This window comes from Panthera onca, chromosome D2 (assembly GCF_046562875.1).
Source record: "Panthera onca isolate mPanOnc1 chromosome D2, mPanOnc1 haplotype 2, whole genome shotgun sequence".
In the NCBI taxonomy this organism is placed as follows: Eukaryota; Metazoa; Chordata; class Mammalia; order Carnivora; family Felidae; genus Panthera; species Panthera onca.
The window spans coordinates 28,438,664-28,580,773 of NC_138349.1; the positions used below are offsets into that span (position 1 = coordinate 28,438,664).

The following is a 142,110-nucleotide window of genomic DNA, read 5'->3' on the forward strand; positions in this document are numbered from 1 at the left end:
GGACAACGTTTGGGGTAGAAGGTCATGGTGTTAACCAAATACGGAGAGAAGGGCTGCTATCTTCCCCTACTCCCTTCTTTCCGGGGTACAGAGGAGAATGACTTCAAATCAGAAATAGTAGGAAAAAAATCATGGACAAAGGGTTCAGGTCCAGATAGGTGTCAAGATCACATGTGATTAAGAATCTGCTCTCAGTGACCTTTGGGGAATCATGGCAGATGGGAGGGGTGCTATGAGTAATGGGCAAGCGTTGCCATTATATTCGTTGTAGACAACGGATTTGGAAATTAAAGACTGTCAAGACTGAGGTTATTCCTGACAAAATTCTTGAAATGACTATTATATATGGTAATATGTAGCATGGTATATATATCATGACATACCATAATGTATATGGTAATGTTTATATGGTCAATGTTTAGCAAGGAAAATGTGTCTCCTTTTTGACAGAAGCCAGCATGAGTTCTCTAAGAACACATTGTCAAAGGGCAGAATATCATGCTGCTTTTGTTGGGAAGTATCCTGGATGAGGAGGTTAGGGGAATGCTGAAGATACCGTTTTTTTGTTTTTTGTTTTGTTTTGCTTTCAAGAGGGCATGAAGCAGTTTGTCATATTATCCCTGTGGATACAATGAAGAAGTGTGGGCTGCGTGATGGCCCCGCTTAGAGGATTCATAACTGGTGACTCACTACCCAAAGAAATGCAAGGATGATAGGGATTATGTCTTGCCAGTGGAAGGCCCTGGTCAGGCAGTGTTTGTAGAAGTGGCTCAGATGACGATCTAGCTGTCCAGCTCATCACACTTCCAGATGTCACATAGAGGAACAGGGTCACTAATAGGTTGGATGACGGAATTGAGATTCAAAATGATCTTGACAGGCTGGAACAATGATCTTCCACGAGCAAGTGACACTTGGAGAAGGGCAAATATGGAATCCTGCAGGCAGGTTAAAAAGATCAGAGGTACAAATATGGGACTGGGAGCCCTCTTTGAAGAATGAGTCACTCAGAGGCGCCTGGCCCGTTCAGTTGGGGAGCATGTGAAGCCTTGATCTCAGGGTTGTAAGTTCAAGCCCCACGGGGGGTGTAGAGATTACTTAAAATCTTTAAAAAAGAATGAGTCACTCAAAGAAGACTGAGTTTATTTGATACTTAATTCGTTGTGCATCAGTTACGTGGCACGGTCGGGAGGATGACTGCCAGGCTCCCAAGTGCCTTGGTAGACGCAGAAGGCTTGGAATGAGAAAGGCCAATGGTTCCTAGGTTCCATATTTTGCTAGGGTCAGGGCTGAGGACCCTTCTAAAGAGTGATGACTAGGGAAGGGCAACCCCCATGGCAAAGGATTTAAACACCAAGCACTATGACCATAAAATTTATCACCTAAACCAGCACACATTTGAGAGTAAAGGAAAGTGTTATTAATAACGGTAATGCATAATAATTCTACCTTTGAGGCATCATTGGAAGAGCTAGGACTTTATATACTTGGGGGGAAAAAGAATTCAAATAACCAAATGGTTGTCATATGAAAAGGAGAATAGATTTCTATGGTTCGTTATTTTTAAAAATTATTACTTAAAAAGGAACACCTGCTCATCGAAAAAACTTCAAACGATAGCCAACTCTCTTCTGTCAAGGAGGATGGTCCGACTTGAATTGTTATGAGGATTAAATGAGTGTAAATTGTTTCGAATAGCACATGGCATAAGAATTTGTAAGATAGGGGCACCTGGGTGGCTCAGTGGGTTGAGTGTCCAACTTTGGCTCAGGTCATGATCTCGCGGTTTGTGGGTTCGACCCTCTCGTCCGACCCTGTGCTGACAGCTCAGAACCTGGAGCCTGCTTCGGATTCTGTGTCTTCCTCTCTCCCTGCCCCTCCCCTGCTCATGTTCTGTCTCTCTCTCTCTCTCTCTCTCAAAATAAAGAAACATTTAAAAAATTTAAAAAAATAATTTGTAAGATAAATAATCAAAATAAAACTATTTAAAAGAAAAAAAGTTCTCCCTTTTCCACTAACTCCCATCCCTCACTTATCAGTCATGTGCTTCAGAGGTAGCCACGTTATTTACTTGTTGTGTTTTTTCCCCTGGAGTTAAAAATCGCCTTCGTTTTTGCTGTTGTTGTTGTTTGCTACGTTTTCTAGTCAGTTAACTAATTCATATCCAAATTCCCAACAGAAAGATGAAACTTTTTATTTTTGTCAAGCATGTTTTGCAATCTATTGTTACCATATTTTTATCGGTGACATCCTTTTTGGATCTCCAATTTTTCCATACAGAGCCATCACTAACACAAATGGCCCTTTCGAGTCCATTTCCTTAAAAGGCATCCCCTCTGGATGATGGATTATGAAAAGGAGCTTCCTGGGATTACAAGTTACAAAATACTGCTTTCTTAGGGAAGACCAGTTAGTAAGAGTATCTTCTGCCTCTAGGTTTGATGCAATCCTTCATCAGGAATGTGGTTTGGCAAGCACTGTGTGAGATGAATTTTGGCTCTCATCTATGGCCACCACGCCAGACACCTTTGGTCAGGCAGAACGTGTATAACTGTATGTGGTGTGTACCTGTTCCTGTTCCTAACTTGTACCGATTGTTCCATGGATATGTTCCCAACTGTCATTATGAAATTTTCCTTCTCCATCATTTTAGGGATTCCACTCACCTCTTTCCTGCGTTACATCTTTTGCTCACTGTGACCCAAGTATTATTCCTCTTTCTAATTCATTCCTTTTTGATGGAGAACATCCTCCAATAATTGAAGCAAGGATGCAAAGGAATGTGGGGGGGGGCGACGTTGGAACTGGGAGAAAGGTGTTATTTTGGTCTCACACCTCACTGATGTTTAAGCTGGGAATTCTAGACTCAAAAACATTTTTCCTAAGAATTTTGAAGATATTGTTCCATTATCTTAATAGTTTCCATTGTTGCTGTTGAGAAGTTTTCTGCCATTCGTATTTCCACACGGTCGTATTAAACCCTTACCCCCCCTAATTCTCTCATTCTGGAGGTGTCTCTTCATCCCTTGGTGTTTTTATAAGTTTATGATTATGTGCTTTGAGGTGGGAATTTGTAAATCTGTTGTTCTGGGTGTTTGGCAAGTCTTTTCAATCTAGAAACTTATGTCCTTCACTTGTGGAAAATTTATGGAATTATTTTAAAATAATTTTATCACCTCCATTTTCTTCGTCCCCTTTTTCCGACTCCTATTAGTCAGATGTTTATTTGTTCTGTATTTATCCTCTACTTTTCTTTTTTCTTTTTTTTTTCCTGGCTTCATCTCTGCGGCTATTCATTCTACTTTCTGGATATTTTCTCAACTTTACCTTGAAAACCTTCTATTAATATTTTTTGCTTCTGATATATATATGCATATATAATATACATATATGTACATATACATATATGTTAATTCCAAGGAGGTTAAAATTATTATTGTTCTCCAAATGTACCTTAAAAATATCCCCTTTTGTTTCATGGATGTGAGTTTCTTTTTCCTCTCTGAGGCTATTAATTAAAGATGGATTTTTGTCTCTCTGGTTTGATTTTAGTTTTCTTCTTTTCCCTGAATTGTCTTTGGTTGCTTCAAGTTATTTTTCCTGTGGCAATCAATTCTGGTCTTTATCTCTTATGTTAGAAGCTCGTTTAAAACCATTAGTATCCAGGGGTGCCTGGGTGGCTCAGTCGGTTGAGCGCCCGACTTCAGCTCAGGTCATGATCTCACAGTTCGTGAGTTTGTGAGTTCGAGCCCCGTGACGGGCTCTGTGCTGATGGCTCGGAGCCTGGAGCCTGCTTTGGATTCTGTGTTTCCCTCTCTCTCTGCCCCTCCCCCCACTCGTACTCTGTCTCTCTCTGTCTCAAAAATAAAATAAACATTAAAACAATTAGTATCCATTCATGTCCATCAATACACAAAAGTAAGGCAATGAAAGACTGCTTGGAAACTCTATATGCATGTTTGAGATTTGTTGATTAGTAGACTTCACTGAAAAGCAGTAAGGCGGGGACTCAAATGTTTTATGGGAGACCCCAATTACCAGAATCTAGAAGCATTTTCTTTTGGGCTGTTCAGTTTTTTCAGAATCTCTAGCTTGGACAGATAAGTAATTGAAGACAGATGTCAGCTTTCTAAAAATCAAGATGGTGAGATGGCTATCCCCAAATTTAAGTAGTTTGTTTCAATATAACAATGCTTTAACATTGTTTATTACTGAAAATTTAAACATATATAAAAATAGAGAGGATAACATAACAAACAAATCCAGCTCCAACAACGATCAATTTATAGCTGGTCATGTTCCATATAATCTCCAAGTACCCCACCCCCCAAATTATTTTATAGCAAGTCCCAGACATTATATCACTTAATCTGTAAATATTTTGGCTTATATTTTTAAAATAAAAAGGCTTCTAAAAATGATCATAATATCACTAGTACATCTAAAAAACTTCATAGCGTTCTCAATAAGATACCCAATCCAAAATTACATTAAAAGAATTATTTACCATGATCAAGTGGGATTAATTCCTAGGCTGCAAGGGGGGGGGGATGGTTCAATATTTGCAAATCAATCAATGTGATATACCACATCAATAAAAGAAAGGATAAGAACCATTCGATCTTCTCAATAGATGCAAAAAAAAAAAAAAAACAAACATTTGACAAAGTACAGCATCCATTCTTGATAAAAACCCTCAGTAAAGTAGGGATAGAGGGAACATACCTCAACATCATAAAGGCCATATATGGAAGACCCACAACCAATATCATCCTCAGTGGGGAGCAACTAAGATCTTTTCCTCTATGGTCAGGAACAAGACAGGGATGTGCATTTTCACCATTGTTATTTAACATAGTAGTGGAAGTCCTAGCCTCAGCAATCAGACAACAAAAAGAAATAAAAGGCATCCAAATTGGCAAGGAAGAAGTCAAACTTTCACTGTTTGCAGACAATATGATATTCTGTGTGAAAATCTGAAAGACTCCATCAAAAAATGGCTAGAACTGATACACGAATTCAATAAAGTCTCAGGTTACAAAATCAATGTACAGAAACCTGTTGCATTTCTATACACCGGTAATGAAGCAGCAGAAAGAGAAATCAAGGAATTGATCCCATTTGCAATGGCACCAAAACCCATAAGATACCTAAGAATAAACCTAACCGAAAAGGTAAAAGATCTGTACTCTGAAAACTATAAACCACTGATGAAAAAAAATTGAAGATGACATAAAGAAATTGAAAAACATCCTATGCTTATGGATTGGAAGAACAAATATTGTTAAAATGTCCATGCTACCCAAAACAATATACACATTTAATGCAATCCCTATCAAAATACCACTAGCATTTTTCACAGAACTAGAACAAATAATCCTAAAATTGGTACAGCACCACAAAAGACCTCAAATAGCTAAAGCAATCTTGAAAAAGAAAAGCAAAGCTGGAGGCATCACAATTCTGGACTTCAAGCTATATTTCAAAGCTTTAGTCATCAAGACAGTATGGCCCTGGCGCAAAAACAGACATGTAGATCAATGGAACAGAACAGAAAACCCAGAAATAGACCCACAACTATATGGCAAACTAACCTTCAACAAAGCAGGAAAGAATATCCAATGGAGAAAAGACAGTCTCTTCAACAAATAGTGTTGGGAAAACTTGACAGCAACACGCAGAAAAATGACACTGGACCACTTTCTGACACCATACAAAAAAAAAATTCAGAATGGATGAAAGACATAAATGTCATCGAAATCCCAGAGGAGAACACAGGCAGCAACCTCTTTGACCTTGGCCATAGCAACTTCTTACTAGACGCATCTCCTGAGGCAAGAGAAATAAAAGCAAAAATGAATTATTAGGACTTCATCAAGATAAAAGGCTTCAGTCTTTTAAGGCAACCTACGGAATGGGAGAAGGCATTTTCAGATTACATATTTGATAAAGGGTTAATATCCAAAAATCTGTAAAGAACTTTTCAAACTCAACACCCAAAAAACAAATGGTCCAGTTAAGAAATGGGCAGAAGACATGAATGGAAAATTTTCAAAAGAAGACATCCAGATGGCTAACAGACACATGAAAAGATGCTCAACATCGCTCATCATCAGGGAACCACAAATCAAAACTATAATGAGATACCACCTCACACCTGTCAGAACGGCTAAAACTAACAACACAGGAAACAACAGGTGTTGGTGAGGATGGAGAGGGGAACCCTCTTACGCTGCTAGTGGGAATGCGACCTGGTACAACCACTCTGGATAAGAGTATGGCAGTTCCTCAAAAAGTTAAAAATAGAATTACCCTACAATCCAGGAATTGCACTACTAGGCGATTATCCAAAGGATACAAACTGATTCGTAGGGGCATATGCACCCCAGTGTTTATAGCAGCATTATCAACAATAGCCAAATTATGGAAAGAGCCCAAATGTCCATTGACTGATCAATGGATAAAGAAGATGTGGTGTGTGTGTGTGTGTGTGTGTGTGTGTGTGTGTGTATATAACAGAATATTACTCAGCCATAAAAAAGAATGAAATCTTGCCATTTGCAATGATGTGGATGGAGCTAGAGAGTCCCATGCTAAGCGAAATAAGTCAGCCAGAGAAAGACAAATACCATATGATTTCACTCATATGTGGAATTTGAGAAACAAAACAGATGAACATAGGGGAAAAATAAAGAGAGGCAAGCCATAAGAGACTCTTAACTATAGAGAATAAACTGACTGTTGCTGAAGGGGTCGTGGGTGGGGAGATGGGCTAAATGGGTGATGGGGACAAGAACCCAAATCAGAATGCATCCTTGTGGTTCCTCTGTTCATAGTATTTTCTATAAAATACGAGTTATATCCAGTGACTTGTTCAGATTCAGGTTTGATATTTTTGGAAATACCAGTTAATAGGTTTTGTTGTTGTTGTTGTATTTTCATCAAGAGGCACATAATGTTCTGTTATTTCTTTTTTTGGGAAATTAACAGCCATCAATGATTGTTGTCTAGATTTATTATTCCGTTAGGGATTACAAAATGAGAATATTCTAGTCCCATCCATGTCTTCTTCATTTATTAGCTGGAAGACTTCTATAAAGAGAAACTTCCCCTCACCTACTATTTGATTCTCCTAAGGTACAGTTCATATAAGAAACACAGTAGAAGTATACTTGATTTTTTTCTCTTTATCAGTTTCCCAAATAATTAGTTGATTTCCTAGAAACCTCCAAAGAAGATCAATAAGGCTTTTCTTTTAGGTATAACTATGGACTCATGAATTTAAATATATTTTATGATTTTTAATTAATTGCAGTTATTCTCATTGATGCTCAGTTAGTCATTGGCCAATGAGAGCCTCTAATTGGCAACTAAGTCCTTTTAATATGACCCTAGTATTCTTTAGTAGATTTTTTGCTTTCTGATATGACAAGATTTCCAGAATCATCTTTTACATTTCCTATTTCAGACTTGGAATCTTCCATTTTCCCAGAGTACTTGCTCCTTTTAGTGCAAAGTGGTATTTAAAGACCACAATCTGGGGATTGGGGTGCTTGGTATTGAGTTGGTCATTTTCTTTTTCTTTTTCCATGGATAGATCCAGGAAAGTAATTTTTTAAAAAAGGTAAAATGCATTGAGTTATTACTAATACGTCCAATTAAATCCAGGACCATGGAGCTTTTACTTATCTTTGTTGATTTTCCATCTGGTTTTGTTTGTTTCTCTCACACTGAAAAACTCCACGAATATTGATATCATTATTTATTTTCTCTATTAATGTATGTCCCACTAGGGAATGTATGTACAGTCAATGACTAGGTTTTAAATTACTTGAAATGGTTTCTGTCTATGTGGTTGTGACACCAGCTCCACAAATAGTTAGGTTCATTTGTCTCATTTTGCTTTTTTTGGGGGGGGGGCAGAGATTCCTTATTAATTTAATTACTTTTGTTGTATTATTATGTAAAATATTTGCATGGTTCTAAAGTCAAGTCTACAAAATAAGATATAGTCAGTTATGTCTATTTTCCACCCTGTTCCTCGTCATTTATTTCCTCCCCTCTTCAACAGATGAACATTTTAAAAAGCCTTTTGGTTCATATTTCCATTTTGTAAAATGTGTATAAATAAGTATATGTGTTCATATTCCTCCTTTCTTTATGAGATAGGTGGTTGCTTATTATACATATTTTTATCCACCTTAACACTGGTCTTTTAATAAAATTAGTGTTTAGGGATATGTTACACACTTTCATCGTGGCTCAACCTGCCCCCTGGTTTGCTTCTTACTTAGGGACACATGCTAAAGCAGATACCCAATGGCAAGGGCACGGATGTGCTCTAAAGGGAAATGGGCCTGGGTTTGAATTCCAGCTCTACCCCTTACTTGCTTTGTGACTCTGGGCAAATATGTTAACCAATCTCATTATTCTTATCTATAAAATAGAAACAGTAAAACCTTCTTAACAGGGTTGTTGTGGATAATGCAGGGAAAGTACTGATTACCGTGCCTAGTCCATGCTAAAGATTGGATAAAGGTGAGTTGTTTTCAATTGTGTTATTATTATTAGCTCTGGGTTTTCTTTTATATATTTGTCAACTTGATGGTTCTAAGAATCTTACAAGTACAGTACTGAACGTGATTTACCGTCCTTTCTAGCTCCTGAGGGAGCAGACATCTCTTGGGCCAAATGAGCACTCAGAACACTGAACGCTGTTAGGGCTGTTCAGATACTACTCGGCAGTCAGAGACTGCCTCCTTCTGACCCCAGCCCAGCCCCTCCATTCTGGCCAGCTCCACAGCACTGTGTCCTGTCCTGCAAAGCCAATGCTATTTTTGTTTGTTTGTTTTGCCTTGCCAACTTTCCTTCTTGGCTCAACTCTTTCCTGTCCGAGGCTATATCATCCCTCCAGCAGCTGCTTCCAGACCTTTGCTGCATCCTGAGGAAGGTTCTATTCAAACTTAGGACTCTCTCACTCTGTTCTCAGGGCCTTGGGGCTCATGTTAAGAGTTCTGTCCTCTTTCTTTTCACTGATCTCGAGGCTTTATTACTGTGTGACGTCATCACCACTCTGCCATTGAGTCATGGCATCCTTATATCAGTACCTCATTACCAAGTTAACATGATTACACTGTCAGGTTGTCATTTTATTGCTGGGTTGTATGCCTTGTTACAGTCATTTCAACACTAATTCACTGCAATCACTGATTACATGGTTACCTCGTTACCAAAATACAGCCCATACTGTTAACCAATATATTGACTCATAATTTCCTGGTTGATATTCGTAAATTGTCATATGGTTATTTTATTTCTAGATTACATTATTACATATTATTATTATTATTATTACACTATCACTTGTATTTAATGACATATCTTTACTGCATTATATGTATTATTGTAGGATTACCTTAAGCGTTATACTATTGTAATTTGTCACAAAGTTACACTGGCTTATCCAAACTGAAATGCAAATTTGGAGGATAGGTGGGAAAGCAAAGGTAGGAAGGTATAGCTCCCAATTCTACATCCCAAGGCCAATTCACACCCCTGAGCTACTGCTCTTTAATTCTGTCTATTGGACATCATGCCCAAGCATGCCAAACTCAGGCATGTAGACAAAGTCATGTTCATTGTTTCTAGTACCAAGTCAGCCTCTTGTCTTAACACTGCTGATGGCCTCATCAGCCATCCAGGCTCTTGGAACACAAACCTTGGAGCCAATCATCTGTTGTTCTCTCTCTCTCCCTCACCTTCAGATACAATTGGCAGCCAAGTCCCGATATGCTATCTCAGTGAGGCTGCCACCAGGCCTTCTTGAACTTCTTGGAGAGAAGATCCCTCCGCTCACCTCATCCCCCTCTGCTTGTCATGGGAGACTTCTCTATCACAAACCTTCTTTCCATAGGTCAACTTCTCTCTCTCTCTCTGTCTCTCATAACTCTACCAGCTTCCTAATGATCTCTTTGCCTCAACTTTTCCCTTTAATCACCCTGTTGGGCAGCCTGAATTAACTCTGCAAATAAAACTCTGCATCTGGCCATCGTCAGAAGCAGTCAATGACAGGAGAAAGGCCAAACTCAGCCTGGCATTCATTGCCCTTCACAAACCGGTCTCCCTCATCCCTCTCATCTAATCAGTATCCAAGTCCTGTCAGTTCAACCTTTGGGAAGTATAGCAAAATCATATTTGGAAAGTTCTCTTTCCAACTTTTTTACCCCTTCCTTCTCTGATCAGCCCCATGCTTCAGCCAACCCATGTCTCTGCATAGAGCATGCTTCTTCCAGACCCTGGGCTTTGCTCTTCTAGGAAGTCCTTCCAGCCACTCTCTTGGCCAATCTAACCTCCAGCTCTCAGCAGCCTCATCTGAACCCACCTAGTGTAGCTGGTTTGGGTCAGTCTCAGGGGCTCACAAGTATCCTGAGGGTTTCTCATCTCCCCAGTCACGCCAGCATGTCTTGGGCTTCCAGGAAAGATCTGACTCTGAGGAGCTTGGCCCCAGAGTCAGGCTAGGGATAGAGCCAAGACAAGGTTAGGCCTTTATTCATTTATTTATTCAACAAATATTTTCTGATATCCATTAAGTGCCAGGTTATAAGGATAAGGACATGGACTCCATTCTCATGAAATTAACATTTTGGTGGAAAGACAGACAATGCATAAATAAGGTGACATGTTGATGAATGGAAGTTTGGGAGCTATACAAGCACATCAAGGGGTCAGGGAAGGCTTTCTGGAAGGAGTAACATTTAATCTGAGATCTCAAAGATGAATAGGAGTTAGTAAAGTTAGTTGGGGGGCGGGTAGCATCACAGGGTAGAAAGAGGTTTGTAGGCGGGGAGAAAAACCAGAAAGGGAGGTCAGTGGGACTCAGAAAGGGAGGATGGTAGAGAAAGCAAGGGAAGCATACTGGAGGTGAGGCTGGGACTTTGTGCCTTGAGAGTCAAGTCAAGAGTTTGAACTTGACACCCTGCGGGTCCATGGTGGTCCACCAAAGAGTGTCAAACTGGAAGGTAGTGTGTATGTGTATGTGTGTTTGTGTGGAGGGGCACAACAGGATACTACTTGTATTTTTAAAGATAATTGTTAGTTGTTAGCAAGAGCCTAAATCAGGAGTTCAAGTGGAGCTGCTGATGGCTCAGCCTTGGGTGGTGGTCAGGAGCTAGAAGCAACTGGCCCAGATTTCATATGTTTATGGGAGGCTGAACCAACCGGACTTGGATTCTGGTTGGATGAGAGGTATAAGGGAGAGGAAAGAGTCAAGGACAACCAGTGTATTCTGACTTGAGCAGTTGTGTGAAACATGGTGCCATTCCCTCACACCAGGATCAATGGGTGGGACAATCATATCTTGGGCTACCCACAAAGAGTTACCCAAGATGGCTGAGGGTAATGATGGAGGAGTACAGGGAGTTATGGGGCCTAACCCAGTCAAGAGGTCAAAGAGGCTTCCTGGTTGGCCTAAGCTGATGACAAGACCTGACTAAATGCACCTGAGGGTCTACAATATGAGGTTGGACATAGGATTGGGATGTGGAAGGATGTGGAAGCGAGGAAGCAAGAGGCCTGAAGACTTGGAAGTGGACTCAGGGTGGCCCAAGTCCTGGGTGACTCCAGCCTTGGTTGGTGACAGATGGCTGGGCTGGGCTGGGCTGCCCTCTCCTCCTCTGATAATTAATCCCGCGCGGGGGCCGCGGGCGATGACAGGGCTGTCTAGCGTGCACTTAAGCATTAAATGACCAATTTCTGTCAGACTAACTTCCCCAGCCTCCCTGTCCCCTCCTCTGCCGCCCACCCCCCGCCTGCACCCCCTCCCTCTGCTCCCTGCACTCTGAGTTTTTCAGCAACTGATGGCTCCTGGTTCATTTCTGTGGAATTAATTGGTCCCTGAATGAATTCTGTTGACAGGGCAATTTATCATGTGTTTGGGCTGACAGTGCGGGTGTCGGGGGGTAAGGGGGTGGGGAGACGAATGGGAGATGAAGGGGAGGAGAGGGTCTGGATTGGGGTGAATATTGACCATAGATGGGGGCCTGAGAGGTGCCATCCCAAGGGCTTGGGGTGCCATAGGGCACCCCCACTCATGGCTTCATCCTTTGCTATACATTCTTGGTCCCATAAGTTTGAGAGAAAACTCCAATTGGAAAGCACCCCCAAACTTTCCCTGGCTTCTCCCCAACTCTTCAATCATCTCAAGTGGGGGTGTCTTCATTGGGAGAATTTAGTACTACCCTAAATTAACCCTCTGAAGGCGAGAATGAGGCCTGGGGCTCTGGGAGAGAATAAGGGTGTGTGTGTGTGTGTGTGTGTGTGTGTGTGTGTGTGTGTGTACATGCGCGCGCACGCTCATGCACTCAAGGAGCAAAGGACTGATTAGTCTGGGGGGTAAGGGGGCTGGTCCCCAGGGAGTTGGGCGCTCAGCCGGCCTGACTAACAGGGGCCTAAGGGACTGGCTAATTAGGGTATTGGGATGCTTTGGGCAGGTGGGGGTGTGGGGGGAGGCAGAGAATGTAGTTGGCCCCAAATAGCTGCTTCCTTTGTCTTCCTCCCTTAGTCCCCTACCTTGCACCCTCAATGGGCCCCACCACTCTCCTGTCTCAATGCTTGCAGCCCCTATCCCTAGAGACCTCTGGGCAGACACTGGGAAGAGAGATAGGAAAAGGCAGTACTAACTCCCAGATGGGAGAGATGGCAACAAATAAATCCATGCCTCCTCCTTCTACAGTTCAAAAAACCCTCCTCCATCACCTTCACCATCTGAATATACCTACTCAACCTCCACAGAGGTTTCTTGAATTCTCCTGCTCACAGAGATTGCCTGAGCACCTAGAGTTTATAACTGTAGAAGCCTAGAATGTCAAAGTGGGAAGGAGTCCTAGAGGCCATCTGGTTTTTACACATGAGGAAACTGAGGCACAGAGAGAGGAAGGGCTTTATTGGCCCTTTTAGACCCAGCTTTTGCGTCCCTTCTGCTCTTGGCTTAGAGATGCCTCCAGGCACACATGCTTGTTGTTCTGCCTCTAGGTTGCATATGGGGGCTGGGAATTCCTTGTGGGGGAGCGCTGGGAGGATGGGTCTTCTACAGACCTCTCCTACAAGGCAGTTGAGGTCATGCCTGGGCACTTGGGGATGGACAGTCACAAAGATCAGATCATGAAAATGGGCCTGAGTGGCTGCTGGGGTTCTTTCAGGTAGGGAGGCCACATGGAGGAGGGGGATGTGGATCAGATCAGAAAGGGAGGAGCAGTGCAATCTTGGGAGGGGGTATCTAGTTGCTATGCCCTGACAGATGGAACCAGCCTGGGCAAGGGGAGCCAGAGATCTACCACCCCTGTGTGTTCTCTCTGCTGCTGGCTGGCAACACGCTCCTGCTGTCAGAAGTCCTTCTGAATCCCCAGGAGATTCTTCTACAACTCTACCCTCCTCAAGGCTGGGCCCAGCCCTGCGCCCCACACTCTGAGCAGACAGAAGTTGTGCCTCCTAAATTCCCTCTGAGTAACCCCGGCAGTTCCCTTCCCCTTATGACCTTCCTCTCCCAGTAGAATTCTCTGGGTCCTCCCCACCCCTCACCCCTATGCCTCTGCCCCATTCTTTCAGACCTCCTTCCATAAGCCTCTCACATCCATCTTCAAACAGCCTCCCTTCACCCCCTACCCCTGCCTTCCACCCTCTGCCTCAGCCAGCAGGCTTATCCACAGCCCTTAGCCTGAAAGAACATACCCTTGAACTCACCAATCACAACGTCTCAAGCCTTTTCCTCTCCAAACCTTTCAAAAGAATTGTTTACACTCTGTCTCCAGCTTCCTCAGGTCTTGACCACATCCCCTCCCTTGTCCCCACCCCAGTCCTCCCTCCACCTTCAAAAAGCACTAGCTTTCTGGTCACCACGTATCCCCTATTCACCAAATGTAATGTCCTTTTCTTTAGTCATACAGCAAAAAACCAAAATTTGGTTTATTCATTAAACAGTTATGCCTATACATGCCAAGGACCTGATTGTCTCTTTGCATTTTTTAATTTAAATTTCATTTTTTTTTTCAATAAAGTTAAAATTACATTAAAAAGGTATATACCCAGAGATACCTTACTCCTTTGGGTCTGCATCTACACTGTTCCCCACACAGGGACAGCTCTTTTTATTAGATTGGTGTTTATCTTTCTAATGTTTATGTAATATAGAAGCAAATGATTTCTATTTTTCCTTTTTCTTATACAGTGTGTCTACTGCTCGACACATTTCTTTTCTTTTTTACTTAAAAATATACCCTCATCATTTTCCATGCCAGTGTCCTTCCTGAGTGAATCCTGAGTGTAGACCGCCATTATCTCTTGCCTGGGCCACTGCAGTACAGGCCTGTCTGTACCCAATGTCTCTTCTCCTATCCTACTCCTCACATTATGGACAGAGAGCTCTTCCAAAAACACAGACCCATTAAGCCATTCTCTCTTGCTCAAAAAATTTCATGGCTCTCATCGCCTATAGAAAAAAAAAAATTCAAAGTTCTTAACAGGGCATGTGTGCACTCTACAACTGTTTAAGTCAGAACCCTTTCAGGTGCAATTGACAGACATCCAACACATTTGCTTAAGTGAAAAAAAAAGGAGAAAGTACCGGGTTACGACCCTGGAAGTCCAAAAGTGGTCTTGTTTCAAGCCTAGCCGGCTCCAGAAGCTTGGGTAAAACCAGCAGAACTCTTTTTCTCTCTCTACTTCTCAGCTCTGTATCCCTGCCTGACTCTGAGTGGGTCTTCTGCTTTCTCCACATGGTGGGTGGCAGTCCTTAGGGGTCCAAAGCCCTTATCACTTGAGCTTATAGGCCGAGAGAAGAGAACTTCTCTCTTCCAGTTCCCAGTAATGAGCCTTCTGACAAGACTCTGTTCCTAACTTGAGGACTATGTGCTTTGGACAAGGACATGAGGTCCTCATTGGCCAGATGTGGGTCTCAGGCCCACAGCTGTGGTCAGGGGTTGCTAGGACGCTCTGATCGACAGCCCCATAAGCACTGTACAGGATGGTGGAGGGGCAGTGTCCCACTGGATGAAGAGATGCATCCTCAACGCCCCCGTGGGGACAACGGTGGGGAAGAGTCACCCTAGGTAACGGAGGAAGTTGTTCAAGGAGTTCTGTGATCACATCAAACCACTGGGCCGTGAGAGACGTAGGAACAGCCTCTGCCCTTTCTCACTTCTTTCTTAGCTACTCGGCTGCTCTCTGGGGGTCATCCTCCTCTTCTATGTGACTGAGGGTTCCTCTCATCTCTCACTCTTTACTGTTTCTCTCCCCTGCCTCAGCCCCCTGCCTACTCACAATTTCTTGTTCTCATCACCCCATTCATTTATTTGTCCATCACACATTTGCCGAGCATCTGTGTGCCAAACACTGTCCAAGCATTGGCGATACAGCAGCAAACAGATCACACAAAAATCTGCTCTCATGGAGCTCACATTCTAATGGGAGAGGACAAGACAGAAGCCAATAAAACAGAATCTTTCAGGTGGTGGTAAAGAGCATGGAGAAGCAGAGGGATATTTAAGTTGGTCAGGGAAGGCCCTGTTGATAAGGTAACATTGGAGCAGAGTCCTTAAGGAAGTGGGGGCGAGTGTCGGGGGTATTAAGCACATCAAGTGCAAGTGTCTTGAGAAGGCTCATGCTTGGAGAAACCAAAGTATTGTGCAGGGGTCAGCAGGCTCAGAGCACAGTGAGCTAGAGGAGGTAATGGGAGGTGACTTATAGCAGCGGAAGGGATGTGGGGGCAGGGAGAGAGCCAGAATGTGCAGGGTGCAGAATGTGCATAGGTGCAGTTTTAGGATTCTGACTTTGACTCCGCAGGAGAAGGGGAGCCACTGGAAGGCTCTGGGCAGAGGAGGGACATGGTCTGCTCTACATTTTGGAGCATGAGTCTGGCTGCCTGGGGGAGAACAGACTGGGGTGGGTGGGGCAAAGACGGAAGCAGAAAGACTGATGAGAATGGTCTTTTGTAAACCCAGGCAAACGATCTTAGTGGCTTGGACTAAGACAGTGCAGTGCGGGTGGTCCGAAGCGGTCCAATTCCATGTCTGTTTTAAAGGTAGAGCTGTCTGATTGCGCCAGTGGATCAGAAGTGGCGTGAGAAAGATGAGGGCGTCAGGGAAGCTGTGAGTCTTTGGCTTGAGTGAGTGGTAGAATGGAGCTGTCCTCCACGGAGACGGAGACGAGGAAGACTGGGGAATCCCCTCAGGGCCTCCGTGGGGCTTTGCTCCCCAAGGGGAATGTCCTCATTGTCTCCCTCGTCCTGTGTGCTGTCCTGATTGGCTCGGCTTGGATTTGTGCTAGAGTCCAATTCGCGTAGCAGAGTCGTTGGTACAAATATGGTGTCTACATGCGCAGGAGGGGCGGGGAGTGGGGCAGCTTCCCTAAAGGGGCCGTGTAGGTGATGGATACCATTTTGACATTTTCCGGCACAGTATCCTGGCTCTCAACTACTTTTATGCTTCGTCTCCCGCCCTCACCCTCCACCCCCTCTGTCTCTCCCCAGGCACCAGATTCTCCAGCCACATTTTATCTGGTATATTTCCATGCCTCTATGTCTTTCCTCCCGCTGTTCCCTCAACCCAGGACACCTTTATTCATCTGTTTCTAATTGTCATACTTGGTGCACCTCAGCTGGGAACTCTGTGGGGTGGGGCAGGGACAGGACCTGCCAAGTCAAAATTAGGTGAGTTCTGGGGGATACTGAAACTAGAGAATGGGCCCTCTTGGTGTCTGGGGTGGGTAAATGGGGCTGCAGTTAGAACAGGAAACTGGCCAAAGAGGGCAGAACTGCTTGGGGGCCCCTCAGATTTCCAAGCGGAAATCAGTACCTCAGGAGGGGCACAACGTGAAAGCTTCTGGGCAAAGATGGTCACTGTAGACAATGGGATCCTTGCTGTCCAACTTGGTCTGAAGGTGACCAGAATAGAACAGAAGGCAAGGGGTTCTGGTGGGACCCAGGTAAGGGCTGGCTTCTAATTTAATGAACCCTGGGAAGGTTTCCCAGTCTAGGGGCACCTGGAGGCAAAGCCAGGTACTGGGGGCCCAGTAGCCTTCTTCATGATGAGAGCAGCATTGGCTGGGCCAACTCAGGAATTTCCAGGAACTCACCCACTGGGCATCAGGCAACAGCTAGGGGTTCTGCTGGATGGATGTCCTGGGTCTTGATGGATTCCGAGCAGGATCTCCCAAGTGGGGTGTAACTTTTCCAGGGAGTACAAAAGAATCTATTTAGGCATGAGATGAGAACACTAGAACTTCTCTTTCTATGTATTCCAATCGCACCCTTTTTCTTTTTTTTACGTGCTATGAAATTCATAACGTTAGTCCGGTAGTACATTTACGGAATTTGTAAACAAGGAAATATACCTATATTGGGGGTACACGTTCAGAATTCTTTTTGCCAATAGATGTGTATGATCAAAGAAGTCCGAAGACCATTCTTCTAGGAGACTCACTGCGCAGGGTGGAAAATCGGGACTGTCATTTGCTGAGATGGGGAATAGGGAGGAGACCTAGGTGGAGAGGGAGAAGAGAGGGGATAGCCTTGATTAGGGGCTTGCTGATTTGTTGGGGATCCTTCATATCCTCCTGAAGTCCCATGATGTGGGTGAAGCTGGGCAAATGGGCTTGGGGAAAGAAAGGCCTCTGGGATCCTGGTGGGAAGGAGGTGTCCAGGAGATACCAGCCAAGGGAGAAGGTCACTCCTTAGTCTATCTCCAGGCCTTGGTTGTCATCCTTGGCAGCTCAGAGTTTCAATAGTCTTTCAAGTGAGAAAAGGCAGAGTTGGGGGCTAACGGCCGAGAAAGGAAGTCTCTGCGAGCAGAGAGACCAGGTGGAGGCTGTGACCTTTGTGGGAGGGCTGGAGTTGGGAGGTTGCTGGAGAGATAGAGGGGGTACCCCTTTCAAGTACCTGGGATGCAGCCTGGACAATCCTGGACAATCCCTCCATCCCTCCCCAAAGTAGGAACAGAGAGACACAGGGACGGCCGCACAGATCCTTCCCCGGACACCCGGGCACAAGAACAGTAAGGGTGTCCGAAAAAACGAACTGTTCTCCTACTTCTCCACTACCAGACCCTCCCAGGGCCGTACAGACCCACGGAAACATAAATAGAAGCCACCGACAGACACACAGACAGAAGCGCCTAAGCGCCCTCTCCAGGACAAAGCCAAGGGCACATGAGGTCCGGTGAGCGGCAAGTTCTCCGAGTCTCCGCGGGTCTGGGCACTGTCCAGGCCTGGAAGTAAATGACCGGCGAGGAAACTCGTGGCAGGCGTCTGCGGCCTCCGCGGTCGCCGTGTGGACTCAGGGGACAAAAATGCGGCCGAGGGATGAGCGGAGGAAGGAGCGGGCACAGCAGGCACCCCCCACCCACGGGTAGAGCGCCTCCGACGACGTTGCGTTCAGAGAGCCTGAACCCTCAATCGGGGTGCGGGGAGAGAGGCAGGGTGACCAAATAGGCCTGGTATAGACGCCTAACTCGAAGTTACCTAAGTTTTGGAAAGCGCAACTCCTTGCCCCCAGAGCGGGCCGGGCGGTGGGGGTAGCTACTGAAGGGAGGACTCATCTGGGCCTTTGCCGGATTTCAGCCATCACGAAAGGGTCTTGGCAAAGGGCGTGACAGGGAGGTCACGGTTGGAGGATCACTGAGTCAGGTATTTGGGGTCGACCAGTGTGAGAGGAGGCCTGTCCCAGAGACAGGGAGAGACAAACCTGGAGCCATGGGGAGTGCCATACAAAATTTTATTATTATTATTATTATTTATTATTATTATTATTATTATTTATTATTTATTTCTCATGTGCACAAAAAAAAAAAAGAAGAAAAGAAAAGAAAGAAAAAGAAAAGAATCAAAACGAACCGACGCGCTGAAAGTGGCTAAGGAGACCAGAGCTGTCGGGGATCTCTCGAGGGTTTGGCTGGGTCCTGGGTCTGGGGCCCCTGCCCGGCCAGGCCAGCTCCACGAGGACTGGGAAGGACCGGGCCTCGGAGTTTGAACCTCAGCGCCCTCGCCGCCCCCACTCGGGCCACTGGAGCCTGGCCGGGCGCCGGCAGTTCCCTTCAACTATTCTCTTTTCTCGTTTTCCTTTTCAAATAACAAGGCTCGAAGGGGAGAGAGATAATCTGGGCGAGGACTCCAAGCCTTTTCGGATTTGTTCAAGGATTTTTATTTATTTATTTATTTTCACTTTTATTGACTTTGTTTCTGTTATTTCGAGTCGTCACGATCCACGGGTGAGGAGACATGCAGGGCGCATCGCCGCTACCGAGAGAGCAACTACGGGGCGGGGCGGCCCAGGGCGCGCGGGGCACGGCCGGAGGGGCGAGCCCAGGGCTGGGGTCGGGGGGCCACCTCGGGGCTAGCCGGCGAGGGCTAGGCGGCCGGGCCGGGGCTGGGGGAGAGGCCGAGGGAGGGGCGGAGACAGAGACGGAGACGGAGACAGAGGGGGAGAGAGGCGGGGACGAGAGAGATGGAGAGAGGGGAGAGATGCGGAGGAGAGAGACGAGGAGAGCGAAAACACGGAATTACAGAGAAATAGCCAACGAAACAGAGGCGAGAGGAGTCCACAGGACCATGTTCGTCGTTTTGCATAGAGATTTCTTTTCTTTCGTAATTTTTTTTTTTTTTTTTTTGTAACATAAAAAATGCCCCCCTCCCCCGGGACGTGCTGTGCTTTAGTGGGCGTGTAGCTGTGTCCCCCCCTCCCCCCCAGCGAGCGGCGACTCTCACAGCACAGACAGAGGGGCGTATCTACAGGCAGGGCGGGCGGGCGGCGGGGACTCTACCGGGCGGGGCGGGGCGGAGGGGCGGGCTTATATACATCGGGGTTCGCCTTCACACGACACACACCGTCTTTTTACAAAGCAGCAGCCTGTTGGGTTTCTGTTTTGTTTTGCTTCTCCTTTTTGGAAAGACCATCATATTAAATGTAGACTTTTCGCGGTTCTGTTCGGTTCCTGCCGGAGGAGGAGGCTGGGGGTGGGGGTGGGGATGGGGCGGGCGGCCCTCACCCCCACCCGGGCGGGCGGCCCTCACCCCCACCCCGCCGCAGCTCAGACGCCGGCTCAGAACCGGCTCCTACCACCGGCAGATCGCGAGTCTGTGTCGGGGGAGAGGACGTCCAGGAACTGCCCGGGAAGACCAGTGCCCGCGGCCTACGGAAACTGGTCCTGCAGCGGGCACTGGAGAGCCTCCGCAGGGGCGAGGAGTTAGGAAGGAGAGGTGCAGAGTCGTGGGGTGGGAAAAGGACAGGCAGGGGGGAAGAATGGGAGGGCCGCAGATGGAAGAGACGCTGAGGTAGGGGTGAGATGGGGCCGAGAGTCTGGTCACTAGTAGGCGTGCCCTGGGGAACCAGGCAGTTCAGGTGGAATAGGGTAGAGCCAAGAGTAGGGCTCGGTGGGTGCGCGCTGCTGGGGCCTGCGTGCCTTGGGTCCCAACTTCGGAAAGACCTGATGACCCCAACCCCCGTCCCAAGAGCCCGCACCCCACGCCCCCATTCCGTTCCGCCTTCTGGGGTAGGGCACACTCGGAAGGTGGGGGCAGTCCGGCTGGCGCGAGCGTAAGGACTTTTCCCCGAGGGTTCGGCAGGGGGCTCTTCCTCCTTCTGCAGAAAAATCGTTTTGTTCTTAATTTCCTTCGCCCAGTCCCTCCAGCGAAGCCTCCAGGCGCCGGAGCGTCCGAGGCGGGCCGCTCCGGGGCTGGGCCGCGCTGCAGTCCGCGCTGATTGTGTGTCACAGAAACGTGTCCCCCGCGCGTGGCGGCGGGCCCGGCCAGGGTCCCGCGGTGTGGCTGGTCCGCTCCGGGGCCGGCTCGGGCCAAGTCGGGGCGAGCTGGGTCGCGCCCTCCTCTCGACGCCGCGCAGTCCAGGCAGGCGGGGAGGGGCGGCGGGCGGGGTTGGGGGCGGTGGGCCCGGGCCTGAGGGTCCCGCTCGCGGCTCCACCCGTCCTGTCCGGCCTTCGACGGGGTGGTGTGAAGGGCTGCAGGGTTCCTGGGGTGGGAGTGGGGCTGGGGCGGTGGCCGGGAGGCATCGCGTCGCGTCGGTCCTCCCTCCCTCCGGGGTGGGCGGTCAGACGGGGACGATGTGGAGGCCGAAGCTGTCGGCCTGAAGCTTGATGTGGTCCCCGCGGTAACTAGTGGCGGTCATAGGCAGCGGCAGCAGCGGCAGGGGCGGAGCCCCGGGGGGCGGCACTATAATAATAAGGGGAACCTGGAAGTTAACACAGGAGAAGAATGGGCTGGGTGAGAGGACAAACAGGAGAACAAAAAAGGAAAGAAAAGCAAAGACCTCCCCGGGGCTGGGGTCTGGCGGGATGGGGGCAACGGAGACCTCGGCTGGGCTGCTGGGCCGGTTGCCCCCAGGAGAGCTTCATTCACCGATGGGAGAGGGGCCCGATCAATGGGTGACCGCCGCCGCCCGACTGGGGACTTTCCAGGGGGGCCGAGGGTGGGGGCGGCGCAGAGCCTTCTAACCCCCGGGAAGGGAGAGGAAGGGAGGGAAGGGACGGGAGGCGCGGGCGTCCTCTAGGGATCCCGGGGCCTCAGTGCTGCACTAACAGAGCCTGCCCGCCCGGCACCCGAAGGGCGGGTCGAGGGGAGCGAGACCGGCGTCCGGAAGCAGCCCGGCCAAGCCTGCCCGCGGGCTGACGCGCTGAGCCGCCGGCCAGCCAGGTGGCGTACTCACTTAGTAAGGCGGGGTTGCTGAATCTCCAAGCCTCGTTGTAGGCCGTGTACTGGGGGTGGCTGTACGGGTTGCCGGAGAACTCGCTCCCTGCGGGAGGGTTGGGGAGTGGGGATCAGACCAGCGCAACGCCCGGGCGGACCCGACGTGCCCCGCCAGCGGCCTCCCCCGGGCCCGAGGTGCAGGTGCGGCGGGCAGGACAGAGGCAGAGCAATCCACTGGGTCTGCGTGGGGAGAGCCCGTTGCGGGGGGGGGCGGGTGCAGAAGCACCGACGGCCCTCGCACATGGGCCTGGGGGCTCGGGGCTCCGCCGCGGAGGCGCTCTGGGTCACCCAGGGAGGGTTTGTTCCGGGTCCAGGCGCGCCTACCCCGCTGCGTTGGGGTCTAGGGCCTTTTTAGTGGATACTCTGGTTCTAGGAATCGTAGCCCCCACGGGATGGAAGCCGGGGAGGGTGGCGAAGAAAGGCCCTCGGGACACTTTGTCCCAGAAAGTCCTGAGAATGGCATCTCAGCACGGTGCCAATGCAAGGGGTGGGGGTTTCTGCTGGGAAACACCGCCCCCCCCTCCCGCCTTTCCCTGGAGAGATTCGATAGGCGGGCCACGCAGCAGAAGGAGGCGGTGGGAAGCAGGGGGACAGCCCGCCGGTCCGCGAGCGGTTAGCGGAGGGCCCCGTGGGCTGGGAGCGGACGGAAGCTGCTTCCCTCCCTCCGCGGGAGAAAGGCCAGGCCTCCGGGTTTCCCCCTCGCCCTTTCTCCTGTGTGATGACCCCAGACTGTTTACAGTGATCCCTAACCGCGGGTTAAGTAGAGGAGAAGGGGCCCCTCTCCGAGAGGGAGCTGGGGTGGGGGTGGGGGATGCAGCCACTGGAAAGCCTGTTTATTGACGAGGAGGGAAAGCATGCGTGCAGCAGGATAATGAGCTTCTGAGCTCAACTGTGACCAAGAGGAACTGAGCTATCTCCTTCCCCATCGCTAATGAAACAAGTGTAATTTCCTCATCAGCACTAGATTCTGTTTAACGACTCCCCCCTTGCCACCATGAGCTCTCTGCGGCTCCCCTCATCCCCACCTCCTTGCAGGCTTCCCCCTCCCTCACCCCCACCTCTCTAAGACCTTCTCCAGCCTCCACCTGCTCACTGCTGGGACCTTCCCAGAAGAATCTCTTTGTCCCCAACACTCCTACCCACGCCCCTCCAGATCTGGGCAGGAATCCCCTCACCTACACCTCCCAGCTTTCCTTAGCCAGTTCCTCTAACTCCCTTCAGCCCCTATGGGGGTACAGCACCCCGGGGCAGTCTTCCTCTTTGCCACTGCCCTTCCCCCCACGCTCTGCCTCCCCAGGGCTGCCCCTGGATGCACATCCGGGAGTGGGGCCAGTCACCCTCTTCTGTCCTCCCCCACCGTGAGGGTTGTGTGTCAGGGAAGGGACACACAAGAGGGCAACCAGCAGGAGTGGACTGCAGGCCCAGCGAGTCTCACCCTCTTGAAGATAGGAGGGTTTTTTGGTGTGTATATGAACAGAAGCTTCAGCTCTCTCTGGCTTCAAGCCAGGCTCCCAATCTGGGATGGGAGGTTGGAAAGAGCACAACCTCCAGCTACAGTCCTCAGTCCCTAAATCCGGCCTCTGCCTCTCCGATTCACAGTCCAGACCCAACTCCTCCCAGGAGCAATGAGGGCCCGGTACCTCTGAGGAGACGTGGTTCTCTAGCTTGTCTCTCTGAAGCCAGAGTCTCTCTGGATCCTGCCATAGCCTGTCTTCTGTTCCTCTTTCCTTAGGGACTAGCTCCCTCCTCTCCCTGGGGTGGGGTCAGTTCACACTGGTTTTCCCTGTGGGTTGGTGTGGACCAGGGTGGCTTTGTCTGAGTGACTGACAATGCCCCTGGAAATGGTTCTGGGCTCCAAGTTTCCATGGAAACCAGGGCAGGCCCTTCCAAGCAGTGTCAGCTGGCTGGGGTGGGCTGGGGCACCGAGAGAGGAGCCGGGGCACAGGCTCCGCTGGGTGGGCACCGGGGAGGGGCCCTGGCATACGGTGGGGTGCACACAAGAGCCCCTTCGGCCAACTCCCTCCCTGGGTTGCTCCTGAGGGAGGACGAGGGACCAACTGCAGCCTCTAGGGAGAGAGAGGGATGGAACAGAAAAGGCTTGGGGGGAGGGGACGTTGGGTCTCCCCCCACCCCCAGCCTCAGACTACAGCCGACTCAGCAGCTCACCCACAGCGTAGTCACCCCCATCTAAACGAGGCAGCTGCACCATTGTCACCTACCAGGCACCATTCCTGCCAGGGTGGAGGTGGGGTAGCTTCCCTGGCCAGTGGGGGGCACGTGAGGGGGGTAACCAGGCAGGGTGGTGCTCGCCATGTCGCGACCTAGAAAGACACAAAGGGGAAGGGGTGAGGCCTGGAAGGGAGAGGCCTGCCTCTGCTCCCACCAGGGTACTCCGTGGGAAGGACGCTCTTGGCAAGGAAGGAGCAGACACGTGGCAGAAGAGCTGAATGAGCAGGTCCGCGTGCGCCCTTAACACGCGTTGAAGCCCGTTAGCTAAACGTCTGTCCTATGATCGGCCATGCACCTCTGCTGTTTCCAGCACTTTGTGTGTCTCTGTGTGCGTTCGTGTGCCTACGTGTTCGCCTCTGCTTGTGTCCCTTTGTTGCCCAAACCCAGATGGAGAAGGGGCAGGGGGTGACCTGCTTTTATTCCTCCTCCCCAGGAAGATACTCAGCTGTGGTCTCTCCGGTAGCCAAATGGACCTCTATCATCTTGCTCACCCCGCACCTCTCTAACACCCCATCTTTCCTTCAGGCTTGGAGGGTACCCCCACCCCCACCCATTCTGGGGCCGATGGGCATTTCTTGTCCTCTCTCAGTGGAGCTGCAGGTGCTGGGCCTGGCAGGTGTGGAGAGTGGGGGTGGGGGAGGCATCCAAGTGGGTTACTTTGCTCTTAGCGTTTATGGCATTTAAATGATATGGGGTGCCTGGGTGGCTCAGTGGATTGAGCGTCCGACTTTGGCTCAGGTCATGATCTTGTGGTTCATGAGTTCAAGCCCCGCCTCAGGCTCTGTGCTGACAGCTCAGAGCCTGGATCCCACTTTGGATTCTGTCTCCCTCTCTCTCTGTTCCTTCCCCGCTCACACTTGGTGTCGCTGTCTCTCTCTCAAAAATGAATAAAGAATTTAAAAAATTTTAAATGATAAAAAAAACCATCCCTGAAGTGAACCAGGGGCTTTGAGCCAACAGTTCAAGTGGATCAGATCAAGTTCCAACGAGCAAACCCCTCTCCCCCCACCAACTGCCGGACCTCAGTCTCTGGAAACTTCTACTAGCTAGAGTCTGGAGGGTGGGAAGCAGGGCTTTCCTTCACAGTGTCCTGGAGTGAAGGTAAAGCAAGCCAGTATTAGGGAGCCACCCATGGTTCACAGACATCTCTGGGATGCAGCGACACCTGAGTGGCCTCCCTTTCTTGCCTGTCCCCTCCATCGCCATGAAGGGATCACCACCTCCCTTACGTTTTATGCCTCAATCTTTAATGCCAACAATCTGCCCTCTTCCCTCTCCCGCAGTGCCATGCCCTAGAGACAATGTGATGCTCTCCTGGGTCCCATTTATCCTCTCCAGATTCCCCTTATCCTCCTCTTCAGCCTGTCCACTGTCCCACTCTGGTGCCTCTGTCTGACCCTGAGAAGGCAAGGTGTGGCAAGATGCAGGGAGTCACAGAACTCTGCACATCTGGCCCAGTGCGTTTCCTTTTCCTCAGCTCCCCCCACCCACCCGCAGCTTTCATCCTCCCTATGGCTATTCCAAAGTGCCCCTCGTTCTCCTGGCCACTCTCTCTGTGAATTTCACCTCATCTCCTACTTTTCTGACCCGTGTGAGTTTCCTCACTTCTCCCTCAACACATCTGAGTGATTCAATTCTCCCAAAGTACACCGGGCTACAGCTCAGGCTTTTGCATTTCCAGCTGCCTGCTGAACATTTTCATTAGCTGTCCCACTGTCACCTAAAACTGAGCAGGAATAAACGCAGACTCATCTTCCTCCCAATCAGGTCTCCTGACCCTCTTGAAGACCACCAGACCAAACACTTTAGAATCCTTCTTGATGTGTAGCCTTTGTCCTTCCCCTTTAGATGAAGTCAGTCAGCAAGTGTTATCAATTCCCCTTAGCAATGTCTGTAACATCAGTTCCGTCTCCATTGCCTCTCCCACCTCCAGAGCTCAGCTCCTGAGCACCTGCCCCTGGTCAGCCACAACAGTGTTTTTGCTTGTATTCCCTGCCTCCACGTTCTTGCCTCTCCCATCTATCCCAAGGGTGGCCGCCTGGCTAGTCCTCATGAAACGTTGCTTTCAATATATCGCTTCCCTTGTGAAGACCACCATGGATTCTCTGCGGTCCACAGTTGCAATCCACACTCTGCCAAGGCTTTCAAAGCCTCCTGGGTACTCTCCCCACCTGACTTTCTCAGCTCTGATTCTCACTCCACCTGGTTTAGTTGGACTGCTTTCATGGGCGGGTGTGCTTTTGCCGTATCGTTTTGTCTTCCGCATAGCTACCCTCTCCTTCCAGCTCGAGCCTTAAAATGCCTACCATTCTACCCATCAGGGAAGTTTCTTTCTTCCAAATTTCTACAGTGTCTGTGCTGCATGGCTGACCACGACATTATATTTCATAAGGCATCAGACCCGTTCTTTCATATTATGGCTTGCTTCCTCAAATAGACCATAATCAAACTGAGGGCAGGGCCCTGTCTTCTGCTCTGCCTTGCATGGTTGGTAACTCAATAAAGGATGCTCAATAAGTATTTACTGATTGATTCTCTATCACTCTGTTGCACTTACAGCCAACGCCAGGTGGGTTGTATTGTTTTCTGACTGTTTCATGTGTGCTGGTCTCCTTTGAAGAGGTAAAGGCTGGGGCAGAATGTCAATGCTGAAATCTGCTTTTTCTCTAAAAATAGTTTGAACAGGCCATTACGAATTTTTAGGGGATGATGAGAGATGACAGTGACTTGTATTGTGACTTATAGCCCATCAAGCAATAGAATGGTTCTCTTCTCTACTGTCTAATATAGCTAAGGTCTTATATTTCCTAAAACTCAAGAACAAACAACGGAGCAGAACCATCAGACAAGAGATCACTTCGGACCCCCAGAGAGGAAGAAGGAAGTATCTGTGCCTGCTTTGTTGTGGGTTTTCTTTCATTGACTTCTATTGTCAATAAAAGTTTCACTCCTCCTGACCATCTCTCAGTGGAGTGGGTCTGAAATGGACAAGGACGGCAATATTTATCAACTCCCTGAGAGACTAATAATATGGCATGTGCTGGTCAAAAAGCCCCAAGACAGAGGAGAGTTAGGGAAGATGTAGAGGTTTTGAAATGAGAAAGATATAGAAATCCAATTCCTCCTGGTCCTGCGATCTTAATGCCTGGAAAGCAGCCAGAAAAGTGAAAAACAGGAATTTAAATGTGCCCAAATTCTGATTTTTAGCTGCCTGGTTCCTACAGCCTGCCACACATGAATTCCTTGTAATCTGAGGTTGTGTCATACAATTCCCTACCTAGCTTCGGAGAAAGGAAGAGAGGCTGGATGCCTGGAAAGGTGTCTTCAGCTAGCCTGGAGTTATCCCCACTGCACTGTTTAGTTCCACTGGCTTTTGCTCTTGCAAAAACAGTCAGGCTAACTTCTGGCACACAGAAACTTCTGCATGCTGGAAGTCACCCGCGGAATTGTTCATTGAAAGACACATTCCCAAATTCTAGTTAAAGAACTGAACCCGGGAAGTGCTTTTTAGACATTTTTAAAATGTGAGAGAAGATGCCCAGGACGAGGAAGAAGCATGCAAGCTTCCTGGTGTTCTGCCTACAGCTGTGAAGCTGCTGCCACTGCGGATTCTGAAACATCAGCATCACCACAAAGAAGTGCCCATCAGGACCCCTGAGCCAACAGAGGTGCAAGCCGCCGCATACAAAGCACGCTCAATGGCTTCATTAGTACACAGGTGACACCAGAAGAGGAGGAAAAAATTGACCAAACTCTTGCCAGAGCCATATATTCTTCTGGAACCCCGTTGTCAATAATGGAAAACACGTACCGCAGGAAGTTTTCAAATTACTAAGACCATCATACCATTTGCCCAGCAGCATTCTTTGAGCAAGCCTCTTTTAGCGAGAGATATGAATGGGTAATGGAATCTGTGCAAGGAAGAATCGGCAGAGCACTGCAGACGGATGGACACAAGGGAGCAAAGAGAGACTCGAGAACTGGAAGCACAACCAACCCCTAAAAACAAAGGAGCGAAAGCACAGAAAGAGGAGAAAACAGCCACGTGGTGAAATACATAGGTTATTAAGTACGTGTTACCCAACAGAGGATAGGGAGAGGCAAGAGTGTTTTGCTCACCCACAGTGCCAGTCATGGGACAACAGCACCAGGAATCACAAATGGATAAGAACCCACATATGACCAGGGGAAGGGGCATTTCGTGTTGGATCCTTGCTTCCTAAGATGACAAAGTTTTAAAGATGGAAGAGCCTTCGAGAAGATCTAACGCCCTTGTTTCAAAGTTGAGAAAAATGGAGGCGCAGAGAGGCATAAAGATTTCCTAATGGGTCTAGAGCTAGTAAAGGAGAGAGCCAGAGTTCGAAGCTGCGTCTGTCCCACACCGCCTTTTAATGATAACGTGAAGCCAGATAATTCCCAAAAGAGCCAAAGGAAAGGAAAAGAAGTCATCCAACAGGCAAAAGCTCATACTGTCGCCGTTGTCATTAAGATGAGGCAAGAAAAAACAGGACATAAAGAATAAAATACTGACACCGAAAGTCTGTAGTAAAACTCCATGGGGTGGAGTATTAATCTCCTTGGAGAGTTTTCTAAAAAACAAAGAGGCTCTTTAAGAAACAGTAGTAGTCGAGAATCTTAAAGTACCCAGAAGTGTTAGCAGCACTGTACTTGATGAGGATGTCTTCTCAGTTCAACTGCAGAAGTCCCTGAAGAGTCTACAGCCAATTTCTACAGCAATCACTACATCTGAATCAGACGGTGCACTTTTGCCAGACATTCCTTACCAAATGGGCCAGATCGAATCAACTGTTTTGGAGGATCTAAGTGCAGTTCCTCTTCCAAAGCACAGAGAAAAGCAAGGCGAATGACTTTATTAAGAAATTGGAAAATTTCAGTCACCAGAGAATTTATGCTATCTTGTCAGCTCTAAGATTCAAGGGCAGAGTTGTGTTTCTACTTGATCTAGTCTAGCTAGCATTCGTCGAACGCCGATGACAGCTGGGCACTGTCCGAAACATTTTCTGTGTCTTCTCTCTTTTAATCCTCATATCCACCAACGATGTCGATCTGCTTGTAATCCCCGTTGTATAGATGAAAAACTGAAACTCAGAGGGGCGAAGTATTATGTTCGAGATTTCACAGAGAGTAGAATGGTTGAATCTGGATGACAGAACAAGCAGGACCATAGGAACTGATTCTAGAATGACATTCTTGAATATTATAGACCCAGAAAGTAGGTATTTGGTCCAGGAAGGTAACCTGGGATGATGCTAAATGAATCCTTCCTAAAGCAACATCTTGTGGCTTCTTGTTTCTTGCATGGTTCAGGTTCTTTCATTTTCTACAGCAAGGGTTTTAAACGAGTTCACTGATCCTGCAGGGACTCCATAGATATGCTTCACAGGGTCCATGTAAAGCTATGCATCAGACGTTATGAGTACACATATATAACACCTAGATGGCCTTTATCATATTCGCAAAAGTATGCCTGACTCAGAGATTGAGAAACACTACTCATAACACACCAAACGAACCTCCTTTCTTTGGCCTAAGAAAGACACCGATTTGTTCGAAAGCGCTTCAATCGTACCAGTAGACGAGATCCTACAGAGAACAGCAGGAGAGCATGTGAGGGAGCGGAGAGTCTTATCTCAAGTAGGGGAAACGTCAGCATTCCGAAGACCCAGGAAACAATAAAAAGGCAGCTGCCCGAGTGGCGGAGGTGCTCGGGCTCAGGGATGACTCAGACCACCAGACTTATTAGACACAGATTTATACAGCCAAAGTTCCAGCCGGTGAGTGTAGGGGTGCTTTTCCGCAGCATCGTTCTCTGAAAATGAGCACTTCTGCTATCCACTTGACACTGTGGAGGAGCCTAAGGCCAGAAAACATAACTCTTGTTTTACTATCCTAGTCTCAAGTTTTGTCTGCTTCTCATAAGGTACTGAAGATGAAGACATTAGATTGCTCCGAGGGTGGCGGTCTGTGCCTGCGTTTGACACAAGCATCCGTAATACTTCCAAGAATGCGCGGTTATTAAATTTGTAATTGCCGCCTAAATACACTGCACATTTCCACTGGTGTACCGATTATAATCACTTAATGACCAATCCAAGTTTAAATAATCTGCTAAAGTAACAAACTTCACATCTGTAAAAGCTGCTTTTTAAGGAGTTTCCCACTTAGTTCGTGCTGTTTCTTATTTCCAAGGTTTCCAAATCCTCCCAAAGGTTCTTCCTCGAGGGCAGAGGTGCCTGCGCGACGGCCCGCCAGCCCCGGGGAACCGTGCTGGGCCCAGAGCTCTTCATCCTGAGCCCTGCCTACTCTGGGTTCCAGCAGAGGGGGCTGTGCCCGCAGCTCAGGTGGCTGCTCTCCTAGCTGATCTTGCTTCCCACTGACAGCTGGACCTTTAGTCCCTGCGGTGTCCTGGGCGGGGACGCCGCCCAGATCTGTGTGGGCTCAGGGGGGTCTGCGCCCAGACAGCCAACCAGCTGGATACACCAGCCATGCCGTCCCCACCCCTTCCCCTTCCAGCACACTCACTGCCCTCATCTGAGCTGGCCTAGGGCCCCCCAAGGGTGGCTTCCCTTTAACTCAGCTGGACCATGGATGGAGCTACAGCCTCAGGATCCTGGGATAAGGCTAGGGAGTGTTGGGGAGAATCACATTTTCAAAGGCCTGAAAGAGAATGTGGCTATCTCCTAGTCCAACCCCCTTACCTTACAGAGAAGGAAACTGAGGCTCAGAGAGAGGGGAAGACATCCCAGCCCTCTCCTCCCTCACTTCCCCAAGCTGCTTTCTCTGGCTCCTTTAGCAAATCTCAAGTGGAGACCAGGAGTTGGGCAGGTGCTGGCGCACCGCCGCCCCCCACCCCCCGGAGGCGGGCCCAGGCTCACTGATGGCCTCAAGAGCACGAGAGACCCTCGTGCTGGGTGGGCAGAGGTTAAGCCTGTTTGCACAGTCTCCCGATACTCCAGGTCTCCCAGTTCCTCTCCGGCTTTATTTTGTTCTCTGAGACCACTGAATTGTCAGCTCTAATCCTTCCGAAAGCGCAGCGTTTTTCAGGCGCTCTGTGTAAGTGAAACCCTAATCCCAAGGAAAACGGCCACTTAAGCTGCTGGAGCATTAGGCTGCTCTTGGAGCGGGCCGCAGACTTCCTCCCTCCCTGCCTAGCAGCCCAGCCGCCACGGGGGGAGGAGAGGAGAGGATTCCAGGCTGAAGGGAGCAAAGCCCTCTCAGAAGTAACAATAGTAGCAAGGCTTGCCTCCCAAAGCTCAGGGGTGAAACAGTACTGGCTTGTTTGTCCTGAGGCTAATAGTGGGGGAAGGAAAGATTCTGATCACCCTGGGCCAGGTGTGTGAGTGTGTGTGTGTGGGGGGGGGATGTTTCCTGTCACCTTGGGGGGTGGCTGGCTCTCTGGGGGAAACAGGCTTTCAGGTCTTACCTAGGTGGCCCACCAGGACATTTCTGAGCCCTTGGTCCCAAAGCATACCTGGAATACTCATCAGGATACCACCATTTAGAATTTCTGGTTATTCAGAAAAGATTAAGTTGACTGATTTTTACTTTTACTTAGCCAAACTTTTCTTCTTAGAAAGGGCCAAATAATGAACAAGCTCAGTGGCAGGGGAGCCCCCTTTTGGGGAATTGTCCTTTGGGACCCCCCCCCCCCATGCATCTCTAAACATCTATGACAGCTGAAAGGTCCTCTGTAACCCAGCTAATCGTGAAGATAGTGCCCAGTGCTTTCTATTAGGCAACTCTTTGTTAGCCTGAGTTGGCTACTATATGCGCTTGGAATAAAGATCATTGATTTCTTAAAAATATTTTGAATTCATATTAAAACTGGCCCCTCCTGGGGTGCCTGGGTGGCTCAGTCAGTTAAGCGTCGGACTTCGGCTCAGGTCATGATCTCAAGGTCTGTGAGTTTGAGCCCCGTGTCGGCCTCTGTGCTGACAGCTCAGAGCCTGGACCCTGCTCTGGATTCTGTCTCCCCCTCTCTCTCTCTCTCTGCCCCTCCCCTGCTAGTACTCTGTCTATCAAAAATAAATAAAAACATTAAAAAATAAACCTGGCCCCTCTCCCTGGTCTCTACATGGGTCAGCGAGCCCTTGCTGTGGAGGATGAAGCACAATCCATCTGGGATGCTCAGACTTTGGGTCTCTTGGATGGAAGGAAGAGACGAAGGGAGAAGTCAAGAGGAAGGCCCAAGGTATGACCACAGTACTGCATCTTTGTTAAAATACCCTGGAGCTTTTCATACTGTCTTCATATTCCCCATGACTCTCCTCCCCTCTGCAACTCCATTAGCAGCCCACCCCGCACCCCGCTGTGCTTCTGTCCAAGGCACCCTGCTGGGATGGGCAGCCCATCACCACTGGGATGGCTGGTAGGCACAGACATGGGATGTGGATTGAGGATGGAAATTGGGGAGGTACAGCTATTATTCTGCTCCAATTTGATCTCACTCTCCCAGGCCTAGAGTGGATTGATGCCCCTTCTTTTCAGTATCCTTTCCCTTTAGAGGTGAACTGGATAAAGGAGGAAGGGGCAGAGCCCTGATTCAATGACTCCCTAAGCTGCAGGCCCAGGGCACCCGCATTATCTGTCAATGTCTCATTGCTATGGAAATGCCCCCATAATTAAATCAGAGCTGAGGTCTAAGGCCTGGAGGTCCTTGGGGATGTAGCCGGAGGCCTCAGGGATGTCTGGAGGAGGCTAGCTTCATACTGTTGGGCCTTCTCAGCCTAAATGAAGAGTCCAGGGCCCGTGGGTGCTGTGCAGAAGCCCTCTGGTCTGGTTTGGCCTCCTCAGCAGAGGGCTCTGACTTGCTGTATGTCAGAAGTTGCCCTAGCGCCCTTCTTTCAAGGTTGGAGAGGAACTCTGATGTCTGTGCCCTAAATTCCTCTAGCTAATCAGGGTCTTTGAGCTGACAGACAAGGCTAGGAGACTCCCAGCCTCCTTTAGAAACATTTCTCAGCCTTTATTGCCCTCTCCTCCCCCGGAGGGGCTGGCCAAGAGCTAAGCTGTTTGTTTTATGGAGGGAAGTGCAGTTGCATTGGAAGGGGGTTGTTAACTACAGGAAAGAGGCAGTTTCTGGAGGTCCTCAGGACTCCCCGGTAGGAGGAGGAGGGTTTCCCAGGACCCACACTTCTATCGGCTAAAAAGCCGCTTCGCTGACCATCCCAGATGTGGGCAGGGGATCTGAGCTTCTGAGAGCTCACAACCCTTTTTCAGAAGCTGAGCCTGCACTGTCCACACAGGCCTCCAGGACCTGGGGGGGTCAGCCCTGCTTTCCAGCTTTGACCTCTGCCTTATTGACCTCCCCCCACCTCTGCTCAAATTTACCAGCTTCCAGGAGAATCTTCTGCTCCCTCTCTCCCCCGCCTTGAGCAGCATCCACCTCTCCTCCTGGGTCTTAGCTATAGATTCCTTCAGAGCTGTAGTCTTAAGGCATCACGAGAAGTTTCTCCCAAACTCTTGGAATAAGACCCCCTTCTCCCCCCACTGCCAGGGTAGGGAAGCTAACAAGGCTCTTCTTCTCACTGAGGAGGAGTGTATTTTCCTCATCCCTAGCTTTCCAAAGTTCAGATATTTTTTTCCAAAGAAAAGGGAAGATTCTCTGCTGACCCTTTGATCTGGGAGTTTGGAGAAGCAGGGGACAGGCTGTACTCTCAGGGTACAGGCCTGAGGCTCAGCTCTTTCCATGGCGCCTGGACCTCAAAACCATGTGCTATAGGTGCGGTCTTCAGCCTTTGTCCTTTCTGATTTTTATTACCTGACGATTGGCTGAGCAGTGGCGGGGAGGGGGATGTGATATCTAGATCTGTAACAAACACAAAACTGATACTTAACTTTTATCTTTTTAAGACTAAAACATGTTTATTTTATAGATGCTTTTGGACTGCTCTACTATGTCCCGTTCTTGGGGAGAGTAATCGTCCTTTTGATTGCTTCTGCTAACTCTCCCTCACGATAGCTTATATTCACATGAAGTGTGTAGTTTGTTTTGTTTTGTTTTGTTTTTTTGTAGCAAGCTCATCTTCAGTGGCAGAGTCCCAGGTGCCCGAGGTTGGGGACTGCCCCTACAGAGAAGGTCTGCCCTTGCCCCTGCAGGGGTTTCTGAGTGGGTCACTATTCTAGACACATTTTTATGCCAGCTATTGGCTGGGGAGTTCCTGTCACACTCTCGGGTATAAACTTGAACTCTTGAACCAGGGTCAGGCTTCAGGGCGCCATTTTTCATGGAGACCATTTTTCCCCCTTGCTTGCTTCCCTGGACCCACTGGGATACGTTTATGTGTCTCCCTTTCACGGACAGTGTTGTCCTGCTCTGTCCCTGGCTTTATGCGGGGTAATACTCAGTTCTAGCTTCCTGCTTCTTGTGGACCCAAGGTCATGGCTCCTCTCTGGTGTGTTACAACCCCAACGTCCCCCAGTTAGGGTCCACCTCCAGTGCGATACCCTCAGTCTCTCACAGATCGCCCGGGCTTCGAGTTTCCCTCTACGTCTGGTGCCACAGAATGAGATTTGTCTGTGTATTAACAATTCTTGTTGTTACATTTTACCCAGCGGTGTTTTGGTGAGTGCAACCTGCCTGGTTTCTGGACATTGGCCTCATTCCTCCATTACCTCTCTGGGACTAAAAGGAGGGCGACAAGGATTACGCTCGCGTGCATCTCTCCTGGTGCTTGGTGCTGATGCCCACTAGAGGCCAGTGAAGCCCACTTGTGCATCAAGTCCAGGGGCCGCTGGGTTCCTGGGATGCCAGGGTAAGCACGGAGAGCCGCCAAACCATCCCTGACTCGCTCCGTTTGGCCTCCAGGGTGGGGAACCTGCTCTCCCCTTCAGGGTGGACTTTCGCCAGGTCAAGGGACTCTCTCAATGCTCAGGCGCGTCTCCGAGGGACTCAGGGAATCCCGAAACTAGTACTCATCTTCTCTCAGATCAACATTGTTGCCAGTGTCCCCTCATGCTCCTCTATGGCTAGAGACCTGGACAGACACAGGAAGGGAGAGGCTGGGGTGGGGGTCACAGGGGAAGAAGGGCTGTTTCCTACCGGTGGTGCGAGATTTGAAGGCATCGGCAGGCACACAGTTGGAGCCAGAGGCCTCACTGAAGTCCTGACCTAGAGGTCCCTGGGGCTACTGAGGGGTCGATGGCGGCCCCCTATGGAGTCCTTTGGAAGGGTGAGAAGTGATAGAAGGCACCAGCCATCAGCCAGCCAACCTGAGGAAGCCTGGGGCCAGAGTACCCCCAACCCACTCTCTCATCTAGCTGGTCCCTTTTTCCTTATCACTTCGGAGACGCTCGGCTCCGTTCCAGACCAGCAGCCTAGAGCAGTGGGCTGGAGAGAAGAGACGCCGCTGAGCTAGAGCAGCCCAGCGGCGGAAGGGAAAGTGGGTGATAAATTTAAATAACCAGCTTGACTTGGCAGCTTGCTGAGTTGTGATGCAGTGAAATTAAAATCTCGGCAGAACTTGCAAACACTACCCAGAAAAATCGGTCTCTCTCCTTGGTTCCAAGATGGAAGGTGGGGAGGGGAGGCTATCAGGCCAGGCCCCAGTCGCTGGCAGCCACCCTTGCTTGCAATGTGATTAGCTGTGTCCTGGCCCACTGGGCCCCACTCTCCCCTCCACACAATAGCCAAGGCTCCTCTCTCCTCTCAGTCCTGACCTTGTGGAACAGCTGTATCAAGTGGCTGGTGAAGTTTGAAATCAGCCTCCAGTGCCAGGAGGTGGCAGGAATATCAATAAGGTCGGCTCTTCAGGTTGGGCTAGGGCCTTGCTGGGCCGGTTTCCTCAGGGCTCACACCTGAAGGTTTATAGCCTCAGCTGCCTGTCCCCCGGGGAGGAAGGCGAGCTGGGTGCCTGAGGCACGGTGGGGGGGGGGGGGGGGGATGAAGAGGGTTCCTTGAACACCTTAGCACGCCCAAGCCAGGCTGTGGGCACGGATGACCTCCCTGCTCCCTCCCCTTTAGCACACGCCTGGCCAGAACGAGCCTCCCCTTTTCCTTCTCCACCAAAGCCCTTCATATTCTCCAACCAAATAAGCTTTTTAAGACTCTCCGAGGGGAATTTCCACAAATACACCAAAAGCCTCTCCCGTATCCCAGCTGGGCTTGAAGTTGTCACAGATGCCAAGATCCTTCTAGAAGAACACAGCCCAAGTCCACCTCTCTCGTGTCTGTTCTCCTTGCATTGCTGCTCACTGCTACCCACAAAGTCCCGGCCCGAAGGCCACCATGCTGGACCCGCTCCTGAGCCGGCCCATGAAGTCTCTGGGCACTGCCCCGTTTCTCACCTTGATAGTACCTCTAACAATTTCTGTTTGTCCCCATAATAAACACATCGTGAATCATTCATCTTTAATAGATTATGCAAATCAGGAGGACATAAAATCAACAAAGATCAATAACTTGCAGCAGTTTAATTGCCAGCAAAAACATTTTAAGAATGAGCATAATCTGAAGCCCTTTCTCGGGTAATGGCACCATTAATCCAAACACTGGATCTTGGCCTAAGTCTGGAAAAATCATTCCCTGCCCCCACCTCCTCCCACCTCCCCTCCCCCACCTCTCCACACACTTCCCTCTTTTTGGTAATTTCCAGTTTCTGAGCGAGTTTCCCGTCATTACCACTGGTGAACAGCTCCGAATGTTAATGGTTCTGCTTTTGTTACTCCTCGCTTGATTGAAATGTCGCATACAGATTGAGATGTTAGTGCTAACTTGCCACCTGGGAATGTCAAGCTGGGTCTGAAATGAACTTTTCTCACACTTGGATCCAGATGGATCAGCCGGAGATGTTCCCAGGCTGAGCTGGGACCGTTCCAGGGCCATGGGGGGGGGCGGGCGGGAAGGCGGGCGGGGGATGCTCAAGGTGGAGGCACTTCTCTGCACCAGCCTGAGTTCTCCTGCAGCAGGAACCCTACCCGAAGGTCCATCTCTCCACCCCAGGGAGCCTCTGCCTTCTGGACTGTGGCCCCGGGCACAGAGAAGCACAGCTGGGATTAGAGACGAGTCTCTTGGACTCTCTTTTGTCAGCTGCCTGGGGTGGACCACCTTTGGGAAGTGGCCACTGAAACTCTCAGCAGACCGGAAAGGTGGCCCGGCCTGCACCATTGCTCTGCCTTGGGTCAGAACCCCCAGCGGCTCAGAGGGCTTCCACGTTGGCTAAGGAGGGCTCGAGTCGAGGCCCAGTTGATAACAGGCAGTGTCCTGACCCACCCACCTGTCACTCCCGAAAGCCCCATCCAGTTCTCTGACACTTCCAGAACAGTCTCTGATTGCCTAGCCAAAGAGCTCCACCCTGTCCCGGGCCAGAGACAGTTGTAGCAGGACACCTCTGGAGGAGAAGCTGCGAGAGCTCACAGCAGGGCCCTCCCCAGCCCCCAGCTGGAGGCCGTGTGGCCACTCACAGCCCATCTCAGGCCTGAGCCCTGCTCAGATGGGCTCCAAGTCAGAACAGGGCCTGTTCCCTGTCTTTGCCGCTGGCTGTGACGCTGGCTGCCAGGTCCCCGGGCCGCCTCCGCCCGCCTCGCTCGGCAGGTAACGCCTCAGTGTCTCCCAATCCCCACCGAGACCCTTCTCAATCATTCTGTCTCCCAAGGAACAAACGGCACATTGGCTTTAGTGTCTCCAGAATAATTAGGTGAATTTTAATAACACCTCAATGTGTGTTTCTCCCACTTGGGCACTTCCCTGGCCCGGAAAGCCTTCCACAGTGCCAGGCGCCTTCCACAGCCCGCAGCCCGGCGGCCTAGAGCGGCATCGACTGGCCCTGCGCGGCGCCACACTCCGGCCTCCTTCCCGCGAGCTGCCTCTGCCGCTCCTAACCCATGAGAGCGGCTGGACCAATGCCCTCTCCCCCTGCGTTTGACTGTGCGACAGGCCTGACCCTGCCTTGAAATCAAGCCTCAGTCTCTGTGATTTCTCCAGCAAGCGGACGGAGGGCTGGAAGAATCGTGCTTATCTGTAACCACAGAGCTGGATGCCATATGCCACGAAGCCCAAAGCCACACAGCTAACCCGGCTTCCCGGGGGGTAGAGGAAGGCACGCTTGGAGACATGGGAGTACGGAGGCTGGACCCTGGGCCTCACGCTCCATTCTCCCCAGCCCGGCCTCCGCGTTCTTCTGCACATGTCCTAGCAAGAGGCTAATAACTCTGGGCGCCTTGGTGGAGGCAAGAGAAAAAGGCAAAAGGAGAGGCAGGAGGATGGGCAGAAGGGACCAGCAGTAGCCCCCTCCTCGCTTCGACCTTTCCAGGCAGAGACCCTGACCACAACTCTGTCTCGCCACATCTGCACACATCTGTGCAGGAAGCACCCTGGTTTTCGGAGGCTCACTCTCTCTGCAGATATCATGGCAGGGGGCCCCTTGTCACACTGGGCCCAGATGGCACCGGCTGAGGTGCCCCCACTGAAAGCAGTGCCCCCACCCTCCCGGAAGCCTCCTTACCGGTCACCACGGGGTATGTCTGCGTGCCTGACACGTTGCTGCCCAGCTCGGGGTTAGTGGATGCAGATAGACTCGACTTGACTTCATCAAGCCCAGGGGTCAGGGCTGGGAGGGAGTACTCGTTCCCCTGGGAGAAGAGAGAAAAGCGACAGCTCTCTATTGATGCACACATGCGGAGAAAGGGCTCAGTGTGCAGATGGGGAGGAGGAACAGGGAGCCTTCCCAGATGGGGTGGAAGGAGATGGCCGGGCAGAGGGAGGGGAGAGAGGGAGGGGCGGGCTCGGCGGATGATGGAGAGTTTTGTGTGGGTGGGGGGGAGACCGGACTCGGTGTAGCTGGAGGTATACGCTGTTGGCGGTTATCCCAGCATCCTTCCAATTGCCACAGCATCCCCTGCCTAAGAAGCCCCAAGGGCGGAGTGTAGCAGTTGGGTTCCCCCTGCTGCGAGGCAAGGGGTGCTTTCAGGTCCCTCCTGGAGTCCTGGGGAGGAGGGCGAACCGTGCAGTGATGGCAGAAGCAGGGGCTGGGGGAAGGGCCTAGCGGGGCCTCTGGCCTGGCGCCGCTGGGCTAGCTGCTCGGGTGCTGGCGCCCCCTTTTTAAAAAACAAACAAAGACAGCCCCACGGGCCCCTCGCTCTCTGCCTGTGCACTGGGGTATGAAATTGGGGAGGGGGAGAGTCCACATGGCTAACAGAAGGGTGGGAGGGGGCCAGTCATTGACTCTGAAAGGGTGTCCTGCCCGAAACACTCGGGTAATTGCCTTTTTATTGCAGCCACCGCTAAGCCAGACCCCAGAGCTGGGCAGCCCAGGAGTCTGCACAAAGCAGGAAAAGTTGCTCTGATTAATATTACGTTAAATTAAAACTGATTTTCTGCTCTTTCGGGTCTGTTTTTTTCCCTTCCGCTTCCTGGCCCCCCCAGAGGGCCCCCTCCCCTCCCTGGCTGGACGGGATTGCCTCGTCATTTCCAATTCCTTCTCGTATTGATCTTCCTGTAGAAATCAGTTTTGTAATTAGCTGCAAATTAGGCCTTCTACTGGGGGTGAAGCTGCCCCCTGATTTATCACCAGAGTAATTCGCTGTGATCGGAGAGAAATTAAAATGAACTCAATTAGGCTTCGGATTTGCTTTATGGGCCCTGCTCCGAGTTTCAGGGGGAAAAATGACTGTGCTGGTGTTTAATAGTCTAATGAAAGTAAATAAAGGTTATTCATTGTAATACAGCCGGGGACTTGTGGAGGGTGCACCGAGCCGCCCGCCTCGGCCGGCTCCTCCTTTGTTGGTTTATGGCTCAGGGCACCTTAAAAAGACTTTTGATTTTTGTTTTATGAAGACAAACAGCTTATGGGATAAAAGGACGGGCGGAGAGAAAGGCGAGTGGCTGGGAGCTGCCGGAGTCCGAGGGAGGAACTGTGCCGCGCGGGGCGGCGCTGCTGTGCCACCGCGCGGGTGCGCGTGCAAGCCCGGCTGACCGTGTTGGGCGGCGGTTGTGGGCCTGGCCTGGGCCGTAGGTGTGGGAGGAATGGATGTGTGCTCCTATCTTTGAGTGCGTGCACCGGGGGCCCACAGGGATGTGTGGGTGGAGGCAGGTGCGGGAGGTGTGCTGAGCTGTGGCCTGGGAAAGGCGCCCCTTCCGGCTCTCGGGGCCGTGCTTTGAGTACAGTGAGCAGGGGCCCGTGGTGGTGGGTGAACACGCGCACATGGGTACACGGGAGGAATCAGAGACGTATGTCCGCGTTGTGCATCGTGCCGCTGTGTTGCGGGCTGCAGCCACGCTGGGCTGTTCTGCATCTGGAGGGAGTACTGGGTGTGAGGGCCGTTGGCCTATCTGGGGTCACACCGGACAGCTGCACTGGGGAGTAGGAGGCAGGCACAGAGGGCTCTCCTCGTGACGCTGGGCGAGAAGAGCACCCAGGCTTGCACAAACTTTCTGTAAGACCTTCGGGCCATTTAGGCGAGGGACACGGCAGGGGCATGGGGACATTTTCTGGGTATTCTATGCCAGACTCATGGAACAGCAGGGCTGGAAGGGACCTATTAGACCTTACCCAAGTCCTTCATTCTACAGATGGGGAAACTGAGGCTCTGAAGGGGGCAAGACTTACCCAAGACCATCCTAGCACCCAGAGCTCATCATTTCTAACTGCCCTATACCAGAACGGTTTTTCTTAACTCCGACCATTACGTCCTCGTGTGTGTTCACACAGCACACACGTGGTGCACACACATGTAGCACGTGCGATGCTGGGGACGCACACTGTCCAGAGGCCTTGTCCTGCCCTGTTCCTTTGCGCTTCTGCAAGCAGAAAACGCCTTCCTCACCTGTTCTGATTTGATGTGCTCTGATGCCTGGAAGACGTCAGGGTAGGAAGGACGCTCAAAGACCCGATCCAAAGCTTCCAGCTGCTGCTGGGTGAAGGTGTCAGCTCTCAAGTGCTTCCGCAAACTGTCCACGCCACTCTGGGAGTCTCCATTGGGGACTGAGCCCTCGGACACATCTGCAGGACACATGGACACTGGGGGCATCAGCACAGGCCAGCAGAGGTACAGTGGGCCCGGGGGGCTGGCACTTGGCTTGGCCCCCAGAGCTTTGTACCCCTGCTGGGACCCCTTACTCCCAGCTTCTAGGCTGGAGTATGACCCAGGGGCTGGCCATGCCTCTGAGATCTGGCTGAGGAAGCCAGAGCCTCTGAAGGACCTGGGAAGAGAAAGGGAAGTTGTCCCAGTGTGTGTGGGTTGGTGGGGGGGGGGGGGGGGAGTGAGGGAAAAACTGGGCAGAAGTAGAGCCAGGGGGCTGCTAGGAATCGTCTCCTTAGGGGATGTCTCCCCTGAGCCCCTTCTGTCCCCAGGCCTGGGTCAGCCTGAGGGAGGAGCTGGGTGTCTCAGACCAGCATTACCGAGCCTGTGGAGAATTGAACTCGGCTCTGAGATGAATTTCAGTTCCACTGACTCCAGGGGTGGAAAATCATCAAATCTCCGAGGCTGAGTGTAACATGGAGACTGGGTGAAGTAATTAACTTCACCACCGAGGGAGGAGGGGCTCTGAAAGTCAAGCTGAGGCATTCTGCTTGCATTGGGCCAGGACTCAGACCAGAGCAGGAGGACAGCGGCTGGCACGTGAGCAGTGGCACACTGCCTTGGGCAGAGACTAAACACAGGGTCTTTGTGGATGCTCTTGTGCCCAGGCCGCCTGCCTCAGCCTCTGTCCCTGACCCGGACTCTGAGTAGGCCCACATCAGACGCCATCCTCTGCCCTCCAGTTCCTCCTGCGGGTCTCACAGAGAGCTGAGACTCACTCAGTGAAGAAAAGGCCATGCTGGTGCCACACTAGTGCCCGTCCTGGGGCTGCAGGCCAATTCTGTCTATGTCCTGCTCTGCCCGGGCTTTCTTCTACGTGTGGGGGCTTTCCACCCCTCCCTACCTCCTTGCATCAGGTCTGTTAGGGTTTTCGGAGCACGCAGTGAGCTAAGTGCCTGCTCTCGGTCTCTCTCTGAACCTCTACCCAGCAACCCCCCAGCCCAAAGCTGGGTCCCCCCCCCCCCAGGCACAGCAGGGACACTTCTCAGCTTCCCTCGGCCCAAGACCTGCTGGGGAGCCTTGGGCCTGGGGCCAGCCCATGCTGTAGGCCTCAGGGTGTTCCTCTGGGACTGTTATATATATCAGTTTATAGGTGATTATATGATATGATATAATCAATATTGCATTATATACAGTAACACCATACAGTATCATTCAGGAGACCATAGAAAATATTACATATTGATTAACCTCCACCTGCAGCCATCCTCTCTTCTGGCCTCCCAGATGGAGCATGGGGGTCTGCTTTCCAAATGGGACCTGCTGCCTTTCCTCCACTCTATTCCTCAGGAGGTGGGAAAGCAAAGAAAGTGTGTGTGTGTGTGTGTGTGTGTGTGTAAGAAAGGGAGAGAAATGAAGACCAGGACCAAGTCTGAGGTGGACAGACAGGGACAGCTTTCATGGTATTTCGATGTCTCCACATTCCTATGGACACAAAACTTGGTGGTTGTGTTTTTTACTGTGTAAGCCTCTGGAATGATGTTCTGTCTTGGAGAGTGTGTGTGTCTCTCTTATGTGAGGTAGGGTGTGGCATGTTTATTTTTTCCTTTTGTGTGGGCATTCCCTGTGTATATGTATTTGTACATGTATAAACATCCAGATATAAATATGTGTCTGTGTCTTTGTAAGTGACAGAGCAAGAACCGTTATCAAAGGGTGTGTGTGTGTGTGTGTGTGTGTGTGTGTGTGTGTGATTGCATGGGGAGCATGAGCTCACGTGCCCCATGTTTCTTCTCTGCCTGTTTTTCTTTTGAGGAGGTGCTATCATCCCAATTCCACCCCCTTGTAGCTATTTGCATGTTCCATTGTGTCCAGTTCTCTCTTGCTGGAGTCCTCCTACCTTTCTGGGAAGCCCTGTTGTCAAGGCCGAGGGAGGCAGCGGGTGTCTTTGTGTGTGGTTATTGCGGTGTCACCAAATGGGTCCTGGGAAGGAAAGTGTGCATTTGTCTGCGAACATGTGCTCACACATGATGTGCATGAGTGTGTGCATATATGTGGGAAGACTCATATCGTGCCTCTGTGTGGATTTGTGTATATGCCTGTGTGTGGCTTGGCTCAACCTTGTGTGTGTGTGTGTGTGTGTGTGTGTGTGTGTGTGTGTGTGCGTGCGTGTGTAGGGGCTGAACTGAGGCTTTGTCCTCAGGTCACTGGCTGGAGGAGTCTCTTTTCCTTCATTTATTCAGGGGCCCTTCAGATCTTGACAAATCTGTCACTCTAAATTTGCGAGAGATTATGGTGCTCTCTCCCCAGCCCGCAGAGAGGTGATATATGATATCTGCTGCCCCTATTGATTGCCTGATCTGGTGGCAGAGGCCGGCGAAATGAACTTGAAATGAACATCATGCCTCAACTCATTGTGCGTATAATACACTACTTAATCCCACATTTTTCAGCCGCTATGGAATTCAATTGATCAATCATGTTCCACTGATAGTACTGTTTTAGGGGTTATTGCTGCTCCCTCCACTCACTGACCTTTTTATTTATTTATTTTTTTGTATACTCAGGCCCTGGTGATAAGACAGGTTACAGAGGCAGCGATGGAAGGGGGAGGGAGGAAGGAGAGGCAGAGGGAAGCCTGCTACTGGAAGAGGTGGCAGTGGGAGGCGGGCAAAGGGAAGAACAAGAGGAGGAAGGGCGTGGGGGAAGAAGAGAAAGAAGGTGCTGGAGGATCAGGGAGGCAAGGTGGTATGATGAAAGCCTGCAGAGAAACAACCCCAAGAGAGGCTGCAGGAAGCTTGAGGAAACGCCCCAGAGGAGAAGGAAGATCCTGAAGAGTCAGGAAAGGTGGCTGTAATCATGAATGGTGCAGGAGCACAGAGAAAGTTCTGGGAGGTGGGGGGTTGGGGCTTGCGGGCGGGGAGAGGGCAGTGGCATCCTTGGTGGGGACAGGGAGCTCTCACAGGCTCTCTCCAGAGGGGGGGCGGCACCCTTGCTTCAGCTGGAGAAGGAAGGGAGGGACGAAGGCAAGGAGAAAGTGTGGGAAGGAAGTGAGGAAAGGTGGTGGGGAGAAGCCTGGGGTCAGAGGTCCAAGAAGGAAGAGCTCAGGAAGGAGGAAACCCAGAGGCGGAGAAAGGGCAGACAGAGGGAGAGGAAAAAGGGCAGAAGTTCCCCATGCCAGAAGCCTAGGGAAATGCTGGCTGGGGGAGGGCACATGAATGGTACACTTGGGTATCCAGCTAAGGGAGGGCCTGGATGGGGGCGGGTTCGGACAGTAGGGTGAAGAAGGGGAAAAGAGAAGAGAGGAGAGGAAGAGGAGCAGGCATGAAAAGAGAACAGGGGAGAATAGAAAAGGAATGGAAAAATGAAGCGTTGACCAGGGTCAGTGTTGACCGCTGGCAGGGACCTCCTCAGGATGATGGAGAAAGCGCTCAGGGTGGGGCTTCCTAAGGGTGGAACTTCCCAAGGGTGGATTCTCAGAGGTGACAGCAAGGAGAGGCTGGAACCGTGCTATGACACCAGTGCTAGGCCCGGACATTCAGGGCTCTCTGGCAGAGCTGGGCCAAAGTAGAGGAGGAGGCAGAAGCGGGTCTTGATCTAGGTTTCCGAGTGAGTGGGGAGGGAAAATATGTGAGTAATTAGATAGCACTCTTCCCCAAGAAGACTCCTGACCCAACACCGACTGCTCCCTTGTGCCAAGGTGCCAGGCTGTGAGTTCCCTGTGGGCAGAGGACATGCCTGATGCATCTCTGTTGGTCTGGCACCAGGCACAGAGGTGGGCACAGAGTAGGTGTTGATGAGTGACTGAATGAATGACCGAGGCTCCCCTGGGTAACATTCAAAGCCAAAGCCCTGGCCGGAGGTGTCTGGACTGGCCATCGGACTGGCTTGGCGCTTCAGAACACCCGGTCACCTATCAGGGAAGTCCCGTGTATCTCTAGCGATCAGAGGGATGTGGGAAGATCCACAGCAGGCCCCAGGGTAGACTTATGCTCCTCCTTCACTCACCCCCACTCTGGTGAGCACCACCCTCAGCAAACCACCTGCCCACCTAAGTGCCAAGGGACAGAGAACACTGTGTTCCCAGTTAAGAGTCGAACTTAACCTCGGAGCTACAGAACTGCCATCCAAAGAAGGCAGTGGAATTCGCTTGAGAACAGGGCTCAGAGACAGCCTCTAAATTGGACATCCCACACCATGGCCCTGTCACAGAAAGCAAGGTTGGGATAAAATGGGTCTATCGGCCCACGGTGCCTATTGGTTCCAGGGAAGTCCTTCCCTAAATGAAGGGAGGAGGCCCTCAGCCTTTATCTTGAAGACAAAAGCCAACTTGTTATCAGGGCTCCGAGAAGAGGGCTGGAGTATAGTGGCCACATGTCCTGGGCTTTGTGGAGCAATTCTGAGTTTTAGGATTCTTTCCCACTGCCAGTCCATTTTTTTAGATTAAGGTTGGAAAATGTGGTTGCTGTACGTTTAGTAAGACCTCCCCCCGCACCCTGCCAGAGCAAGGGAGGGACCGTGTGCTAGTCAGTCTCCACGTGTGGAGGAGTCAGCCCTGTTCTCCAGCTGTCCCCTACCCAGCCACCATCCATTAGCTGCTCACAACACTCAGAACTTATTACATGCCATTTAATCCTCCCAACAACCCTGTGAGGGGAGTACCGTGATACCTATGTGACAGAGAGGGAAACTGAGGTGGAGAGGTTAAGTAGCTTATCCAAGGCTATACCGCTGGTAAATGACAGTCGGGATTCGAATTCAGGTCTGCTTGGCCCAGAGCCTACCCACTACGTCATTTCACTCCGCAGGCCAGGTTCCAAACCCAGGGGCTCAGCTGGGGACCACTTGACTCCATCTGGGACATGATCTTAGCCACTCCCCCCACCCCTGCCCCAGCCTTCTCTGCCTTGCACCCTCCCTACACCGAAGGAGCGGCCTTCAGTGAGCTGGCGGAGCTGGCTGAGCACAGACTACTTCAGAATGATTAGGGGGACACTTGGTCCAAATTCTCATTTTACAGAAAGGAAAACTAGAAGGGGTGAGAGGTGATGTGGGGCAGGTGACCAGTCCCAGATCACACAACTGGGTAGTAGGACTCTCAGGACTGGAGCCCATTCCGGGCGTTTTGTCCACTACAGCATGAGAGTTGTCAAGGAGAGTAAGCTACTACAAGTCCTTTTGGAAACGAGGCCGGATATAAATTAATTAATTAAATTAAACAAACCGCTGAGCTAAAACTCTGATGTATATTATTCTTTCGGGGGAACAAAGGCTCATATGGTCTTCTCCTCTGACTGCTTCCTATTTGCTGAGCAGTTAACAAAAAGCTTTCATAGACCTTGGGTTATCTGGGCTTCCTAACTACTCTCTAAGGCAGGTAGGGATTATGGTCCCCTTTTTTTTTTTTTTTTTTTTTCTTTTTTTTTCCTTACTGGTGAGGAAACAGGCTCAGAGTAAACAAAGAATAGCTTCTATAAGGGTAAGTGGCTAGCTCAAGGGCATATCCACCAGGGAGCCTGGCACAGGGAAGGGGCTCCGTGCACAGCTGTGGACGGGGCAGCAATGGGCTGCAGCATCCAGAGCATGGGCTCCAGCAGCGGCGTCCCAGTCCCCACGTGGATGAAGACAACTGTAAAACCAGAGGTCATCTTGACTGAAGGGAGAGCTGCTGACATGGTTGACAATGGTTACCGTCTGATCAGGAGCAAGTTATCTTCTTTTCACCTAAGTTTTTCGATATTGTCCGGTCTTTGTATAACAAGCGTGCACCACTTCTGGAATCCTTAATAAAAATGCCTTTTACTCTTCAGCAAAAGATCTGATCTCCTCACTCACTTAGCCTTGTCACTCCCCATCCACTGTGGGCTTCCTGAGGGCAGAGCCCTACCTTCCACCTCTCTGACCCCAGGCTAGGCCAATCATGAATAGTGTTGTCCAGTGAGGTCCCTGCAGCTTGGGCAGGAGGGAGGCTAGTGAACACCATGTCGCAGGGAGCAGGGCTAGGAACAGAAGTGTTCTGAGCTCCTTGTGTGAAGACATACTACCTGAGTTCTGAAAGTAGTCACCGCAAGGGACAGGAGAAGTTCTTGTGCACTGACCAAAAGATGGGTGGGGTGATGATTAGAGACAGAATGAAATCATGCCATTTCCTTGGTCAGAAAGCCCCAAGGCTCACCAAAGTCTACAGAATTAAGGGGGGGACGAACAAGTGTCACCTCCCAAATCCCAAGAAGTAGGAATCAGGCCTTTGAGAGGAATTCTTTTAAAGTCTAGCAAAGAGCTATACTAACCTCAGTTTTGTGAGCCCAAATACACCTGTCTGTGGGGAAACTGACAATATTAGGGCTTTCACATACACTCATTAAATCCACCCAACTTTACAACGTACTTCTTCTTCTCATTCTTCAGATGAGAGGCAAACTTATTTGTTCAACATTATCCTGGATTTGAACTCGGGGATGTCTAACCCCAAAGTTCTACGCCACCAAAGTTACCTTCTTTGTCAAAGATCAGCATCACCATCATTTACGGACACTAACTATGTACTGGGCAGGCTCCACTGCTTTCCTCACATTATCTCCAATTTCCACAGAACACTTGCCAAAAAGAGATACCATTAGTTCAGTTTTACAAATGAGGGAGCAAGTTGAGGGAGATGTGCGAGATCGTACAGCTGACAGGAAGCAATCTGGGGGAAAGGAAGTCTTGTTTCATCCCAAGACAGAAAATGAGCCGGGGGGAAAAGTGATGCAGGAAGAAAAGAGAAAGGCATGGAAGTGGGAAGGTGGGTGATGGGCCTCGGCCCCTAGGGCCTGGGCACAAGGGAGGAGCAGGGGCTAGCGGTGGTTGGGGTGGGGGTTCTGGGCTAACGCCCCGAAGGTGGCCTCTGCGCCCCTCCCTGGCTCCTCTAACACTACCTTCCCCCTCTGAGGGGTTCACCCCCAGCTGCCAGTTGTTGCAGTTTCAAACTCAATTGTTCTCCTCGGTACTGAGGCAAATGGAGTCATTAATTACCTTCTATCGGCTGGGCTGAGTTCAGAATGCGATCAATATCCCCGCTTGTCATTCAGGGCAGCCGCCGGTGCGGCCCCGGCCCCACCCCCACGCGGCACCGGGCCCTCCCACGGATGCAGCGGATGCAGCGGGGCGGCCTTTCCCAGCGAGGAGTGGGCCGCTTTCATCCAGGGAAAGAGCCGGGATTCATGCCAGGGGGAGGGCAGAGGATAGGGGGAAAGAGAGGGAAAAGTGTGAGGGAGTGAAGAGGGAAGGGGAGGAAAGGGGAGTGGAGGGGGGAAGAGGCGGGGGAGATGGAAGGAAGAGGGGAAGCTTGGAGGAAAGGAGAAATTGGCAGGAACAGGGCTGCCCTGTACTGGGAAGGGCTGCAAGGGCCAGGCTTGGAGAGTGTGCCGGCGGGAACACTGTCCAAGGAGATGTGGGGTGACGTGCCCCGTTGCCTCCCATCCTTAAGCTGGACAATCTGTGGGTCTGCCCTGGCCAAGCCAAGCTCAAGAAGAGAGCACGAAGAAGCCTTTGGAAATATGGCTCAAAGCTTAGGCTCGGAGCAAGACTAGCTTCTGCCTAGCCTTCTAGTCCTGGCAAACCACCTGCTATCCTTGACCAAGTTCAGCCTCTAAACGCTCAGTGAGTTCATGGCAGGGGGGAACGTGGGGGTGGCCGGCTGGTCTGCCTAACCTCAGTCTTGCTGTGCCCATTCGCACCCGCGTGCCTCTAGGGACACTAACCTGCATTAGACATCCTAACATAACGCTGGACTAGGGGTAACATCTGGTTTGAAATCCTGGTTTTGTCGCTCACTGTTACATGGCCTTGTCCAAGTCCCATGAGCTTTTCTGGACTGAGCTTCCTTAAAATTACACCAGGGTGGCTAGCTCCTCCCTCCGCAGTATTAATTTCTTCTTCCTCTGTGTTCCAATAGCCATTTATCCAAACCTCTATTGTAGAAATAATAATAATAACTGAAATCTATCCAGTTTCTATTACAGTAGCAGACAGGATGCGTAACATATATACGCTGATTTAATCCTTACACTAACAGCAACTAACATTAAGTGCTTACTCTATATTAGGTGCTCAGCTAATAACTGTACGTATATTAACTCATTTAATTTGCACCAGAACTTAAGCAGGAAGCTTCTACTATCATCCCCATTTTGTAGGTGAGGAAATGGACGTGCACAGGTTCCAGAATTTTCCTAAGGCTATGAAGCTAACAAGTCATGGAAGAGGCAGAAGCAAACCCAGGCAATGAGCCTGTGGCAGCTGAGCTCGTAATGTGGAGAAACCAAGGGATAGAAAGGTAACTTGCCCCAAATTATCTACTATGGCCAGTTAGTGTCAGAGCCAAATTCGGAATCTATATTATGGTTATTTTTCTCAATGCTTCTTTGTTTTTGAGAGAGACAGAGCACGAGTGGTGGAGGGGCAGAGAGAGAGGGGGACAGAGGACCTGAAGCGGGCTCTGCATGGACAGCAGTGAGCCCGACGTGGTGCTCGAACTCACGACGTATGAGATCCTGAACGGCCTGAGCGAAAGTTGGATGTTCAACTGACTGAGCCACCCAGGTGCCCCTATCATGGTTATTTGTTTGGTTTGGGTTTTTTCCTCACTAAACTGTGACTGTTTGAAAGGCAGAAACCCATCTTTTTAATCTTTGTAAACCTAGCATAGGGCCTGAGGTGATAAAAAAAAAATGTTGACTGATTCATCTAACCGAATTCCAGAAATAAAGGCTGGTAAATTCTTAGCTTGCCTCGCTCAACAGTTTACCTTTTAGAAGAAAAAAGAAGCAACAAAGGAAATTGCCACTCTGGATTCAGTGTCATTGCATTTTACAGCTGTAAATTACTATGGAGATCATTTAATATGATTCCTTCTTAAAGGCAAAAAAAAAAAAAAAGGCTCAGAAAGATTGAGTAATTTTCCCATGTCACACAGCTAGTCATTGTTAGGATGGGGACTGAGGTTCTCAGTTTCACTATTCCAAGCCGCTTAATTCTGACCAAGAAACGAAAACTGATCAAAAGGATGTGACAGGGATCTGGGGAGAAAGCAACCATGTCTGGATGTGACAGTAGCAAAGGAAGGAGGCATTGGACAGAATCCAACTTGAGGAAAGCAAACTGTTACACGTGGAGGGAAAGAATGGTCGTGTGATCCCATGGCAAGAGATTCTACAAGGGAATATGATTCCATAAAGACAGGGTGCTCTAAAAATGAAATTCCGCCTCTACAAGCTCAAATAATCAACCCAACAAAACAAAGGGGGTTGGAGTGGGGGAGGGCTTGAAAGAGAAGGACATTTAAGGAAAGTCATTGTTGTTGCACACGGATAAGCTTTAAAATATGATGAGCCTAGATTTTAAAAGGACATGTACACCGAACAGTGGAAGATTATGCAGCCATTAAAAAAATCATGTTTTCAAAGAATATTTAATGACATGTGAAAATGGTCCTATGGAATGTTAAGTGAAAATAGCAAGACACAAGCTGTATATACAGTATCATTCCAATTTTGATAAAAAATTATATATGCACAGAAGAAAAAAAAGACTATAAAGATTATGCCAAATTTAAGAGCGGTTATCTCTCAGAGATGAGATTATGGGTGATTTTGTAAAAATTTACTATATCTTCCAAATATTTTACAATGAGCATGTATTGCACTGATCATCAGACAAAAGTTATTTTTTTCCCCTCTTAAAAAGGACACACAACAGATGGGAAGAGGGGACCATAACCAAGGATGGATAGGAGAGTAGCATGAACCTGTCAGGAAGACAAAAGCTCAGAACAAGCTGAGACAACAAAAAAGGGCCTTCAATAGCTATGTTTGAAGAAAGAACAAAAAGGAAGGCAGGTTTAGGGCTCAGTACTTGGGAAGGGGAGGTAATACTGAGGAAAAAAAAGGGCGGGGGGAGACAAGGCAGAACTTCTCGACCCTCAGCTTGCCTTGGCCTTCTCCCTCAAAGAAAGAATCTTCAAAACAGGACCGGCAGGAGTTGCCCAGGTCAGGAGGGGGCCCGGCAGGTCACTCCTAACAATTTCAATGGACTTAACTTTCCCAGACCCAGATAATTCATGCACCAGGACCCTGGGGGGAAAAGTAGGTAGGGTCCTAAATGTTTTGTTGATAATCCTTGAGAAGTCATAATGGAAGGACGTGGCAGTGACAAAACTCAATGCCATCTGCCCTGCAAAAGGGGGAAAGGTACGCGTCTGCAAGTAACGCTTTGGTAAGTTTAATGCCAGGGTGCGGAAATCTTATAGGAGAAATTATTATACAGTTAATCTGTGGGCACCAGGAAGGAACATGGATGCCCTGGAACCTGTATGCGCTCACTGAGAAGTTGTGGCACATTAATTAGATATCAATGATTAGATATCAAATGCAAACCCCACTAGAACCTCCTGAACTGCCCTGGTTGGAAGCAACCGCTCTTTCTTTTTAAAAATTTTTTTAACGTTTATTTATTTTTGAGACAGAGAGAGACAGAGCATGAACGGGGGAGGGTCAGAGAGAGAGGGAGACACAGAATCTGAAACAGGCTCCAGGCTCTGAGCAGTCAGCACAGAGCCCGACGCGGGGCTCGAACTCACATACTGCGAGATCGTGACCTGGGCCGAAGTCGGATGCTTAACTGACTGAGGCACCCAGGCGCCCCAACGCTCTTTCTTTTTTCTTTTTAAAAAAATTTTTTTAAACGTTTTTTATTTACTTTTGAGACAGGGAGAGACAGAGCATGAACAGGGGAGGGTCAGAGAGAGGGAGACACAGAATCTGAAACAGGCTCCAGGCTCCCAGCTGTCAGCACAGAGCCCGACGCAGGGCTCGAACTCACGGACCGCGAGATCATGACCTGGGCCAAAGTCGGCTGCTTAACCGACTGAGCCACCCAGGCGCCCCCGCTCTTTCTTTTTTAAAGAAACAATTCATCGTAGTGCTTTATACCTTGATCATAGCCCTTATCACATTCTGCTTGTATTGTGATGTACACACTTAATCTCCCTACTGGATTAGAAGCTTCCTGCAGTCAAGAACCGCATTCTATTTACTTTTGTAAATCGTCCTGCCCTGTTTAAAAAAAAATTTTTTTAAGTCTATTTATTTTTGACAGAGACAGAGTGCGAGCATGAGCTGGGGAGGTGCAGAGAGAGAGAGAGGGAGACACAGAATCCGAAGCAGGCTCCAGGCTCCAAGCTGTCAGCACAGAGCCTGATGCAGGGCTCGAACTCATGAACTATGAGATCATGACCTGGGCCGAAGTCGGACACTTAACCGACTGAGCCACCCAGGCACCCCAGTCCTGCCCTGTTTTATATATAGATCTGTTCACCAACTTAAATTGCATTCTTTAATCGATTAAGAAAATGCTGTGGATGTTGTGCATGTAAACATTTCACAAAGAATCTCCTTCCTAATTTTATGGACAAGATGAAGAAAAGTGAAATGGTTGATGGCTGCTGGGCTCAATCGTACCTAAAGCATTCGTTTATTGCAACCAGAAGGGAGGTTTTCGCTGGTGGGGCATTGTCTCTCCTTTATTTTATTTTTTGACGTTTATTTATTTATTTTGAGGGAGAGAGAGAAAGAGAAGCAGAGAGACTAGGAGAGAGAGAATCTTAAGCAGGTGCCACACCCAGCGGGGAGCCCAATGCGGGGCTCGATCTCATCAAGTCAGCTGTTTTACCCTCTCCTTTATTTTAAAGGCCAATACTTCTTGTAAAAAAAACCCTACTAGGATGATGCTACAGAAGACATCCTTGTGATCTTAATCAGGTGGAATTAAGAGCCCAAACCAACGAGATGAAATTCAACAGGGATAAATGGAATGCCCTATGTTTAGGTTAAAAAAATCAATTATACAAGTGCAGAATGGGGTAGACCTGGCTTGATAGCAATTGATGTGAAAAAGATCTCGAGGTTTTAGTTGACCACGAACTCAATATGATCTTGAGTGTGACAGAGCTGCTAAAAAAATCGAAGGTAATCTTAGGCTACCGTATGGACGCAGACTCTCCAGATGGAGAGCGGCAATGGTTCTACTGATCTTGGCATTGGCTAGACTGTCTGTAGAGTTCAGTGTTCACGTAGGAGGGACTTTGACTGTCAAGAATGAACTCAGAGATGGGTAACCAGGATGGTGAAAAACCTTCCTCAAGTGCAGGAAACTAAAATCCACCCAGGGCTCAGCCCAGTGTTTTTCCAGGCACTCAGCAAATCAGGTGGAACGAATGGAAGGAAGGGTGGGAGGGAGGGAGAAAAGAGAGAGTGTCAAAGGAAGATCTTTACCACCACTCTAATAAGGAGTTAATATTGTCGTCGCTATTTTAAAGATGAGGAAACTGAGATTCAGAGAGATTATGTAAATAGCCAAAGGTCCCACAGCAAGCAAGGAGTAGAGATAGACCCCACATCCAGACATTCGGATTCCAAGGTGTTTCCCTCAACACTACCGGGACTCAGTATAAAGGCAGTGGTGCTAACAATGACAACCGTCCATCTATGTCCTATGTCCAGGCAGGGGCAGTGGCCTGTCATGCAGAACTGCTGGAAGGGAGAGTCCTATGTGAGTGGCAGATAAGACCAGATGACCTTCAAGAATCTGAGGCTTTGCCTTGTCACCACCCTCAGCACAGCCACTGGGCCCCCCTCCACACGGGAGGGGGTCTCTGGAGACAGTCTGTCTGCATCTTGGCCACTCCCAGGCTCAAGTCCCATCTCCTGCTTGCCCTTCTAGCCACTTCCTCGGATTCCTATTGGATGCTCAGCCACATGGTTTAGCATTTAATTAAGAGCTTATTGTCTGATGTGTGATAGCCTTGCCTCCCCCAGCAGATTGTACGTTCCTGGAGACCCAAGTCCTCATTACGTGTCCCTCTCATACATCCCAACACAGTGGGCACCTGGGCCTGCATTGATACACAGCTCCCCAAAGAAGTAAGTGTAAGTTTTGTCAATATTCCACTATTTACACACCAAAGCAAAACCATAGGCTCTCAGCCCTCTGAAATGGTTTATAGAAAATTTGCCCAAGGACAGAGGGATGGCCTGAATGATCACTTAGGGCCCTCATATTTTGTAAGCAAACAGTAGATAAGAGGGAGATAAGGGGAGACCTAGAACTCCACGGAGAATTTATGCCAGTTCGGTTACTTTCCCCCTTCTGAGTAAGAGGTCCCTTTGCTCCTCCTAGAAGCCCCGGGGTTACCTGTAGCAAAGAAGGGCGTGGGCACCCACGGCCAACGCACAGCCAGCATGAGTGTGTGCGACTCATATATGAAGTAGAAGGAGGATAAGCAGGTAGAGATGAAGCTGGAGGGAAGGGAAGGCCAGAGCCAGTGATGGGAGGGGAGTAAACAGGTAGTGGAGAGAAAACTGAAATGCACGGAGAAAGGGGAGGGGTGAGTACTGGGTGGGACTGGGTGACTTCCCAGAGTGATCAGCTTTCCTGCCTGAGAGCATGTACTGTGTCTTTTTGCTGGCCGAGGCTGGGACTCCAGGCTCCCCGGCCGCCAGTGGGGAAAGGGGGCTGGCAGAGGGTCTGTCTGTGTGGGACCTGTGTCCTCCTTCAGCCCTACGTGGGCTCTCAGGGAGGGGCTGGGGCCTCCTGCCTGGTGCTGGGTTCCAGCTGGGGCCAGAACCAGTTAGAAACCTCTCTGGAGCCGGGAGGGAAGGGGGCTTTGTTAGCTCAAAGGACACAAGCAAGGCGAAAAATTACATACCAGGCCGCCCTAAGTATGCTTGTTTAGAGAAACTGCTTGCATTTATGAAGTCTTTGGTGCGGAAAGCAGGGTTGCAAATGACTGCATCAGAGCGACAGTAAAGGCCATTAATTTCCTGTTATGTTTTCCTGTGTTGGGGGCTTTATTAATTTAATTTTACACTGTCGAACAACAGCGAGAGCTGACACTGCCACACCGCCACGGCTGGGGTTTTCTTTTTGTGTGTGTAGCAAGGCTTTGCCTGACATGCAAATCAACGCTATTACCGGAACCAATAAAGATGTGTGGCGGGAAGAGGGGAGGGATAAGGGAAGGAGGGAAGGGAAAGGGGAGAGAAGGGGAGAGAAAGGGCGAGAGCCATCCTTGGCCAGTTTCTGCCTCCCTCCATGCCTGGCATCTCCTGGCTTCCAGAGCATCCTCCGCAATCAGCAATTTCTGCCCACTTTCCCTCTGACTCTTCTCTGGACGCCCTGCCTTCGGATGACTCTACCTCTGCTGTCCTCCTCTGTCCCAGCTTCTGGCAGAACTTGAACAGGGACAGAGTTCCCAGGAAGAGGCGGGAGCCAGACTTCTTCTCCCCACTTCCCATCCCCAGATGAGGCACAGGGGCAAGGGAGCGCCATGCCCCCACCCGGGCCGAGTGACACCCTTTACCGGACACTCCCCTTTCCTCTAAAGTCAAGGCCCACTTACATATTATTAGTGTACGCACACACGAACCTGCGTGCCTGTGCACACGAAGAAAGGTCTAGAAGGGCAGCTATCCCACCTTGCTTGTAAGTCCCTCTGAGAACGCTGGTATCCTAACCTTGTCAACCATTTGTTTCCTCTGAATTCCCAGAAAAAATACGGTTGCTAATCGTTTCTGCTTAAGAGACTCCAGCAGCTGTCTTCAGTAGCTGCAAGGTACCCAGTTGGCCTAGACCAAGGTACCGGAGAAAATGAATCCCAGCCTCAGAAAAAAAAGGCAGCTCCCTGGGAGACCACGTTCTGGTCCTTTCTACTACTTAGGCCTCACGCCTACCACCCCAAGACCATCCTCACTGCGCTGTCCCTCACCCGGGGCAGCTTCCACCAGCCGGCTGCCCCGGGGTCCACACTGCCCACATTACCCTCGGCCCAGCTTGCCACACCACCAGTCCACCCAGGCGTCCACGTTGCCCGTGTGTCTGGGTTGGCCACGCCACCAAAGGAGATGAGGTGGGGGGCTGGGGAAGTGAGAGGGAAAGAAAGTGAAGGTCCTGGAATCACTCGCACCAAACACACCAACCCCCACCCCCACCCTGCCGTCCCAGACTTTGCAGTGGCCTCGGGAGACCTGGTGGGGAGGAGAGAGAGAAAGAGTGTATGTGTCCACGCATCTCTCCCTCTGTCACTGGCTTGCTTGAGCTCCTGCCCGCACTTTCTGCTTCAGGAGCTGTTTGCCAGGCTCTGAGAGGCTGTTGGATAGAATCCAGCTCTCCCTAGGAGGAAAGCATAAACTTCATAAACTGCATTTACTTTAATGCAGGTTCCTGTGGCTGCTTTCCTCCGGCTTTTCTTCCCTCCTCTGTCCGCTCTGTCTCCATCACATTTTATCCCTGCCCCTGTGTGCACTCAGACCGCGCACGCGCGCACACACACACACACACACACACACACGCCATGTTTCTAGAAAAGATGAAGCCTCAGGCAGGAGGAGAACGGGCAAGGCATAAAAGCCCAATTTACGGGCGCCTGGGTGGCTCAGTCAGTTAAGCATTCGGCCCTTGATTTCCACTCAGCTCATGATCTTGCGTTCCTGGGATGGAGCCCTGAGTTGGGCTCTGCGCTAACAGCTGGGAACCTGCTTAGGATTCTCTCTCTCCCTCTCTCTCTGCTGCTCCCCTGCTTGTGTTCTCTGTGTCTCTCTCTCACTCTCTCTCAAAAATAAATAAACCTTTTTTTAAAAGCCCTATTTAAAGGAGAATTCCTGGACCTGGCCCTGCAGCCCACCCCCCCACCCCCACCCCGTGAGATGCCCATGTACTGCCCATGTGCTTGTGAGCCAAGCACAGAGGGTGCTTTGAGGCAGGCAGGCGGACGGGCGGGTACTTCAGGGAGGCAGAGATGCTGACATTTGGTGGGGACAGCCAAATTAGGAGCCACCTGGAGGCTGGGCCACAGGGCTCCAAGTACGGGAGGGAGAGAAGGCGAGGCCTTCGTGCAGGTTGAGGTTTGTGAGGCCTCCCTTGTCTGGTGTTGTCAAGGTCAGCAGGTTCGGGTTCACCGAAGGGTCAGGATGGTTTGAATTACTGGCGCTGCTGCAACTCGGCTCTGAGGCTCGTGATCTGTCTCCCAGCCCCAGAGCCAGGTCCGGCCCTCCCCCAAGCCTCCTTGCCTTTTCACCCCCCACACAGGGCAGAATGGAGAGGGTCCGGGAGAGTCCTGTGGCCACCATGGCCCTGGCGAAGGCAGGCAGGGAAGGGGTCCCGCCCTGAGCTCAGGGCTCCTCCGCGGGCAGCCAGCCAAGGTCCGGAGGCTGCTCGGATCCACCCCTCCGGCAGCAGCACTCGGGGTCTCCCCAGCCTACCTGCCTTCCGGACCCTTTCTCTGAAGTGTCCCCCACGCCCCTGCGCTTCCCAGCTGCCCCCTCCCCGGCCTGCAGAGGAGGAGGCGCCTGGGAAGGTGAGCCCGAGAGCAGCAGGGCCCGGCTCCTCCCTCCTGCATCCCTAGCCTGCACTTGGGGGAGAAGGGCAGAGCTGAGGCAGCGGATTTCTTGCTTGGTGCCCTTGCCGGTGGAGGAAGGAGAACGATGCCTACCGGCAGGGCTGGAAGGTAGTCACCGAGTGGAAGACTCGGAGGCGAAGACCTAGTCTGACAAGACGGGCGCGTGTGCGCGGTGGGCAGCAGTGCACAGATGCGGGGGTGGGGGCAGGAGGCGGCCCTTGCTGGAAAAGTTGCAATGCTGTGGTTCCCCCAGCACAAGCTCCAGTGGCGGAGGGACACATACAGGCCCCTCGACTGCAAATCTGTACCTTCTCTCCTGGGGGGTGGGGGTGGGGGGAGAGTCTACCTACCTATTCCGACCTTTTGGCACCTTATGAAAAAAATTCTCTTTCGTGCTAAACCTCAACATACTTCCTCAAACAACCAAACGGAACTCTTTATCCACAGCAGCATGAACTGGCCTGGAGACTGCTCTGGTTAATGATTTGGCTGCCAGTCTCTGGCGTAAACGCAGAGACTTATGTGCAATTCAGGCACCTATGTCCACTGCACACAGCCATGGCTAAGTCCTAGGGCTTCCCCACAGACACACGTAAGTCCACGTAAGCACAGATGACAAGGAAAAAGGTCTTAAGAAAATATCAGCATGACCTACCCCTACCTCTGTATAACGACATGGTCGGTGTTCAACAGGCTCATGGCCAACATTACCCAGAAAGTTTGGCTAAAATATGTGATCCAACTAAGATAGAAAAACTCCCCCCTCAGGTATGAACGGTCTAATTTCCCAGGTTACTAGGAAGATATAATCATAACAATGAACGTGTGTTCATGAGTGGATTTTTTTTTTTTTTTTTTTTTGGTGGCTTAGTGAATGCTGACCTTTGAAGCTTAGCTCTTTCTTGGACTGGCGTGGACAGTAGCCAGGTTTTGAATATTTGTTGGAAAACGAACATAGGTTGAGTTGTGTTGATGCAGTTAAACTCGGGCGCTTGTCTAGACAAATGACTACCTTCATGTGCATTTGGTTTCTGGACTCTCATAGGACCTGCCTCATGAGGCGCAGAATCCGTGACCCGGGCTAAGTACTATCGTGCATGTGGAATCATATAATCCCAGCAATAATCCACAGAATACGTCCTCGTCTCCTTTGAGAAACTCAAACTCTGCTCAGCTTCCCTCTGCCAATATAATGTTTTCTTACAGTCCCTGGCCAGGGCCTGGAGGAGAGTAAAAACCAAAAGAGGTTCTGCGATTCCGTCGCCCGCGATGTAGACTCACGCCAGAGTTCTGAGAGCACACTGCCACCCCGGCCACCCTGCTGGGTGAGTGCTCTCTGAGAAGGGAAGCGGATGGCTCGGTACAGGTGTAAGGGTTAGGTGGCAAACAGACATAACTGTGCTCCAGTCCTGGGTTTAGGTTAAGGAATCTGCAACAAGGTACAGCCTCAGGGAGTCTTCCGGACCCTCCTCGGCACCCCTACCAGCTCCTTCGGGCCGAATCCTGGCCCGCTAAATGGTGTATACTCAACAAAACTTCCCTAAGCTCTTCCCGTGCAAGGAGTGCGTGGGTCCCTCTCTGCTTCTGCCAGTCCTCTGCATCTGGACCAAAAGGCCACAGAAAACGGCCCTGTGGGCCTGGGCGAGTCAGGCTCTGGCCCCTGCCTCTGCCTCTAAGCGTCCGCCCACGCCAGCCTACCAAGGAATGCTCACCTGCAGGCTTCCCCCATCACCTCCTCTGGGACTGTGGGCGCACCCCAAGTCCCAGGGCCTGGCAGCCGGGCAGTGCAGCCTCTCCTCTTCCCCGGGGTCCTCCTCATCTGCCTTTTCTGACACTGGCACTCCTCCCGCTGCCCCTCCAGAAAGAGTGAGGAAGAGAGACCGGTGGCCAGGGCATGCCTGGTTTACATTAATGAGATACACCGAGTGTGATCCAGCCATGGAGGCAGCCCACAAAAGGAGGCGATCGCGGGCGGCCAGGAGCAGGGCTGCTCAGGTAATTGGTTTATCTATCTGGAAGCAGGGGGAGCAATCTCGGCACAGACAGACTAGCAGTAAAGTCTCTTCCTTAAGGCTATTTCCTTTGTCTTTTCAATTGCTTGCACATCCATGTGAGAGAGGGAGAGAGTGTTAAAGAGAGAGGGAGAGGGAGAAATGTTAATTTGTGAATTAATGGCTTTTCTCAGCGGAATTGTAAATTCAAATGTCACCTCACACGGTGACACCACGGCTGGTCTGCTGAAGAAGCAATGATAAGATCCCCCACCTCCCTCGGTGCCCCTCCCTCCCCAAAGATAGCTGTGGAGTGGAACATGCTACTTTTAATTTGCAATAACAACACAACAGAGGTATGCAGTAATGACTGCCTTCTTCCACCCTCCTCCTGGCTTCCTTCCCCCCAGTCCAGTTGGCTCCCCATTTCCTCCCTCCCCACCCCTCTGGTCTTCTGCAACACCACCTCACCTCACCCGGGCTGCCCCCCGCCCCACCCCAGCCCGGGCTTGATCACATGGGGGGGGGGGTGTGCCTTTGGAATTGAAGGTGCTGCAACCCTCTCTTCTCCTTCAATAATCAGGGAATTAATGACCCTGAAGTTAAAGTGGGGCTGATACCGAGGCCCTGCCCAGCGTTGGGAAAAAGCCTTCATTGTTTTCAAGCAGGAGGCGGGCAGCAGTGAGGGAGATTCATGGATGGAGATTGAATATGCAATTTTCTTTCACCTTGCCAAGAGCTGCCCCTGGGCTGTGCCTGGCCTAAATTTTTCCTTTTACCATCTCTGCCTTATCCGGCCCTCCCACCTCCCTTCCATTCTTTCCAGAAAATTACCTTCAAAATTGATTTCCACTTTTACAAACAAATATAATGGGAACACAGGAAAAAACTTGGGCCGTGATGAATTAGGGCTGTCAGGTGCTTCCAGGTCTCCTTTGCTTTTGTTTTACTACCCGATCCGCTCTTTGTTTTTCCAAGGGCTGGGAAAAGTACCCCCCATCCACTGAGTGCCTGACCCTCCAGGCCACCGGGGCCTCCGCCCCCGAACCCAGCGGTCGCCCATGGCGGAAGTGATCCAGGCCCCGAGACTCTGTTAGCCTCTTGGTTTCCCAGTGGAAGCCTGACCCACCTCCTCCTTCTCTGCTCCTTGGCTCTCAGGAGCCCACTCTCTGAATAGTCTCTAACCGCCACCCCCCCCGGCTCTTTCCCCTGACCCCCAAACCAAGTTCCCTCTGGCCCCCATACCTCTTAAAGTCCAGACCAGATGCAAACCTCCACCTCCTCTAATGTGGGCAGGATCAGTGTATACCTCGACTAGAGCAAATAAGAGACAGACAGACACTGAGAGATCCCGAAAGACAGGCAGGTAGAAGACCGAGACCCTGAGACTGGGAGACCAGGCTCCTCTTCAAGGGAGGGGTTGTGAGGTTTCTGAGAGACGACTCCCACACAGCCTGAGGGTGTCAGGGTTCCCAGCCTCAGTCTCCCCAGCCTTCGGCCCCGAGCAAACCTGGAGGCAGGCTCAGGACAGCCCATCCATTTGCCAACAGAACGCAAGGCCATGCCTACGGGGCCCTTTGGGCAAAACTCTATATGCACACCTGTGTCTTAGTACTGTGGACCCTTAACGCACTCAGGCCTAGCTTCGAGCTCTCCCCGCTCACTAGTACTGGTGGAAACGCACCTGCTCGCATCTGGTCATCTCTCCAATCATCTCTCCATCTCTCCATCATCACCCGGAAGATGGCACGCCTGCCCAGTGCATGGCGTTCCACACCCCTTTTCACCCAAAGATCTCAGCATGGTAGAAAACACACCCACGTTTGCATAAACCACGTAAGAAATTACACGGGGTCCATAAAACAACAAACACATGTTTCCCTAGATAAAGAAAGTTACGTGTGGAAGCAGAAATGCACAGCCATGGATGGAGGGAGGGGTGCCTCCACGTTAGAAAAGAAGGGGGTCCTAGATTTACTGAGACACATCTAAAATGCCTGCGGACGCTACGAGATGCCATGCGGCCCCCCTGGATAACCACAGAGCAAATGACTGAGCAGAGCTACACAAAGGTCCTCCCAAGTCACACAGGCGAGGCTGACATCTCTCCCCCACTGCCCCGGTCCCATCCAGGTTGGCTCATCCCAGCATTAGCTTTTCCCGCACCAAGATGAGGGAGCCTGTGCCCGAATGTTTCCTTCTGTCACGACTTTATTTCCCCTCAACACATAAACCTGCCATTTAGGTCTTCCCCCAGAGACCCCCGACGGCCCATCTGCCAAGATGGAGTTGACTCGACACTAACTCCGTGATTTTGTGTAGCCCGCTCCACAGCCCCGTGACATAAGTGCTGTTACCATGTCCATTCTACGGAGGAGACCGAGCTGATGAAGGGTAAGTGACATGCGCAAGGCCCTAGGATTCAACCCTGGGTGTGCCTCATTCCAGAGCCCACACCCCTCCCCACCGAGCCACGCTGCCCATCCACGCCACTCCGAGGACTTCCTGCTGGCCTCCCCCTGGCACCCTCCTTCTCGCTGGGGGTCTTACAGCCTCCTCTTGCACGAGGCCGGGGCTCCTGGACAGGGCAGGCGCTGCTCATGTTCGCAGCCTAATCCCCTCATTTGCCCCAAGTCTAACCTGAGCAACGCACTCGGGGACTTCGAGAAGGGAAACCAACTAAGGAAATAAGCCTCTTTTTTCCGTTATAGCTTCATCCAAAGCAGAAGGGAGCTATTAGAGGCAGTGACAGGACTGAGCCGTTAGTGGCCGTGCAAACCCGTCCTGTCTGCAAACGCACAACGGTACCGGTTTGGCTCCACTCAGCTGCACAATTCATTGTGCACCTAATTAATGGAATGCAAAATCACGGCCCCCTGCAATCCCACACATCAAAGGATGATACCAACACACCTCCCCGCACACAGATCAACAGACTCACGCCATATGACTTCATTTGGATTTTTGGACAAGTTATGTAACTGCTCCGTGCTTCAACAACACGGATGGACAGCAATGTTTTGGGCTACGGCCGAGAGCAACTGGGTAAAGGCAAAGGTCTTTGGTTTCCCAGCCTGAAAACATCGAGAGGCTGTATCTTCCAGCCACATAAACCAGGGAATGCAACAGTCATGGAAACAGGGTCCCTCCCAAGGACCCTAATATACTCCCCCCGAATTGTAGCCAAAAAGAGGCGGAGATTTTAGCAGGGTACTAAATGGGGATCTACCTTCTCAGACTGATAGACAGCCTGTCTTCTGGATACTTCATGAAACAGCTTCCTCATCTACCCAGGCCCATCTACCTGTCCCATTCTGGGGGCTCCTGGACTCAGGCAGGTGGGGAGTGTCAAAGCTTCCTGACTAGCACATTTCTCAAAGGAAAGCCCTGGAATGTTTCCGTACTTCCAATGGCCAGGGTGTGAGAAGGCGTCTCAAGCAGGCTGACAGCCACTGTGGGTTTCCTTTCTCCCCAGAGTCACAGCTGATCGGCCCTTTACTAATATCCCCACAGATATGATTGCTGCAGATACTAATAACGCTGTCCATATTCGGAGTGCCAATGCCAATAACGCTCTGGGTATTATCACTGTGAACACCAATAACTACTGCTGAGATTGTCTCCAATAATGCCAGCACACGCCGCAGTGATTGTCCTCGCTAATGCCCACCACCGTGACATTGTTAGAGCTGAAGAATAGGCTGGACCGTACCCAGAGGCGGGAGTGGGAGTGGTTTCCTTGAGGACAGACAGGCTCACGGCTTGCCCTCGGGATATGGCACTTCTAGAAAGATGCCACAGTGTGTGGGGCCCAAGGAGAGCCAGCCTGGCAGGGAGAGTGGGGTCCTCCGGGAGGAAGATATGCCCCTCCACTCCCCCGAGGTCTAGTCCCTTGACATGGATCCCCGTTCTCATCCCAACACCCCTCAGTGCCCCAAGTCGGTTTTCTCTTAGCCCTCGGTGCTGGCCCAGTAGCTGAAGGACATACCTGGGTGTCTGCAGCCCACGCCTGAGGCTGCCTCCTGCTACCAGCCTGCCAGCTGCTGTGCTACCTTGGCCTGACTGCAGACTTGGGCTACATCATCTTGACACATAATTATCTCTCCTATTCTTAATCATCTGAGCTGCTCCCTAATGCAAACTGGGCCTGGCTGCTTGGAGGCACCCAGGGTGGGGGAGGGGGCAGGGCTGCGAAAGGTCTGCCTTTGCTCTCTCCTTTCCTTCTTCTCCCTTCCACCTGGATCTGACAGGTCAAGTGTGCACCGTGGCCTGGGGGGGGGTGGGTGGGGGAAGGTCAGGGAGACCTAGCCTCCCTCAAAGGTGCTGGCCTCCACCAGGGAAAGGGCAGCTCCATCTGGTTTGGGGTTAGTCAAGAGAAGCAGGAGTCAAGGCCAGAGAACCGTCCCCCCACCAAAAAAAAAAAAAAAAAAAAGAAACAGGGCCTCTGATCCTCCTTGTACCCTGGCTAGGCCCAGGAGAGAAGTGTTTAAGCAGGAAGAGGAACCTAAGAGTCCCCATTATCCTTCACCTAGGAGATACTGACTGCTTCCTGAGATGTCTCCCCACTCCCGTCACGGTCACTCTGCTGGAGGATGGTCTTCCCAAACCCGGCCCTGCTCTTCTCTCTTCCTGCTCAGACACTTTCAGTGGCTACTCATGCTTGCAGAAAAAAGTCTAGACTCCTTATAGTTGGTCCGGTCTTGGCCTAGCCCCCTGTGGCCCTAACCCATCTACTGAGCTTCCCTCCCAGCCCTTCCCTAGTGCCCTCGCAACTCTGCCAGAGCACATCTGCACCTTCCCGGCACAGCACCCTCTGGTCCTAAGGCTCCCCCACCAGACAGAATTTCACCCTGCATCGTCCGTGCACATGCCCCTCACCCATCGTTCAGGTTCCTCCTCAAAATGCGGCCCTTTCTGCCAGGTTACTCCCTCCTGACTCTGAGTTCCCATGGCCTGCGGCCCAGGCCTCCCATCACGACACAGATATCTGATGGAGCTTTCTGCTTTCTGGGGTCACGTGTTTTACACGCCCCGCTAGACTGGAAGCTCCTTAAGGACAAGAATCATATCTTGTTCTGCTTTGGGATCCTGTAGCACCAAGCCTTTCTTGCAGCTGATGCACAGGAAAAGGTTCACTGAATTGAATTGACTTGAAACAATGAATGTAATCAATTGCAGGGAGGAGAGCAGTCTGTTCTGGGCCAGTGGGGCCTGACCCTGGGTGGCCACAGCCTCATGCCAGTGCCTCCCTACTCTTGGCCTCCTCTCATGGCCCACGGGAGCCCGGGAAGCAGAGGGTATGCTTGGCCCCAACTGAGAACCAGCAGGGGAGAGCACACAGGGGGTCCTGTGGCCTCCCCCGCCCTGCCTGCTGGACATCTCACACTCTAAAAAATGCAGGGGCCAGTGGTTAAAGGAGAAACCCTTGGGGCCTGAGGCAGAATCTTCCCAACCACTCAGGGTGCCAGGGCACCTGGCTAAGGCTGGAGTATGGTCAGCCCCCAGGGAGAATTAGGACTTAGGGCCTTTCGCGAAGCCTCCCCCTGCCCATCAAGGGTGGCCGCCAAAACAACCACAATGAAATTTAGTGAGTGGCAAAGGCCGTGGCAGCCAAATGGGTTTGGATATTTTGGAAGAAGGAGAAATAGAGCCAGACAAGCTGTTTCCCTGTGAAACGAGGCCATTAGGGCTTCTGGAAGGAGGCCAGCACCAGGTCATCACTGTCTTGCCAGACCTAGGCCTGTCCTGTCCCTTCCGCTGGAGGCCAGGGCTTTCACACTCTCTTTCCCCTCAGCCTGGGCCCAGGGAAGCTCAGTTTTGTTCCTTTTCTCTGTTCCTTACCCTCTAAAGCCGCCCCAATCAAGGGCTTGTCTATGCTTGGGATGGCCACATGATTTATTGCCCAAACAGGACATTTTTGAGAGAAAAAGGAGATGCTGACTGGCCAAGATGCAGAGACAAAGAGCATAAATTGGGACTGTCCAGGCTAAAGGGGTATGCAGTCCCCCTGTATGCTCATCTCTAGAGGATTCTATTTCATGGGAGATTCTCTAGACCTCCCTAGACCAGAAGGTTACTGCTTCCCCAGCAGGGACCATGAGACTGGGGCAGGAAGCAGGCTTGAGACACTGGTGTCTCCGTTTGTCTGGGCTGGTCAGCCCTGCGCCCTGGGCTCATGCATGAGAAGAGCACCAGATGGTCACCAAGGGACCCCTCACATCCCAACATTTGTAAAACACCTTCTCCCAGGCCCATGGCCACCACTCCCTCTTCCTGTATCCTTTCCCCTCTCTTCCTCCTCTTCATTTCTCCCTCACCTGAACTCCCTGCCTAACAGCTGGCTGCACTTGAGGCATTATAGGGAACGGAAGGGAAGGGACAGAGAGGAGCCTGAGTGGTGTCTCCTCCCATAGGGAAGAAGAGTACAGAGGGCCCGTGTCCAGCTCAATGGGGGGCAGAATCCATGTGTCACAGAGAAAGGACACTTGGGTCAGCTGCACGTGACATCACGCCCCCATCTTTTGAGGGGTCGGATCAGGTAAGAATAAGGCAGATCGGCCTCTCATCCTTGGGTCAAAGACCAGCTGTCCCCCAACTTCCCGAACCCTCCCAAGGTACCTGGTTTGTGCTTCTCCCCTGGCACCCCACTGGGATATTAGGGGCAGTCCCGGTGGAAGGTGAGGCCACCAAGACTGCTGAGCAGATGGTGAAGCTGATGGCCCCACCAGCAGCCTGCCTCTCTCTCCAGGAGCCAGCAGGGCAGTAGGGGGACCTGGGCTTTGCTACTAAAACTGATCTCCCAGCAGAGCAGCTGCGAGGCCGGGCCGAAACCGGAGCCCTGAGTCCAAGGACAAAGCATGCACAGGGAAGCCAAGCCTCTTCCCTCCTCCCTACCTTCATCACGTTTCCTCTTCTCACCATTGGAGCGAGGGATCCCCAGGATCCCGTTGATAGAGTAGGATCCCACTGGATCGTTGGAGGCGCTGGAAACAGGAGGGGAGGCCGTACTGGGAACTGGACGAGAGTAAGGAGGAAATGCCATCAGGATAACAGTTGTGATCACAGACCAAAGCCCCGAGGCTGGGGGCAGAGAGAAGCAGAGGATTAAGAGGGATGGCGAGCCCATGTTCTCCTCCGCCCTCTAAACAAACCCCAGCTCGCTGCCTCTGGTCTCCTGGGCTGGCCTTTACTTATCTCCTTTCAGACGCCGTGGCTTTCTAAGAACTGTCTCTCTCTAGGAGACACAAGAATGGCCACGATATTCCCCAGGAGGGCACAGCTCCTCTCTTCCAGTTGCTTCTGGTCTTGAAATCACTTGGGAAGTTCCCAATTTCTCCCTCAGGGCACAGACTAGTGAAACCATTCACTCTGCTCAGGTACAGCCCGGCCCGATCCTCCCTCCCGGCGCACGTTGTGACACGGCCTCATGAACAGCGGCTCCTGCCAACTTCAGGAGGCCTGGGACCAGCCATTCTACTTCCTGCTGGTCAGGAGATAAGGGGACAGCTTCCAAGAGGGGCAGCAACAAAAGTATAATCACATTTCAGCCCCTTAAACTCCAGGCTTCATCTATGGCTGCAGGACCACCAAGCACCCTTGGGTCAAAGGGAAGACAATATGGGGGGGGGGGGTCTATCTGGTGCTCTGGTAGGCCTGGGTTGTGTCTCTGAGAGGCCATGGCCAAGGATCAGTAAACAAGGAGGCTGGAGCAGCAGAGAGTTACAGAGGGGAGGAAGGAGAGACAGATCAAGAAGAGACAGGCTAAGAGGAGAGAAGCTGTGAAGAGCGAAGCAGAGAGATGTGAACAGATCCAGAGCCACACATACAGAGAGGAGAAAAGAGAAAGGGAGAGGCAGAGAGAGGAAAGGAGAGAGAGAAGGGAGAGGAGGGGAGAAGAGAGAAAGAATTTAAAAAATTTTAAAAAGGCAGTAAGAGGGTAGGCAGGAAAGAAAAAGGGGCAAGGGGAGACAGAATCAGATAAAAACAAAAGATGAGGAAGGGGAAGGCAGGGAGAGAAGAAAAGCCAAAGGAAAAGCTTGATTTGGAAGGAGACAGAGACAGAAAGACAGACAAGGCAGCTACAAGGTGATGTGCGTAAGAAGCAAAAACAGTCCTGGTGAGCTAGTCTCCTGGGGAGATCCCCACCTCTAGGAGCTCAGGGAGAGTGTGGGCTGGGGAAAGGGTCCTGGGGCCTCAGCAGGCATGCCATTTTGAAGGGAATGGGGGTGGCGTCCTGGCTCTCCTGGGTGGGCCCCCGCTTCCTCCCTTCCCTGAGCCCTCTTACCAATGGTGTGGCCAGGGGCAGTCACTCCCGTCCCAGCCCCATCCGGCGTTGGGTGGAAAGGCTGCTGAACTTTGGTCCTGATGATCCTGCAACAGCATCACGACAGCATCACACATCACGTGCCTTCTCCTGCCTGCACCAGCTCCAGCCCAGCCCAGAGGGGCTCTCCCAAGCTCCTTCCTCATGTAGCTAGCTGTTCCCTGCACCCCTGCCCTCACTGACTGCTGCAAGGCACGCACTTTCCCTCCCACTGGCTCTGCAGACCCAACCTAGTGCAGCTGGACAGAGGGAGTCTGTATTCTCTCCTGCGGTGTGCATCATCTGAATTGCAGCTTGATTTTTGGTAGCAAGGATTGGGGCAGCAGAGTGAGTGGAGCACAGCATCCTTCCCCTTTCTGGGGGTGGGGGCTGCCCTGATGGCTTGCTGTCCCCCCTTCCCTCCTCAACCACACGCAAGCCTCCTCCTGGGAACAAGACTCCCTTGTCTAGAGATCATTTAGGAGCTGGTTTTCCTATTGGGACTGTATCACAGTCTTCTAGAGTTGGGGGGGAAAGTGAGATTTTCCTATTTCTTGGGCTAAAAAGAAATAGCCCGGAAAGGGCTGGGTCACAGATGACCCTTTTTGTCCCAGGGAATCCAACGTAGCACATGGTCCCTTTGCCAGATGTCAGGCCCTGAACAACTTCTTCCTGAGCCCACTTACTGTCCTATCTCTGCCCAGCTTGCTGGCCCAATGGCCTGCTTTTCTGGGGTCTTACTTGGGCCACAGCTTCCTTTCCAGCCTAGTTGAAAAGCCTCGCACCCACCCTGTGCACTTTAGGGGTAGAGGGCTGGATCAAACGTCCCAGGACTGGGGATAGGCCTGCTTGTCAGTGGTCTGAGAAGCCCAGGGCTCAGACGTGCAAAAGACCAATGCTGGGGCCAAGACCAAGGAATGCTCCCCTCCATCCGCTAGTCAAAATAGGTACCCTTGAGGCAATTTCTCCAATGGCATCACTCCTCCCTGCAGAGTGGCGTGTGAGTCAAGTTCACCCACACTGACCAGGTGAGTCACAAACCATGAGCAGACTCCACTGTAACCAGGTTTAACCGAGCACCCACAGGCAATAGAGGTAAGGCACCTGCCTCACAGTGCTGGAGATGAAGTTGGGGAGGGAGGACATACACCCAAAGAAAGCAAAGGAGCCCCGAGGGGCCAGGCCATAAGCGCTAGAGGGAGGCAAGGGAGGAATCCAGCCACCTTGCAGGTGGGGACTGGGAAAGAAGTCACTGAGGAGGCAGAGCTTCATGTAGACCTTCAAAGCAGGACAGGGCTGAACAGATGAAGGGGCCCAAGGCACGGAGGAGAGTGATAAGGGCACCGGGATGCCTGGCCGGGACCCTGAGTCCTGCTTCTGACTCTGCCATTAATCGGCCACCATAGCTTTGGGCTCATCATTCTACTGCTCTGGGCCTCAGAGGTACATCACTCTACGTTTCTGGACCTTTACTTTTCAGTTGTAAAGTAAAAAAGGTTGGACTACAGGATCTCTAAGGTCTCCTCTGCAATGAAAAAAATAACATGGTTCTAAGGTGAACAGAGAAGCCGTGGCAGAGGGGATGGGTAGGGACCATGAAAAGTAGGTACTGGAGGAAAACAGAAGCAAGGCATAGAGCCAAATGAGCTTTAGGGGTAAAGCCCAGACCAGCCAGCCAGGAGCAGTGGAGGTACAGAAAGAAGCAAGAGGAAATAAGGCTGAAAACTTGGAAGTGACGACGACGATCGTGATTTTTCCATTTGCTGGGCATCTATTATGCGCCAACATTATATGCAATTTATATTACTTATATATGCTACTGTTCATTCTCCCAACAACCTCCAAAGTAGATACTATTATCCTCGTTTTTCAGATGGAAAACCAAAGCTAACAGAGGTTAAGTAGCTTAGTCAAAATCACACTGTCAGGGCAGAGTCAGAACTCAGTCTCTAGAATGTGGGCTTTTTCTGGTACTTTGTCATACTTCTCCCAACATACAGCAACCAGGTTTAGAGAATCTCAAGCCATGAGTGATTTCTAAACCAGAGGGGACACTTGCAAACAGATCCTGGTAAAGCAATATACAGGCGCAAGATCACAGGAAAGAAAAGAAAGAGTCTGTAAGACGTCATGAAGGCAGAATGGCCGACTGGGCACCTAACTGGAGTCCAGCATGGCTCTAAGAACCTAATTCTGTGTACCTGGAAGGCTGGGGGTTTGTACCACCGTCAGGAGGAGAGACACAGGGAGGTGGCGGGTTTTGTCTCAGACACGCAGTGTTTGAGGTGGGAGGGGGGTGTCCAGCTGGCACAGCACATGTGGATTTAAGAAACCATCAAGGAAAAAGAGCGTCGATAGGGACAAGAGGCCGAAGGAGTGGATGTTGGAGGGCACTGACTTTCACAGGCTGGGGGAAAGAACCTGACCTTGCAGAGGGGCCAGAATTGGTTACACTGGAAATGGCAGAGCAAGGATTGGGCGGTTTCACCTAAATCGACGGAGAAAAACGTTTCCGGAAGGAGAAGACAATTCGCGGCATCGGTGACAATGCAAAGGTTGGAGGGAACTGGGAATAAGAAGAGGCACAGGTTTGGGGACTTGGGGGACAGAGGTGTCAACAAAGCAACTGGAGCAGGAGCCAGACAGAAAGGTTAGGGATTGAATAGGAGGAGAGGGAGGCAGTGAAAGTAGATTCCTGCCTTCGGGAGTTCGTAGAAAGGAAGAGAGAAAAATGTGGAAGCCGGTGGATGGAACTGACAGCTGAGTGGAGGGAAGGCTGGTTGGGGGAGGAAAGACTTGGGTACACTTGCAGGCTGAGGAGGGAGAACCAGAGAAGAGGGAGGGCCTGAAGTTGCCTGACAGAATGTGGATGATGGGAGAAAGCGAGACAGAACAAGGAGAGGCGCCAGGGGGAGCTGGTGAGAGATGGTGCATTTTGAGGTGGCCAAAAGCTTCGAGAAGGAGCTCTTACAGTTTTTATCTCTCAGCGAAGCAGAAGGGAAGGTCATCTCCCAAGAGTTGGGGGAATGTTTGGAGCATGATCACAATGGGAAAGATGGGACAGTGGCTAAGGGCGATGTAGACGGGTGTACCGGAAAAGTCTAGAAGGAGGCTGTGTACACAGCTCAGAGCAGCCGCTCCTAATTCACTGCAGCAAAAGCTTCTGGGATCTCACTGGTCCTTCTGTGGGTGGCTCTGGCTTGCGGGCTGATGAGCCCTGGACTAAGGGAGCCCCAGGGCTGGGGCTGGTTGAAGACAGGTAACTAGATGGCCTTGTGGGGTCTCTATCTTTGTTACCCAGAGCCTCTGACCCCTGAGGCACCAGTGCAGATTTAGCTGAGGCAGCAAGTGATAGAAAATCACTACTCCCTGATGGGGGCTTGGTGGTGCATGGGACAGGAGCTGGGCGGGATGCCTGCCATGAGTTACTAATGCTCCTGGCGTCCATCCATGCCCCCCAGGCAGTGGGCACTTGCTAGTCCCCAGAGCTGCTCTCGGGAAATTTAAGAACTGAGATCGCGGCTCCCTGGTAGTCATCCATTGCCCCCCTGCATCCTGTACACAACCCAACAACTCGTGGGAATATCACCACAGCTTAAAAGGATAAAGTAAAGCACTGCTTTGGGTGATTGTCTGGCACTATTTCCCCCCGTTGATCTTCCTTCTCTTCCGATCTTTTTCATTCTTGGCACGGCGAGACAACCAGACACATCCTGGCCTCCATGGCCCCGGGCAGGCTTGGCCTTCAAGTCAAGTCTGCAGGTATGGGTCTTCGGAGGGTGCAGTGGGGGTGCTGGAGGCCATAGCTCTACTCAGGGGAGCCGAGCAGCGCTGTTTCCTGTTGCCATGGGAACACGTCAGGACGCCTGCTCATCACTTCCCTTTCTAGCATGTTCTCCTTCACAGCGATGCCCTTCCTCCTCCACCTTTCTGGCTTTGCCTGAGCCCCAGCACGGGGACTTTAGGCACTTAGCAAGGGTGCGACTAGGGCAAAGGGAAGAAGGGGATGGGCTCTGGGCTCTGGGTCAGGCTCGGCTCTGTTACTTAACTGCCTGTGAAACCCTTGGCAGTCTCTTACTCCCTCACCTGTAAAATAAGATAATAATACTGCCCACCTCCTAGGATTGTGGTGGGGTAAACAGGATAACGCATGTAAGATGATTTGTATGATGCTGGGCTCAATACATGCTAATGTTGCTAATAACAATAATCACGACTAGTAGTAGCATTACTCCTATGAGTGACCGCCAGGACTGGCTGCTTTCTCTTTAGGGACTGAGCCAGGTACGGGCAGAAGGCCTCTCAGCCCAGCACGGTCCAGCCTGGCCAGTGTAGCTGCTATGGCGGCCCTGGAAAGGGCACTGAGAAGACAGGAAACACCAGTGGCAGGTGTCACAGCCTGACCCCAAAAGAGGTGAATCAGAGACACTCTCAGGAAGATACATTAGGGTCCTCTGCCTGGGGGCCCCAGGAAGGGTCCACAGACAGTATGAGCAGTAGCTTCTTCGGGACCGGTAGATGCCAGGGAGCTGTGGTGGCGCTTGGGGGTATAGACGACAAGGGGGGTGGGGGGCGAAGCCACTCTTTCTTTGGTTAAATTCCCAGGAAGCCTCCACCTCCCACCGAGCTGGAGATCAAAACAGTTTCATCAGCTCTGTGAGTCAGAAGGAAGGCATGTAATGAGACTCCCATTAACAGTTTGTTAAACTCATGAAGAAACCGAGGAGCTCTCAACATTCCAAGAAAGCGCTGGGGACACTCTTACCCCTCCGCTGGCTCTCCTCCCTCTCTCACTTCTTTCTCCACCTCGCATCCCTGCCTCTGTGCTTCGTTCTCTGTCTTTCTCTGCCCCTCTGTCGCTCTCCCTTCTCTTTGTCCGTCTGTCTGTCTCTGGGCACCCTGTAGTCCCACTGTGGCTGTGTGAGTTTATTGATTCCCGGGAGCTGGGGGAAAGCGGGAGGCAGGGCTGGGGTGCAGGCTCAGGGATGGAAATAGAAGGCTATAAATTATTTGTGACAGGAAAGCAATAGTGGCAGAGTGCTGAGCACAAGTCCTGTGTCACTATTAGATTCCTTTTAGCCTGATGACACTGTAAAAAAGGTTAAGTGTCTGCTGAAATCGTACACCTGGGGGGCCGGGGCAGCCTGGGAGCAGAACAAGCCACTGAGAGCAGGTATATCAATTCTCCAGGCCAATAATATTCCACTCATTGATCGCCACGCAAAGTTCAAAAATCTCATTACAGCCAGGCAGACCGGGAACTTTTTACAAATCAATAGAATGATATAATGTATGTATACTTAGTACAAATGTATCTATTCATCTATCCATCCATCCACGGTCCGCCTCAGGGTTTCCAAGTTAACCTACCCATCATATTATGTTATGTTATGTATGATATTATATTGCATTGTATTATATGATAATAAATGGTGTGCAAAAACTCCCCCTGAGGTGGAGACGAGAAGAGGTCCTATTAGCATTGGGGTGACCTCAGACAGCTCACCTTGGAGAGACAGGTGGCGGCATTTCCGGGACTGGGCCGGTCAGGATTTCTAGGAGCAGTGCTCCCTTAGCAGGAGCTCCAGTAATGAAAGCCATTGTCTATTGAGTGTTTACTATGTGTTGGGCAGTGTTCTGTGTGCCCCAAACAAATAGTTTACCTAATCCTCACAATAGCCCATTTTGTAGATGTGGCATATTATCATTTACCCAAGATCACCCGTTTACTTAGTGGCAAGTCTGGGGACTGAACTCAAGTGGACTAAATGCAGGGCCCATACCCATAACCACCAAACTCTCCTGCCTCCAGAAAAGAGAGACCCTAAAGCCCAGAGTCCAAACTCCTGGATTCTATTTCCAGTCTCTGCTGTTGTGTTCTGAGAAACCAAGGGTAAGGGGCTCCCTGAGCTTCAGTATTCCCTGCTCTAAAACGGGAGTAGTAACACCTACTAGAAGCAGCCGCTGACAATGTGATATATACACATGATCTGCAAGCCTGTCCCCATCACGTCCCGTCCAGCTGCCTAGAACAGACTGCTTTCCCTACACTGGAATTACTTCCTAGTAGAATAGCCTTCTGGCCTTCCGCCTGGCCCCAGGCCTGGTCATATTACTGGTTTGCTGAAATGGTTTTTTAGCGCAAGAAGTCCTAGGTACCCCCACACGCGTGCCATATACATGTAAAAATCAGTTGAAATTGCCCGAGGATAGTAGACTGCTCACTTCACAGTTTTTGCAGAAAATACTTCCCTCTTCACAGAGGGAAAGTCTTTCCTGATTTGGTAAACTAAGGGAACTCCAGGGAATGTCTCAGACTAGCTGACCCCACGGCCCACTGAGCCAGGCGAGCGGTGGGAGGGGCCCCTGCCAGAGCTTTGGGCTGCCTGGCTATGGCAGGCTGGGTCACTCCAAAGGACACAATGATTTTTGCTTCAGCAAAGGATATTTTGCCCAGTGATTGCACGTAATCGCTTCAACACAGGCCCTTGAGAAAGCCTCTATCAGGTACGTGTCCCTGGCTCAGCCCTGAGTCAAACTGGACCAGTTTGACCTGGACCAGTCTCCAGCAAACAGCTGGAGACTTTTCACAGCAGAACCTCGAGTTAGGGATCATAGATTCTCCAGGAAGATTTCACCTCTCCTAAAAAATGGTCCCTACCTCCCCCCACTCCGGGGGAGTAAAGAACTAGAATTTCCCCTCTGTACATCCCAGGAACTAAAACCCTAAATTTACCACTTCCTCCTCGCAGAGGACACAGCATCCATCCAATCTGCCCTCCCCACTGGCAGCCCGGAAGCACTTTCTTTGTGTGAACTCTGTCGTCCCAGGTTCCAGCTTGGCAATTTGTGCAGCTTAGAGTTGCCTGCCCGCGCCCACTCACATGCCCTACAGGTTTGGGTTTGGACAACTAACCATAGGTCAGGCAGGGTCTGTGCATGAGAACGGCCGCTGGTGAGGAGAAGGTATGGGCAGGACCTTCCGTTCTGGCCATAGCATGGCGGAGCTGGAATGCACAGCTTCCGAGGTTAACAGGGGTCCCCCTACATGTGTCAAGAGCTTCTGCCTCTTTGGTTGCTTCTCAGAAGTCACGACTGAGCTCCAATAAATGAAAAGTTTGCAGAAGAGTTTCCTCAAACCAGTGTCCTTGAACGACCTGCATTTAGAATCCCCTGGACTCGTGCTAAAATGCGATCCCTGAGGACCACCCCACGCCTCCTGATTAGAGTTTCTGATGGTGGTAGGGCCCAGGAATCTGGATTTAAGCAAGTTCTCTAGACTACTCTTAAACTCTATAGTATTTGAGAGGACTAGCTTAAGCCAGAGGAGGAAGAACCCATCCTTGTGGTTATAGAAGGGAGCCTTGAGAGGGTTGAGAGAAAGTCTTAGTGGCTGAGAAGGTTCCTTACTCATTTCTATCAATTGACATACCTCTCCATCTGCTGATCCTGACTTCTACTGGCCCAGTAACCAAAATTCAAGAAGCTACCGGTTCCTCTGTGGCAACTGAACTACAGGTTAAAAATAAAAGTAATTTGCAGATAGTTTTTTGTGCATTCCGAGACGATAGATTCCCACTGGGTTCCTTAGATATCACCTTAGCTATTATTTCTTTAGGTATTCTGCATCACCTTAGCCTTCTAAGACTGGCACTAAGGGCGATAATCCTTCCACCACGTGTCCCTGGGAGCCCAGGCCAGATACAATTTACCAGGCTAGATGGGCCATGGGGCTGGCCCAAGGGGGCAATAGTGATGGTTTATATGATGGATGGTAAGCATATGGATTGATTTAACTTCAAGATATGCATAGGTTTAAAAATTAAGGGGCAATGTGTTTAACTAACCATTTGGAAACCAGTCTGCAGTGCATGCCAAGCCCAGAGCGTGACCAGACTAGCTCCTCTCGCCACCGGCCTGCCCTCATCTGTCAGGGCTTCTGGGCTAGAACTGGGGTCCACCAGCTGTCCAGCCCGCGGTCCTGCTCGGGAAGGTCCAGAGGCTAGAAGACTGCCTCGTATCCTGATAGGATAGTGGAAGGGGTGCTGTGTAGACTCACTGCTGGGACCAAGTCCTGCCCGTCCAACCTTCGTGTCCCTCCCTGGCATGCCCACCTCCCTGGGTGAGCGGAAGGAAGCCTGGAGGAAGTGCCCTGAGTGGCAGCAGAGGTGGGACCTGACCTCTGTGCCCCTAGCCCCTCTACCTCTTACCTAGTTACTTCAGTATTCAAAAACAACCCATTAGTCTGCCTGCTGAAAGAATGGGATGTGGCTAAGCCCCGCAACTGCGTTCTGTTACTGACGGAATTCATTCAAAATTCCTTAGCCTGGCCTTCAAAATCTTTCCCAGTTTGGCTCCACCCTGGCTTTCCGATCTATTCTGCCCTGAACCCCTCTTCCCCTCAGGGTCTAGCACAGAGCTGAAAGCTTGTTTTCTTGCTTACTCAGTTCACCCTGAGTCCTCCCCTGGACGCTGAACTCTACAAGGACAGATGTCATGCCCATTTTTCTCACTATTGTATTTTCAGCACCTAGTAACAGGGCCTGGCGTGATGTCAGTATTTACATATATTTTTTTAAGCTTTTTTCAATGTTTATTTATTTTTTAGAGAGACAGAGAGAGAGAGAGAGAGAGTGCAAGTTGGGGCGGGGCAGAGAGAGGGGGAGACACAGAATCTGAAGCAGGCTCCAGGCTCAGAGCGGTTAGCACAGAGCCCGACTTGGGGCTCGAACTCATGAACCATGAAATCATGACCTGAGCTGAAGTCCGAAGCTTAACTGACTGAGCCACCCAGGGCGCCCCCATGATGTCAGTATTTCAAAACTATTTGCAGAATTTTAAGAATTTTTTGAAGAAAAAAACTATTTGCTGAAAAACAACTGAATGTTATTATTAATACCAAGGATGACACCTTAAGGGATATAGTGAGCTAATATATGCTCACCATGTACCAGGCACTGTGCTAAGCACTTTAGGTGGATTATTTAATTTATTACAACTTCTTACAAAGATTATTATCCCTATTCTACAGACGTGGAAGCTGAGGCTCAGAGAAGTTAAGTCACTTGCCCAAGCGCACACAGCTGGTAAGTAGCAGAGCCAGGATTTAGACCTGGGAGCTTGACTCCAGAACCCACGCTGCCAACCACTGGGTAGAATAACTCATATCAAGAACAGATGATAGAATCTATGAGAGGCTGGCCCTGAATAGAAGAGCTGCATATAATAACGGCAAAAGAAATAACTAAAATTTATTTCATATTCACTAACTGACAGGCATTGTGACAAGTGCATTTTCTCATTCAAATCTGAACTACAACTCTGTCAAATACGCATGTTGTCTCTTACACCAACGCGACAACAAGGAGGCTGAGCAATTCGCCTAAGGTCACGTGCTGAACAGCACTGGAGCCAGACTTTGGGTACAGGCCTGGGACTCCAGTGTGGATAGGCTGAACCATCTTACCTCTCCTGGAAATTTCTACATTAATAGCTATCTGTGTTTATTAACTATTTGGGCATGAACAAATTTCCCCTACAGTCTTCTCGCCTCTGCGATCTGGACAACTGAGCAAATGTATGTGGAGACAATAAACAGAAATTGCATACAGCAGTGATTCCAAACATGCTTAACCTCTCCCCTGTATTTGATGAACAGCACGTCCGTGTAACAAACGAACCACAATTTTAGGTTAAGTGGCTATGGTTTCAGTGTTTTACATGCACTGGTAGGTTTGGGTGTAGAGTTTCCAAATTCTCTGCATCCATCTCTTTATCTGTCTCTCGAGTTTTCAAATCATGTACATGATCGCGTGGCGAAACCGCACACAGAAGTGTTTCTCGGTTTCTACGTTTCTAGAAACTACTTCCATGATTAGTGTATCTTTATATTCATGTCTGCTCTGATGCATTGATCCAAGATTTATAATACTGGATATATTTATCAAAACCTACTTCATGAATTTCTGCCAAACATGGAAGCCGCAGTCACACTTATCACTGGTCCCTTCCCAGGGCGTCTAGATTCTCACATCACAACTGTGTTTTTATATTGGTCCGTGAACCAGTATTGATGTGCATAAATGTGCACTTGTACACCTGTGTATCTTTCTGTCTATGGCTAGGATGGGGTGCAGGGGATGTGGAAATGAGAGAATTATTAAATGCCAAGTAGATGTGCAATAAATTCCATTGATTTTATAAACTCCAACTTGTCTTCAGTCTCCTTCCATTCTTTATCCTGGGGGCATTGCAACAAAAACCTATTTTAAATACCTTTACGTCCCCCCCTCCCCCTCCCCAAAAAAGTGTCAATATTTTATTTGGATTTTTAACTTCGCTCCATAACAGTTGTTTGACCTCCTGACTCGTGCGAGTCACATAAATTCTGGGACTTTATTCAGGAGCCATGTTCCTGCTATTGAATAAGCAATTTGGGAGGGTGAATTAATGACTTGTGCTGTTGCTGGAAAGTCCCTGAAGAAATATTAAAATTGCTTGCAGACTGAATCGATACTCAGTGAACACCCAGCAAGAGGGCTTCGGCTCTGGAATGGCCACGGAAGGCAGGGCTTGGTGGAGGAAGGGGAATCCCGCACCCAGCCTGGTGAGCCCCCTCCCAGTCCTCCCCCACCTTTCCCTCCCTCCCCGGAGCTCTGTCGTTCTCAGTAACAGCAAAGTCTTATTAAACCCCAACCAGGACAGAGCGGGGTTCGTCCTGTCTCAGGAAGCAGGCTCAGGGGACAGTGTATTCTCTTACTAGCAACCAGGGCCCGGAGGCCTTATTGAAGGTGATGGTCTGGACACATCCACCTGCTGGAGAAACCGGATGGTGCCGCTGCTTTCTGGCAGGCTGCGCTGAGCTTGGGGGTCAAGAGCACGCTGAGCTTGGGGAGGCTGCGGCGGGGACCGGTTTCTGCTGGGTGTGCAGAAGGGCCAGGTGCTGTGCTTCCAGGTCCACTGCTGTGTCTGAGTCGCGTTTACTATTGCTCTGGTGGCCGCATGATTTCAGCCTTTGCGTGTGGGTGCGCCGGTGGGATGCAGAGTTTGAATTGTGTTGGGTGTACGTTGTAACGCATTGTGGCCGGACGCGTTCCTGCAGCCGGCGTGAGGTTTGTTACTTGGTGTTTTGTGATGTGACATTGAGGTGACTGCACTTTGTGTCACACTGAGCTGGAGGAATTTGAGTATTGTTTAGCAGCAATGTCTGCGTCTCAGCTTTGAATTATTGTGTTCGTTGATCATATCAGCATCTTTTTTTTTTTTTTTTGTAATGTACGTCTCAGAGATTAGGTTAATGGGTGTCTCCTTGGTGATGTGGGTTGAGTAATGATGTTGGATCGGGGTGGTGCTGTATGATTCGGTAATTGCTTTCTCGGTGTGGTGGCAGGAGGCGGGCGAGAGGGCCCACCCTTTAGCTTTTTTAGCTTACTTCGACCTGGTCATTTGCACTGCTGCTTTCCAGAAGGAAGATTCTAGAGATGAGGGACAGATCTCTTCTCGATGACCAGAAGCACGGCTCTGTTCTGTTGGAAGCACACTGCCCCTGATCCATGGGACACTTCTGACCTGGCCACACTGACACAGGTCCTGGGGCCACCCTCCCTACATCTGCCTCATGTGGAAAGTTAAGCCTCCAAGCCTGTGTAGAGGAGGATAGATGGGAGTAAACTCCCCGATTCCAAGGAACATGAACCCAAGTCCAACAGGAATTCTAGTTCCCCAGTCCCCTCCTCTCTGGGATTCTGGCCATCAGCACCTTCTTCCTTCCCAGCATCCCCAGATGATGTGGCTCAGCAGCGGCCTGCACTCACCAGGCCGCGGACGCGTGAGCACACACACACACACACACACACACCATGGAAGAGTACAGCAACACCTACTAGGCATAACTTTCTACTAAGGTTCAGGGTCTTTGTTCTGAGCTTGTCAGGAAATGTGTAACTACATCGCTGGGTGTGAGGCTGCGAGATATACAGAGCCCTGCAAGAGACTGGAGACACCTGCTCTTCCTCTGATGGCGAAGGCGATCTGAAGGGTGGAGTGCTGGATGAACACATAGGTTTTAGAGCCAGTACCGCCTGGGTTCAAATCCTAGTTCTGCTGCTTAGCCTTGTGACCTGAGTAACTTACTTAACGTCACCAAACTCCAGTTACCTCATCTATAAACAATCCTATAAAGCCCTATGGGGTTGTTTACGAGGCTTAAATCAATTAATACATGCAACATGCTTATAATGATTTCTACTATAGTAAGCACTTGTTAGCTACTGTTATTATGAACAAAAGGGCTTACCAAGTAAAGCAGCCATAGATTGGCCTCTGCATGTGTACAAGCGTGTACACACGTGTGCTAACATACCTAAAACCCCAAGATGAGTAAAGCTGTGTGTGATCTAAGTGGAGAAGTGTAAAAACTTCAGTCAGGTAGTGTGGAGGCAGGGGGTAGCTCCCTCCTTGGCCTTCCGGTCCCTTTGGACAGCGGCAGGGGCTGGGCGATGACAGATTTCGCCACTGCCTGTCTCCATACAGAGGGCTGCATCCAGCCCCGCAAGGATGAATAGGTGGAAAGGAAGGTGGTGGCCCTTAGGCATTTTATACTTATGAAAAAAATTCAAGGGTAATTGAGTCCTCGGGGTTCAAATTTAGCTCATTTAAAATATTTGCTTTCTAATTTTAAAAGTCAGAACCTTTGCCAGCCAATAGGTGTAAATAAGGGACAGTGAAATCCAGGTGTCAAATTGGGAAATAAGGAAGGGGTAAGAAGGAAATCAGATCAGTGAATATTAAGGCAGTTGCGTGTGGATCTTATGAAAGTCCATTGAGCTGAACTTGGTTACCCACCCAGACCAAAGGGGCCGGGAAAACTACAGGCAAGAATGGGATTGGGCCTTGGCCTCATTCCACGGGCCTTTCCATAGAGGTGGGGAGACAGAACACATCATCGGGGGTTTGGAGAACTTTGGTTTTCACTTTTGTTCTTATTGAGTGTAGGGTAAAAAGAATCTGTAGTTGTCGTTACTTGGAGCCATTGCTCAATGTGTTCATACATCAAGCCCAAAGTGAAATTTTCTCCTAAATTTGCTTCTTAAAATCTTTTAGCCCTTAGCAGTGAAAATAACTGCAGTGATTATCAACCTCCTATGGTTCCCTGGAACATCCAGATATGTGGGACAATAGTAGGCAGATCAGTTCGAACTTGTCAAATATTTGCTTACTTCCCCCTCACCTCTCTCTTTATCCTTTATCTTGTCTCTACTTTCTCTTCTCTCTTTCCTTCCTCTTCCTGTTTACCTCCCTTCTCTTCCCTCTATGACATTTAAGAATCAGAGGAACCCTTCAAACCCATCAAATAAGGATTTTTTTCCCACTACCGTTTCATTTTATCTTAAAAAAAAAAAAAACCCTATAAAATGCAAAGCACCACAACCCATGAAAATGCCATGAAGCCCAGAAAATGCCAACCTTCAACTCCTCAAGCAATAGTAAGCTCATTCCAGAGAAGGAGTGTGCAGGCATATGAAGTTTACACACACACACACACACACACACACACACAGGCTGGGCTCTCCAACAACGTGGACAAAGGGGGCAATTATCTGACTAATTCTGTTCAGTGCTCAGGTAAGTGACTCAGAGCGCTTTTTCCCTGCACACACATAGGGGCCTGCACACAGGCCCCTTCCTCAATCCGGCTGGGCCCAGAGAGCACCATAATTCTCACCGGCATTCATGATACACATTTCTGTTCACAGAATATCCTTTCAACTCGAGCTTTTTATTTAAAAGAGTTCACTGTTTGTGCACACACAGGCCAGAACTCACACATATTGACACAGACACATAGCAAGAAATGTACACTTGATGGCTACGGCTGCCACAATAATAACTAACATTTATTGAGCACTTGCTTCGTGCCAGGTGCAATGCTAAGCAGGTTTATGTGGATGAACTCACATAACCCTCACAAGCACCTATGACAGAACTGTGTGGTTATCTCCGTGCTAGAGGGGTGGAGAGGCTGAGGTCCAGGGAGGAGATGAGATTGACCTGTAACCACGCAGCCAGTGAGCAGGGAAGCTTGCTTCAAACTCCAGAAATCTCTCCTAGAGCCCATTTTCTTACTTTTTCTGGGTTACAAAGGTTTGCATGAATTGCTTGGTATATGGCAGGTGCTTAGCAAAGGTTTTCCGGATGGACAAATGAAAGTATAAATGAATGAAAGGCCATGTCTACTAAGCACCTGATACTCCCCTTTAAGGTGGCAAAAAGGATCCCCTTATGGAAGCCAGGCCTACCAGACAGTTTACCCTTATTTGGACAAGGCGATTTGCCCTCCCAACCAACCTTCCGGGGCAAGTGTCCATCAGCTGTACTTGTCCAGATGCTAAGTGCTCTAAGTACCAGCTCTCCGGAGACCTGACTTTCGGGTCAAGACCAGCCTCTTTTTAAACCAGAAGCCAGACCCAAATGCATCAAAGATGCTTTCTAACCACAACGCCTTGTCGCCTACAATACTTCCCTCTGGAAACAGGTGTTTTCCAGTGAAATGCAACACCAGTGGAATGAAAACGAGTGTTGATGCTGCGCCTGGATAAAAACTAAGAAATTTGATCAATGATGTCTCTAAATCACCAGATATTTGGCATCCTATTGACAACCCTTATAGACGATTGACTAAAGCTTTGATTTTCGTTCAGATGTTTGGGAGTTGTCACATTTACCTGTTTGTCAGCAAGTGCTCATACGTTTCTAAGAGACGTAAGTGAACACTAAAAAGGACAAGAACAACCCAGAATAAAACAGACTAAAGAGAACAGGGGTAGCAAGCTATTTAACGAAACTAGTCAATCAGACTCCATCTTGGAGATCCGTTAGAACGTGGATCCAGTTCACAAGAGCCTCATGTACTCACAGACCTTTAAAAACGTCCTAAGGCTGTATCCTGGACCGTCTGCAGAACCGGACCAGTCAGATCCCTGCACGGCGGAGCTAATGAATCAGTCCCCTTGTCCGGCAGGGAGAGACCACGTTGTGGCCACATCCAGCCTCTTGGTGCTGACATGGCCCCATCCACTCTCTGGATGCCTGCGTGCCCGGGTGCAGAGTATCTGTGTGTTGTCAGTCCAAGCTGTAGATTTTGCAACGCTTGGTGTAAATCTGGTTTGTGACTTTGTGCACGTACCCCTACTTGTGATTTAGTGCTCTGCCTTTTATCATCTCTCTACTTCCATTTTCTTTCCCTCTCTACTTTTTAATGCTGTTTACAACTTCCTTATCCATGGAGCAGCACAGCGACCTTTCAGTGTCGCTACTGATCTACCCACATGATTTTCCTTACCCGTGTTTTCTCTCCACTTGACTTAATTTATGCTTTAGTAAATAGGAACTTTAGATCGCTCCATTCAACAGTATTTAGGGTTACTGCTTTTTATCAAAGGCATCGTGGCACTAAAGGACTCCCTGCAAGGGACATTTGTTTATTCTTATGAGCGACCGGCTCTCCCTACACACGACAAGGCTGCGTGCGGGCGGGCGTGCCTGCACAGCGTCCTCGGTTCTATGCTCCACTGCCCTGTGTCAATGCCGTTTGGCACCGGCAGGAAGAGATCAGTGAAACCGTGATGTGGACAGCAGCCCATCCTCAAGGTGCTGCAGATAAATCCAGGCCCAGGGCCTTCCCTGCTGATGACCACTCAGTTCTTTTAGGAGGAGGCCCACATATGCCTGGCAGGGCTGATTCCTCCAAATTCTCCCTCCCACGTACACCCTTCATCCCAGAGCTGCAGCAGAGGCTTGTGATGACATTATTCCCAAGCAAGATTTTAGGGATCTCTTCTCTTAGAGGTGTGAGTTCGAAGTGGTGGGGGTGGGGGTGGGGGGGACCAGGGCAATGCCTTCCTATATTTCTGGGTCATCTGTTGCCTTTTTCTCCCTCTCTGCAAATCTTTCCACACTTCCTCATTGCTAATTCTATTTGACCTTGAACTCTGTCCTCTCCCTTCACACCAGAATGTGTCCCAAGGGGGACAGCACTTCCAAAGAAGCAGTTACCTGGCCGGACAGGCCTGGAGACCAGTAGCCAGAGGGGCCAGCCCATCACTCCACTCCTGGAAATAAATCCCATTGTATTTGCATTTTAATTTTCCACATAAACAAAGGCCCAGAGTACTCGCTTGGGCAGCATCACTGGACGAATTTAATTAGAAATGAAAAGTTTATAGGGCCCTCTTTAATGCGATTAATGCTCAGTTAACATTTATCACATTCGTATGCTGGAATCGCCTTTTCTAAGCAGCCACTGGCCATGAAATGAATTTCTCTCAACTTTTTTTGTACCCACCCTGGGAGGTCATCTCCTAAGGAATCTCCAGGCTGCCTCCCTGGGTCCAGGAACTACCTAATCCTCAGAGCTAAGTTAAGGGAAGGGTTGGGAGGGGGAAGAGGCGAATGCATATGTGCTGGGGCTGGAGGGCAGGGGGCATAAGAGTGAGGGCTGGACACTATTTCTAGGAAGACCTGGACAAAACCAGGCCTGTACCTCTGAAAAGAGCTGAGTGCTCAGCCCAGCAGACCGGCCGAAAGGCTTCAGAGCCTCTTCTCCAATAAAAAAAAAATGACCTCCCTTCCCAACACACATACTCAGTCCATTTCTGTGGCCCCCAAACCAGGCTTTAGTTGGAGCTGACCGGTGTCAGTCACCTCCGCTTCTCACTGCTCCTGTCTTAGGCCGTCTCTCTTCTACCCCTTTTTCCTCTTTGGTCAGGGCCTCCCCCCGGCCAGACCCATGGTGACTGGGAAAGGAACCTGAGTCTTGACCCCAAGGGATACTTCATTTTCTCTGGCTCTGCCAGAGGCCAGACAGTCACAGTGTGTGGGAAGGCCGCCTGCCCTGGTGTCAGCTCCCTAGAGAAGCCGAGCGGAGTGGGGGAACATGAAACCTCTATTGGTCCCCAGAGCGTGGATGGCCTTCCTTATCTTATCACATTCTCTTCCCTCTTCAATTAGAGTCTACTGAGATTGGTCTCCTAACCCAAACCAGCTAACCTGAGGAGAAGGAGAGAGAGGAAGGAAAAAGGTAAGGGATAGGGGGAGGGAGGGGAGGTCTCCTCTCTGCAGATGAAAAAAGGAGATAAATCGCTTGACCTGTGTCCTTACCTAGATGCACACCCGCCTCGAGGATCTCAACAGACGCAAACCACGCACCGCGACTGTGCTCCCGGTAGCGACCTGGCCCTCGCACACCACTCTACACCCTCACGCCTAGCAGAGAACACGCACATGTGCCTGCGTTCAGACTGAGTGTGTCGGGACCCTGCGGACCTGACCGGAAACCCTACTCCTCAGCCTAGCGGGAGCTCTACCGTCCATTCAACTCACGCTTGCCAGGTAACGCTTGCTAACGTCCCAAACGGGCAAGTTGTCCAAGCGACGGCAGAGACTTTCATTCTGAGACCAAACGATCCCTTCAGCCGCAAACCCTCTGAGTAACAAGCCACCAGCTCCCCGTTTGATAAGCCCGACTCCTTCTAAGAGCTCCTTGGAATACCAGCACCAGGTAGACAGCTTCCCAGGGCGTGAATGCTACGCTCAGCTGGACCCACACACTCTTCCCAAAGTTCCCAGACTCTCCCCACGACAGAGCCACACAGAGGCCCTCGACACACCGTCACCAACTTCTCTTGGTATGATGCACACGGCAGGTGCCACCTTGCCCTCGACAATCAGGATGGAAAGTCACAAGATAAGGGGCAGGATGAAGGTCTCCTCCCTGACCATCCCTGGGGCCTGTCGAGCCAGACACTGCCCACGAGGCTCCCGGTTTCCTGAAGCTTCCTCCACCAGCCCAGCAAAGACCCTGGCGCCAAGAGGGAGCATCGGGGCAGGGAATGCTTGTTCCCGTTTGCTCAAGCTCTGGGGCCGCCACTGCTCTCCCTTCCTGCCCTCCTTTCTCCTCCCGCAGTCCTCTGAGCCCTTCCTCTCTGATTTTGTGACCTTACTGTGCCTACAAGGTGAGGACAGTCCCCCTTCCGGCCTGCTGCCCTGTCCTACAGCCTCTCCGCCACTCCTGCCAGGAGCTGCTCCCGGCGTCCTCTGGCTTCCTCTGTTCCTGAATGGCTGCAGAGGGAGCTCACTGCAGAGAAGTTCGGGCAGGGCTGAAGGCAGGCAGAAGAGGAAGCCCTGAGCAAAGCGGCCAGAGGCTCCCAGGTGGAGGGGGCTCCACTCTGGAACACCTCGGAAGTGAGGACCTCTCTCCCTTCCTCTTGGCTTCCCTCCCACTCTCCCTTCTGCGGGGACCAGGCTGCAGCAGCTACACCTGCAGCAGCTTTGCAGCGGCCGCCAGCCCGCCTGGTGCTGTGTGCTGCCTGGTGCGGGCGGCCCTGAGCCCCGGCTCCCGCCACTTGACCTCCTGTGCCACCTCCTTCACTCTGACACCTCTCCCTCTCCTGGCTGGCCTCCCTTCTCTCCTTTCCCACCTTCTAAGCTTCCTGAGTACCCCCCGCCCCCACCCTTAGCCTGGTCTACCAGCTGTCCAGAGCTGACAGTCCCTCCAACTGCCTCCAAGCTCTACTAGAGGCCCTTGGCTGAGATGCACGGGATCCAGCCCAATTTTCAAGCTTCTGGAGCTCCTTGCTTTGTACTCCCGCCATTCACTCCATTCTCCTCAGGCCAAGCCAGCTCAGAGGCCTCTTCCTTTTGCCCCTCAGCCTCCCCGCCTCCTTCCTCACTCTTCAGCCTTCCTTCTGACTTCTGTCCTCCTCTCCCACTCCCGCCTCACCCTCTCCTGCCCTCACGGCAGAGAGTGGATGTCCCCTCCACCTCCCTCCCTCAGGGGCTCCTGGACCAAGGGGCTCAGGAGGTACCACCTGCACCCCTGCACCTGCCCTACTACCCCTCTGGTTTGAAGCAGAGAAGAGAAGCTATGTCTTGTTACACAGCCCTGGGGCTGCAGACCAGGGCCCATGGACTGAATCAGGCCAGAAATTGTGTTTTCTTTGCCCGGCACAGAGTTTTTAAACCCCAAATCTTCCTGCCTCTGGGCTGGGCCTGCATATTCCAGGCTCTTTTTCGTCCAGCTCTCACCAGCTCCATCCCATCTCCTGCAGCCCTACCCTCCTCCATCCACATCCCTACGGTAAACCTGACCTCTCTAGAAAGTCAACAAGTCTCATTTTCTCTCACTGTTATGTGAAAAACACAAAATACTTCCTTATCATATATATTATCCCTCAGAAACCAAAAGACAGAGTCCAGGGTGTGTGTGTGTGTGTGTGTGTGTGTGTGTGTGTGTGTGTGGTTGTTGAGGATGGGCTACAAGAGGAACGTGGCTCTACAGCCTCTCCCCTCTCCGTACCTCCCCTCGACATACCTTCTTCTCCCACCCAGGAGTTCCCACAGGGAACTGCACAAGGCCTTGCCCCTTCTCCTCCAGTGCTCGGTCACTCTCCTCTTATTTCCCACTCCCAACAGCTCCCCGAGGCCCAGCCCTCTCTGGAGCCCCCAGGCATCTGCCTGTGCCTTCATGCCCTTCCTGGTCTCCAAGCCCACTCCAGTTCCCATTTACGTGGTTCTCACACATAGCCTCTCCTTTCTTTTCCTGGCATCTGGGTTACTTGGGAAGGACTTGGAAGCTGGGCCCAGGGCCTGGTCCTTGGGAGAGCTCTGCCAATGACCATGCCCCAGTGCTGCTGCCATGCCTCCTGCTGGAGGGACCCACACTCCTTGGTGGGTCTCTGTGACACAAGTCTATAGGAAGGAGACCCACTGGGAAGAGCATCTTTTCGGCTGCTTGTGCAGTTGGCCCCTAACTAGTCCTGCCAACTGGGCTGGGAGTCAGGTATCTAAGAGAAGATGGACCGCTGACCATTCAGCTCTCCACTACAAAGGTGACATCACTGTAGCCAGGGCCCTCTTTTGGGGGGCTAACTGGACCATGGAGTGTTACAGTGCCAATAAAGATTGAAGGAAAATTTGACCTGGGTTTGCCCAAATTACAAAACAAAGAATCTTCAGCTGAGTCCTATTATCAGCCAATGGCCCCATGACTGCATCACTGGTTAAACTGTTGGGCCAGAGACAAGGTGTCCAGCCTCTGTCAGTGATTGTAGGTCACGTCCTGTGGGCCTTCCTCCCTTTGTTCTTGGCCTCCTCGCCCTTTTACCAAAGAGCAGACACGGGATGGCACACACATACATATACAAACCCACATGCACTGAAGATGTCAACCTCTATGCCTAGAAACCATCGTGAATATGTGCAAGCTGCACCTTGATGGCACCAAAACAACAGGCTCAACAGGAGGAAACCATTCAACCCCGTGGCTTCCTGGTAGATAGATAAACCCAATGTGATTTAATTTCCCATCTGTTTCACTTGTTACTTGGGCATTGTCGTGAGATACTGTTTCCCACGCCTCAGATCTGTCACGGGCCCTTCTCTCTTTTCTAGACTCACCCACATGGCTGGTGAGCTGCACTGACTGAAGCTGTACTTGTAACTGCTTCCTTTGCAAGGGTCTGAACTCTGGACAACTGGCTTGGGGAGTGGGGGGAAACAGCAGGGGTTCAGAGAAGTGGTGGCCCAGGTTAGAACACTTTAGTGCACTCTTTTAAAGGACCAGAAGTGAAAAGGAAATACATATACGTCGTTTCCTCTTGCCGTGAGGACCTCCAGCTCCAGGTAGCAACAAAGGGGGACTAAGGACAAACCTGAAACTAAGAGGGGAAGTTGCAAAGTAGCTACAGCCAGAGATCTCCGAAGCTAGGAGCATATGGTGGAGCCCTTGGCACACAGTATTCCTTTATCAGTCCTGCTCACAAGATGGGGAAGCGGGACCCCTATCCCATTTCGGCTCATACCAAGCCCCTCTTCGTGGTGCAGGCTCTTGGTGGCAGGGGTCGGGGGTGGCGATTCCCCTTCTGCACCAGTTACTACCATTGCCACTCCTTCTCTGGAATCTGTGATGTTCTAGTCTATAAGCACATACCATCACATATACAACCACACTCTCTCCCGTGCGCCAGAATAAGCCCAACTGTTCCCTCCCAAACCGACTTCCAACAGTGCCTCTCCGTCCCTGGATCTACTCTACACAATAATTCACCCATTCTGCCAATATGCACACAAAGCCGCTGCTCTCCCCTGCCACAGCCCACTCCCTCCCCAACCTTCCCTTCTCCAGGCACCCTGTTTCCCTTCTCCAGGGTCTGCTCCTGCCTGGCCCCCATCTCCACTGGCTAATTCCCCCTGTGGCCCCTGTATTGAACTGTTGTGTTGTCCATTTCCCTGTGACAAGGGCTCTGGTTACAGAGTTATTGATTGGTTTTCATGCAGACAGATGGGCCCTTCCCGAGCTCCCATCGAAATCCCTGGCTCTATGGGCTGATTGTTGCCTCTCAGGGTGTAGGATTGCACTGGAGACCACCCTCTATGCAACCTCCTTTGCCCAGGCTGTGGACGGTAATAAATGGAGGCAGCCTGAGCGATAATAAAAGCAATTGAGTAGGTTACCTGTGCAGACACAAGATTTATGCCTCTTCATATTTGATGTGATTGTTTTATTGAGTTCTCAAAATAGTTGGGACACTATTTAGCTAGTTAGTTAGGAGTTTCCCTCTCTTTTCTTCCTTGCATCGCCTTCCAAAACCTACCTGGAGTTCTCACTAGGAACAAGCCCTCCTGTCTTCCTCTTCTCCAGAGCTGCCAGCTGAGGTAAGAGCTCAGGGCCACCAGCCACTGCTCTCACCTGAAGCCATCTGGTGGCCTGAGGGCCCACTCTGAGCCAGCCAACGAGAGAAACAGTCAGACCAATACAACCACTGGCCGAGAAGTCTAACATAACTAAGGGAACAAAAATGACCCTTCGGGGGGAGAACTCCAGGTCGTTTTAAGAAATAAGATCAGCAGTCCCGCCTATTACACATGTTTGTCTAATGACAGGGGGACCTCAGCAGCGGGAGAGCCCTCCCCGGGGAACGACAGGTGAGCAAGGCTTCTCAGACAGAAACTGTCATATTCGTTCGCTATTTGGGGCTCTTTGTGGCTGGTAGGTCCCAGGCCACAGAAGGCAAGTTCTCTGTCCTTATTTCTCCCATTCTTCTGAGGAGAGAAGTCTTCCTCTTAGCTCACCAACTTGCCTTAGCTCTTTGGCGTGAGACCACCAGCCCTGACCACGAAACAGCTCCACGACTATGGAGATGGGGCAGGTGAAGCTGCCCTTCTGGCCAAGTCAGGTCTAAGAGTCAAAAGTGCAATGTTGTAGAACCCAGGTTTCAGAGAGACAGACACAGGCTCTGGCCCTGAACATGTCTACGTGTCTTCAGCATTCCCTCAGCTAGGATGAGTGGCTCCTGGCTTGTTTGGATAGTCTTTGAATGAACAGCTGGCCCACGACTGTCACCCCACTGCCAGACCTCTGATGAGGCCTGTGAACGACACAGGATGGAATTCTTGAACAGCCCTGGGACTGCAGCCTTGAAGCCACTGTTGCCACTGCTGGGAAAATGAACGTGCTCACTTAGAGCCAAACAGGCTGAGAGAGAGTGTGGGTAGCAGGTGATCAGCGAGAAACTGACTCTGGAAGAGTCCAGTCCAAAGATCTAGGAGCAGGGAAGGCCCTGATCCCAAGAGTGTAGGGCAGGCTGAAAAAGTTAAGAGGGCAACGGCCTTTTTGTCGACTTGTTCCAAGGGGGCACCCTCAGGGGATCCTCCGTAACCCTAGATTCTACCTGGAGTTTGCGCCTATTCTTTCAAAGGAGCAGTACTCTCTGCCCAGAGCAACAGCCAAACCAGGAGACCCTGGCACATAATCAGGAGAATCCTTCCTGCCTCGTCAATTGCTCAGCGTTATAATTGGGTGACTTCCTCCTTCGGTAGCATCACTTCCCCCATCTATAGGCCATTTCCCACACCAGGCTTCAACCTCAAGTCACCTGTTCGTAAACACCCACCCTCTACAGTGGCAGCGTGCAAGCTGAAGAACTGGCAACTCCCTGGTCAGCAATCAGTAACCCAACATCAAGAATGAGTCACAAAAGTTCCACATGCTAAGCAATCCAGTCAACCCTCTGGGTGTTTGACAGTGGTCTCCGGGGGCAGGAGTGGCTTTGGGAGGCCTCCCTGACCTACTCCATTGACTCAGAGAGGTATTTCTCTGAGGATTTGCCAGTGGAGTGTACGGATTGAATGTCCAAGCCTTTATCGCGACAGGATCAGAGAAAGCCAAAACCAATTTTAGAGGCACGAAAAGCAATTGAGTTTGTAACCATAACAGCATATTTCAAGTGCGGCGACAGCATCTGTTTTGGGGAGGAGAAAATGAAAAAAAATCTCACAATTTGGCTCAGGTGGGTGAGCATGTGTGGACTTCCTTTCTTGCCAACCACCGGCACATGCACACTCTGACAATGGTTACACGTACCTAAGACGAGTGGGCACCTCACCAACAGTAAGACTCTAAACTCAAGAGCCACCCTTTCCCCAGTGCACTTTCTGCACGGAGGAAAGTCTCCAGGCTCTTCCTATAGAGGATGAGAATTCACAAAGTTCCCGACATCACCAACGCTGGCAGAAACATCCCGCTTTATCCGGTTTCAGGGTGGATCAACAAATCTCAGAATAAATCTTTCCTTCTTTCAAGCAAAGCACCTACAAGGATGAAGCTAAGGGCACGGGGGCCCAGACGCATCCCTCCAGGCCCCAACTCAGCAGCACACTGGGAAGCCCTCGGAATCTTCCTCCGAAATTTGAACCACGGTAGGACTCTGTCCCACAGTGAAATCCAGAATACCCTGACTGCTCCTGGTTGACAAAGCAAGCCAGGAGGCCTAACCACAGGCCCAGGGCTGGTTGCCCATGCTGCCCGTGGCTTCCCCGTTCCGCTCCTCCCACTCTCTCTCCATCTCCAGCAACACCTGCCCACAGATGGCTATTTCTACACACCCGAGGAAGCCTCTGTGCCCCTTAGGTGGTGGGGCGCCACGCTGAGCAGACGGGGCCATGGTCAGAGCTGTCAAGCTGAGGCTGTTCTCTTCCCACTCTCAACCCGCTCTCTACTCCTCACTCCTTTACCTCCCCCAATTCCGGTGGAGTACCCCAAGGCTCCTGAGCTTGATCCTGGGGTCACCCGTTCCCCGTCTTCTGTGGCTTTTCAGGATGAGGGCATTCCCAAACTCTTGCATGAGCCAGCTTCCCAAAACATCTCAGCCTGAGAGGGTATATGTTGGGGGAGAGGCGGGGGTGGGTGCTGGACGGGGTGGTAGACAAGGGAGGCTGCCACCATAACTGCCTTGATCGCTCCGGCCCTCTGCCCATCAAGAAAAGCAAATTGCCTTAACTGTGCGTGTCTTGGGTTCCTCCAAAGGCTTGCAAATCCTATCACTGACAACAAGCATTTCTCTGGAACGTCCCCCAGAACACCAGCGCCCAGTCCCAACAACACTGCTCTTCAGCAGGCTGCTCTCCTCGCAAGATCTCAGTTCCAACTCACTCCCAGGACCAGCAGACAGCCAAGAGGCTGTCTCCAGATGGCTCAGAAAACAATGCTTTGTCCCCTGCCCTTCCCTAACCGCCAATCCTGCCCCGGCCCCAAAGCTTCCCCAGCCTCCTCTGGCTTTTAAATGCAAAAGACACATTCCCCTCCCAAACCACCCACAGTCTTTCTCGGGGCTTCTTCCGAAGGTGTCTGAATGTCAAACCGCTATGCTTTCAACACCTAGTGAGCCAGGCCCAGGGAGCTGGAGGGTTTTCGGAGGGTGTATAATTAGCTGATCAGTATTATGTTACCCTGTTCATAACTGAATAACCATTTTAATACAGATGGCACACACTGGGATAATTTCTGGGGTCGCCTCGCAGTACGTTACAGCACGAGTGTGGCAGAGGGAATCTTCTTTAGCCAAGGTACATTCTACCAGCTAATTTTACCTGCTGTTTTCAGGATGATTTGGGATAATTCCATATCATTTGCAAAATATTAAAAAAAAAAAAAAAAAACCTTAATACGTGATGCCAGTGTCAGGAAAAGGCACCATCTGAATTATTAGTTGTCCTGATAATGAGCCCGTGAAAAGTGCAAAGAATAACAAGGGTAGGAAACCCTCTTCTAATTTGGGAATCTGCCTTAAAATGGGGGGGGGGGGCAGGGGTTGAAAGGCCGGCCAAGCAGTCTGGAACTTGTACAGGGTCTCTGTTGATGTCAGATTGCACAGCTCTGTGATGTCGGAGCCATCCTGGGCTCTTGCATCCAACTGCTGTTTGCATGTGCTGTACCCAGCACAGGCCCATTTGCACACTGGCGGGGGTGTGCGTACATGGGGTGTGCACGTGCGTTCTGCCAGAGAGCGTGCTAGAGTAGCTTGGGGATTGGGAGACTACCTTGTGCAGCTATATGTGCGGCTGACTCCAGCCTATGTCGTCCCCATGTGCCTGAGCCTGTCATCTGGTGCAGACTGAGTCCTGGCCCTAAGCACCCTAAAGTTGAGCCTCGGGGTCCAGAGCTCTCCCTTCTTGCCTGGTGCCCCACTCCTTGTCCGGCTTCTCTACTCCCTGCCAACTGCTGGCTGGTGGTTAGCGTTTGCTCTGCAGGCCTGGATACTCGGTGCTCGTAGGCCGGAAATTTGTGCGGAGCTGGCTAGCATGGCCTGGGCTCCTGGGAGGCAAGCTTTGTGGGAGTTGGCAGGGAGGGTGGGGAAGCCAGAACAGGAGGCTGCCCCTGGAGAAGGGAGCATGCCTTTAGAAAGGGAAGTCTGTTTGGAAGCGATGAATAGACACTGGTCATTTTAAAGGCTTCGGCTGTGGGCTGTGATTGTCTCTAGATACCGAGGCACGTAATCGTGGAGTCTTAATTACCACAAACACTTGGATTCATTTCCAGGACGCCGGCGGGAGAAGCCTGGCAGGGAATACCCAGCCCTGAGCTGGAGACAGCTCTGTCTGTCTGTCTAGCTCTCTGCCTCCCAGGTCCCCTCTCCCTGCCCAAAGGACGTTGGGGCTGAGATCCTGGAGCAAGGGCAGAGGCTGGAGAAAGAACAGAGACCGCAAGCTGGGAGTCGCGCTGGTAGGCAAGAGCTGGGAGCTGGAGTCCCGCCCCTAGCCCGTAGCCCCGGGCGGCTTGCTCACCTGTTGATGGAGGAGACGCTGGGCACCGTGTCATTGTCGCAGATGCCCTCGGCCAGGAGCCGGTCTCGGATCTCCCAGGCGAACATAGTTGGGTTCTGTCGCTTGTATTCAGCAATCTTGTCCACCACTTTGGGGGTCGCCACTTTGGGCTTGGAGCCTCCGATCACTCCGGGCTTGATGCTGCCGGTTTCATAGTACCTGCGCCCGGAAGGCCGGCAGGGTCAGCGAGAAGCAGGCTACGTACGGCGGGGGCAGGGAGGCTGCAGGCTCCAGAGCGGCCGAGCCACTCTCCCACCCGAGGCAACAGCGTGGAGGGAAAAGACTCAGCATGGCTGAGCCAGCTTCCAGAGGGCGCGTGGCTAGGGCGAGGGATAGCCTGGAGGATGAAGGGGAGGACGAGAGGGACACTCCCTCCGGGAAGGCAGTCACGGGGGAGGGGGGCTGTGAGCACACCAGCGGGAACAGGCGCCCCTGGGAGTCTGAAAGCCCAGACTTTCATTGGGAAGGAACTGGAGGAACAGCACGATTCCAGGCCTCCAGGCCCACCATGGCGGAGGCACCACCTCCAGCCCTTTCCTACTGAGCACAGAGCCCCCTGAGAACCAGGACCCTCCTTTCCCCTACCCAGTGCTGATTTTTTTCTTCTCTTGGGGACCCATTTCCGTTCCCCACCCTGTTCCTCCAACCCCCCTCCCCAGTCTGCGTTAACTCTCCTAGAAGAGGAGTCCTTCCCTTACTGAAGGCTGGAAATTGGCAGCCTCGAGAACCCCGAGGCTGGGCGGAATTTGAGTGACCCTACTCCGCCCTGGCTCCTGGGGCCGCGGCCACCACCTGAGCGCCCTCACCGAAAGGAGCAGCTCTCTAGATACCTCTGAGTATCTGGATAGCCCCTCTCCCACTGGCGTCCTTGACTTTTAGCCAAGTCCTTGGTCTGGAGACCCAGGGCGGAGGGATAAGGAGGCAAGGTGTCTCCCAGGGGCAGCTCTGAGGCCCTCACCTGCCCAGGATTTTGCTGACACAGCCGTGGCTGACCCGCAGCTGCCGGGATATGTCGCAGGGCCGCACACCCTGGTGGGCCAGCTCCACGATGCGCTGCCTCACCACGTCGGGCAGGGGCCGGCCGTTCACAAACACCCCCCCGAGCTGGTTCACACCCCCGTGCCCTGCTGGGGAGAGACAAGAAAAAAACACAACACCCCACAGACAGCAGGGACCGGCCATTAGTCAGGGTCCGCGGCCCAGGACGTGCAAAGGGAGCAGGCAGGGCGCAGGGGCATGATCCCGGACTCCCGGAAGAACAGTGGTCCGGTCAACACCACGCGGCGGATTGGGGATTGAAACCCACGGGGCGTTAGAGATGCGGGAGCGCGACGCTGGGCAGAGGGCTGGGAAGAACGCGTCTCGAAGGCCAGTACCTCGCAAGGGAGAAAGTGAGGGAAGGAATGGAGAAGCAGGGTGAGAGGAAAGAGGGAAGAGGGGGAATTAATGCAGGCAGGAAAGAATGTAGGAGAGGAAAGGAAGGGCCGAGCAGAGAACAGAAGCAGCGCGAAGCGGGATCCCGCCTGAGCCGCAAGCAAGGGGGAGTCGTTGGTGCGTGCTAGGGCTTGGAGGCAGATGATTTGGGGGGGGGGGTGTCTGGGACCGGTGGACTCAGTACAAAAGGGTTCTAAGGACAGAAAGAGGCTAAGTCCCTGCCCCTCTCCTTTTGTTCCCTACCTCTTGTATCTATTTTTAATCAGAGTTGGAGTTTTCCTACCTCTTTCCCTGTGTTTTTGTTTTTATTTTATTTTGGTTTTTGACCAGGATTTTCCCTTTCCTTTATGTTTTCTGTATTTATATATTTGGGGGCCATATTTCCCACTGGTCTCCCTAGTGTCTAAAGTTCAAAGAACGCCAGGTGGAGGAGGGAAGGCTGAAGAGGCAGGGGCCCGGAGCCTGCTGCGCTCAGAGACTGGGAGGCAGCGGAGAGCGGCCGGGCGCTCTGCTCGGTAACAGCCAGAGAACGCAGGCTGCAGGGGCTTGTCTGCCTGCCGCCTTGCGCCAGGCTTGGGACCCATTGCCTTGCCTAGGTAACATGGCTCAGGTGGCCCAGACAGGCTAAGGGCTCACCGGGGCACCCCGTGCTGCCAGCCGGAGCCAGCTCCTGTCCCTCTGACCTCTTAGACCTCGGCAGCCTCCCAGGACACCGCGAAGCAAGGGCGTTTGCTCTCCCGCCCAGGACAAGGGCGCTGGGTCTCCAACCCGACTCCAGCGCGGGCCCTCAACCTCAGAGCCCAAGTGGTCACCGGATGCCAGACCTGAGGACGCTGCGCGGCGCCCCGTTCTCCCTGGCCTACAGCAGTCTAGAAATCCTGCACCCAGAGCCATCAACCCGCAGCCGCAGTTCCTGAGCAATCCAAGCGCAGAGTTCTAGCGGCCAGCCTGACCTGACCGGCAACCTACAGCCCCTGCCCTGCTAGCCTCAGCCGACTTTCGGAGAAAGCGGGGACATCTGTGTTCCGCTCGTTTCTTTCGCGTCCCCTTCTGGGGGTGCTGAGAGCAAGGGCCGGCGAAACCCCTGGGGAGAGGCTTCTGATCTGGAGGCTGAGGGAGGCCACAACCTCTGATTTTTGCCCCTCATCCCTGCTACTCTCCCTACCTCTAGCCCCACTCCTCACCCCTCCCCTCCCTCCAAACCTCGACCATCAATAATTTAGGCCCCGGGAGAACTCGCGTTACCGGTATGAAAAGGCGGCAGCTGCGGGCAGATTAAAGATGAATAATTCAGCCTCCCCGGGCTCCGGGCCCGGCCCCTCGTCCCCAATCTAAGGGAAGGGGATGGGAAGGGGGCACGGCAGGAGTCCAGGCCAGGGGGCCGGGAGCCGCCGATGAGTCGGGCCTGGAATGCGCCACTGCCGCCGGCGTGGACTCGGGCTCCGGCTGATTGCTGGCCCGCCCGCCCGCCCGCTTGCTCGCTCGCTCGCTCCGCGGTCTCTTCCTTCCTCCGACCGCCTTCAGCTCGCCTTGCTCCCCTTTGGGTTTCCAAGTGACACCCAGTGGGCGGCCGGGACTCGGCAGATTCCCCCGCGGAATCAGCCAGAGAGAAGGGCGAGAGCAGAGGCGGCGGAGCAGGGAGGTCGGCGGGCTGGGCGAAGACGGCAGGTCGACCTGGTTCCACTCACTCCGAAAAGGAGACAGGATTTCTGGCTCAGCTCACAGAGATCCGCCGCGGCCAGAGGGCCCTGACTTGGATTAGCTGTGCTTAGAAATTCTTTAGGAAAATATATTTTATCCCAGGAGTATTTTTTAAAGCTCCCCCTGTAACGCTAATTATATGCTTATAGAAAAACACAACTCTTCCTCCTCGGCTCTCTTGTCCAGAGCACCGATCCAAGCCAGGTCTAAAAAAGTTTCCCTGTGAAAAGTTACAAACCATCCTTAATTATTAATCTACAGAGGAGGAGAAGTTTTCTATTTAGAATTCATTTATCTGGGAGAGAAAAAAAAAAAGCCTGCAAAAAACAATCTCTGAATTCTTCTCCAAGCTAAAGATATAGGACATGAATTAGATAAATTCAGATTTCATTAAAATAATTCCCTCTTTTTCTATTTTTTCATTTTTCTCCCCTTCTCTTTCTTCTGGAACATCCTTTCTGTTTTCTTTCTTTTATTTCCTTCCCCCTGTTTTTTTTTTTTTTTCTCTTTCCTTTCTCCCCAGCTTTTGCATTTGCTTGCCTTCCTTTTGTTCTTTCCCCCTCGTTTTCTCCCTCTTTGACTACCCACTGGCCAGGTCACTGGCTGGACCATTTTCACCAGGGAGTGGGAGGCCGGCAAGGAGCCTCCAGAACTGCAAGCGGAGCTTGGCTGTGCCCAGGGGCCGCCTGGCAGGCTCCTCTACTCCCATCTCTTGCTGACTTGGATTTCTCCTTGGAACCCCTCTTTGTTTTTAGAGCATCTCCCAGGGAGAGGCGGAGAAAGATGACCATCACATCCTGCCAATCTCAGACTCCCAACTCAAGGAGAAGAGAAGGGGAAGGAGAAGGGAAGGAGGTGGGAAAGAAAAGGAGAGGAAGGAAGTATTACAAACCAGCTCACAAGAAGCCCTGCCGGGGCCTGGAGGTGCTAGGAGCTGAGGGTCAGATGGGGGCACCCCACCCCCACACTCTTCTGCCTGATTGTCCTGACACTGAAGCTGCCCATGTTAGGAGTCTCCTCCTGGACAATCACACTCTAAGTTTGAGAAAGGTAGAGATGAATGGAGGGAGGAGGAGGTAGAGAGAGAGAGACAGAGAGAGAGAGAACAAACACCACAACACAAACCCCTCAAAACTGCCTGCCAATTAGTCTCCCAGCCCAGGGCAAGAGGGTGACCAGGGAGTAGGATGGCTGGAGCCAGGACCAGGGGCTGTGGATCGATGACCTAAGAAGAAGCAGGTGGAAGGAAGGAAGACAGGTGATGGGCACCAGGGAAGGTAGGAAGGCTGGTAGAGGGAGAAGTACCAGGAACATAAGGCAGAAGAGAGAAACTGGAGGCTTTGAAAACACTGGAAAATGGGGGAAAGAGGAAGAACGAAGGTGGGGGGGAGCTAGAGAAGCCAGCGTGGTCCCCAAGGTGGGACCTGAGCGCAGGGGGCCAGGGCCACGCGGGGCGGGACAGGATAGGGTTAGGACGGGAAGCCCCGAGCCGGGACAGGAGCCGGGCGCGGGTACTCACGGTGCATCGCGGAGAAGGGGTCTGCTTTGCAGTGCATATCCATGGGGAGGCAGAGGAGCGGGAGCAGCGCGGCCGCCGCCGCCGTGTCGCCTCTCAAACTCAACTTCAGGACTTGAGGAGAAAAGGGAGGGACGTTGGGGAGGCGGGGGTGGGGGAGGTGAGCGGGCGCCCGGCAGCGGCGGGGCGGGCGGGGGGCGCCGCGCTGCGCTCCCCGCGGGGACGCTTCCCGGGCGGGTCGGAGCTTGCAACCGCAGCGACCGCAACTTCCCACCGTCGGGGCGCGGGGCCGGGCGGTCAGCAGAGCGGCCCCGGGGCGGCGGGCCGGGCCGGGGGGATCTGGGGGCGCATGGCGCGCGCGGCCGCTGAGGCCAGGGCTGAGGCTGGGCGGGGGAGGCGGCTCGCTCAGCTCCCCTGGAACCCGGTCATCCAAGAGGCGGCGGTCGGAGAGGGCGAGGAGCCGAGGGGGGGGGGGCGGCCCGAGGGCGCCGGGCGGGGAGCCGGGCCGCTCCAAGTGCGGGTGAGTTGGCGAAGTTGGCAGAGAAGTAGCAATCCTCGGGATGTCCGAGCGGGCGCCTCGGAGAGGGGAGAGCGCGAGCCGGGCCCCCGCCCCCAGAAAAGGCAGGCGCGCGCCGCCGCGGCCGAAGGGCCGGGAAGGAGGGAGGGAGCTGAGCAGCGCCGGCCGCACCGGGCTGGCCCCAGGTGGGCTGCGGCTGCGAGAAGGCTCGGCCGGAGACTGGAGCCTCGGCTCCCGGTGTGTGTCTCTCTAAAAGCTGCAAAGCCCCCTCCAGACCCCCTCCCCCTCCCCGCGCTGGGAGATGGATGACTTGTCAGACAAAGGCAATAGATTCCACCACTCTGTGATTCGCCAGCGCCGGAGCCCCGAGCTTCGGCGAGGAGGGCCCCGCGCCTGTCACTCCGGTGCCGGCGAGGGGAGGGGAGGGGAGGGGGAAACGGCAGGGAGGGAGGGAGGGAGCAGCAGGCGAAGGAAGGGAGAGGGAGGCGAGCGGGCCAGGGGGAGGGGAAAGGGGAGCCCGGGATTAAAACTACACTGAGCAACGAAACTCGCCGATAAGATAAACGTTAGATAAGGAGAAAGAGCCGCCGGTCTAATGAATATTCAGGCAACGACCGAGTGCCGCGGAGCGCGCCGCTCTCGGCAGCCGGGCTCACAGTCCCAACTCACCCAGCCCTGCCATCCACCGGCCAGTGCCCGCGTGGGCCACGCGGCCCCGAGCCCGGTCCGCATCCCTAGTCTTAACCCCCCTCCTCTCAGCTCTGAGTTCCCTTCCGTTCCTTCCTGATTCTTCCTTCCTCTCTCTGGTCCTTCCCTCTCGCCTTTCCCTCCTGAGGTACCTCCCCACCCACGCACCCCCCAATCTCATTCCGGGGCAAAGTGCCCGGCAGTTTGTCCTCTTGCATCCCACGCGCGGCTGCGCGGAGGGCTCCCTCGTCCCCTTGCCCATCGGGGTCTGGGCAGCCCAGAACGCTCGGTTTCCGATGGAGCTGGAGACCTCCGGCGAGGACCCACCTGCCTCCGTGGGACCCAGCGGACGGTGGGACAGCCCCGGGACTTGGCTTCTGGACCCTCGGGTGGCCTGGGAGAAGGGCTTGGGGAGGGAGACAGTGCAGAGCGACTGGTCGCTGTCGGCAGAGGACGCGGGAGACGAGGCTTGCTCTCCCCGGCTGGGGAGAAGAGGCTGCGAACGAGGCTGAGCGCCGCCCGCCGCCAGCTTGGCGGCTCCCGAGCTAGCGCTCGGCCCGGGCCCTCTCCTGCCAGAGCCTCTGGCCCGGCCTCCGCAGCCTTCGTCCGCACCCGCTCGGTCCGCTCGTACGCACCAGGCAGGAGAAGCCCTTTGTCTCCTAACTGGTTAAGTACAGAATATCCGGGAGATCTTTATGAAATATTTTCCCTCGTCTCATAAATCATCTTGGCACTTCAGCTGATGTTTTAACTCTCTCTCCCTCCTTCGCTCCCTCCCCCCGCTTCCCTGGGTCTGCGAAAGGGCGGCTCGGGGAAGCCCGCGCTCCGCTCCCGCTGCCCGGTCTTGAGGTGCCTCTGGCCCCTGACTGCAGACCCTGGCGCCGGCGAAAGAGCCGCAGACTCGCGCCGCTGTCCCGCTGGCTGGAGCCCAGGCGGCAGCTAGGCTGGGTGCCGCACCTGCCCCACTGAGCCAGGAGGAGACTCCTCCTGGGCCTCTTACACCCGGGTTTTCCAGGGCCCCTAATCCTCGGGCCGGGATCCAGCCAGGCTCAGTCCCACAGGATTCGGAACCTCCCACTCCTTAAGAGGCTGTCTTTGGAATTCTGACATTTGCCTCACTTCCTGGATCCTCCTGAGCCTGAACCGCTTAATCCACCTGCGGAGTAACTCCTGGGAGGAAAAAAAAATCCTCCCCGCCAACCCTCTCCCTCCCAGCCCTCACTCCCTCTCCCCTTGGTCGGCGGGGCTGGTTCCCTTCCGCTGGAGGTTGAAGGCGCAGAGTCCAGCCCCGAAGGTCAGTCTCTTCCTCTCGAGACCTGCAGATGGCGCTCCCGGGTTTGCTTTGGCCTCACAACCCCACGTACACGCGCTAACTTCGTGTGGGGAGCGAAAAAAGGAAAACAGAGTTCGGGCAGCCTAAAGGAAAGGGCTCCCAGGCCTGGAAGAAAGGGGCTCTCAGGTGGTATTACCTGGTACAGCCTTGGGCTTCCTGCAGGAAGGTAATTAACCAAGAATTGGGGTGTAGGGAGAGGCACAGAGGAAGGATCCTTGCTGAGGGGAGTTGACAACTAAGGGAACCTTTTGCCCCAGGTCTCCTTACGTTGGTTCAGGAAGTTAAGTCCCGGGGAGTCTGAACTATTGCAGGAATAAAACTGTGGGCAGAACCCCGCCTCCCCCCCCCACTAGGCACAAAGACACACAGATTTTTCTAGAACCAGCTAGACATATCCCTATGTTACACACACTATGAAGAAGTGTGGATGCAGACAACAGGCATTTTCACGTATTGGTCAAGAGGGATTTTACGTTTTGTGAAAGGAGACTTACAAGGACTTAATGCACAAAGCGTGCAGGAAGCTATAGTCACACATCTATCTTTCCCAAATGCCCCCTGAGGAGTAAAGACCCTTCCATGATAGTCCAATTCCCAGGCAACCTCTGAGGCTCCAGAATCGCTCCCACCCCACCCCACCCCCAATTCCTGGGACCCTTTCCACAGCACTACACCAGCTCGACACTCACCCTCCCACCAAGCCAGCCCCTGGCAGCTTCTTCCTCAGCTCCAGCCCATTCCTGGGTCTAGAAAGTTAAAGAGCAATGATCCCTGATGGTTAGAAACCCTTTTAGCCAAGACTCTGCCTTCTTCTATTGCTCCGGGGCTGGACTACAGATTTCTCTCCAGGCACTCGCCTCTCCCTCTGATGCTCCCTTTCCTGTTCTTCCCTTTCTTCTATAGAGTCTAGTAGAGGAGAAAAAAGCAAGAAAGGGAAAAAGGGAAGAAGAAAGTAGAGGAAAGAGGAAAAGAAAGAGAAAAAAAGAAAACAACCCAACCCCAAACACAACCCGGGCTCCGACCTGTCAGGGTTGGTTGCTTTTCCCGTCTGCCTCTAAATGAACCTTTTCTCTCTGGTGTTTTCAAAGCGGCCTTTCCACCCCCCAACCTAGGGGCATTTACACTTCAAACAAGGCGCCCGCCTCCCTGCGGAAATTTAAAGGCAAATAAACTTTTGGGGAGTTGCTCTGATACCCATCTCGGGATTTGCTTCATTAGCCGCCTCTGTGCATCTGATCTGCCCAATAAATCTTCCTTGTGGATCTCTGTTCCTTCTCCTTCTCCGCTCCCTTCCCAGCCTGGCTCTCGGGGTGCCCCAGCCCTTGCCTCCTTCCCGACTGCTGAGCTGCAGCTGGCCTGACTCTCCCACTGTCCGGGGCAGAGCAGGGCGGGGGGGGGGGGTGGGGGGGGGGGTGGTGGGGTGGGGGGGGTGGGGGTGGGTACGGGGTAGGTGTGGGATACTAGGATACGTGTGGGATACGTTGAGTTCTTCCTCCACCCCCACCCCACACCCCAAGTGTACACCCGCACAGGCATCCCAAGCCAAGCTAAGCACGACTAGCACTTCGAGCTACGAAATGCGTTTCTGGGTAGATTGTGCACGGAGTGAAGTGCTCATATACACCCTGTCTGCTGCTCCCACTTGCACCCCCTCTCTTCTCCACCCTTCGCCTCCTTTTCCGGTTTCCCGGTCCCTGGCTCTGCGCTTTCTGTCCGGGTGCGGGTAGGCAGAGGCGTGGCTGCCTCTCTGCAGGCAGGGCCCTGACCCAGAGCCCAGGCCCCCGACCTCAGGCAGTTTGGAAAGGCTGCTGGGCCGTGGGGGCCTGGGGGCTTCGAAGGAGCTTCCCAGCCACGCTCCTCCCCCTTGGCCTGGACTTCTCTTCCTCCAACGACTCCTTTCACCTCCTGGGGAGCTGCAAAGGGAGCCAGGGCCGGGCCTCTGAGGGAGGGGATTAGAAATTCCGAAATTAAATGTATCTCCCTAGGAAATGCTCCCCACAGCGCGGACCAAATTAAACGCATTAAAGTTCAGGGGGGAAAAAGCTGTTTAGAACCAAGGGGGGAAACTAGTCTGAAGGGAAGAGCAGAAACGTAGGAGGGAAGAAAGGAAGGTAGCTTCGCAGCCGAGCTCCTTTCCTGAATTAGTCCCAGTTTGGGAAGTCCCACCACCACCACCACCAAAAAAGAAAAAAGCAAAGAGGAAAAAAGTTCGCTGACAATCCAAGTGCGGGACCGCCGCGGCCCACTCGCCCTCTGGGTCCCGGCGCACCCTGGGGCGCCAGCTCTCCACGACCAGATCCCGGGCCGCCGGCGCACGCACCCGGCCCCCTCTCCAGCTTGGCCGGCCCGGCTCCGGCTCGGCCCTCTCCCTTCCTCCTCCCCATTCTCTCCCCGCCCCTCCCCCTTCCTAGCCCTCTGGTCACGTTGGAGGATGGCTTTTTTTTTTTTTTTTTTTTTTTTGGAAGAGCTTCTGGTACAATATGGAGCACCATGGGCTGCAATTTCACACTCCACAGCACATTCCCCCTAAAGCTACTTTCTTTCTTTTTTTTTTTTCATCTAAGACCCCCTAATTTCTGCTTCCTCGCTCCCTCCCTGGCTCCCTCCCTCCCTCCTGCTCTCACTCTTCTTTTCCCGCTTTTGTTCCCAATATTTGGGCTCCCCGCGTGAAGCCCGGGGGGGGGGGGGGGGCAGCCTCCCGGCCGGCCCCGCCCGCTCGGTCTGTTGGTCCTGTGGAGGCCGGGCGCACGTGCTGCGCCTTTATCCTCGCCGGCCCCTCCCCCTTTAACCCGGCTGCTCCTCGCCAGAGGTCCCAGCGACCTGCCCGGCCCTTTGAGGGAAAACGACAATGCAAGCCACTTGGCCACCAAAGCGGCCTCTTAGCGGCACGGGCCTGCCAGGTGGCTGCCGCCGGTGGCCCACCCGACCGGGGAGCTGAAAAAAAAATAGTCAAACAGGACAAACTGGGCCAGTAGGTCTGCAGGGTAGGAGCAGAGGGCCCTGGGTAACAGAAAACAAGCTGGAGGGTGGGGGGCAAGAGGCCCCACAGAGGCCGGGGTACTCGCGGCTCAGACCTGCACAGAGCCTGTCCCCAGACACTCACAGACCTCTGCACAGCTAAAGGGGCTGGTGACCCCACAGCCCATGAGAAGGAGCAGCAGCCACCACATTCACAGTCCCTTTGCCTCTTGAGCCTCCTCAGTTTTCTCACCTGTAAAATAGGGACGATTACCCGTCTTGCCTACTACCTGGAGCTAGCCAATAGAAAAGCACTTTGAAAACCCAACATTTCTGTGGTAGATTAAGGAATAAGTGCCCAGCTTCCCGGAACACTTACCCCTCCACAAAGAGGGAAGGGGGGGGGGTAGCTGGGCTGCTTAGGCAGGGCAAGGGGTGGTGCTTTCCACCCAACTTCTATCCTATAAAGGTAACAAGAGGATTCCTTGCTGCCTCGCTTCCTGTGTTTCTTCCATTCAGGATTTTTTTTCCCTTCCATTGACTATACCACACCCTGTCCATGTTTATCACTCTGCTCTCTTTCCTGCTACTCCATTCCTACTTCTTCCTGCACCCTCGCGGCCCCCCTGCGTCAGCGCAGATGCTAGAGGGTCCATTAAATTCTTACCCCCTCCCCCAACAGCCAGGTTAATTGTGGCCTCAGGCGCAGTCCCCTTCGGGCCAGCCTGCCAAAATGGTTGGGAGGAGGCTGGCCCGTTCTCAGAGACCTGGGAAAGGAAATCCCGTCCAGTCCGGTTCCAAACAAAGAAAGTTGGTCCTCTCTGGACCTTCAGTCAACCTGCCAAAGCCAGAGCGGAGATGAGACGGTGGGGGAGAGGCCTGATGAAGGGGAGGCGTGGAAGGCGGGGAGAGAGGAGGGGAAGGAAATGGACATGAAAGGGGTGCTGAGGGCACAGAGAAGACACCTGTCTCTGGAAGGCCCGAAGAGGCTGGTTTGGGCGAAGCCGAGGTCCCCATCCGGCCAACTATCTCTTCCCTTCCTCCCCAAGCCCGGGTGAGAGAGTGCGAGTGAAGGCTGTGTCGGTAGCGAAGTAATGATTAACCCTCTTCTGAGCCAGGCCCTGAGCCTGCAGCTTGACCTGGCTGGGGTGGAGGGAGACAGTGCCTGCGGGCCCGCGGACCGCTCCGGCGCTACCCGCCACCGCCACCGCCACCGCGACGTAGAGGGCTGCGGAGAGAGGGGGCAGGCGGTAGCCGGGGGCAGCCGAAAGGGAGCGCAGTGCAGGGCAGGGTGGGGGAGCGCAACTGCAGATGCTGGGCAGGCCAGGGGGAGCGAAAGAGCCACAGCCAATGCACGAGGAAAGGAAGGGGCCAAACGCAGGCGAGGGCGCACGGCTCCGCAGCGTTGAGGAATAGTTGGAGAGGGGCGGGAGCACCCCGGCGGGCTGAGTTTTCCCGGAGTTGCGAGCAAGCACCAAATCTACTCTGCCGGATCCATCCGCGGCGCGCCCGCCCTCCCTTCCTCCTCTCCCAGCACGCGGTGTGGATGTGAGGAGCAGGCGGAGAACGCGCCAGAGCCGGGAGCGGGTAAGGCAGGGGGAGACCCGCCAACGAAACAAGGAAGCGAAGGGCAGGGCCGCCAAGGCGGGGGACAAGCTGCTTGGCGCCGCGGAGTGGCTGGAGACAAAGGATCGGAGCGGAGGGGAGAGGGGAAAACCGGGGAGAGAGGGGCTGGCTGAGACAGGGAGAGAACCCAGACACAGGGGTATCTCTGGGGACGGGCTGAGGTTTGTCTACTCCTGCCGCCTCCGCCCACCCCAGCCCAGAGCCGGGACGTCCGGGGGCTCACTCCCGCTTGGGTGCCTGGCCCGCGGGCCTGTGGCCTGGGTTCGGGGCGAGGGGTGTTGCTGTGGATGGGGGGGGGGGCGTGGAAGAGTGTGTGTGTGTGTGTGTGTGTGTGTGTGTGTGTGTGTGTATGTGTGTGCGCGTGCGCCCGTGTGTGTGCGCGCGCGTACAGAGGTTTAGGCAGGCAGGGGTGGGGTGGGGTGGGGTGGGGGTGGGGAGGGAGGGTCTCCGCTGCTGCAGGGTTAGACCCCCCCACCCCAGGCGGCTGCAAGCCTGCGCCCTCCACCCTCCGAGGTCCAGAGCCGTCCACTCCCCGAACTTGAAACAAAAGGGCTGCACAGAATCCCTCAGGAGCCAGGACAAGGGCTCTTTCTGGAAAAAGTGCTTTGGTTTGAGACACTAAGGGTCACGGCATCCAGGATTATTTAACTTTCTGTAACTGTTCCTAGGGAAGGAAAAAAAAAAAAAAGATGCAAAGTAAATCTTGGACAGAAAAAAGCCCGGGTCCCAGTAGTTCGCTCCGCCATGTCTGGACCGGTCGTGAGGTCTAGACCCGCGGCTAACGAACACATTGAAGAAACTGACTAATGGAGGGAGGGAGCCTCTTTCCATTTCTAAATCAATTAAGGAGAATTTCTGATGGGTCTCCTTGGGGGCTAAGCATCTCTTGGCGAGGGGATCGTGTGAGCGTGTGTGTTGTGAGGGTGCGTGGAAGGTGTGTGTGTGTGAGGGGGTTGGAGAAGGGTGTCTGGGAAAACAGCTGTGTCCCAGGCGGGGCCGAGATAGGAGCTCAGGACCCATATCCAACACCTCCCCCTCCTCTCTCTGCCCTCAGCCGAGGCTGCTCGGAGGCCAAGGCCTTCTCAGCCTCTTCCTGCGGGGCCGCCAATCAATCCTGCAGGTCAACACAGCAATTAATAACGGGGTGAGGAGGCCTGGCAAAAGAGGGCGGGGAGGCATCGGGCTGTGTCTCCCCCAGGCTCTGAGGCCCCGGCGGCAGGACCAGGGAGCGGAAGGGGTCCCGGAGGGCAGAAAGAAACCTGGGAACTCAGTGTGGGCCAGGGAGCGGGCTCAGAGCCCCAGGAGGGAGAGGCAGAGGACCAGCTAGGACAGGCCAGCGGACATCAAATAAACGTCTTATTTTTATGATTCTAGGGGTATAGGCGACGATGGCCAAAGACCACAATTAACCTTGTTACTGATTATCTCTCCTTCCCCCATACCTCGCCTTTTCCTGGTGGTTTTCGCTGTTGGGGATCTGGCTCAGCGAGACTAAATAAAACCCGCGTCCTTCGCACACCCGGCTGCGGCGGTTGCGCCAGGGCGGCAACCAGGCACGCTCGCTCGTGCGCGCCTGTGTCATTGTCATTTTGAACTAGCCGGATGAGGCCAAAGAGGGCGCCGGGGCCGTCTGGGGGACGCGGAGCCCCCGGGGAGCCGTGTCGGCCAGGCGTGCCTAAGGAAGAAATTAAGGCAGAGGAACGGGAGGGGGCGGTGAAAAGAGAAAGAAAGAGAGAGAGAGAGAGAAAGCGGCTCCGTGGGCGGAAGACTCCGAGGCTCCGTGGGGCCACCTCAAGGGGAAAGGGGGTTTCCTTCTCTCAAATACAGCCCTACCTCCTGCCCAGCTCCGCAGCTCCTCCCCACCCTTCCCCAAGCCTTGGCTGGCGGCAGTGCGACCCCCGCACTGGCCAAAGCGGGGGAAAAGGAGGGAAGGGAAAGGGGGTGCGGTGCACAGCTGGTCTGCCCGGCCCCTCTGCCACCCGTGCCAGGAGAGCGGCTACCAGGCCTGGCGCAGGTAGGCACAGGCGCCCCGGGGTAAGCGCCCTGGTCCGTTCTGGAGTGTCCCAAGCGCCCAGAAACTTGGGGTGATGGCCTGGCCAGGTGCTCAAAGATGCCCCCCCACACACACCACAGCTCTGCCTTTTCTTTTCCGAGGCGCTGTGGAGAGGGCCTGTCTGCACCCGGGGGAAGACTTGCTGGGGCTAGGAACCAGATCCACGCACCTCCGGCCTGCAAGGCAGGGAGAGCCTCCTTTGGAGCAGGAAAATGGAAAAGTGGGAGTGTCGGTAGCCTGAGCAAAGACCGGGAAAGAAGGAGGGGTCGGGGCAGGAGGTGATAGGAGGCAAAATAGAGGCAGTGGGTGAGGGAGAAGCCCTGTACTGGGGAGGAAGAAAGGGGGAGAGAGGTTTCCAGGAAGGCCCAGCCATTAGGTCTGTCCTTGGGCTGCATATTTATACGGTCGAGGGGGTGCACAGATGGGCTCTCAATTGAATTCCATCTTCAACACCATCAGAGATTGATTTTGTACTCGCTTTTAATTTTGCCATAATTAATTAGATCATTACAACTGTTTGCTATTGATCTCCCTACTTAAACCTCTGGTGCGGAGGGGTAGCCCAGGGCCCTCAAAGCCCAGGAGACCACAGTTGACCCTCCTGGGGGCCCAGGTCCCCCAGTGGGTACCAGGCTCCTAAGGGGCAATGGAGGCAGTCCAGGGACTGGGCCAAGAAGCTTAGATGAGGACCAGTGCTGAGGGAGGAAACTGGATTATCAGCTGAAAAAGCTAGAACCTGAGCTAGTGGGGGCTGGTTCAAGGGGGAGAGATTTGGGAAAGTTAAGGAGTGAGGGGAGGGAAGAGGGGCTGGAGTTGGTTGGTCCTTGACCTCTGTGGAATTATTTGGAAAACTCTTGGAAACTAATCCAACCTTCTCCCTCCCCACCAATCCAAGACTAAATCTGGGTCCCTGGCTTCCACACCCACACTATTCTAGGGCCCCTGGTGGGCAGACAGAACTGAGCTGGCAGACCTGGGCGGGGGGGGGTGGGGGGGTGAAGGAAAAAAAAAAAAAAGGAACAGCTCTCCACTCCCTTAGGCCTTTGGGTCAGATTTTAATCCCCACCTGTGGGGGGGGGGCTGCCATTCCTCCCCTTGCCCCAGGCCTCCCTTGAGTTGTTTATTGGGGGGGGGGGGTGCAGAGTCTTCTTTCCAAATGTTAGGCACGTCTACACCAGAGCTTACACTTTGGTTTATATTCAAAGACACAGGACCCTCACACACGTGCACAGAGACATGTGCACACAGCATGTCCCCATCCACTAACACATATGTACACACACCCAGGCTCCATTCCCACTAGAAACTAAGACCTTCCTTGTGCACCCAACTTGGAGGAAGTTATGCAAAATATTTATACACTGGAAAGTGGAAAGATAAAGTCATAAGGGCACAACAGAATGGAAAAGCCCGGTTCTGTAAAGAGACCAAGAGAAGTTGTAAAACTCACGTTTTCTGGATGGAAAGTTTTTAGCAGATTTAGAGGACACCCGGAGGGAGGTACCCAGGAGGTCCCACGGGTGGGAAGAGGCCGCAGAGCCCCAGTCCCCAGCGATTACGGTGCCCCCCCCCCCGCCCTCAAGCACAGAAAATAAGAGTGGGGTTCGTCCTCGGCTGGGCTGGGCCGCCCCATCTTTCTCACGCCGCCGCCCCCACCCCCGCCCCTCGCCTGTGGCGCAGACTGGCCGCTCCTCCTCGCTCTTACCTGCCCGGCCCGTGCGCTGGTCCATGCTCTGCGCGCCGCCGCTGCCGTCCGGGCCCGGGTCTCGCTCCTCCGCGGCGCCGCGGCCCCGACAGCGCGTCTCGCCCGTGCCGCCGCCTCCCCGAGATCTGGGCGCAGCCACCCAAGACCGAGCGGCTCAGATAACCCAGGCTGCCCGCCGCCTGGGCGGTGAGTCCGCCGGCGCCCGCGTTCACACAGCCGGCCGCGCCGAGGCACAGCCCCGCGCGGAGGAGCCCCCGGCTCTCCGCCCCGCGCACACGCGCGCACACGCGCCCAGGCCCGGAGCCAGCCGTCCGCAAGCCGCCGCCCGCGCCGCCGCGGGCGCCCGGAGACCGAATCCCCACCAGCCTAGCCGCCGGCACACCCTCTCACCCCACCCCCTCTTCTTCACTGTCACACTCTCCCCGGCAGCCGCGCGGCCTCGCACGCGGGGGCGTCCTCACTCGTGCACTCCCCAACTTCGTGCGGCTCCCTCCCCTCAACTCTCAGCCTCGCCCCATCCTGCTTCCCCGACCACTGGGCTCCACCGCCCACCCCCAACCCCTGTCTCAGCCTCGGTTTCCAAGATCCCTACGAAGGCATCCCAACTTTGTCGGAACACATAGTTGCTCCCTGAAGGTCCCTGTCATCCGTATATTATGGAACTGCTCACTAAATTCCTCACAAGCTCTCCTGTTCCTCCTCCTCCTCCTACTCCTTCCTCTTCCTCTTCATTTTCCTCCTCTTCCTCCTCCCTCCTTCTCCTCCTCCTCCTTCTCCTTCCTCTTCCTCTTCATTTTCCTCCTCCTCCTAATTCCCCTCCTCCTCCTCCTCCTTGTCCTTTTCCTCCCCCTCCTCTTCCTCCTCTTCTTCCTCCTCCTAGTTCTCCTCTTCTTCCCTCTCCTCTTCCTCCCTCTCCTCCTCTTAGTCCTCCCCTTCCTCTCTCTCTCCATCCCTTTCCCTTCCTCCCCCCTCCTCCTCTTCTTCCCTCTCCTCCCCCTCCTCTTCCTTCCTCTTTTCCCCTTCTTCCTCCTCCTCCTCCTTCCTTTAACTTAGAATAAAAGGAAAACGTCTTGGCTTCCGTGCCCTTAAGGAGGTGATCAGGGTCTCAGGAAAGGGAGGAAGGGAGAATGACCAGAGCCCTCCCAAGCTCCTGCCACACTCAAATAGCCACCGACTTGAGCCACACCATTCCAAAATATTCTGGTCCTCTTACCCCAAGTCTGTTGGACCCTCAGGTTGACACCATCTCCAAGCACCCATGCTTTCAGCCATGATCAAAGGCTCGCTTTAGCTTTGTCCACATCATACCCTCCCACATCTGGAGGTTACACCTCACACCTTGTCACAAAGTCTCATTCAGACCCCTCCTCCACCACTTTTCACATATGCACTCTCTTATACTTCTTACACGATTGCACACCTCTCAAGCAGTCTGTTCCTCTTTCTACCCCCATGTACCCCTTTCTTATTTACCCTGTTTTATGTGCCCAGAAACTTGCCCACCTTGGGCCTCCCACTCTCACTCAGCCTTGCTCCTATGTGCTGAGTAACGCCGAGAGGCTGACAGGGAAAGTGCTGGGTAAGCCCCTGTGTGCAGGCAGGGGTCTCCAGCTGGCCTCATCTCCTGTACACACACCTCCAGGCCCCGGGGCAGCAGGGCACCAAGGCAAAGGGCAGGGCTCAGGTCCATAGGGCCCACTAGCCCGCTTAGGTTAGGAACTGGAATTCTTCTCTGCGAGTCCCTTCCACTTCAACAAAAGTTTCTCCAGACAGATTGTGCAACCAGGGACAGGAAGCTGGGGGGTGGGGCAGAGGCAAACCTGTATCATGGCTCCTCCACTTTTAAAAATCTTCCTACAGGAACAAGAATGTCTACCCTTGTTAGGAAAGTCATGGCCAAATTATCCTGGCCAACGTTTGTGATTTTAAACATCAGACTTTGCCGGTGTGTCTTCTCTGTCTTCTTTTTAAAAGATTAAAACAGTGATTAGCTGAGAGCACAAAAACTGGATGCAAAAAAACCCACTTTTTTTTTGTTTTGCTTTTTGTTTTTGTTGTTATACACAGAACATTACCAAGAGCAAGGATGGGAGAGCAATATGCATAAATGAAACCCTAGTGTCACACATACACAAATCACACTCATGTGGTCACTCTTTTACACACACATGAGATAGTCACACACACAGCCTCTTACCCAGTCACCTACTCAGAGCCGCACCCAGTCATACACAAGGGCCACGGCCGGCTGAGTCACACCTTCCCTGCATAGTTCTTTGTACCTTTGTTGCCTCTTTAAAACAGTGCTAATAACCCTTGCACTTCTCCCAGGGCTCTCAAGAGATAACTTGGGTGGAAGTGATTTATAAAATGTAGGCGCGACCACACACACATTTGTTTCTCTTGCTTCTGCATTATCAGAGACAGGACTACAGAGCCCAACGTTCTAGATACACACATAGCAGGGAGGCACCCACTGGGGAACCAGGTGTTTTGAACTGGGGAGAACACACACTTGGATCGGTGTCCCTGCCTGCTCTGGAGCCAGCTCGTCACAGTTACCTGAACACAGGGCCCGGGGTTGGGACAGTGCCAGGGCTGGGGCCTAAGCCCAGGGGAAGGCAGCAGAGGCCATTGTGCTAAGTAGCCTGTCGCAGACCAGAGGGCCAAGAGGAGGAAAGAGCTTTCTTAGCTCTTGGCTCTGATACTCTGGGAGCCTTGGAGACTCCGGAGGCCTGCAAAGTGATGCCAGTCAAAGGGCCCAGCTTTTGTACCTCAGCCTCCTTCCAGCCTCCTCCCTCAGGCTCTGCTTCCCTTTGTCTTCCAGCCCTCACCCCTGTCCCACACCGTCTCTTGGGCCCTTTTGCTCATTGCCCGCCCCATTGATTGAAAGTCTCTCTCAGGTCCTCCAAGGAGTCCCAGGAAAAATGAACCACCAGTCTATTGATTCTTCATTAGAATTACATTTTCACGTGTGCTAAATTGGTTTTAAAAGCTTTTTCTGTTGTTATTGTCTTGTCAGACCCCGCGGTCCAGGGCAAACCAAGTTTAAACGTTGTGGCTTTTTAGGAAAAAAAAAAAAAAAAAAACCACTGAGGCCAGGTCTGTGATTACTTGCTCTCCTGACTTATTGTTGTCATGATGACAATTGTGATCTGGTTTAAGTAGCTTTAGGGAAAGGGCCCTGCAGGAAGCTGTTCAGATCAGGCTGGGTCTGGCTGGTGAGATGGGTGTGCGTGGAGAGGGCTCTGAAGGCCTTGGAAGAAGACCAGAGCAGTGTTTCTTTCCTTGAAAATTAAATTTAGCACTCGAACCTGTAGCAATTGCTTCTGGGACGAGAAGAAAGGTAAAAGTTTTAAAAATCACATTTCTTTTTCTCCTTCCCATTACAGATTAAATAGAGGAGAAATACAAAAAAAAAAAAACCAAAAAAACAAAAAAACAGACCCCACCTATTCTGGCTTCCTCCTCTTTCCCCTAAATAGCTGAGGAGGGGGTGTCAGTGTCTCACCAGGCGCTAAAGGAGAGCTTGAAGCCTCCAGCTTTGTAGCAGGGCGGTCACAAGGACGCTTTTAATCATTACACTCTGTGCTGGGAGAGAAATGAATCCAAATGAAGGGGGAGCCGGAGGAAGAGAGAGGTAGAGATTCCCACAGAGAAAGGGGGGTTGGGGGCCCAGACAGCCAGAGACAGACAGACAGACACAACCGGGGCAGTCTGATGCACTGGTCTTTGCAGTTCAGAAGCAGAAGACAGAGAAGAATGAAAGGGAGGAAGACAGAAGAAAGAAGGCAAGAAAAGGAAAAGAGGAGAGACTGAGAAAAGGAACCGTACAGAGGAAGGGAAAGAGAAAGACAGAGAAAGAGCAGGAAAGAAGACCAAGGCAGTCAGAGGAGCGAGCCCCCAGGGAACTCGCAGCCCCTCCAGCCCCCGCCCTCCTTCTGGCCTGGTAACCTGCAGGCTGCACCGGGGAGTGGGCACCGGGCAGCGGCGGAGCCCAGGCAGGAGAGCCGAATGTCTTCGTGATGTGTTTATCCCCTAATCAGTTCATTAGTTATAAACAACATGACATTAGAAGTTAGGAGGCAGTTGATATTAATTTTTATTTAACTAGTTGATGTTTAATCCGTCACGCCAGGCTGGGTAGCAGCGAGAAAGATCTTCCTGACACAAAACCAGTTAGAACTTCATAAGGCGCAATCAGTGTCCGCGCGTTGAAACAAACAAGAGAGACAGAGACAGAGAGACAGGGAGAGACAGAGAGACAGAGGCAGCCCCGCCTGAGACGGAGCTGGCGAGTCGGGCGGGAGAGAGCTAACCCCGGGCGTGGGCTGTGGGGAAACGACCTGCGGAGACTGGGAACGCAGGGGGGACGGCCGGCGAGGGCCTGGCCACCCTGAACCGGGGCTTCGCGCCCCAGCGCCGCCCGATGCGGTAGTGGGGGGCCGGCCGGGCGCCCCGGGAAGGCCCGGCCCGAAGGCGGCGGGGCTGGCGGCCAGGGCCCTGCCTAGCCTCCCCGCGGCACCCAACAGCGCCTTCCGCGGTGGAACGCGTTGGGGGTCCGGCGGCCTGGAGGGTGGCAGGGGCTAACAAGCCGGCGAGGCCAGGCCACCACCCTCACAGCACGGCCATCCCCCCCCCGCCCCCCCCCCCGTCTGGAAGCCGGGAACCCCTCCCGGCCTGCACCAGGAAGAGCGGCCCGGGGCAAAAGAGGAAAGGAGGAAAAGGCGAGGAGTTTTTGCCCGGTGGCTCAAGTTTGGCAAAGTTTGCGGCGGTCACGAGCCCGAGCAGGGTGTGTGTGCGTGTGTGTTGGGGTGCTCGGCAGTGGCGAAGGGGGAGGAAGTGAGGCACAGTGCTAGGGTTCTGGAGGAGGGAAAGTTTGCCAACGCCTCCAGGAGCGTCCCCGCATTCCGGGGCTCCGAGTAGGGAGCAGGCTGTGTCGGTCGCGGGCTCCTCGGAGGTGCCCCGGGCTTGCCCAGGTAAAGCTGCCCTCTCAACCCCGCCCCCAAGCACGAGCGTTCGGCTTTTTCCACCTTCGCTCCGGGCACCGGCCGGGCGCCGGCTTGGTCACGGCTTCGTGCGTCGGCACGGGGCGGGGGGCGGGCTGTAGTTTTCCGCGGTCGCGAAGGACACCGTTTGGAGGGACAGAGGCATCCTCGCCCGCGCGCAGACTCAAGCCGAGCATCTCCCATTTGCATGTTAATCTGCCTCCACCGCGGAAAGGAAATCGCTGAATTCCGAAGAAAATTGCCTCTCGCCAACAGTTAATAGTTAACTCAGACAGGAAAGTTCCCAGGGAAAGGCGAAAGCCAGGGCGAGAGCCGCAGGGGAGGAGGCCGGGGAGGCGGCCTGGGAGGGCCTGGTCCCGGCCGTGGCCTCTCCCCTCCGCCCAGCGCGCTCGGCCTGGCGCGCCTCCCCACCTCCGGCAGCGCGTCCCCCACCCCGTAATTAGCATCGTTTAGTTCACAAAACCCTTCCTGGGAGAAATCTGTTCCCTCTTTCCGGGGCTCGGTTCAGCACCTGATTCCGCCGGGTGAGGCGAATAAATCACTGCGGAGGCGGCGGTGGCGGCGGCGGCGGCGGCGGGGGAGCCGGACCCGAGCTCACCAGACTGGGGCCGCCGGGAGAACGAAAAAGTGAGAAAGAGGAGCGGAGTCAGGGGGAAAAAAAAGAAAAGAAAAAGAAAAAAAGAGTCACAGAGATGGCGCGACCCTAGCGTAGGGACACAGAAGGGTCCGGGAAGGGAGACCCAAAGAAAGTCAGGGACCCAGAGGCAGAGAGGGGGCCAAAATAAACAAGGGAGATACAGAGAAAGACGGACAGAGAGAGGCAGAAATAAAGGCGAACGAAAAGAATGGGGAAACGAGGGGAAAGAGAAGTTAAAGAAGAAAGGAGGGCGGGGGTGGGGGGGAGATTAAGAAGATGGGGACAAAAGAATAAAATAAAAGAAACCCAAAAGAGCAAACGCTTTTATCTACAAAAACTCCCCTGCGAGAGGCTCGGCAGTGAGAACGCGCCCCGCGGCGGCCAGGAATTTCGCGCCAGGGCCGCAGACCCCAGAGGCCCCGGTGGGCAGCGCAGCCTTCGCACTCGGGGCTCTAGACTGGGTCTCGTGCAGAATCGGACTCCAAGTTGAAGTTCCAGGGCTCTGGGCACGCAGGAGCATCTGCTCCCGGAAGGCATGGTGTTTGTGTGTGAGAACGTCACCCCAGATCCGTGGCGGAGGAGGGGATGGGGAGATGAAAAGGCACAAGGCTCTCTTGGGCGCGCGCGGGGCGCCTAGGACTTCCTGCCCTGATGCGAAAGGAGACGGGGACGCGGGGCGGGCTGGCTTCGGTCGCTTAGCTCAGACCCCTGGGCGTCCCCGCAGCTAGGACCCCCGGGGCCCGTTCTTGGGCAGAGCCTCGGAGAACTCGCCACCCCCGCCCCCTCTCGCAGAGCCCTCGCTCCCAGGCCCGCGCACCCTGCTCTGCTTGGAGAAAAAAAGTAACGTGGCGAGAACCGCGCCCCGGCGCCAGCGGAGGGCGCATTTCCCGAACCGCCTCCCCGCGGCGACCGAGAGGCGCCGCGCAGATTCCTCTCGCTCTAGGGGCCAGGCCCCGCACTGATCCTCCCGGGGCAGAGAGTGGGGAGGGGGAGAGGAAAGAAGAGGAGGAAGAAGTGGGGAAGGGTGGGGAGAGGTGCAGAAGAGAAGCAGCGAGGGATGAAAAGTGGAAATGTGGACCGGAGGGAAAGGAAGGAGCAAGGAGGTTAGGGGGCGTCTCCCCTCCGGTCTGACGAGGTCACTGCACGGACAAAAGGCGCTCCCTCCCGGGTCTCTCTCATTGCGAGTGAGACCTGTGCTATGGCTCCCCCGGGACGTCGGGCTAGAGACTGAGACCCCGACAGGGCCGCTGGTGGCCTCTGTGCCTGTGGGCCCCAGGGTGAGGCGAGGAAGGCTTCGCCCCTGGAGTGACTAGCGCCCGGAAATTTTCCAACCCCTGGGATTTCCGGGTCGATGTGGTCCAGTCCAGTCCACTCCTCCTCCCGGCTCCTGTCCCTTTCTCCTGCCTTCTCTGGCAGGCCCGGTGCAGCTATAGAGCTGGACTAGAGAGGAGTTGGATGAAAAGACCTTCAGGAAGAAGATTGACAGTTCAGTCCATTCCTACTTTTGTATGGAGACAGGACAAAACCTAGATCAGAATCCTTTGGGCTAGGGAAGTCGGGAGGCAGTGACCAAGCAAAACCAGCTCAGAGGGCATCAGTCAGTTGGTCAGTCCACTTTGGTCTGCTCAGTGATGGACGCCAGGACTACAGAGGTAAATCGGACACAGCCCCCATTTTCAAGGAGGACATTATCTGGTGGCAAAGACAGAGCTTTGCCAAGAAACTCCAGAAAGTGTCAAGATGAGGGACAGAAGGGTGACTAAGACACAGAGGATGTCAGAGAATGCCTCATAAAGGGGATGGGGTCTTGCAAGATGATTAGGTGTCTACTAGATGTAGGTCATAGCTGGTTGGAATATTCCCAAGCAGAAAGAGATCAGGGCAAAGGCACAGAGAGAGGGCAAAAACCCACCTAGTTGGGGCCTGGCGAAGGGTTCTGGGAGGCCAATACTGGGGTCAAAGGTAAGGCAAGGGAAATAAGACTGGGAGGTAGAGGGGGTCTAGATCAAGGAACACTTTTGCTAAGGAGTTTTTTTGGGTTTTTTTTTTTTTCTCCTTTAGACCATGGGATGCCATTGAAGGATTTTAAGCAGGGAAGGAAAAAGATCTGATTTGGGAGGAAAGACCACTGTGCAGGTGTGGGCGGGAGGTAGACAGGGAGCGGCAGAGACTGGACAAACAGTCTTCTCGGCAAAAGAAGATGGAAGGCCTCAAAACAAAATAGTCTGAGGGAGACAGAGAAGAGAGGTGAGAAATGGAAGCAGAGTGGTGAGTACTTGGGCACAGATTGTGTGCGTGTGTGTGTGTGTGTGTGTGTGTGTGTTGTGGGGTGAGATGATAAATTAAGATCGGTCTAAGTCTCTGGATAACTTCAGTCTCAACTCTGATCCCTCCCCTCACTCACCATCCCCTTCTTCTCATAAAGCCTCCCCCCCCCCCCCCCCGTAATTGTTACAGAAGCCAAAATCCAGGCATCTTGTCTGGAGGCAACACTTGTCTCCTCATCTCATGACCTTACCAGGCAGCCTCATAGAACAAGGTGCACTACAGAAGAAGGTAACTTCTCACTAACCCCAAGACAGAGAGGGTGGCATCCAAGAGTGAAAAACGGGGCCAGGCAGTCCTGAGGTAGATCTCATCTTTCTCAGGTCTAAAACAGGCCAGTTATGTGACCTTGAACTCATTGTGCCTGTGTCCACATCTGTAAAAGGGGAGTGAGGGTATTTGCCTTGTGGAATTGTTGGGTGGTATTAAATAAGGGGTGTATATTAAGCCCTAACAATAATGTCTGACCACATTAGGTCATTCCCCATGCCCATCCCAGACCTAGACCTCTGCAGGCACTTGTTGTGCATTTTCTCCTGCACAGGCACGAAGTGTCAGGGGGTACAAAGAGCAGTGAGATAGAGACACTCCGGAGAAGATGTCAATCCAGAGGGAAGGCCAGGTGCCCCACTAGAGCAAAGTTAATAATGACAGTAAAAGCAACTAACATGCCTGAAGGCTTACTGTATGTCAGGCATCATTTTAAGTGCTTTACACATATTAATTCCATTCATCCACATCCATTATTATGAACCCCACTTTAACGATGTGGAAACGGAGGCACAGAGCATATTAGTAACGTGTCCACCATCACAGAGCGAGGAGGTAGCAAAAGTAGGATCTGTACCCAGATGTTGCTTCCATGACCTACGTTCTTAAGCACGTGCTGTAGTAGATATTCTTAATGCCCAGAGAGAAGTCAGGGGGAGGAGGGACACTGGCTGTGGCTCAGGGCTTGAATGGGTCTGAGAGGATTTCTTCAGGGCATCCATTTGGTGGGACTCAGGAGTCCTTCTTCCCTCTTTCTTGCAGATTCTCACACCAGTCCCCTTTCACCACCTCCATGCTCTTTTCTCATCTCTGCTTAGCGCCTCCGAATCCAACACTCGGAGCTGGCTCCTGGGACCAGGCCAGACAAGTCTGTGAAACTGCAGGGCCACCAAGCCCCCGCTCAGCTCAGCCCTTCAGGGAGCTGGGAGCCCTACCCTAAGAGCTGTCCTGTGTATTGGGAGACTCTGACTTCTCTAGCCTGGCCTTGTCCCTCTCTAAGAGCCCTCAGGCTTTTCCAGCTTCCAGGCCTGCAGCTCCTCTCTGGCTGGACTCAGGCTTTGATCAGACCTGGGTGGATCCTGAGCCTCAACAGCAGCCACAGCCAAGAGTTGCCTGGATTGATCTCCATGCCTGCCCCTCCCAGGCCTAACCTGGGTTGTCCCACACAGATCCCCAGGAGTTGGACCACGGTGCCCCTGGGAACTGCAGGGAAGCACAGAGGACCCCACTCAGGGGCCCATCCTCTCCACTGGCTCCTCTGGGTTCACATACCAGGCACTGTGGCTGTCCTCAGAACTGACTTCCCTGTGGCCAGAGAGCTGCCTTTCCCGCTATGTGCTGCAACTACCTTCAGTCCCTCCCACCTCTAGGCCCACAGAGGTCGTTCTTTTCCCTGCTCTGAGCAGGAGTTATGTCCGCCAAAAGATACAAGTTGAAGTTCTGGAATTTTCCAAGCCTGTGGAAACTATTTACACTTTTAACCCATCCAGGAAGAGTGAGGCAGAAATGAGTGTGTGTGCGAGTATGAGAGTATGAGAGGAGAGGTCTGGGCCTACATTGGAGAGGTTCTTTTTTTTTTTTTTTTTTTTTTTTTACGGGAATTTAACCAATTCCTTACCTGTGAGTTCTTTAAAAATGGTCACTGTAGCCAGGAAGATATTAGTCCCAAAGTGCCAGGCCCACAGAACAAAACCCTTTATGGACTTATAGGTGTCTGCTTCCCAGTTTGCTGCCTTGTCTCTTGAGAACCTTCCTCCAAGACCCACAGGGTGTTAGGCAAGAGTCCAATCGCTCAGAACCAGCACTTAGCGAGGGTGACTGGATGGATGTAAATGAGAGAGGATTCTCTCCCGCTGCTCCCTTCCTGTCCCCTACCCCAGGTCTTCAGGTGAAGTTGTTGTGTACTTGGTGGCATGGGGGCTGGGGGTGGGGGCTGAGAGGAGGGGGGGGGGGGCTCTGCCCTCAGCATCCCTGAAGTAAATACATCCTTTCCCAAGGACAAGTTACTCTCCAAGTTTTAGTTTCCTCATCTGAGAAGTGGGAAGGCTCATCCCTTCTGCACGCATTGGAGCGCTGGCGCGGCTTCTGGCACACACAGGGTCCACCCTTCAATGTCATTATCATATGTCTTTGAAGGAACCCGAACTGCCTGGGTCACAGGTTCGGGGTTCATGGCGACTGCTCAGCACCTGTGGACGCTGAGAGCTGGGAGGTGAGCCTTCTCGGGCAGAGCCGCGCCTCTCGGGCCCGGGGGCTGCGGACCCACCGGTCTCCGTGGCGCAGAGCCAGACCCTCGGGTGCGCAGAGGGGAGCCGGCCAGGCCGAGAGGTTGGACCGCCCGGTCGGATCAAGGCTAGGGGTGAGGGGTGCGGAGCGCGCACGGGAGGACTCGGCCTCTCCCGGCCCGTGTCCGAAGCCCGCCGGGCGGCGGTGGCCGAGGAGCCGGCGGGGCTTAGAGCTGCCCCGGGGCCTGGTGCGTCCTCCGCGCTCCGAGCGCTCGCCCGCCCGGCCCCGCCCGCCGCGCGCCGGCGCTCGATTAATAATCATAAACCCCCCGCTCACCCTCCTCTTAAAATTAATAACTCTGTAATTAGAGTCATTTCAGAAGCCTCCTGAGCCGCCGAGGCCGGCCGGGCCGCCGGCCGCCCTGCGCCGTGGGCAGGAGGGAGGAGGAGGCCGGGCGCGGCGGCCGCGGCATCTGCAGGTACAGAATGAGAATTAAAATCGCTCTCAACAATCCAATACACTTTTTATCAGCCATCTATCTGAGAGCCGGGCCCATTCATCATCCGAGGCATTCTCCCTGAAAACAAGACCCATTCAGATTTTATACAAATTATCATATTTATCATCGTCTCCAACTCCGGAGTAACATCTCCGCAAAGTGTCTGCCGTCTCCCCGGGGAGCCGCGCGGCTCGGAGCGCCCGAGCGCCCGCCTGGCAATTCCCCCCGTCGGCCCCCTCCCCTCGCCTCTCCTTCCCCAACCGCCCTCCCCACCCCCCCCACCCCCGGCCCGGGACGTGGTCCCCGACTCTGGCCTTTGATCCGCTGCCTCCACTTGCTCCCACCGCTCTCTCTTTTCTCCCCCCTCCCCATTAATCTCTCTTTCTCTCCTGTCTCTCCCACTCTCTTCCCTCTTCTCAGCTCTCCCTCTGGCCTCTGATCCACTGGGTCTCTTTCCCTCCCTACTAGCTTGCTCCCACTGGCTCTCACTTTCCCTCTTCACCCCCAACCCCTCACCTGGTCTCCAGTGCCCCATCAGGTCTCTCCTCTTTTCATCTCTTTCTCTCTGTCTCTTTGGGCCTTTGCTTTCTCCCCAGCCAGCATCCCCATCCCAGAAGCAAGACGGGCAGTTCCTAACAGAACAGCTTGAGCCTCCCCTCCCTGGCCAAGGAGGGCTTCCCCAGATCGATTCAGGGGCCAACTCTGGCCCATATCCAGGAAGTCTAAGGAAATGAAGCAGGGCCACACACTAGTCTGCTACACACTACACACACACACACACACACACACACTCACAGCCCTACACCGAGTGTACCACACACAGCCCCCAACACACACAACCCTCAATACACTCCCCGACACTGACCCCAACCACACTCATCCAATCTCTCCATACACATATTTCCCCTCATACTGCACACAGTCCCCCAATGCATACACATACCCCCCCAATACATACCCCCAATACATACACATACACCCCACTGCCTACAGATGCACAGAAGTCTCAGGGGCACACATCTTTCAAACACACAGGTGTGCAGATATGCAGCGCCCTCTCATGCCCTCTTACCCAGATTCTCAGCCCCCTCATCTCTCTCCTCTCTCTCTCAGCATGTACACACACTTGAGGCAGGAACAGGTCACCACAGCCCCTGGGACAACTTCTGCCTTGGTAGAGGAGTTCCCCTGTCACCAGCAAGATCACAGGCGCTCCATCTAACTACTGGAAGAGCCCCACTTGCTCTGCCCTGACCTCCAGGGGTTAGTGAGGTTTCCCTAGTTCTGATTCACAGACACTGGGATATTTTAAAAGAGGCTTTTATTCAGATTCTAAGGAGGGAGACCTCACAACAAGTGACAGCAGCAATGTTCAGAACACAGGTTTCTGACTCCAACAACCGTCTGTGGGTGACTGTTTTGTTTCTAGGCCTCCGCCCTGGGGGGACCCTGCTGGGCTTCCTGGAGGCAGGCAGCCTCCAGCGTTATATTGAGTTCCCTCTGACCTAGCCCATCCTCAGTCTCCCATCAAAAGCCTGCCTCAGTTGGTCACCGTGGGGGAGCCTGTGGTTGTGTGTCCCATGGGCGGTTGGGTTGGTTGATTCATTCATTCCTCAGTCACTAATTCAACAACCACAGCTGCGTGCCTCCTCTGTGTCAGCTCCAAGCTTGGCATGGGGATTCCAGTGGCGGACGAGAGATACCCAGTCCTGCCTGCATGTAGGTTCAGTCTAGAGCAGTGCTATCCCATAGAACTATCTGTGATCGTGCAAAGGTTTTATATCTGCGCTGTTCAATCTGGTGACCACTAGCCACATGTGGCAATTGAGCACTCAGAGAGTGGCAGATGTGACAGAGGAACTGATTTTTTCTTTTATTTATTTAAAGTTAAATTTAATCAAATTTGATTCAGTTATTCCGCTTACTTGCAGCCGATGGCTACTGTATTGACCAGCACGGGTCTCTTGGTGGGTTAGTCTTCATCTCATTAAATGGGGCAGGATGTGTGGGAAGGAATCCCTTCCTCCTTCCAGAGCTGTGGGAAGCCTGTAAGTGTCAGCGGGGGGTCTCTGAGCATAGCTCCTCTTCCTGTGTGGACCGCGAGGACCACTACATTTTATAAGAACCTGTGCCCCTAAAACAGGCCCATTCCAAAGACTGTAGATGAGTGATCCCCCTCGTTATGAAAGAGTAACACTAGCACTCCTTGGCTAGTAGACAAGACACTATTTACATCCAATCTCTCCTAAGTCTTACTTGGGGTTCTTAAACACAAATGCTGGTGAGGGCAGAAATGGTTGGAAAGACCAACAGGGGTGGGGGTTCTGGGGCAGCTGGAGAGGGCAAGGCCTCTCTAATGGATGTGACTGTCATGCAGAAGTGGGGGCCGGTGATGCCAATGGTCTGATTTTTTAAGAATACCCATGAGTCTTAGTTTTTATTTGAAATTCATTGAAAACTATCAAAAATTTAAAATTTAATGTTTATTTATTTTTGAGAGAGAGAGAGAGACAGAGCGCGAGCAGGGGAGGAGCAGGGAGAGGGAGACACAGAATCCGAAGCAGGCTCCAGGCTCCGAGCTGTCGGCACAGAGCCCGACGCAGGGGTCGAACTCACAGACCGCAAGATCAGGACCTGAGCTGAAGTTGGATGCTTAACTGACTGAGCCACCCAGGCGCCTATGAAAACTATCAAAAATTGAAAAAACAAAGCAAACTCACAAAACCTAAGCAGGCAGATGGTGTATAAGGCAAATGACCAATGTGTAAAGATAGTCAGTCATTGCAGGTTTGTTTGCAGATTAGAAGTTACCTAAATGTTCACTATTAGAAGCCTGGTTAAATGACTGACGACACATCTATTCAATGGAATATTAGACAGCCTTGACCAAGAATGAAGTGAATCTTTATATATAAAGATATGGAAAGATCTCCAAGGGGAATTGAGTGAAAAAGTTAGGCATGGAACAATGCATAAGGGACCATTTATTGAGAGAAGAAGAGAAACACACATACATGTACGCACACGTTTGTACCTGTACGGATAAGTCCTAAAAAGATATACAAAAAATTGGAAATAGTAGTTGCCTCAAGGAATCGGGCAGGGATGATACGAAGACTTTTTCCCTAGATGCTGTTCAGTATATTTTGGCTTTTGCAGTAACTGCGTCAGTTACCTATTTACAGGACAGGCAGAGCAAACCGAGCTGAAGGCCAGCTATGGCTTTTGGGCCACATGTTTATTAATTCTGATCCTCACGGTGTGTCCCTTGGAGGTCGTTACTACCCCATTATACAGATGAGGAAGCTGAGACAGAGAGGTTAATTAAGCTGCCCAGAGTTACATTGGCCAGGAAGTGATAGAGCCGGGATCTTTACCTGGGTATTCTAACTCCAGAGTGCAGGACTTAAACATTGCAATGCACACAGAGAACTCTGAATCCTATGTTTGCACCCGTGGTGGACTCATGCCAAGAATGCTCTCTCACACCTCCCTGGGGCCTGCTCAAGTGGCCCCTATAGTCCAGACACATCTGCAAAGACCTCCTGTGTCCTCTTCCGTGGTGAAAAGGAATGGACATCCAACTGCCAGCAATGGTCCTTCAGAACCTTGTGATTCACCTTCCCTACTTGTGTCCTTGCCCAAGAACAACTAGAGTTGTTTCTTTTCTTCAAGTAGATGTGAGTTTGGCTCCAGGGCCCCAGGCGTCGACGGTACCAAGAGATTGTAGAGCATGTTCTCTTTTGAGTCTCTCTTTTTTAAAATTTATTTATTTATTTGAGAGAGAGAGAGAGAGAGAGAGAGAGAGAGAGAGAGAGCATGCACAAGAGGGGACGGGGCAGAGAGAAGGAGAGACAGAATCCGAAGCAAGCTCCACACTGTCAGCACAGAGCCCGATGCGGGGCTCGAACTCACGAACTGTGAGATCATGACCTGAGCCAAGGTCAGAGTCAGACGCTTAACCAACTGTGCCACCCAGGTGCCCCTCTTTTGAATCTCTCAATGCCCAGTGAGGAAGGCAGGAAAGGATTACTATTACTATTCCCTTTTTGTGGATGAGGAAACGGATGCTCATACATGACACCTACTTGCATGAATTAAAAATATATTGTGGTGCAAATTAATCCACTTGTTTCATTATCTCATGGCAATGTGTCCAAAATCCCTGTCCCCATCTGGAAACTATGGTGGGGGGGAAGGCATTACCCAGGGGCGCCAAGCTGGAGATGGAGGGAGACAGCAGAAGAAGCAGAGAGGTAAGGGGGAGAGCCAAGGCCTATTGATGGCTCAAGTTCTGTGGCTAAAATTGTGGCTGAGTGTGACCTGGTGTAGCTCTCTGTGTGCAAGGACAAGTGTATACTCCACTGGAACTCGAGGCCCAACTTCCCACACAAGTTTCTCTTCCCCCACGACAATTTCGTTCTCCTGCCAAGCATGAGCCAAAGAGCAAGAACGCTGAAAAGTCCAAAGATTCTCAACCTGCCCCCCAACTCCCTCAGCCACAGGCCTAGATTCCCAGTACTAGCCTGAACTCCAGCACATGATTAAAGAAGAATAAACAGGCAGATATTGAGGGAACTCCCACCCCCCGCACCCCCCCACCCCCCCACCCCCCCGCTGCCACCATGTGTCCATGCTTGTGTTGGCAAAACACAGCCTCTGGCAGGATCCAGAATCTTGAAGGGTTCCGGGTAGCCAAAGACAGTCTTAGATGGGGAAAGCAAATCTGGCAACTGACTAACAAACTAGGCTTCCCCTGGAGCCTCAAGTGTCACGGCCAAGACATTTATTTAACAAATACTTATAAAGTACTTGCTGTGTACTTGACACGATTGCAAGCACCTTACAAGGGTGCTAGTTTCCTATTGCTACTGTAACAAAGTACCATAAACTTAGTGGCTTAAAACAAAACACAGTTATTGTTTTACGGTTCTTGCGTGAGAAGTCTAAAATAGGTTAGCAGGGCTGTGTTCCCTCTGAAGGCTCTAGAGGAGAAAGTTCCCTGGTCTTTTTCGGTTTCTAGAAGCGACCACATTCCTTGGCTCACAGCTACATCACTGTGATCTCTGCCTCTGTCCTCACATCTTCTTTGACTCATATTCCTGCTTCTCTCTTTCTTTTTTTAATTTTTTTTAACGTTTATTTATTTTTGAGACAGAGAGAGACAGCATGAATGGGGGAGGGTCAGAGAGAGGGAGACACAGAATCTGAAACAGGCTCCGGGCTCTGAGCTGTCAGCACAGAGCCCGACGTGGGGCTTGAACTCACGGATCGCGAGATCATGACCTGAGCCGAAGTCGGCCGCTTAACCGACTGAGCCACCCAGGCGCCCCTCTGCTTCTCTCTTATAAAGGCCCTTGTGATGACACTGAGCCTTCTCAGATAATGCAGGACCAGCTTCTCATCTCAAAATCCTTAACATAATCACATCTTCAAAATCCCTTTTGTCATGTAAGGTAACATAATCATAGATTTGGGAGATTAGGAATTGAACATCTTTGGGCGGCCAGCCATTATTCTTCCTACCACAGCAAGTATTAACTCAATTCCAACAAGAACTCTGTGAAGTGGTGCTATTACTATATCCATTTTTGCAGCTGGGGGAGCTAAAACAACCAAAGGTTAAGTTTGACTAAGGTCATATACTTAGTGCATGACAAAGCTATAATTCAGTCCCAATCTGCCTGTCTCCAAATCTATGCTTTTAATGACCACACTACAAGTCCTTGGGAGCCTGACAGAAACAGACGCTCTGTGACATCCATAGACACTCCATGCACTCAGACATCTCACATGGTGTTTATATACTTTTCATAAACATGTAACATATACATACACATGCCTTTCACATATATGTATTCTGCTCACATACATATGCACTACAAATACTTGAATATACACAAAATACCTGGACACACACATTCACAAACAGCCCCTCTGTTCACATACACTCATGCTGCCCTGAACACACATAGACACATTTGTTCACGCTATCCCATTCAGAGCTTATGCAGAAGTTCATATTCTGCACATGTAGCAAACACATTATACTTTCTATGCTGTTATGCACACACAGACATTCTGTGTTCACAAGCACATAATACCCTGTCGTGATATACCTTGTGCATGCGTGCACACAGAACCAAGCAAACCTATGTTCTTTCAATAAATACACCTTGCAAAGATACATACTATGCCTGCAATGACACCATGACCTATAGGTGAATACACCATGCACATCCATGTACCATAGCAAATACCTATGCTATGCAGACACATATCTTACCTACACATAAACCCTACATACTCACTTGACATACATACATTTTATGAACGTGCACACTCTGCACCCCAAAGCTCTGTGTCCTGCATACACGTTTACGTGCCCCGCGTTATGTTCTCAAGAACTGTGCACATACATACAGAGACCCTGGGGACACCCACCCTGCACATGCACACATATCTCACCCCGAATACATATACTCATACACACACACAATCCTTTCTTCATACATTTTATATGCACATTCTGCAGTTACAGAAATGGATATCCCATTCAGCAGGACCAAATCCATGGGTGAATTGTCTGCCTTAATTAGCACTTCACACAAAAAATAGCCTCGCAAGCGCCCAGCCCTGCCCGAGGTTGTGAAGTGCTTCAATCCCAGCGCTGGACGGGGTCATCCCCATTTCCTTGGGGAGGATGCTGAGGCTGGGGAGGGGCGGGGCTAGCCCAGGGCCGCCCCGCCCCTCCCGCCGCCGCCGAGGTGTGATCAGCCCCCGGCTCGTATCCCTCAGCTCCAACAGAAAAGTAGTTCCAATACCATGTTTGTTAACTAGGTTATCTAGGCTGTGGAAGATTTTAATGTTGAATTTTATAGCTTTACCACGCTCTGCCGTCCTTGTGAATATTGTAATATTGCATTTTTTACAAGTTACTCTTCTGTTAATGTTCCAGCTAGTAACTTTTATAATCCTCCTCAATGAAATTTTTTTGTATTCTTCCGCACCGTTAACCCCAATGGCGGCGCCTCGGCCCCTGGCAGGAGGCAGATACGAGATGAATTCCTCTTTAATCAGAAATAATAATAATAAAAACACACACGCGGCTCCGCCGCCTCTCACTCCGGCTTCCCTCGCCGCCGCCTCTCAGGGCCGCCTGTGGGCCCTGCGGCCTAGGCTCCGGGCGGCTTCCGACAGCCAGCCGGCACCGCGGCTCGGCCAGGCCCAGACTCCGCGCGGCTTCCACGCTTCTCGGACCCTCGTCCTTGAGCATCTCCCGCCCCGACGCTCGGCTTCCAGAACCCGAGTCTTTGCTCTTGCCCCGACTCTTCAGCCTTCCCGGGCCTCCCCCCTCCCCCGCCAGCACCCTCCCTCCTTTCTATCCCTCTTTCCACCAGCGTCCGCCTGGGCCTCTCCCGTGGCCGCTGCCAATCTCTGTCCCTCCCTCTTGTCTTTGCATCCGCCTCTGTCCTGCGTCTCTCAGGCGCCCTTCTTTCCCCTCCGTGTGCGCCTTTCTGCCCCTGCCTGTGCTGTGGGTCTCTTCCACCTGTCTAGGTTTCTTCTCCGGCTTTTCTTGTCCACCTCTTTAAACACTACATTTCAGAGTCTCCACCTCCTTCCCTTACTTTTTCTTCTCAGAAGCCCAGAGCTGGGGGTGCCTGGGTGGCTCGGTCGGTTAAGCGTCAGACTTGGGCTCAGGTCATGATCTCTCCTCCGTTTGTGGGTTCAAGCCCCGCATCGGGCTCTGCGCTGACAGTTCAGAGCCTGGAGCCTGCTTTGGATTCTGTGTCTCCCTCTCTCTCTGCCCCTTCCCTGCTCACACTCTGTCTCTCTCTCCCTCAAAAAAATGAATAAATATTTTAAAAACTTTGAAGAAGAAGAAGACCAGAAGCCGAGGGGAGACTAGGGGTCCCAGTGATGGAATGGACCCTGCTTAGTGAAATAGGGCTTTGGATTAGGTCGGGACTGGGCTTGGACTGGGGGCACATCCCCCACTAGGAAGGGAAGTGTCAGAGAGGTCATGGTGCCTGGCCATGCAAACAGAAGGAGTTAGCTGGGGGAAATGGAGAAGATGTCCAAGAGTTGTGGGTGAACCCTGAGTCAGAGGGACCTAGCTCCTGGGGTCTGGGGAGAGAAGGTAGCTTGCCAAAGGAGCCCTGGCTTAGTGCCGGACACACTCTTGCCCTGGCGTCCCCTTGTATTGAATGAAAGAGACCCATCGTGGAGGTAGGGGGGGAAATGGGCTATTAACCGGAGTGATGAGAGCTACAGTTTGGGAAGTCTTTGGAGGGGGATGTGTGTGCATGCTTTAGGTGTATGGGGGTGCAGGGTCTATCTTCACTGATAATGGCACAAGAAAATATGATCCAAGACTATAGCAGACTGTACAAGTTCTCTATTCTGTCAACACATATTTATTGAGTGTCTACTTTGTGCCAGGCCCTGTATTAAGACCCAGGGAACACAACAATGAGTGAAAACAGTCTTTGACCTCATGGAACTTATGGACTAGTGGAAGTGACACATAGTAATCAAACCATCACAAGAATAATCTCTTAGAAAACTGGGATCACTGTTAAGGATTTCTGAGCTGGGAAAAGAGTACATCCCTGTGGCTTTCAGGGATCCTATGAGGATTACGGAGAGCAAGTTGGACTCAGAGCCTAATAAGGGCTCCATTTTCCTCCTCGTGCTCAAGCTCCAAGTAGCAGGAGGAATTTCTGCCCCAACTTTACAGAGGGCACAACTCCACAACTGAAGTGAGACCCCCATCCTGCCAGAATTCCTTAGGGCCTTCCAGATCTGACCACGAAAGTAATCTCCCCTATCATGATGCAGAGGGGATCGTGGTCCCACGCGTGAGAACAGAGGTGCCCAACATCTGGAAGTTGGAACCCCAGAGCAACTGAACATCTGGAACGCTAATCACAGGAGCCGCGAGCGGCCCCGTCGGTAGGGTCGGGGAAAGGGGTGGGGGTGGGGCAGCTCAGCTAGTGTGGCACTCGGTGGCCCTGTTCCAGCGTTCCCCAATCTGGACGGGCCGGGAATCCGCCTCGACACAATAGAGTGCCGCCCCTGCCCCGCCAGTGCCCCTGCGTGTGCCCGCACCAGCGGAGCCCCAGGTCCGTTAGGAAAGGTTAATGGCCCTGCGCCCCACTCCCATCTCCGCGGCAGGCCAGGAGCGTGCAGGTGAAGGGGAAGTTGTTGAACGACCACCAGGGATGGGGAGAAGAAGACGGACCACAGGGGGAGGGTGGGGGCGGGCGGGGCGAGGCGGGGCGGGGGCGCCGGGCGCGCCTGTGCGGAGCGCGGAAGCTGCAAGCGCCCGCGACAGTAAAACATCTGTAATGTGCCATTCGCCGCTGCTCGCTGATTGCTCATGGATTAAAGATTAAAATCTCGGCTTTGGCAGATGGGGAGAGAGAGGAAACTCTTACGAGCACGTTTTGCATCTGCATTTCATTCTGCTCGGTTCCCTGCGCCACGCCTGGTGGCGCCCGCCCTACCCCGCCCACCCCGCTCCCGGCTCCCCCTGCGCGGTCAGGCTGGGCTGGACCTCTCGGGCCACCCGTCCTCTTCCCACCCGTCCTGTCGCTCCGAGCCTTAGGCACCTGGGCCCCCTCGTCTCGTTCTCATCTGGGGTTCTCGCCTCTGATCCAGTGTTGGTCACCCCTGCTCCCATCCAGACTCCAGACAGGACACGATAAACCTCCCCAGAAAAGGGGTTCACTCCATTCCACCGGCTGGGGGCGCAGCCCACAAGTCCACCATGCTAAGCTGCCTAACCCTGGCTAGTACGGTGGGCCGCGAGGGCTGGGGCGGCCTGGGGCGTAGAAGGTGAATCCAATGGTGGTACTCCTGGCCCTTGGAGAGGGTGAAAAGTAACTGTGACGTGGCCGGGCGGATGCGTCGCTCTGTGATTCCCACTGACCTGCTGCGGAGGCAGGGAGTGGGATTGGAGAAAGGATGGAGGCTAAGAGGACTCTTAGGAGCTCTCAGGGCCGGGAGGGTTACTCCTGGAACAGGGTCTGTTCTGGCTTTTGGAGAATCCCTGTAAATCAGCCTGGTCCTGTACCACGGAGGCGTCCAAACGTGTGCTCATGTGCTCAGGCGCCTGAGGCAGATCCACCCGCTTCCTCATTTTCCAGTCTCCACCAGAATGTGTCCCCAGCATCAAACTTTGCTGGAGAAGGAAATCCGGGCAGAGAGGACTAGAGACAAAGGACTGTCAAAAAGACAGACAGGTATTAGAGAAACAGAAAAAGGAACAAAAAGCTGCAGAGAAGCATGGCAGATGTGAGCACCTGCATCTGGTGGGGGGGAGGGGGGGGAGGAAGCTGGGGATGGAGGAGGGGAGGCCCTGACGGGGTTCTCAGGCCCCAAATGGGAGGAGGAGGTTGGTTCAGGGTGAGCAGAAGAAAAGCTGAAGAAGGATGAACGAGAGGAGGGTCGGTGTGGCAGATGTAATTAATTACTGCATATTAAAATGTTTGTTTACAGAGATGAACAGCGGCCGGAGGTCTGATGGTAATTAATTCACAGCATTTCCCAGCCCTCTTTGAGCCCAAACCCCTCTGGGAGGCCTGGGGGTGGATGGGGTTGGGTGAGGTGCTGGATGGTTTTTGCCCTGCTCTCAGCAGAGATTGGAACGCAGATTGTTGACACTGGAGGGAACCTCAGACAGCACCTACTCCAGCCCCATCCCACTCCACACACTTGGGGGAACCCAAGCCAGAGAAGATTTGTGATGAATGATTTGCTCAAGGCCGCCAGCTAAGCAATGATGGAGCAAAGACCGTAGTCTCTATCTTCTTGCTCCTGGAAATGTGTTCAAGGCCAAGGTTACACCGTGGAGATGGTGGTCTTGAGCAGAGATGATGTTATAGAGAGGGTGGAAGGGGAGATTAGACCGAAGAAAAGGTTTGGGAGGAGGGAGAGAGACTTAGGACCCAAGATGGAGAGGGGATAAGAGGCCCCTCGCTCCTGGAGAGGTTGGGTGGGCCAGGAGGGTTATGGGAGAGCGGTTCCTCCCCATCCCTGCACCATCCTGAGCCTTGAGGAGGGAGGCAGACGTAGCTAGTATCCTGGGCCTGTGACTCTGCCAATCTGACTAGCTCTGCCATGCCCAGCCCTGTGGCCTTGCAGAAATAACGTAACCTCTCTGAGCCTCTGTTTCCTTATAAAATCAACACCTCCCACTTAGACCGAGCACACTGTTGGTAGTACTTTCGCAGAGGAAACAGGTGGCGGCGCTTCCCCCATGTGCCTGCCTCTATCCCCACTTCTTCTTCATTCACACGCGGTCACACTCAATGGCACAGACAAGCCATATTCACAAACAGCCTTCAGCTCATTCATTCATTCATCTGGAAGTCAGCCGAGGGACAGCTAGGGACTGATTGTGGGGACTGGGGGGAATGCGTGATGAAGCCCCTGTTTTGTAGGAGCTCACAGGACTCATAACCCTGAAGAGAGAATCCCAGGTGAAGGCACAGAAAGAATGTCACCCGAGTGAGGGGTAATGTCAGGGGATAGGAGTCCCAGGTAGCAGCCAGGCCTTTGGCTGCTGGCTCCAGGAGGGGTGGCTTTCCAGAGAGCCTAGGCCCCAGGTGAGGCCATATAGGATGGGTAGGAGTAAGGTAGGAGGGGGAGGAAGAGGGAGGCTCTGTGGTGGAGCTGGGCAGGTCAGGGGTTCACAGGTAGAAGGCAGGAGGGCCCTGGGTTCAGGAGGCCTGTTTGGGGGGGGTGGGGGGGGTGGGGGGGGCGGAATTCCTTCACTTTCTCCCTCAGGCAATCCTTCCATACCAAATCTGGGGTGAGGCCAGGTGCTAGGGCAGGCAAATCTTCCCTCATATCTCAAGGCCAAGTGGAGTAGGAGCTTAGGGGAGAGGGAAAGGACAGAGGGAGGTTGGGTTGAGGTAAGCAGGAAAACAGCTGGACAAGGATGGGTAGTATTTGTCTGGGGTTGTGAGGGACAGCCTGAGCGTGTGCGTACAGGAGCACATGCCTACGAATGTGTTCTTGGGCGTGTGGCCATGAGTGCAAGGGTGTGTGACAGGTGTGTGAGTACACACGTGAGTGTGTGTGGCTGTGTGCCGGTACAGCAGTGTGCTCCTGCGTGTCCATGTGTGAGGAAATGCCGAGAGGCTACTTTTGTACATCTGGGCCCTTCTATAGCCAGTGTCCTTCCTCGCACACCTTTAGCCTCTGCAGGTGCAGGGGGAGCAGGGGCAGGGTCCCCCAGCGAGAGGTCATTCCCCAGCCTGGTCTGACACCCAGGGCCCTTCCAGAGTGCACTAGCCTCCCTCCCTGTGACTAAATTAGTGCCAGGGCCTGGGGTCTGGGTGGGAGCTCTCTCCAACGGCACCTCTGCCCTGGCATGGCTTTTATATATGTTTATTTACGTTTATTGCACACACACACATACACACACACACACGGGGAGGGGGGAGGCGGGGTGGAGAACCCAGGAGTTACAGATAAGCAAAAAAGAAGAAAGGAAACCCCACCTGTCATTTCACACCCCGGGAAAGCCCCCTCTAAAGTTGATGTGTTTCTTTCCAGTCTTTTTTTTCTAGCGAACACGGTGAAACCAGAAGCAGGGGCGCACAATACAAGCGGTTCCGCTGCCTGCTTTCCCCTGCCACCGTGGAGGGCTGCCGCGTACCTGTCCGGGTGTCCCTGTTGTCCCCACTCCCCCTCACCCCAGCCCGGAGGGCTCGCGGCAGAGAGAGAGGCTCCTTCTCCTCCCCGTCCCCACCCTAGGACCCCCAGGAGGGCTTGGTGGCGACTTGTCGGGCCGGACTGGGGGGCCCGGGGCACCTGCTGGGGTCCCCCAGCCGGGCTGGGCCCGCGGCGGGGCGGCGAGCGAGGCTCGGGGGAGGAGCCGCGGGACGGATGGGAGCGGAGGGAGGCGGAGCGGAGCTGTCGCTTCCCATCAGGCGGAGGATTGTTCCCGACACGCGCAGGCCCCGCGGCGTTTCTGTGTCAGGGAGTTTTGCCGGCGCCGTGACCCATGCGAGGGGGGTCGGGCTGCGCGCGGGGAGCGGCCAAGAGTGACCAGCGCGGCCGGCCGCATCATCACCACCTGGCCGGGTCACTGCTTCCCTCCTGCCGGGAGCGCCGCCGAGAGGGGGAGGGGCGGGGGGCTCCCGGGCTCGCCGCCACCCCCCCTGCCTCGGAGAAGGTCGGGTGGGACCAGCATCTCCCTCGGAGGGGGAGAGCGAGAGACATCACCACCCTGGGCCTCAGTTTCTTTCCTTTGCAACGGAGGGGAGCTCTTTCCAGGTCCCGAGTTGACATGTTCTGTTCCCTGAGAAGTGGATGAGGCCGCTGGCCAGAGACTGCGATGTCTGAGGGTGGACAGGGCCCCCTGAGAGGCGCGGGGCTGGCCCCAGAGCCAGAGCTGCTGAAATAGGACCGGAGGCCGGACTCTCAATGGAGTGAGGCCAGGGACCTGGAAGGCTGGGGGTGGGGTGTCTATGCCAGGAAGATGATAATGAAGGTGTGGGTGGCCGACTTTCCGAAGCCGGAATGGGGGGCGGGGAGGGGCTCCAGGGAGGGAGGGACAGGCTCCTGACCTCTTCCCCCCCAACCACTGGTCCCATCTGAGATCCGCGGCTCCCATCTTCGGCACTTAATGATTTTGACGGGCTCCATCCGCGCACCATCGGGGCCTTTGTGTCTGCCCAGACCAATGGCCCATCTCCTGGGCCCACCCATCAGTCACCCGGAGCTCCAGCTGTTCCCAGCCTTTGGAGCAACCTCGGCCGTCACCACTACAAATTGGCTCTCAACAGCCGCTCCGAGACCCCTTCTCTGCCATTGTCTCGGGACAAATGGCCCTTCCCCTGCACGCCGCCCCACAGGCCCAGCCCAGGCTGCCTGCTGCTTCTGGGAAGGGGAGGGAGTGCCCACCACGCTCTTCCGGGAAGCCCTCCTCCCTCTCCATCCCCAATAATGTAGGCAGGCTGGGTCAGCAAACAGTCCCTGCTGCCCAGTTCTAGCCTAGACATCACTGTCCTTTCCTTAGTCAGACCTAGGCTTCATGGGGCAAGGGACTGAAACTCCTCCTTCTACTTCTCTCACGGCCCCCAGAGCCAAAGAAGCCTCAGTGGGTACTTGTTGACTGAGGCTGCAGAGAGGGGTGAAAGAGGAGGGAGGGGAGGATTGGGGGAGGAGGGCGCGGGAGCTGGGAGCCGGGGGTCCCAGGAGCCCCCATGGCCAAGCACAGAGCCAAGACAATTACATGCTTAGTTTTGCTGATTGCATTAAAATCATTAGAATGAGGGATCTGAAAATTGTACGTGAAGGAGTAGAATTAGAAAGGGCTTTAGAGACTGGCCCAGGCATCCCCGAAGTGAATCTGGTACAATTAGCTCAAATTGTGTTACACAAACAGACACTTCCACAAACCATCCCAATGACCTACTCGCCATACCACACCCACCTCCCTTTCCTTCTTCCTTTTTCTCCCATTTGCCTGACCTCTGCTCAAACTCTTTCTCCTCTCTCCACCTCTTTGGCTTTCTTCGTCTGCCCTGCCCCACCTTGCCCCTCCAGCTGCCCAGGTTGTATTAATGGGTGGGCCTGAGAGGACACAGCGTGTGTGTTTTGGGGGGTGGGGGGTTGGCTTTGGGGGAGGGAGACAGACCAAGACATCCCCCAGAGAGCCTCCCCTTAGTCAAAATGCCCCTCCTCGGTATCTGTCCCAGTATCTGAGCTAGGGCAGCAGGAGAGTTCCAATGATCTGCTTTGGGGTGGGCAGGGGGGTGGGCCTGTCTGTTGGTGTCTGTGTGAGAGGTGGCCTGAATGTCAAAGTCTGGGTGAGACTGAGTCCACGGCTGCCTTTGTGAGGGTCTCGTGTGTGTGTGTGTGTGTGTGTGTGTGTGTGTCTCCATGTGTGTGTCCATGGGTGTCCCTGCTGTACCTTAATCCTGTTGGTAGCCAGTCTTCCTCCAGTGGACATTGGTCGGTCAACTGGGGAAGGGAAGTGCCTCTTCTGATCTTGAGGAGCAGCGAGCTAGGGGTTAGGTTGTCATGGGATGGGCCCAGGCCCGGCTAGACTGAGCTGCCGTGGGGAGCGTCTGTTCTCGCCCTGGTGAATGGGCCTCTCTGGCTAGGGGAATGGTGGAGAAAGGATGGGGCGTGAGTGGGGGTGGAAAATGGAATTGCCAGCCTGGAATGAATGGATGGTGGAGTTTCTCTTTTGTAACCGGGAATAATTAAGATAGATGTGCGGATGGATTAGCTGTCCTGCAAGGTCAGGAGCGCATTGCCGGATCACTCTATTATTTCGCTGCGCCACAGCTACCCGGCTAACGCCTTTTTCATGATATTTTGAACATCCGCGCAGAAAAAAACCAAGTGAGTGCACGAGAGATACAAATGGATCGTTTGGTGGAGAAATCCGTCTTCGTCACCGCCGCCAGGCTGGGATTAATGCGATTGAAGGCTCCTCCAGGCTCCGCCAGGGAGACGGGCTCGGGAAAGCAAGAGAAATTGGTTTGTACCCCTGGGAGCACGATTGATGGGCCAGGCCCGCCAGGCTGGGCTGGGTCACCGTGTTCTCAGGCTGGGTTGGAGGTGGGGAATGGGTTTGAGGCCTGACTTTGGCCTGGGTGGGCCTTTCCCTGAAAGGAGAGACTTAGACTGGACAGAAGCCTCCAGAAGCCTGCTTTGGAGACTGTGGGTGTGATGGTGGGGAGGATCTCAGGCTCTGATGCCCCAGGGGGCTGAGAGACTTTGGAGAAAGAACAGGAATGGAGAGGCCTCATCCCTTCTTTCATGAGTAGCCAAGAGGAGGCTGCTAAAGTCTATAAGGACATGGTATCTGAGGAAGGGGCTGGGCAAAGGCAATGTGGCCCTTTACTCTCAGAACAAATATTTGCTGAGCCCAAGCATGTGCCAGGCACTGTGCTAGGTGTGATCAACGCAGCATGGCTCCTGTCCTCATGGAGCTTGTAATCTAATTGGGGCGGCAACACTAGACAAGTCGTGCTGACCAAGTGTGATGGGGCTTGTGACAGGGAAGCCCACAGCAAGAGAACAGGACCTTGACCAAGAGATCAGAGATGTCTTCCTGCAGGGGTGACTTGAAAGCTGAGTCTTGAAGGATGGGTAGGAGCTACTGAGACAGGGAAGGGAGAAGAGGGCTACTTTTAGCTAGAGGGGACACATTGTTTGAAGATCTGGAAGTTAAGGGGCCAGTGGAGAACTCCTCACCTGACTGATGGAGAAGACAGAATGAATTTACCCTCAGAGAGGTCAAATGATTTGTCCAGTGTTACACAGCTAGCAAATGGCAGAGCTAGGGCTGGAACAGAAGTCCTTGGCCTTGGTGACTGCAGAATCCTATAGTCTGATGGAAGAGACTACTTCTTCAGTCTCTGAAAATAGTCCATATTCGACACTAATTTGGGAGGTCCCCATCAAAAGGGGGGACCAAGGCACGCATTTTCACATACATGGAGGTAAGACGGGCTCAGTGGGGTGATCAGATAAAGCTTGGCAATTTTTGTCTTTGTTTTTGCTTTTGCTCTTGTATGTATTAAGGGCATGGGCATGGTGAAAATTCGAACATTATATATAGGTGCATTTTCACCCTCAACTTTCAGTCGCCATTCTCCTTCCCAGAAGCCACAGCTGGTGTCGTTTTTGTGTGTAGAAATATTGTACACATACATTGGAGAAATACTCCCTACGTTCATAAATGATGGCAAACCATCCGCATCATTCCACATCTTGGGGTTTTTTTGATTTACAAATTATTTGAGGGGTCATTCCGGAGGAATACATAAAGATCTTCCTTGTGCCTGAGAACAACCGCCTAGTATTCCATTGTGAGGATGTATCGTTACTAGTTAAACCAGTGTGGACGTACATTTTGGTTGTTACGGGTCTTCTGCTGCTGCAGAAAATGCCAAAGTGGCTCTCCTGGAAGTAGAATTACTGGGTTAAAGGGGATGTGTCAGAGTTTGGCTTTGAGTCTGAAGGGAGAAAGCAGGCCATGTGAGACAAGATGGAGGAGAGGGACAGGGAGAAGGGCCAGAGAGATGGTAAGAGCAGGGGGCTCGGAGTCAGCGAGGCTAGAGGCCCATCTCCCAATCCCAGCCTTGTTGTGCAATAGTTCTGTGTGATCTTGAACAAGTTAGTAAACATATCTGAACCTTCTACCCTCTCTTTAAAAAAGTTTTATTTATTTATTTATTTATTTATTTATTTATTTATTTTAATGTTTATTTTTGAGAGAGAGAGTGAGACAGAGCATGAGCGGGGGAGGGGCAGAGAGAGAGGGAGACACAGAATCCGAAGCAGGCTCCAGGCTCTGAGCTGTCAGCACAGAGCCCTACGTGGGGCACGAACCCACGAACCGTGAGACCATGACCCGAGCCGAAGTCGGACGCCCAACTGACTGAGCCACCCAGGCACCTCTCTCTCTCTCTTTTTTTTTTAATGAGACCAATATGAACCTCATTGATTAGTCGTGAGGTTACAGATTTTTCCGTGACTATGAATGGGAAAATGGGTGGACACACTCTACAACAGAAGCAGCAGTTATCAGTGGGTAGTCGTATTAGAAATGTTCTGTTTTCTTTCATATTTTTTTGCACTATCCGTGTTATCTAAAATTCCTGCGATGTACGTGTATTGCTTTCACAATCGGAAAGAAATAATACAAACTGTAGACGCTTTTGGTGGGGCAGGGAGGGAGGGAATGGAGGTAAAAGCCACTGGAGGCTCAAATATTGAGCACGATTACTTGGCGAAGGCTGCCAGGGGTGGGTTGGATTTACAGAAGAACAGACTTGGCAAGAAAGCATATCAGGTAGAGGGACGTGGGTGAGGAAGGCGTGGAGACAAGAAAGCGCCCATGGGAAAAGCAATCCAGTTTAGCTGAGGCAGAGTCCTTGTACTGGTTTCATTCATTCGTTCTTTTCTTTTATTTTTTATTTCCTCATTCATTCCTTTAACATAATTTGCTGAGCACAGATTCTGGGCCAGGCACTGTGCTCTGCCCTGCAGACATGATGGTGATCTGAAACAGAGACAGCCCCAGACCTTGTGGACCTAATGGCAATTGAATAAGCACATGAAAAGGTATAAGCTACTCCTGTGAGACAGTCTACAAAGGAGCAGTCTAATAGCTTCTAACTAGGGAAATTTGGCCTCATCAGAGAGGCCAGGGAAGACCTCCCAGAGGAAGTCCCCACTAAATTAAGGATCAGAAAGACAAACAGGTGTTAAGTAGGCAAAGAGGGAAGAGAAGAGTGGGGAAGAGGGAACAGCAAGAGGGGTGGCCTAGTGGCGGGTGGTGGGGAGGCCGATGAGTATGAGGGACAAGTGCAGAAAGCAAGGGAAGGGGGCTGGAGGTGTTGGCAAGCCAGGCCGTCCAGGGCCTCGCCAGTTGTGGGAAGGGTTTTGAACTTCATGTTGAGAGCCGTGGGGAGCTATGGAAGGAATTAAACCCACAAGTGACTTTCATTATCACTTGTGTTCTCAGCAGTCCCCGCTGGGTGCAGAGAATGGAGGTGTGTGGATCAGTGAGGAGACCACTGGGAATAGGACGGATAATGGTGAGGAAGATGGAGGGAAGGTTGGGACTAACAGAAGAGGAGTGGGAGCAAAGGCCGGAGAGGTGTAGGTGTGTGTGCGTGCATGCTTGTGCCCGCATGCATGTGCAGCCTGCGGCCTGTGAACGTAAGACCAGGCTGAAGAGTTTGATCAGCCAGCAACCTGGAGCCATTGATAGTGATACACCGGCAACCACCATTCACAGCCTGGAGTGCCTACCTATGCTGGGTCATGCATACCTAATGTTTGCATACATATCTCATCTAACCCTTGCAACTACCCTCTGAGGCTGGTTCTCTCACTTCCAATGTATGAATGAGGTTAGGCAACTTGATGTGGGTCACCCACTACTTAGGAGGCAGAGCTGGGCTTTATACCCAGCATTCTGGATCCAGGGTGTAACCACCAAGCTATACTGTCGTGGGAGCTTTTTGAGCAGAAAGAGAGATGGGATCAGTGTGGGTGATTTTGGAAAATTAGTCCAGTGGCAGTGAGCTGGATGGATGGGTTTGGGGAGAAAGTATTTCTTACCCGGAAACTAGTATTTCAGTTGGGCGGAAATGAGATCAGAGGGTCTGAGCCGTGGTGGAACCAAAATCGTGGGAGGCAATGGATGGAAACAAACGCCTCTGTGAATAGGCAGGATTGAAGATAGGTATTAGTCCTCTCTTGCTGCTATAACAATTTACTGCGAATTTAGTGGTTTAAAACAACACCCATTTTTTAAAATCCCATAGTTCTATCAGTCAGAAGTCTGCGTGGGCTGGGTCAGTCTCACAAGGCTGAAATCAAGGTATCAGCTGGCCTGACTTCTTATCTGGAGGCTCTGGGGAAGAATCCGCTTCCCCGCTCGTTGTTGTTGGCAGAACTCATTTCCTTGCAGCCGTAGGACTTAGGTTCCTGTTCCTCTGACAGCAGCCAAGAAAACCATTTTGAACCAGCGCTGTGATTAGATTACCCCCCACCCTGATAATCTCCCTTTTGCCAAGTAACAGAAGCATGGGAGTAAGAGCAGGGGGTGAAAGTCATGGGGCCATCTTGAATTTCTGCATAACCGCAGGATCCCTTGGGTGTATGTGTCTTGGAAAGCTGGGTGAGGTGGGCTAGAAGAAGAGGTGGCGGTGTGGGGAGGGAACAAGATGGTTCTGAGGTTTGGACACTAAATTATCGGGAGCATGATGGTGACATCTTAGGAATGGGATTGCAGCAAGAGAGCTGATTTGAGAGGCTGGGCAAGATCACGAGGTGGACATTGAGATGGGCACACAGAGCAGTTAGAAATTGGGAATTCTCTCTCCGGAGAGTAGGGACATTGCAGATTTTTAACTTTTTTATTGAGCTATGCCGTACATAAAGAACATTAACCCCACACTTACAGCTCAGTGAACTTTTATGTCTGCAGTCAGCTGGCTGCTACCACTCGGATGGAGATTTCCAGCTGCCCCTCTCCCCGAGTTCCCTGGTGCTCCTTCCCAGTCACCATCTCCCCAAGATAACCACTCTTCTTACATCAATCACCATTTTGCCTATTCTGGAGCTCCACGTGGACAGAATCATACAGAGTATACTCCCGTGGAGTAATTTATTGGGTGCCTGCTGTATGCCAGGCCCTGTGCCAGGCTCCGGGGACACCATAACGACAAGACAAAGTCCCAGCTCTCGTGGAACTTAAGCGCTGCCCAGAAGGAACGGCTCGGGACTGTTGGAGGCAGCGGGATGACCAATGTGGTGGGGCGGGGGCGGGGGGGGTGGTGGTGAGGAGCGTGGACAAAGAAGAAAGAATGAAGCTGAACGGACGAGAAGAGCTCAGAGTGGGGGTGGTGGGAGGCTGGAGGGGTCAGAAGGTGGAGAGAAGCCGGGGCTTGCTGCAGCGCAGGAGCCCGAGAACCAGGGCTGCTGGAGGAGGGAATGATCAACAGCATCACATGCTGCTGAGAGGTTAATTAACACATATTTATGGAGCACCTGCTTCGTACAAGGCTAGGCACGGAGTGAAATACAGAGTGGCATAAAACTCCCTGTAATAATGATCTCTAACATGTCTATAGAGATAAGAGAAGGCCCTGGCGGGGAAAAACACCATAAAACTCAAATATGATCATGTCATTTCCCTGCTTAAAACCTTCCTCTGGCTTCCCATTGTCATTGGGATTGAGATCGAAACCCTGCCACAGCCTCCCTGGCCCTGGTGGTCTGACCTCTGTGGACTTCTGCTTTTCAAGCATCGTAGCTTTCTTTTTTCCCTTGCTCTCCTCCCTCCTGCCCCAGGGCCTTTGCACATATCATTTCTTCCCTCCTTCCCTCTCTCCCTAGAAAGACCTAGTTAAGTGTACTTACCATTATTTATGGCTCCGCCCCATGGCTGAGTCTTCAGAGAACTGAATTTCCAGATTAAAACAGTTCCCATCTGTGCTTCACACTCCCACAGCTTGCTTTGTGGAACTTTCTTTCCTAACACTTATCACGGTGAGTAATTACATATGTGTGATCATTGTATAAACGTTTCTCTCTCTCACCAATCAGAGACCCCTGTGAGAGCAGAGACCTTATCTGTTTATGATTATCAGTGATTCCCCAGCACCTAGCTCAGCGCTGGGCCTACAGTGAGGACTTGGTTCATATTTGCGGATTGAGTGAGGTCACGAATTTGAAGTCAGGCCTGTCTTTAAAGCCTTGGCTATGTGACCTTGGGTAGATGACTTTCTTTCCCTGGGACTCAGTTTCATCATCCATAAAATGAAGGGGTAGACTCTCTAAGGGCCTCTCCAGCCCGATGTCCTCAGATCCGATGAGTCACGCTCATAAAAATGTCACTGGGCTGCCTGCCAACACATTAGCACTGATATTAGTGCTGAGTAAGAAGGTATAAAGCATCAAGTGCTGTAGAGACAGGACAGAGCAGCGTGATCTAGGATGAGTAGAGCAGACTTCCTGGAAGAGGTGGGTAGAAATGAATTCAATAGGTGGGGAGAAAGATTTTTCAGGACCAGAGGAGCATGAAACATGGCAGGAGACCACAAGGAGACTGGCCTGGCTTGAGCCCATGGCACGGATTCAGCTCGCCTTAACTAGGAGAGGCCCTCTGTATTAGTTTCCTATTGTTGCTGTGACAAATCACCACAACTTGGTGGCTTAAAACAACAAAATTTATTATCTTACACTTTGGAGGTCAGAAGTCCAAAATCAGTCTCACTGCGCTAACGTCAAGGTGT

At 52.5% G+C, this 142,110-nt stretch overlaps 1 protein-coding gene across 2 annotated transcripts; it reads right to left on the bottom strand.

The window, feature by feature from the left end:
- Nucleotides 1–21,051: 21,051 nt before the first annotated feature.
- On the bottom strand, nucleotides 21,052–98,538 carry PAX2 (paired box 2). 2 transcript variants are annotated; one of them, XM_081790473.1, is made up of 11 exons: nucleotides 98,481–98,523; nucleotides 94,785–94,953; nucleotides 93,788–93,985; nucleotides 67,652–67,737; nucleotides 66,262–66,381; nucleotides 60,613–60,681; nucleotides 40,750–40,925; nucleotides 38,430–38,556; nucleotides 23,961–24,062; nucleotides 21,701–21,787; nucleotides 21,052–21,226 (listed from the first exon to the last, which is right to left on the bottom strand). In XM_081790473.1, the coding sequence occupies exons 1-11, from the start codon at nucleotides 98,521–98,523 to the stop codon at nucleotides 21,150–21,152; spliced, it is 1,254 nt and encodes a 417-aa protein (XP_081646599.1). In that variant the 3' UTR covers nucleotides 21,052–21,149. The 2 variants fall into 2 exon arrangements, with proteins under 2 accessions (XP_081646599.1, XP_081646600.1); XM_081790474.1 differs by lacking the exon at nucleotides 60,613–60,681 and having other exon boundaries at nucleotides 98,481–98,538.
- Nucleotides 98,539–142,110: the final 43,572 nt, after the last annotated feature.

Coding starts and splice junctions, on each gene's coding strand:
- PAX2 (XM_081790473.1), bottom strand. CDS start 98,523: ATGGATATGCACTGCAAAGCAGACCCCTTCTCCGCGATGCACC. Junction 93,986..94,784: donor GTCAGCAAAATCCTGGGCAG/GTGAGGGCCTCA, acceptor TTCCGGGCGCAG/GTACTATGAAACCGGCAGCA. Junction 40,926..60,612: donor TCTGGTCTGGACTTTAAGAG/GTATGGGGGCCA, acceptor TGTGTCCTGCAG/ATGTGTCCGAGGGCTCAGTC.